The 144,179-nt window shown below is 34.7% G+C and overlaps 2 protein-coding genes across 5 annotated transcripts; one reads left to right on the forward strand and one right to left on the reverse strand.

The window, feature by feature from the left end:
- Positions 1 to 1,832: 1,832 nt before the first annotated feature.
- Positions 1,833 to 24,381, reverse strand: LOC127866524 (caspase-3-like). The gene is made up of 6 exons (XM_052407092.1): positions 24,212 to 24,381; positions 15,726 to 15,819; positions 14,239 to 14,507; positions 11,355 to 11,536; positions 9,826 to 9,961; positions 1,833 to 7,365 (listed from the first exon to the last, which is right to left on the reverse strand). The coding sequence occupies exons 1-6, from the start codon at positions 24,222 to 24,224 to the stop codon at positions 7,127 to 7,129; spliced, it is 933 nt and encodes a 310-aa protein (XP_052263052.1). The 5' UTR covers positions 24,225 to 24,381; the 3' UTR covers positions 1,833 to 7,126.
- Positions 24,382 to 24,390: 9 nt separating this feature from the next.
- On the forward strand, positions 24,391 to 87,765 carry LOC127866520 (VPS35 endosomal protein-sorting factor-like). Of its 4 annotated transcripts, none has more exons than XM_052407084.1 (26): positions 24,391 to 24,542; positions 26,803 to 26,893; positions 28,917 to 29,135; positions 29,538 to 29,685; positions 30,048 to 30,127; positions 31,305 to 31,433; positions 32,780 to 32,864; positions 45,129 to 45,206; positions 45,582 to 45,726; positions 46,218 to 46,311; positions 47,122 to 47,199; positions 47,863 to 48,032; positions 50,161 to 50,272; positions 54,712 to 54,828; positions 58,722 to 58,775; positions 59,177 to 59,320; positions 61,901 to 61,986; positions 67,746 to 67,826; positions 68,498 to 68,660; positions 70,288 to 70,365; positions 73,822 to 73,936; positions 74,757 to 74,899; positions 76,253 to 76,418; positions 80,956 to 81,074; positions 82,501 to 82,647; positions 82,838 to 83,175. In XM_052407084.1, exons 1-26 carry the CDS (start codon positions 24,526 to 24,528, stop codon positions 82,934 to 82,936), a joined length of 2,958 nt encoding a protein of 985 aa, XP_052263044.1. In that variant the 5' UTR covers positions 24,391 to 24,525; the 3' UTR covers positions 82,937 to 83,175. The 4 variants fall into 4 exon arrangements, with proteins under 4 accessions (XP_052263044.1, XP_052263046.1, XP_052263043.1 ...); XM_052407086.1 differs by lacking the exons at positions 24,391 to 24,542; positions 82,501 to 82,647; positions 82,838 to 83,175 and adding exons at positions 24,644 to 24,709; positions 87,149 to 87,284; positions 87,474 to 87,765; XM_052407083.1 differs by lacking the exons at positions 24,391 to 24,542; positions 82,838 to 83,175 and adding exons at positions 24,655 to 24,709; positions 87,474 to 87,763.
- Positions 87,766 to 144,179: the final 56,414 nt, after the last annotated feature.

Consider the following 144,179-nt stretch of genomic DNA (forward strand, 5'->3'; position numbering starts at 1 on the left):
GCCACTGCAAAGTTCTATGGGATCCAATACGCATACATATGGGCAGTGCTCTGTGAAAAGGGGATTTAATGCATGTGCTTAAAGTAATGTCCCAAATTAGCCTTTGCAGTCCGCACAGGCTAATCAGGCACAACACTTTCCGCTTAGACTTGATTTTTGCTAAAAATCAAGACTTTCTTTAAACGATTTTTTTTTCCATAAAAGCGGAAAGTGTCGTCCCTGATTAGCCTGTGCGGACTGCACAGGCTAATCTGGGACGGCACTTTACGCACATGCATTAAACCCCTTTTTCACAGAGCACAGTCCATATAATACATAAGGGTTTTTATTATGTATTATCAAGAATCTCTGTTAAAGTCTGGTACGTGCTTTTATATTTAAAATGCTTATACACTAACTGAATAACTTTAAATTTTGAAACTGGTTTCGCAATATTTTTTCATTAAACATACAGTCCACCTAGTTGAGGGAAAGATTTATCATATATGTTAACATTTTGCTGTCACAGACTATCTATATATGGAGAGGAGCCAAATGATTAACAATTTTTATGAAATTCAAAATATTAGCCACTAATAAAGTAAGGCCAACAAACATGTGAATCAAAAATTTCTTTTACTTAATTACAAAAGTCACATCCAATAAAATAACAACAAACACAATGAAAGTGAGTTCTTAGCATTATGTTGTCTCAGTTTCTCCATTATTGTTCAGAGTTGCACACAAAACAGATATGATAACTACGATGACATTCTTATACAAGCAAACATATAGATTGCTATGCTCAACTTACGTATATACAAATGTGTTTGCTAAAGTCAACAATTGCCTTTTAAAAATGGTGTAAACACAATATACTATTATCGCAGTTACTGAAATAATTTATTCGTATCTGTTTGCTAAGGAAAACTAGGATGTTTAACTTTTTACACTTTTGTAAAAGAATTTACAAATAAATATTTTTTTATAAAAGCTATTTCAAGCATAAAATGATAATCAAAAATCCTATATAACATTGGTTAATGAGTACAATTTAATTTGCAATAAGGCACACATGCATAAGAGACAAATGGTTGTAAAGTGTCAATGCCATTTCATTTTTATGCCCCCGGAAGGGTGGCATATAGCAGTTGAACCGTCCGTCAGTCAGTATGTCAGTCTGTCCGTCCGTCCGAAAAAAACTTTAACATTGGCCATAACTTTTTCACTATTGAAGATAGCAACTTGATATTTGGCATGCATGTGTATCTCATGGAGCTGAACATTTTGAGTGGCGAAAGGTGAAGGTCATCCTTCAAGGTCAAATATATGGCGTCTGTCCGTCCGAAAAATTAAACATTGGCCATAACTTTTTCAATATTGAAGATAGCAACTTGATATTTGGCATGCATGTGTATCTCATGAAGCTGCACATTTTGAGTGGTGGAAGTTCAAGGTCAAGGTCATCCTTCAAGGTCAAAGGTCAAACAAAAAAAAAAAATTCAAAGCGGCGTTCTCATGAAGCTGCACATTTTGAGTGGTGGAAGTTCAAGGTCAAGGTCATCCTTCAAGGTCAAAGGTAAAGAATAATTTTTTTTTCAAAGAGGCGCAATAGGGGGCATTGTGTTTCTGAAGAACACATCTCTTGTTCAAGAATATCTGTGACCTGGACATGTGAGTGTAAATTATGTTTTTGCCCCTAATATTCCTCGTTTACTGCAAATAGAATTCTGGCTACAGGAACATAAATACAAAAAAATACAGAAATACATTGCAAAAAAGTGGACACCAAACACCTTAGTTTATAACTTCAAGGTCAAGAAAATCTCTTTAAATAGTAGAGGAACACACTCTGGTTTACATTTTTGTTTATTCACTTCATTGAAGAATGATATGATCAATATGCAGGATTTCACACAACAAATAGGACATGCAGATTACATATTATAACAAAAATACTCTAGTACAAACAGATGGTTATGACATTCAGTGAAACAGCATCTTTTTAAAAGCAAAATCCCAGGATATGATTTGTTTAATTTCCTAAGATTGTGAAAAAGGAGATGGTATTTCACATAAAGAGTGTTAGCTATGTACAGAGTCACAAGTCAAGTTAATAATAAAATACAACATGTAATCGTTTTTGAATATTATTCTATCAATTTAAATTTGTGTGCACAAAAATTATCTATACATACGCTGCAGTTTAACAACTCTCTCAATTCTGTATACAATGTAATAAAAGGCAATAGAAGGCATTTTTGTACATGCAAATGCATTTAAATGAGCATTTAAATTGAGATAATAACACAATCAACAGAATAAAGTACACAAAATATTAGCAAAGAAATTAACACTCATCACAAAGGAATACTTTATGCCAACAGCTACAGTGTTGATTTCAAATAAAAAACATGTTTAACAACAGATAAAAGCACTAAGTGTTGATATATACCATAGTAATCAGAGCTGAACTTAACAGAAAATTGCTCTTTGATCACAAATACATAAGATGAACAGAAACAATCATTAACAAAATCAAAACAGTTGACTTTATCATCAATTCAGACATTGAACAAGTATTGTCACATAAATTACTCATCTTTACTTACATTCCTTGAATAAATGAACAAAATCTTACAAGAAGAGAACCATGACTAGTAATTCATATGTTTTTAACGGGAAATAATTATATAGAGAAGAATACTAAACAAAAAATGTTGTTGTTACAAAAACTGCACAGGTATAAAGTAAGTTACAAGTTGGTGTATAGGTCTCAGTCTGGAGTGTGCAACCATTAACAAGACCTTTATGCATGAATACACTGTAACTCCAATATAACGCGGATGACGGGGTCCAAGCCACGCAACAGCGTTATAAACGGACAGCGTTATAAGTTTTGAGCTTATTTATTTAAGGGGCTATAAAAACAGGTAAAGTAAAGCCTATAATATAGGTCCTGTGTATCGTCATGCTGTGTTGTCATCCGCAAATACATGCATATAAACCGAATCGAACGATAACAGTATACATTCCGCTTTTCTAATGTGCACATTTATCCGATAATCCAATATAATTACATCACTTACGAAAAAATAATGTTTAACATTTATGACAAGAAATATGTTTATGAACTTCGTAAACAAATTCATATGCCTACGCCATTTGTCAGAAAAATTGGTACAGTGCATTATGGGACACAGCTTTCATTGGACGAGCGCATTTAAATTTAGATTGAATGCAACACGATACATGTACAAAGAAATGTTTTATTGCGTCATATGCAGCATGTAAAAAACGTGCTTTCCGTGGATTTTCTGATAACGGGCAAAAATTTAAGTGCATCTCTGTTAACTATTACACTGCGTTAGCATGTAAATAAATCGTCAGGATTTTTAAATTTATTTTTCGCATACGTACTGAAACATTAAACACACACAAAGATATTTGTATTTATCAAGCATGTGTAGCATATAATAAACGATAACACACTTACACAGCCATAGTTTATACAATGAAATACAATACACGATAAATACAAAACATAAACAGGTAATCGTTTCAAATAACTTTAATTTGATAATTATACCGCTTGCACTTGCCTTATTGAAATTAGCGCACCGAACCGCTCTAATAGGGAATACATGTAATAAACACTGACTCGCGAGTTTTCACACCTTTATTGACATTACACAACAGATTAACACCAATTAGCTGTCGAGTGTCGTTTAACCTCGAATCGATTAAAATCAGTTAAACGGACGGATAAAGCAATCAAGCTGTGATCGCTGGCTTCTTTGAATTTATGAAAATACATGTAGTTGCATAACATGGATTTGAATCAGAAATGGAAGGTTGGAGAAAAAACGGGATCCAAGGACCCCCCGCGTTATATTGGACACAGCGTTATAACGGACCGCACTATATTGGAGTTACAGTGTATTATTTGTTTAAATATAATCAGGCACATATAACTGTCTACTCAACAGATCAATGAAACAGAAACCCACTGAAAACACGGTTATTGTATGGGTACACTACTGACACACTTGCACAGATTCATGAATTAACCCTTTCCACGATAAGAAGTCAAGTGAAAATGGCTTTTACAACCAGCATAAAACCAGAACAGCCTGCAAGTTACTCGCAGTCTGTTCAGGTTTTATGCTGTTTGCTACTCATCAGTAAAAAGGTTCAGAAATAAAGCCTTAAAAACTTGAATTAAGTAAGAAAGATATTTAATTAAATTTAACTTTCTATGGGACTACACATGCGTCAAAATACATATTTAGTGGTAAAGGGTTAAAAACATTCCAAACAATCTGAGCAAACGGTATTCAGTTTGCACAATAGTCAAGTTAATGTTCAAGACCTATATATTTTAACACTATAGTTTCTACATGTTATAAATCTTCTATGTTTTGTTAGGTAAATTTTTTAAATAAGATCAAAATAAAACCTGACATACATTATAATAACCACAATGAGTAAATTGCATTTATCCCTGAAAAAAAAAACAACGCAAGGGGGCCAGAGGCCCACAGTCACTCACCTCACCTGAGACTGAATTGCTCTCAGAAACTTTTGAGATGTTTCTAAAACAATTTTTAAACTTAGCCAAAATGTCCATTTGAAAGTTAATAAGGTTTTACTAAAGCCATAAAAGGAAAAATGCCTAGCCACCTGGCAGCCATGGTTTTCAACAGACCGGAAGCATTTTCAAAATTCAGACAATATATCATTAGAACATAATGTACTGACCAAGTTTCATGAAGATTTGACTTTAAATGTGACTTTTAGAGTGTCAACAAGGTTTTACTATAGCAATATAAAGGAAAATGCCCTGCCCATAGCGGCCATATTTTTAGACGAACCATAACCATTTTTAAACTCAACCGAGCTATCATAAAAATTAATTTTCTGACCAAGTTTCATAATAATTGGACTATAAACGTGACTTCTAGAGAGTAAACACTGATTTACTATAGCCATATAAGGAAAATGCCCCACCTCCTGGCAGCAAAACTTTTAGACAAACCATAACCATTTTCCAACTCAGACGAACTATCATTAGAATGAATGTTCTGACCAAGGTTTCATAAAGATTGGTGAACCATAAATGTTAATTCTAGAGAGTTAACAAGATTTACAATAGCTATATAAGGACAAATGCCCAGCCCTTTGGCTGGCCATGTTTTTCAATCGACTGGAACAATTTTTGACAATGCTGCGAAGCAGCTCGTCTTATTTATCATACCATGAAAAAATTCTTCACAATGGTGACCTATGTAAAAGACCGAGCCAGTCCGATTGAGATAGCTTGATTTTTCTAATCGGCATACCTCGCTGATTATCATTGATAAAGTATCAATTTTTGTACCCAAAATTTTTGTACCCATTGTTTCCTACCCAAAATGTTTGTACCCACATACACAATTGTGGTGATGTAGATAAAGTTAAATAGATGTTTTTATATCAATCCTCTTAAAAAGCATCGTCACACCAGTACTGTCAGTACTTTGATTTAACTAAGCCAAGATATCATAAGGACAAATGTTCTGACCAAGCTGCATGAAGATTGGACAAAACATGTTACTTCTAGATTGCTTATAGGTTATACTACAGCCATATCAGGAAAAATGGCCCACCCACAAGGTGGCCATATTTGTTGACATCCATTACGATTAACCATTTTAAAACTCAGCCGAGCTTTCATTAGAACAAATGTTCCCACCAAGTTTCATAAAGATTTTACCATAAATATGACTAATAGAGAGTTTACCATAGCCATATTAGGAAAAATGCCCCCCCCCCCTGCAACCATGTTGACTGGAACCATTTTTGAACTTATCCAAGCAAGCAAAAGAACAAATGTTCTGGCCAAGTTTCATGAAAATTGGACTATACATGTGACTTTCAGAGAGTTAACAAGGTTTTACTATAGCCATAGAAGGAAAATTGCCCCATATTATTCAACAGACTGGAACCATTTTTAAACTCATTTGAGATATCATTAGAACCAATGTTCTGACCAAGTTTCATGAATAACAGTGCCAAACTGACACATGGTACGCCAGTTTGAAGGTTTTGGACAACTTGATAACCATTTGAATGGCAAAATGCAAAAAAAGTGGCAATAAATTTGCAAAGTTCGTACGACAAATTGCATATATGAAGTATGAAAACAAAATACCCGTAAATAAAATGCCAACTGTCAATTTCCTCAAAATCATGGAAAGCACAAACGGGAACCGGCGAAACAAGTGTAGCATGATATCACAACTAATGGACTAAGGTAAGACACAATGGTGATTGTTCTAAACACACTAAGGGACCCTGTGACCTATTTTTTTTAACCCGGCATGACCCATATATGAACTTGACCTAGATATCATCTAGACACAACTTCAGACTAAATTTGGTGAAGATCGGATGAAAACTACTTCAATTAGAGAGCGGACATCATGCTAAATGCTTGAAATGTACCAAGTAATCTCGTGACCTAGTTTTTGACCCGGCATGACCCCTATATGAACTTGACCTAGATATCAATTAGACACAACTTTTGACCAAATTTGGTGAAGATCGGCTGAAAACTACTTCAATTAGAGAGCGGACACCATGCTAAATCCTTGAAATGCACTAAGTGACCCCATGACCTAGTTTTTGACCCGGCATGACCCATATTCAAACTTGACCTAGATATTGTCTGGATACGACTTCTGACCAAGTTTGGTGAAGATTGGATGAAAACTATTTGAATTAGAGAGCGGACACTGCTGTGGACGACGCCCGCCAAGGGTGATCTTATAATACGTACTGTTTTGAACAGGCATATAAAAATGCCCCGACTCCTGGTAGCTTTGTTTTTTCCAAACAACCCGAACCACTTTGAACTTGTCAAAGATATTATTATGAAAAATCTTCTGACCAAGTTTCATGAAGATCGGAAATAAATGTGGCCTCTAGAGTGTGAGGCAAATGTTGACGACGCACGATACAAGACAGACGAAGCATAAAAGGACAAAAGGCGACCACAAAAGCTCACAAGGAGCACCATGTGCTCAGGTGAGCTAAAAAACACACGCACAAACACACAGTGACACACACAAGTGCACACATATCACAGTATGTACAACAGGCAGGTCTATTTCTTCTTGGGCTTGAATCTGACCTCCTTAGTTAGCATGGAGGTGATGCATGGTATCTGTTTCTTCTGGTTCATGTACTCCTTGGTGGTCCGGGACTCAAACTCGTACGCGACAATCTTGTTGACGCGGGTCATGATGGTGAGAAGGTCCATGTCCTGCCAGTGCAGACCCAGCACACGAGACAGGGCCTGGATGAACCAGGATCCATTGGTGCTGTTACGCCATGAGAAGTAACCTGGTGGGAGTGGAAAGTGGGAGAGTAATTAGATAACTTGGATGCAAATCCATTTGATCCTTGTTTTGGAAAGTGTTCTGAATGCATGTGGATAAAGTGTGGCCTCACATAAGCCTCTGCAGTCTAAACAGGCTAACATTGGCAACACTTTCCTCCTTCATGGAATTCTTAGTTTAAAGGAAAACTACTAAATAAAATCCATTTCAAGTGTCGTTCCTGATAAGACTGAGCAGATTGCACAGGCTAATCTGGGATGACAATTTACGCACATGCATTAAGCCCAGTTTTTCCAGAGCAAGGCTCATTTTATTAAATGATAGCATGGCGTGATGGTATGTTGTTTAGTAAGTTTAACATAGCAAGAGCTTTGTCACAAACATGACTGATAGCCCAGTGCAGCTTTTCCAGCTATGTTCAACGGCACTTAACTGAGGAATGACAAAACAAGAGCACCCCATAGAGGAAGCCAACGCTTGGCTGTGGGTGCAGTTTTGATTAAATGAAAGCTTGTCAGAAGAAAAGAAAGAAATGTAAGTGGCGAGAAGAACTCATCTGAAAGACTATGCATGCATGCATGCAGTCACATTGACCTATGACTAAGTGACCCAAAAATGGGTGTGGGGTGAAGAACTGATGAAGATGCATCTACATATGAAGTTTCGAAGTTGTAGGTGGACGCACTTTGATTTTAGAGCCTATGTTAAAGTTTTATATTAGAGGTCACAGTGACCATGACCTTTGACCTAGTGACCAAAAATGGGTGTGGCATGTAGAACCCATCAAGGTGCAGCTACATATGAAGTTTCAAAGTTGTAGGTTGAAGCTCTTCGATTTTAGAGCCAATGTTAAGGTTTTAACACGAGGCGACGGCGGACAACGAGCTGGCTATGACAATACCTCGGGTTTTCTCCTAAAACAGCCGAGCTAAAAAGAGCGAACATTGAGTTGGACTTGTAAACATTGCTGTAACCCTTTCATGGCAAAGCTGACTAATTTTTGATGTTTGTCACAAGTAAAACACAGAACAAATCTATTAACATGTTTCATTCTCTATGCACTTATCAAAAATAAAACAAGAGATGTGTTTGTCAGAAACATAATGCCCCCAAGGTTAAAGTTTGTGACAGACAGACAGACATACAGACAGACAGACAGGCCAAAAACAATATGCAGTCATTGAAATTCAGATTTAAATCTACAAGCAAGTCGGGCTAGTACTATGGGAATTTGAACAAGCCCGAGTCAGATTTTACTAGCCCAAACATTTTTGTTAAAAATGCAGATAAACATAACATAAAACATCCAAAGAAGCATTCGTTTATTCAATCTTTAGAATACAATACAAATCTCTTATTAATTTCATCCTCATCCAAGTTAGCTTCCTCGTCATCTGAGCCAGCCTCTTTCGGATCCTGAAATATGAAGAAATTAATTTCAAACACGGATTTCAATCATAATTATAAATATTTACATAAAGTTTAGGTAAAAAATTAGCAGAAATGTATCCCATATATCCATGTAAAAGAGAGAGCAAACCTGAACCCCCAGAAAATATATAAGCAATTAAGTGCCAGGTTATTCTACAAAAAGCCAGTTGACAAATGCGTCAATCACAGTTACCTCAGATTCGCATTCCTCAACGACGTACTTGATTGACAACTGTTCGGCCATTACTCCCTGTGTCCCGAACGCAACGCAAAACATTTATTTTACATAATAGTAATCCGGGAACCACAAAACCATGCGCTTTATGCGCAGTAATCCAATTATCGGCTGATTGCCCAGCACGTGTGCACAGTGTGTTAAAACATAAGCGGCTGTTGATTTAAGCGGCTCAAAACTTTGTTTACAAATATTGAAAATGAAAGTGGAACTAGTTTTCTGTTTAATGAATTGTACAAGCAGCATGTCGGGCTTGTAATATTGGATTTCCTACAAGCCCGAAAGAAAAAATACTAGTTTTTTGCTGTCGGACTAGTGCGAATTTCGATGACTGAATATGTCCCCGATCTTTCATTTCAGGGGCATAAAAACATTACTTTTGTCATGCTAAAATATTTGTTTTAATAAATATGGCTTTAAAACTTTACTTTGGTGTTTGGTATGGCCTAAATGTCAAAGTTAGACAAACATACTATTCTATGCTTAGTTGTGATATTGCTTGCGACAGTCACATTTATACTTAAAAGGCGAGATAACACGTATATGATCAGGTATTGAAGCGAAGTGAAGAGCCTTATCTCATGACGTGATAAGCATATACAGAAAACAGATTTTAGTCTTAATGTCTCTGGAGCAGCTGACTTAACTCTATAGGATCAGTGAAGGAATATTAAAAACTTACTTTTCTTTTAACCTACAACTTACCCTATTTGTTTTTCCTATAATAAGATTAAATCAGTTGTATAAAAAAATATGTGATAAACTGACACACCATGTTAAACAAGCCTCCCTTCATACCTGGCACTACTGAGTATGCTATGAGAAAGTCAGCCTCTGATGGTATCTTGTACACCTGTACCTCCCTGGCTGGCTTAGCCTTGGCATCGGCCACGTCCACTGCGACCCCCTCATCAAACTGGCTACCTTGGCATGCCTGAAACAGCACAAGTAAACCACAGTCACATGTGGAGAGAAGAGAGAAGTATGAAGTTTCCAACTCAGACACACATTTTGAGGTTTTTGAAGTCCCTTACAAAATCAATTTAAATAAAAGATCTTTCTTACTAGATTCAAGTTGTAAAGCCTTCATTTCTAACCCAACGATACTGATGGGCATTAAACAGCATTTAGCCTGAACGGACTGCTAGTTACTTATGCTGGTTGCTTACAGCCATGTTAACTTTGCTTCTGAGCTTGAAAGGGTAACCAAACAAAATATGCCAGTCTTATACTGCCTGTCTGTTTGCTTCATGAAACAAAAACTGTTTTTTAAAAACCATAAGAAGCAGTTTGTCATCGAAGTATTACTGGCGGACCAAATACAATGCCCTTCTATGTTTTCTCCATGGCACAATAACATTGACAATCATTAGAAGAAAGTCATTTATCAATTTAATGATCTTCCTCATAAAATTGAATTATAAAGTCACAATTGGACCATGATAAAATCACTAATAATCTATTGAATTATGATTATTGATACCACAAGCTTACATGTTCTCATATCATGTTCTTCTATGGTGCCTGTACACATTTATAAAATAAAATAAACAAGCAAATTAGTTGTATTGATATCCCCCGCCAATATACTTCTGGACACAAAAGTTTTCTGGACGGATGAACTACGCCAACGTGCATCATCCTCTTATCCATATATATATACTCATACCAAGTTTCAATCAAATCCATCAAAGCACTTTCAAGATATGGCTCCGGACACACACAAAAAAGCATTTTTTCAAGATACAAAGGGCCATAACTCCGTTATTATCCAATGGTGTACAATGCCATTTGGTGTGCATCATCCTCTTATCCTTATATATACTCATACCACATTTCAAATAAATCCGCCAAAGCACTTCCAAGATATGGCTCCGGACACAAAAAAGCATTTTTTCAAGATACAAAGGGCCATAACTCCGTTTTTAACGGATGGTGTACAATTCCATTTGGGGTGCATCATCCTCTTATCCATATATATACTCATACCAAGTTTCAATGAAATCCACCAAAGCACTTCCAAGATATGGCTCTGGACACAAAAAAGCATTTTTCCAAGATACAAAGGGCCATTACTCCGTTACTAACGGAAGGTGTACAATGCCATTTGGAGTGCATCATCCTCTTATCCATATATATATACTCATACCAAGTTTCAATGAAATCCGCCAAAGCACTTCCAAGATATGGCTCCGGACACAAAAGTGTTGGCCGGCCGGCCGGAAAGACACCGCCAAAACAATATCCCTCCGCCTATGATGGGGGATAATAATGTCTGGGTGTATTTAACACTTAACCAGACAGTATAACAAGTGTTCTATTCATACCTGAATTATGAAAATCTTGGGTTTCCCGACCAGACTACCACAGTTATTTCCCTTAAAAGGCTCTAAAAGCTGCTTGGTTTCAATTTTGGCGTCCACCCCAAAAACATAGCCCTCTTCGCCGTGAGTGAGTATGGCACACACAAAGCAGTCAGAGTTCATGTTGTAATTGTGATCCTTGGCCGCTATAATCGAAATACAAAGAGTTAATGTAATGAATTTTGGTGATGCTATGTGACCTAATGGTACAATAGGTAATATACTTAGAATGTCATTTTGTGCATCCACATACTCATACAATATGTCATGGGGTGTAAACAACATTTTTAGTAGATAGTACACAAGTAGAAAAAGTAATTTAAGTCAATTACTGAAGGGTATATGTTATTTTTTTAGTTAAATCTAACCTAGTTGAATCTAACCTATCTTCCTGCCTTTCTGCATGAGCGTCACACAACTCACACAGAAATTGAATAACGCAGATCAATAATTATTGTTACTCTTAAAATAATATCATTTTTGTAGGCTTCAAGTGAACAGGGAACTACAATACTTTTACAATTGTCATTATAAGGCATTCTTGATTTGATGCTTTATTGTAGTTCATATATTTGTTATTTGGTATTTCAGTATTTGTAAAATTTCATTCTCATCACACCCAATACTGCTATGAATTGTATTTCGATTATCGTTATTATTGTTGTTCAATACATGTATTATATATTTTGATACAGGGATTTATTAATTGAAATCCTGTCCAAAAATTATCAGACAAAGAACCATGACTTGTTCTCCATTACCCGAGCACAAATGCGTAACTAGGTTGGACAACGATGGCGCCAAACGTGTTCTGACGTTTGGCGAAATGGAGTTCAGTGCTGTTTAGGTTGATCAGTTCTTACAGACAGTTCCATAGATCTTCTGTGTTTAAGAATGTTTTGTGTTCAAAATGTTACAGTTAGCTGCTGTTATGCATACAGGTGTCTTTGTTTTATTCAAATTTTATTAATGTATATGGTGCATTATATTACTAAAAGAAATTTGAGTTAAGTGTAAATTTCTTATAATAGAAATATGTTTATATTTTGGTCATGGGCATATGAAATCGTATATGCGTTATTGAGTATATGACATTAACTTTGTTGCGGATGATTTTTTTATTGACCTTTGTTCCTTCAAACGTGTGTAAAAATGTGTGTATGTAACGCGTGCGCTCATCTTACAATTTTTATTTAAAATGTCGGAACATCATTTTAAAACAAGAGAGCCTGAAAGGCCCAAAGTCGCTCACCTGAGATAACAAGATATGACTGGGACAAATCTTCTGACCAAGTTTCATGAATATTTGCCAGAAATTATGAGGTTTTGTAAGTAATAAGCTGATTACTGACTTCAGTAAAGGTGGCATGATTGATCCTTTTAGGTGTCCTGCTTTTTGGTCAAATGTCCCGACATTTTTAATGGACTGTCCTGATTTGGACCCGAAAATTTCTGGCATGTATGGTTTTACTATAGCCATATATAGCCATATAAGGAAAAATGCCCCTCCCCTGGTGGCCATGTTTTAAAAGCAATCAAATCCATTTTTGAACTCATCCAAGATATCATTGGGACATATCTTCTGACCACGTTTCATGAAGATCAGAAAATAAATGTGGCCTCTAGAGTGTTAACAAGGTTTTACTATAGCCATATAAGGAAAAATGCCCCGACCCCATGGAGGCCTTTTTTTCAACCAACCAGCATCATTTACGAACTCGTCCAAGATATCATTGGGATGAATCTTCAGACCAAGTCTCATGACGACTGGACTATAAATGTGGCCTCTAGAGTGTTAAATAGATTTTACTATAGCCATTTAAGGAAAAATGCCCCGCCCCTTGGCAGCCATGTTTTTCAAGCAAAGTTTACCATTTTTGAACTCATCCAAGATATCATTGGGACACATCTTCTTAGCAAGTTTCATGAAGATCGGAAAATAAATGTGGCCTCTAGAGTGTTAACAAGGTTTTACTATAGCCATATAAGGAAAAATGCCCCGCCCCTGGCGGTCATGTTTTTCAACCAACCGGCATCATTTTGGAACTCGTCCAAGATATTATTGGGATGAATATTCTGACCAAGTTTCTTGAAGATCAGACAATAAATGTGGCCTCTAGAGTGTTAACAAGATTTTACTATAGCCATATAAGTAAAAATGCCCCGCCCCTTGGCAGCCATGTTTTTCAAGCAAACGTAACCATTTTCGAACTCATCCAAGATATCATTGAGACCAATCTTCTGACCAAATTTCATGAAGATTAGACAATAAATGTGGCCTCTAGAGAGTTAACAAGGCAAATGTTGATGCCGCACAACGCACGACGGACAAAAGGCGATCACAAATGCTCACCATAAGCACGTTGTGCTCAGGTAAGCTAAAAAGTACATGTGCATCCCTCATTTAAATAAAGTCAGCACATGAATTTTTTTTAAATTATTTTCCCATTTATCTACAAAACAACTCATCACTGAAAGGGTTGATTTTTATGTCCCCCACCACTATAGTGGGGGACATATTGATTTTGCCCTGTCTGTTGGTTGGTTGGTTGGTCTGTTGGTTTGTGCCAACTTTAACATTTGCAATAACTTTTGCAATATTGAAGATAGCAACTTGATATTTGGCATGCATATGAATCTCATGGAGCTGCACATTTTGAGTGGTGAAAGGTCAAGGTCATCCTTCAAGATCAAAGGTCAAACATATAGCTTCAAAGCAGCGCAAAAGGGGACATAGTGTTTCTGACAAACACATATCTTGTTGAATTTTTTTACATACAAATGTATCTAAATTATTAAAATATAAGTTACTTAATATGAGCTTGATTAACAACAAGGTGTTGCATACCTTTTGTCAATATTTGTACCATTTCCTTGACAGGCACATTTTCATGCATTTGTACATCAAATCCCATGTCTTCAAAGCGTTCATTAAGGGCCACAGCATCCTGGTACGTGCCAGTTCTGGCTCCAAGACCCAGTTCTTTACTAAACACTTCATTGTTTATCACTATTGCAAGGCCTCTATTTAGATGGTCCATTTTGTATTCATCAGCGGTGAATTCCTCAAAGGTCATGATATTCTGGAACTTATCTCCTAACTTATCTCCAAAACCACTGAAAATGGAACAGTGTGTTGAAGTATCATGAAAAGTAATATAATTTAATGTCAAGATGGAATGTCTAGAGGAAAGGATTCCTTTTTTAAACCTTTTTTTAGCTTGCAAAATACTAAAGTTTGGATCATATTATTTGGAAGTTATGACAATGTTAAAATTTCAGAATTTAAATAATTACAAATTTAAGACTTTGTTACAGAAAGAACTATTTCAACAAGCAAATTTGTTGAATTGATATCCCCCGCCAATATGCTTCTGGACACAAAAGTGACACTCAAAAAGCATTTTTTCAAGATACAATAGGCCATAACTCCGTTATTAACAGATGGTGTACAATGTCATTTGGCGTGCATCATCCTCTTATTAATATATATACTCATACCAAGTTTCAATGAAATCGGCCAAAGCACTTCCAAGATATGGCCTCGGACACACAAAAAAGCATTTTTTCAAGATAAAAAGGGCCATAACTCCGTTATTAACAGATGGTTTACAATGCCATTTGGCGTGCATCATCCCCTTATCAATATACATGTATATACTCATACCAAGTTTAAATGAAATCCTCCAAAGCACTTCCAAGATATGGCTCCCGACCGATGGAAAGACAGACGGACGGAAGGACGGAAAGATGGAAGGACGGACAACGCCAAAACAATATCCCTCCGCCTATGGCGAGGGATAATAACTTCTTATTTGCTGTTTCATTTAGAGAAGTGGTACAAACTAAAACAATCACTTAAAATAATAATTATTGTATTATGAAATATTCACTAGAAGAAATTGGAACTTCCAAGATTGTAATTTTAAAGTCTCCAAACTTGCATAGCTGCTCATGCTGCCACACTTCGGATGTTGATTACAGTCACATACATGTAAAATCCACCTTTAGATTTTGTAATACAATGCAAAAAGACTAAAATTGGGAGTTCATGCATTCATGGACTTGTTTGCATGGGCTTTGATGAAGAATAAAGGACCAGTACTATAGAGACTGTATGCAGTCCATGCAGTAAAACTGCTGAAGTGAAAGATTTCAATTATTTGAGTTTTCCAACAATACACTCAAAGAACAAACTTTTATTTACATTATATTTAATATAATACAACAGAGAAGCATTGAACCAAATAGGAGTTTCTTGAGAAAGCGTCAAAATATTTATATCAACACAATTCTTAAATCATTGATTCATGAAACACCAGCTTAGTAACATACCCCGAAGCGGAAGGCAAAGGTGGCAAAGCACCTGTCTGGTCACCGCCTTTGGCATCTGTTTTATCACCCTCCATCGGGGAGGCATCTGTCTGATCTGAAACAGAAATGGACAACCATTTGGCCTCAATTTGAAAAAGAGTGGGCTTAATGCTTGCGAATAAAGTGTCTTCCATGATAAGCCTGTGATGTAATCACAGGCTAATCTGGGACTACTCTTTCGGAACATGCATTAAGCTAGTTTTCCCAGTGCAAGGCTCCATTGATAAGAATGTTACATGAACACTGTATACACTTTGGACATGACACCTGAATGGTGGGAAACTTAATGCTTGAATTATATTACATACTTTATATGTCTTTACACATGATGTATAAATTACAAACTTTGTTCAATACACTTTTCATTGAATTGAGAATTCCTTCATCTTCTAACATTATTGTATGTTTAAAATAAATCTTCAATTCCTGAAGTGACTTATGGTTCAAATTGTACCTTAAACAAGGGCTGTTTGTAAAACATGCATGCCCCCCATATGGGCTGTCAGTTGTAGTGGCAGCCATTGTTTGAATACGTTTTTTGTCACTGTGACCTAGTGACCTGAAAATCAATAGGGGTCATCTGCCAGTAATGATCAATGTACCTATGAAGTTCATGATCCTAGGCATAAGCATTCTTGAGTTATCATCCGGAAACGATTTTACTGTTTCGAGTCACTGTGACCTTGACCTTTGACCTTGTGACCTGAAAATCAATAGGGGTCATTTGCAAGTCATGATCAATGTACCTATGAAGTTTCATGATCCTAGGCGTAAGCATTCTTGAGGTATCATCCGGAAACCAGTTTACTATTTTGAGTCACTGTGACATTGACCTTTGACCTAGTGGCCTGAAAATCAATAGGGGTCATCTGCCAGTCATGATCAATGTACCTATGAAGTTTCATGACCCTAGGCCTAATTATTCTTGAGTTATCATCAGGAAACTATTTTACTGTTTTTAGTCACTGTGACCTTGACCTTTGACCTAGTGACCTGAAAATTAATTAAGGGTAATTTGCCAGTCATGATCAATGTACCTATGAAGTTTCATGATCCTAGGCATAAGCATTCTTGAGTTATCATCCGGAAACCATTTTACTATTTCGTGTCACTGTGACCTTGACCTTTGACCTAGTGACCTGAAAATCAAATGGGGTCATCTGCCAGTCATGATCAATGTTCCTATGAAGTTTCATGATCCTAGGCGTAAGCATTCTTGAGTTATCATCCGGAAACCATTTTACTGTTTCAAGTCAGTGTGACCTTGACCTTTGACCTAGTGACCTGAAAATCAATAGGGGTCATCTGCCAGTCATGATCAACGTTCCTATGAAGTTTCATGATCCTAGGCGTAAGCATTCTTGAGTTATCATCCGGAAACCATTTTACTGTTTTGAGTCACTGTGACCTTGACCTTTGACCTAGTGACCTGAAAATCAATAGGGGTCATCTGCCAGTAATGATCAATGTACCTATGAAGTTTCATGATCCTAGGCATAAGCATTCTTGAGTTATCATCCGGAAACCATTTTACTGTTTCGAGTCACTGTGACCTTGACCTTGTGACCTGAAAATCAATAGGGGTCATTTGCCAGTCATTATCAATGTACCTATGAAGTTTCATGATCCTAGGAGTAAGCATTCTTGAGTAATCATCCGGAAACCAGTTTACTATTTTGAGTCACTGTGAACTCCACCTTTGACCTAGTGACCTGAAAATCAATAGACGTCATCTGCCAGTCATGACCAATTTACCTATGAAGTTTCATCATCCTAGGCCTAAGCGTTCTTGAGTTATCATCCGGAAACCATCTGGTGGACAGACCGATGGACAGACGGACGGACCGACCAACAGACATGTGCAAAACAATATACCCCCTCTTCTTCGAAGGGGGCATAAATATAGGTCTGTGCATTCACAACCTCCACTTTATTTATAGTCAAAAAAAAACAATTTGTTACATTGATATATGATTTTCTTCTTATGATTGTCATTTAAACCTTCTTTTAGGATCCTGTACAGTGTACATGTTGTAACTGTATGTAAGTCAATAGCACCAGGCAGATTATTGAATGTGGTATGGAACATGGAGGAATTGAACTGTTGAGCTTCCAACAGTACTGTTGACCAGTCAGTGAACTCCATATTTGTAGTCCACCCATTAATATCATTATTACCAGAATCTTTCACACTTACATGAACTTGTTTATTATATGAAAGCTCTGTTTACTTTGGCCCATTAATTTGTAAGTAAAACAACTATCGAAAATAATCATGATAAATAAATTTCTTGCATATAAAAGTATTCAATAAGTTTGTGAATCCCGAATACATCAGTTAACTGTTGAATAAAATTACCTATATATTTTAAAGCAGCAATTTTTTGGCCAAATCCGGAAATGTACCGGTACCAGCCCAATTGGGTAAAAATTTGAGTGAAAACCCCTGAAACTGGGAAAATTGGCATCGTGAAGTCTTCACATTGGGAAATGTGCGTATTTGATAAGTGTTTTCAAGTTGTCGATATTATATTTACTTAGGTTCAAGCCATAGTGCTCGTAGGAAAACTTACTAATTGTTGCATTTAATTTTTTTATCTTTTATTTTTTTATTTTGGAAATTGTCAATTTGGAATTTTTTGGACAGCATTGAATTGGGAATTTTTTTTTTCCTTATTGGGAAAGTGTCGTTTTCTGGTACTTTATAAAGAAGGAAAAAAATCACTGTAAAGCAAAATAAATACTGAAAATCAATAAATATTTCGTAAAATATTTCATAAAATAAAGTTAACCCATTGAATGGATAACAAATCAGTGTTCCTTATAGAAATAGCCAAAATTTCAACGCTAGATGTGGTCTGACAGCTAGGATTTGAAAAGGGCAGGGGGGCTATTTTGTCAAAAGGGCACATAAGAGCATGCAGTCTTTTGTCAAAAGAGAATGTGCATTTCCACAACTATATCTGAACATTTACGAGCAAACGCGAGATTGGCTTCCCGCAGCTCATGAGAGCTATGTCGTGTTTCCTATGCTGCTCAAAGACAATAATGCTTTTGCTTGTACATGTTCAGAAATCGTCGCGGAAAATTCAAATGGAATATATTGTGACACAAAAAAAATTGTATATCGTTAAATCTATGTTACCATACCACATGTAGCATTGAAATTTTGGCTATTGCTTTAAAGAAGTTTTTTTATGGGTTAACTTTATTTGACAAAATATTTTAAGAAATATTCATAGAATTTGAGTATTTATGTGGCTTTTAACAAACCTTGTTTTGTTACACATGTTATCAATGCTTTGAAATGACCAGGAAAGATCAATACTATTATCATTGAAAATAGTTCAATACAGACTGCCATCAGCGGTTAATCAATAATGTGATTTATATCTTCAAAAGGATGTGCAGCAGGAGCTAGTTCATTTTGTTAGGTTAACAATGGAACTAGAATAAACATAATGTTCCTTCATCCTAATAGAGATGTAAGAAGTATTTTCTAGAGAACTATCAATGCTAGTTAGTTAAATTGGATTTCTAGAAAACTGGCTGGGCTGATATTCAAACCAATAAACCAAGGATTGAAAGTCCAACATTCTATTTATTGACCTAGCTCGGCCAGGCAAGACTATAACGGTTTGCAGCACTGTAATATACTCATAACTCAAATTCTTTAACAAGAAAACAACAAGATGTGTTTGTGAAACACAATGTCCCCCTATATGATGTTTGACCTTGAAGGATGACCTTGACCTTGTGAAGGTTGACCTTGACCTTTCACCACCCAAAATGTGCAGCTCCATGAGATACACATGCATGCCAAATATCAAGTTGCTATCTTCAATATTGCAAAAGTATTCATAAAATAAGCAATTTGGGCCACATATATTTGACCTCTGACCTTGAAGGATGACCTTGACCTTTCACCACTCAAAATGTGCAGCTCCATGAGATGCACATGCATGCCAAATATCAAGTTGCTATCTTCAATATTGCAAAAGTATTTATAAAATAAGCGATTTGGGCCACATATATTTGACCTCTGACCTTGAAGGATGACCTTGACCTTTCACCACTCAAAATGTGCAGCTCCATGAGATACACATGCATGCCAAATATCAAGTTGCTATCTTCAATATTGCAAAAGTATTCATAAAATGAGCGATTTTGGCCACATATATTTGACCTCTGACCTTGAAGGTTGACCTTGACCTTGACCTTTCACTACTCAAAATGTGCAGCTTCATGAGATACACATGCATGCCAAATATGAAGTTGCTATCTTCAATATAGCAAAAGTTATTGCAAAATGTTAAAGTTGGCGCAAAGAGACCAACATACAGACCAACAGACCAACGTACAGACCAACAGACAGGGCAAAAACAATATGTCCCCCACTTCTATAGTGGGGGACATAAAAATCATTGAGGTTTGGTAAAACGCAAAAGTTTTATATTACCCTGTAGATTTTATGAAAACTTAAGATATAATTATGCTTATTGTATTCTATGCCCAAGTACACAAATAAATTCCCCACAATAATCTCTCTGGTCTAACTGTTGCTTTATGTGCTGGATTCTGTTATGCATATTCAGGCAATAACAAACCAACAGCCAAAACCAAATTCTGCTATGCATATGGACGCAATAACAAACCTATAGCCATAACTTAATTATGATGTGCATATCCAGCAAAAAACAACCCAGGAAACCATCCTGAATTATGATGTGCATATCAAGGCAATAGCAAACCCAGAGCCCATACTGAATTGAGCTGTTCATATTATAGCAATAACAACCTCTGTACCCATATTGACTTCTGCTGTGCATATCCAGGCAATCATAAATCCAAAGCCCATACTGAAGTACATGTATGAAGGGCATATCAAACCCAAAGCCAAGACTGAATTCCATGGTGCATATCCAGGCAATAACAAACCCAGATCCCATACTGAAATCTGCTGTGCATATCAAGGCAATAACAAACCCAGAGCCCACACGGAATTCTGTTGTGCTTGATATTATAGCAATTACAACCTCTGTACCCATACTGACTTCTGCTGTGCACATCCAGGCAATTATAAATCCAAAGCCCATACTGAAGTACATGTATGATGTGCATATCAAACCCAAAGCCAAGACTGCATTCCATGGTGCATACATGTATCAAGGCAATAACAAACCCAGATCCCATACTGAAATCTGCTGTGCATATCAAGGCCATAACAAACCCAGAGCTCATACTGAATAAAGATGTGCATATCTAGGCAATACCAAACCAAAAGCCTATACTGAATTATGGTGTGCATATCCAGGCAATATACATCTGAGGACCACACTTACTTATATCCAGGCAATAACAAACCAAGAGCCAGGACTGAAATCTGCTATGCATATCAAGGCAATTCTATTAAACCCAGGATTAATACTTAATAAAGATGGGCACACCAAGGCAATACCAACAAGATGCGTTTGTGTTGTCCCCCTATATGACGTTTGACCTTGTAGGATGACCTTGACCTTGTAGGATGACCTTGACCTTGACCCTTCACCACTCAAAATGTGCAGCTCCATGAGATACACATGCATTTCAAATATAAAATTGCTAGCTTCAATATTGCAGAAGTGACATTACATGAGCAATTTTGACCCATATATTTGACCTTGAAGGATGACCTTGACCTTTCACCACTAAAAATGTGCAGCTCCATGAGATACACATGCATGCCAAATATCAAGTTGCTATCTTCAATATTGCAAAAGTATTCAGAAAATTAGCGATTTGGGCCACATATATTTGACCTCTGACCTTGAAGGATGACCTTGACCTTGACCTTTCACCACTCTAAATGTGCAGCTCCATGAGATACACATGCATGCCAAATATCAAGTTGCTATCTTCAATATTGCAAAAGTACTCATAAAATGAGCGATTTTGGCCACATATATTTGACATCTGACCTTGAAGGATGACCTTGACCTTGACCTTTCACCACTCAAAATGTGCAGCTCCATGAGATACACATGCATGCCAAATATCAAGTTGCTATCTTGAATATTGAAATACTGCAAAAGTGTACACTAAATGAGCGATTTTGACCCATATATTTGACCTTTGACCTTGAAGGATTACCTTGACCTTGACCTTTCACCACTCAAAATGTGCAGCTCTATGAGATACATATGCATGCCAAATATCAAGTTGCTATCTTCAATATTGCAAAAGTTATTGCAAATGTTAAAGTTGGCGCAAACCAACCAACAGACCAACCAACCAACAGACCAACAGACAGGGCAAAAACAATATGTCCCCCACTACTATAGTGGGGGACATAAAAAACCCAAAGCCAATACTGAACTGTGCTGTGCATTTCAAGGCAATAACAAACCAAGAGCAAATACAGAATAATGATGTGCATATCCAGGCAATGTCATACCAAGAGCCTATACTGAATTAAGGTGTGCATATCCAGGCAATATCAACCCGATGACCACACTTAATTATGCTGTGCATATCAAGGCAATAACAACTCCAGAGCAAATACCAAATTAAAATGTACATATCAATTCAATAACAACCCCAGAGCCAAAACTTAATTCTGCTGTGCATATCTAGGCAATATCAACCCCTTGCACATACTGATTGTGATGTGAATATCCAGTCAAAAACAAACAAATCCGGAGCAAATACTGGTTTTCTTACATTTTTGATCAGCAAAATGATGGTGACAATGTCAACACTTTTTCATAACTAGAAACGGCGCTGCAGAGGCCGATGCATATCCCCACGCCGCATGTTTGACCCAGGGGGCTCCCCAGGGTTGGTAATGGGGCCATGCATATTTGAGATTGACCGTACTATTGTCATAAGAAATCTTCAGTATCAATTGGAAGTAAATCAGTGTAGAAATGAAGAAATTAATGTAAAATAACACAAAACAGGCTATGTGTTTGTCAGAAACACAATGCCCCCTCCTGCGCTGCTTTGATTTATTTAATTTTTTTTGGCAGGTTCATTAATAACCTCCCTTTAAAGCTTATTACTTCCCTAGGATTTGTTTTTTTGACCTTGAAGGTAACCTTGACCTTTCACCACTCAAAATATGCAGCTCCATGAGAAACACATGCATGCCAAATATCAAGTTCCTATCTTCAATATTACAAAAGTTATTGCCAATGTTAAAGTACATCAAACAAGAGCACCGCATAACGGGTACCACGCTTTTTTTTTAGAGGTCACATTGACCTTGACCTTTGACCTAGTGACCCATAAATGGGTGTGGTTTGTAAAACTCATCATGGTGCATCTACATATGAAGTTTCAAAGTCGTAGGTGGAAGCACTTTGATTTTAGAGCCAATGTTAAGGTTTTAGCATGACGCCGACGGACGACACAACGAGCTGGCTATGACATTAGCTCGGGTTTTCTCCGAAAACAGCCTTGCTTATAAAAATATTAAGTGAAAATCTCTGACCCGGCACCACCTCAACCCCCATTACTTTTGACCCAGGGATCAGATCAAAATTCCAAATAGTGCAGGGTCGCACATAAGCTCATAGCTACCATGTGTGTAAGTTTCAAGGTTCTAGTGCTTATAGTGTAGGAGGAGATAGTGGCCAGGACGGACGGCGGAGATAACCACAATATCCCCACGCTTTACAAAAAGCGTGGGGATAATGACTGCATCATGTGCAGTGTTCTATCAAGGGATTTCAAGTGATCTCTATTACGTTCTCTCAAGGTATTTCATGTGATCACAATAATGATCTATCAAGGGATGTCATATGATCTCTATCTATCCACCACTCAACAAGAAACTACCATACACACAAGCTTGACAAAAGATTATATGATTTTTTTTTTATTTTTTGTCTACACCGGACAATTTTGTCTGACATATTTCTATGCCAAGCGGAACATTTTTAGCGGTGAAATACATTTTTAAAAAACATGATTCCAATTTATTCTGGAAAGAATCAAATTTTTATGCCTCTTTCAAATTTTTTATGCCAGATAAAATTGTCCGCTGGCGCCGTAGAATAATGGAAAGGAGGTATATTCCCTAACCTACAGAGGGTTTTCGCTCTACAGACAATGTTTGTGTCCTTAGTTCATGTTCAGTTTTAAACTGAGTTTAGCTAGCAACAAATAAACAACATCAACACAACTATCCAACATGATTTTAAATGATACAGAACTTATCAAGTAACGAACATCTTGATCTCACGTTAACAGTTTAAATGTTCATTTTACTCCATGACTGAATGAGTCAGCAAGACTCAGAATCCCCTTTTAAGCTATAACAATAACGTCGTTTTTAAAATAAAATAACTGAAAGCTGAAACTTGACACTTATTATTTAAACTGAAATTAGCATTAAAATAAAATTATTCATATACATTCACAAAATAGGTACATGTTATAAAGGAATAAACACGAAATCCCACCTCTTGAACTCATAGCTGATTGCTGAGGAAAACCGAAAATAGGCTGAGCTAATCCGCTTTTTTCGCTCACACAAATGACATACAGTGACTCATTTGTTTTGACTTGTACTCGATAATGTTTCGTGGTCAAATTTTACATTTAGTCGTGAAAGTTTATAAAACAAAGAACTGTTTTGCAAATATTTATTCAGTTATGAAATAAAACAATCACAAAATGGTTTATTTCTGCGATATCAAATGACACCAGCATATAAATCGATTAAGCTATTTCTTCAGAGAGACGAATGAATTTCTGATCATGTGACTTGAACAAAATGGCCGCTGTCGAATGGTAACTCCCTTTTATAAAAACATGTTTTGCTGCTTACAAAATATGCCTATGCATGAGTTCCAATCAACTGAATAATCTGTCTTAATGTTGACATCTTCAACCCATTAAAATGCAGTTTGACCACTGGAAATGTCAAGCACGGGATCATTTGACTCCTTGTTTTTAAGGTAGCGCACCTCTAATGGGCACATATCCAAATATAATCTAATTAATTATTTTCTTAATCAGCATCATTTCACTGAACTACATGCAAATTTGTAGGTAGGCTTTCCATGCTTTTTAAAAAAATATACCGATTTTTTCAAAACCACCCCCACGCTTGGCTTTTGTCCAGTTTATTTTCACCCCTGGGGCAGGGTTCGACACTAAGGCACGTCCGACAGACATTGTCTAGTAAGATCGGTGGTCAGGCTAGTAAAACTGTGGGCTAGCTTGTCCGACTGGTCGTACATACAAAATCTATACTGATTCATATAACTATAACTAACCGAAAACCTTTTTCTCTGAATGTGTAAAATAACTATTGTATCCATTATTTACATCGGAACAAAACTAGCGTATATAAATAAACGCGGAGCATTCACATGATTCATCGCTATTTTTAGACTCGAAGAAGAGCTTCCCGCAGAAATAGCTTGTTTCCATTGGTAAAGTTGTCATGAATATTAACCCTTTGCATGCTGGGAAATTTGTAGTCTGCTAAAATGTTGTCTGCTGAATTTCAAAAATTAGCATTTTCTTCAATTTTTTTCAAAGAATACTATCAGAATAGCAAACAGTTTGGATCCAGATGAGACGCCACGTTCTTTGGCGTCTCATCTGGATCCAAACTGTTTGCAAAGACCTTCAAAATTCGGTTCCAGCACTGAAAGAGTTAATGATTTTCTGCAGTGTCGTAGAACTTTACATCATGTTTTTACGACTTCTATCGAAAATCGGTATCGTCAATGTAAACATTTTGGCGTAGCAGACCATAGAATGTAATTTAAAGAATGGCCTTGTTCAAGATTGGATTTTCGTCCGACAAATTAGTTAATAAAGAAGAATCCGACGGTAAAACTGACACAGATTATGATGGAAAAGGACCTTTGAGCTGTGGGAGCATGGAGCACAGCGGTCAAGGAGGCCAGAATTTGATAACGTTTAATAAATGTCACCTGCTGTACAGACATCATTTGTTTAACTGGTGATAAACAGTGAAATAACAACAAACAATTTATGTTGTTAAATAGTTTTATTTTATTTTTTACTCTGTGCATGAAAATAACTTTCTTGTGTTCACTAATTATTTTCTGATAAAACCTGATTAAACAGTTACACCACACAATTCTGTTTATTTGCTATGTCATTTATGGTCTAGTAGACATCAGATTCGGGCTAGTACATTTTAAGAGGAGCTGGTCCGATGGTCTGGCTGTAAAAAAAGTTAATGTCAAACCCTGCCCTGGGGTATATAAAAGTTCCATAATTAATTCAAATTTCCAAATATGGGCATGCAGTTGGTGTGTACAGATGCTGTAAAGGTGTTTAAAGTTTAAACAAGATGAAATAAGTATTCTTTTACAGACATTTATTTTTTACAAATTTTAATCTATGGAAGAGCGCCATGAAATGTAAGTGATTTCAGCCAAGTAAAAATTGGGTGGGTTAAAAACAAAGTGTCATAAAATTCAAAATAGTATCATTTAAGTCATATTTTAAACTTAGTTTTTATAGAAACACTATATACAGCAAAAATACCAAGAAATAGACAGATTTACCGTTTACTTTTTGAAATAAAAATAAAAATGCAACGTGCATGGTTCGTATTTTCAACAGTAAATCACCCAATTTCGCCATAACGTTGTTTTAATTTTAATGATTGAAGAATGTGCATAAAATTTGCACTATATTTAACAATAAATATAGCTTATATGCCATATTAAATCAAATTACGTTAGAAAATAAATAAAACGCGTCGCAAAAAAGTATACGTCGTCGGCAGGATTCGAACCTGCGCGGGAATATCCCAAAAGATTTCTAGTCTATCGCCTTAACCACTAGGCTACGGCACCTAATAGTAGGCTCTTCAACCTTCGAAGAAATCGCGGGAAATCATTAGAGGTGCGTTACCTTAATAGCTATTTAAATCCCTGTTAATGAGGCTGTTTGGACTAGTCATGAATAATAATGCATTTATGTACTATAGGAAATAAATTGTCACCACCTCAATACAGGTTTAATGACTCATTTCAGATGTATCCGTTTTTTTATATTTTAGGTTTCCAAGAAAAAGAAACTATGAGTTAGAAAGAGATACAGAGAGGCTTCCAACGGCTGATACAGACAACCATCCACTGAAAGCTATTACAGTAAATAAAAATCAAGTTACAGAGTTCATTTTAGCTGCGCTGTGGGAAAAAAGGTCTTAATGCATGTGCATAAAGTGCCGTACCTGATTAGCATGTGATGTCTGCATAGTGAAGACGCTTTCCGTCTAAACTGGACTTTGCAAAGAAAAGACTTCCTTTAAGCAAAAATACCTTAAAAGAGGAAAGTGTTTTCCCTGATAAGCCTGTGCAGACTGCATAGGCTAATCTTGGACTGCACTTTACTCACATGCATTGAAACCCATTTTCTTAAAGTGTGACTCATTTGTAATTATTTGTAATGAATATGTCCTCTGCTGTTGATCACACATTCATGTTCTTCTTTCAGATACCAACTAGTCCCATTTAAACGAATATGGTCTTCAATGCAAAATTACATGTTCAAATTCTTTCATTATACAAATAAGTATAATAATTCAAATTTATAATACTCATCATATTGTTTTCTTAAATGTATATTTGCATCATAAAAATATAAGTTTTGTTTTAGTTTTTTTATTTATTATAAAATGTTTTCTGATAAAAGACATGTATAAACATTTTTAATTAAATCTTTTAGATTAAATATTACTGTCATTTATTTTTTCATCAATATATAGTGATCAAATGTTAATGCAAACGGAATACAACACAGGTATGATAATAGTGTTTTTCCCAGGAGGGCAAAGGGGCATGGCGCATTACTTTCAAAAAGGGCATTTTAGCGCGCAGTTCAGGCAAAAAAGGGCAAAAACGTTCCCTGAATACCTGAATTACGGTGAAACATGTAATCGCATCAGAAGCAGTTGTGGAAAAAAATAACATATAAACAAGCACATTTAATGGTAATTGATGTATTTAACTTACTATGATTTATATTAATATATTTACCTTGCAATGTACATTTAAGTTCCATGCTGTTTCAATAAACTGTACAGCACGACAAGCATAGTAAAGCAATATATGCATATGATTATACCCAGATCCACTAACATATAAATGAAACCATGTTTGTCTTATCACATTTTCTAACAATAATCTTGCCAGATGTTTAAAATAACATTGCGAGTAAATTGATCGCTAACAATATGCAAACACTTGTTTCCGTGACATACATCCACTGAGTTGATTACAAATAAATAAATAATGTTGTTGCTATCTAAAACATTTTATGCATCGTTGATTATCACAGCCATTTCTTTAATTCCTTCTTAATGTATAACCTCCATCGTTAATTTGATTGTTTACGACGTTATTTGCCATTTTTGCAGAGTCACAATTTAATTCTGTATAGTCCGCCATGTTGTTAAAATGTCAAATGATGTAAGCGACAGGTGCGCATTAAATCGTATACGCGATTCACATTTTGTTAAATTAGTATACGTCTCAGTAATTATTTCAATAATTAGATCTAATTATCTGAAAAACGATAAAGAATAAATTTGTTTGTGTTTGTAAATGTAATTATGCGTAAGAATATATGTTTTGATATAACTGAATAATGCATGCAATGCACAATTGCCACGAGAATAACATCGAGTTTTTCATCAAAAGTCTCCAAAGTAACGATTTTATCGTGGAGGAGTACACATTGCCGACCGAAAAGTGCGCTTGGTATAACATTGCCTCTGGCATTATCGATTGATACTGACACGGGGTTATTCACCCATGACTAATTCACAGCTTTGGAGAGGTCAGTAGACCTACCTATAAATCGAGCACTGTTATAGATTAAATCTGCTCAATTAATATAGTCGATTGGACGTTGACGTCTCTCGAGTAAATCAAGCACAGTCGGAGCGTCACAGACAATCAAGGACGCTGATTTTGCGGACCAAGTTAAGTCATAAGGCAATAAAGATGTTGTTATCGATAAGGGCGGGTGGCGAAATTTGCCTTTGAAAAGGGCAGAGTGGCTATCCGTGAGGGCGGCGTGGCTTTTCGCCACGCTAAAATGGCCTGGGAAAAACACTAGATAATGAAAAGTCATTCCACTACATAGTACTCTAGTTATGTATCTATTAAGGTGTCAGAAGTGAAAAATGTGGACAAGAAAGGTGTTTCAAGCAAGAAGCCAGCCAAAGCATCCCAAGGAAGTAAATCATCAAGCCTGGTTGCTGACCCACTATCAATGATGGATCCCTTAAGTGCCATGGGGCCACTGGGTGAAGGGCTGGATCCCCTGTCTGCCATGGCTGCCGAGGCTTCTGCTCCTGCTGCAGCAGTCAGAACTTACAGCTTTGCAGTGAGTATCACCCCTCTGTGTTCACCAAGGCATTAAGTGTTTCAAACGTGAAGGCTCAATGGCATTTTACCCAATAATAGCTGTGAATACATTTTATTAGTATCTTATTTGTGACTTATTAATCATCGTATTCAATCACTATATCAGTAGAAGAATAGCTAATATATATACATGCAGACAATTATGAGGGGTCTTGTTTTGTTGGGCGAAAGCCGGAGTACCCGGAAGAAACCCCACCAGACAACCAACCAAACAATGATTCATAGATCATTGCCAAAATTTAAAGACCTCAATGATATCTCTTACAACTTTATTAACAAGAACTGTTACAGAGTTAATAATTCATTACAGTTTTACCCATACTGCAATTGAATAACTTTTCTTACCTATTTTCCACCACAGGAAGAAGGCTCAAAACCACGGACTGTTTCAATGGATGACTCATTCGAACCCTGGTCTGCTAAAAAGGCGGACATATTGGCACGTTACACTACTTCAGAGAAATTGTCAATCACCACCAGCTTTCTGTCGGCAACTGACAAAGAACAAGGTACGCTGAACAATAAATTTGCAAATGCAAAAAGACTGTAAGAATGTACTTATTATTTTTTTGTTAAATAGTAATATATCCTCTGTGGTTGTCAGAGATGTTATTTTTGTTTATCTCAGAAGACTATTTGATGCAGATTTATGTGGTCTTGAAGTAAGGCAAATGATTCAATTGATCAATGGGAAGCTGCTTATCCAATCAGTGTCAAGTAGCAAACAACACAACTTAAAGATTTATATCACTAATACATTAAAATTTTAAATAATACTTTTTGCACCTTCTTGAATGAGCTATCTGTTGGTACTTGTCATCTCCAAAGACTGCTCTAATTTACAGTGTAGCTTTTGGTGTTTGTCTTCTAGTTGCCATCAAGACTCAGACATCTAACACTATGTCTGACAAGGTCAGGAATCGATTAGAACAGCTGGATGATTTTGAAGAGGTTTGTACTGATATAACTTCTTTAAGTTTGTTCATAATGCAGTTTCATTTTTATTTAATGTTCTTCACAAAATTCATTGACAGTTATCATTAATTTAACTTTTTTTTCATTTTATCTGTCATAAATTACATTAATTTTGCACTGCATGCCATGATAATAATAATATTTTTTATAGTAATTATAAATCAAATAATTTCAATAAAATAATAACAAGGACAAACACAATGGTCACTCATTCCTACCCTTTAATATTGGGTTGTCTCAGGGCTATCATGAACAAACACCTATATTTTGAAGACTACCGTAATTACTCTATGTTTTCGGACACTTAAAAATAATTATTGTTTTTCGTGTCCGAAAACTTAGATACGAAAAATATTCACAAAATACAGATGTCCGAAAATTAAGAGTCGAAAATTGAAGTGTCCGAAAATAGCGTCAATTGTATCAAAGACTACCGACAATAGCACGCGCTTGTAAAATACCATGCCGTATAGTATAAATAACAGTTATATATGTTTGCACAGCATTTAAAATAATTTTAAATGCTTAATTTATTTGACAGACAGTTACAACAAGAACTTTGACCGAGTTCAAAGATGAGTATGTGATGAACCGATAATCGCTAGTATGGACCTGTAATTAACGCAATAAAAAAGCAAACTATGAATTCTTTGTTTGTTCATTTCCGACTGTTGTTGTCTAATACCTTCCATTGTTCGTGAAACTTGCAATAGGGTGCATCACACTTTTAAGCGTTTAGTATTTGTCACAGTTATTTTACTGAGAAGAAGTAGTACAGTTGCGATAGATAATTGAACTGTTATTTGGCACCACCCCTGGTAATGGTCATAACGCTTATGCTATCGGGCGAGACCATTGTTTCTGTTTGACCTGCCATGTTTAATGATGCTAATCTGGTTGTAAAACCCCATGATTAAAGCGTCATTAGCTATCGAAAACAGGACAGAAATTTGGTAAAAAAGCGCTGTAAAATAAACTGTCCGAAAACTTAGAGACAATAATTATGGACGAAAACTCGTGTGTACGAAAATTAAGAGTCACGAAAAATAATTATTTTTGCTAAAACAAGGGGTGTCCGAAAACTTAGAGTGTCCGAAAACATAGAGTAATTACGGTACCCATGCTTATGATGTCATATTGGGTGTGTTGTCAGGGCTCTGTTCAGGAGATGTTGAATCTGAGCCAGCAGGAGTATGTGTCGCGCATAGAGGACCTCAACCAGCACCTCGTCCAGGCCTGGGACCAGGACCAGAGGGTCAAGGCTCTCAAGATTGCCATTCAGGTAATGTACAAGTGAAGTTCTGGGAAAATTTAGCTTACTGCATTTGCGTAAAGTATGGTCTCAGATTAGCCTCTGCAGTCTGTACAGGCGTATCAGGAATGACTTTTTCTGTCTTAACTGGATTTTCATTTAGAAGAGACTTCCTTTACAATTCCATAAAAGCCAAATGTGTTGCCCCTGATTGTCATGTGCTGAATGCACATTCTGATCTGGATGACATTTTCTGCACATGCATTAAGCCCAGTTTTTCCAGACCAATATTCCCATGATTTCCATGCAGGTATGTACAGGTTAAGTAATTTACTCCAAGGTCAGTTTTTTCAAGGCAGTAAGTCTCTGATGCCATCCAGGATGTTTAAGGACAAATACAGGGCTCAAATGTTAATGTATTCAGTCGGGGAATACCAGACTGTCTTAATTAGCTTCTATTTAGAAGGCTCCTTTTGCTATGTGTTTTATGTAAATCAAGAGTGCTAACACATTTACTGGCATGACGAAACTGGTTGCTTCCCTTTAGTCTGATTTCAGTACTTCACCTGAAATGGCATGTCTTAATCAAATTTTCTATGAATATAATGGGTGCTAAAGGTTAAATCTGTGTGGTAAGAGACTTAAAGTATCAATCCAGGAACACAAAAGTCAACTACACTATGATGGTTTTTGAGGTTTATACTGATATCTGTTATAAAGTTCTCTTTGTATTACTCTTTTGTATGTTAAACTCATTTGTTAGAATTATCAATATGTATTAGGCAATAGACAGCGAATCAGGATTTCTGACCATTGGGAATCAAACCACATGTACAAGTTTCATGTAAGGTAAGAATCAAGACTTTGACTTCAAGTAGAATAACATATGCTTAAAAAATATGGATATTAAATCCTTTTAATGAACTAGCAAACACGATACTCTTCCTCTAATTGCCACTACTTTGTACATAGAGAATAATAGGTTGGTGACATGGATGGAGAATGGTTATCTGGCAAGGCGAAGGAATTTCGGCAAAACCGATAAGATCCTCTGACGAGCCAGATAACCATTCTCCATCCACGTCACCAACCTATTATTCTATTTATCATGTCATTCCACAGAATCCAACAAATTTTCTTTTTATTTTATGCCCTTTTTCACCGTTCATTTACATTGTAAAAGATTTTAACCGAAGAATTTCGCTGGTATAATGACGTAATTTCGTCAAAAAATGACGTCATTTCACAGTAAAACAGTGGGTTATTAGGTTACCTGGTCAACTAGCCTAATAACTTTTGGGTTATTAGGTTACCTGGTTATCAGGCTGATTTAAAGGCATGTGACAGGATAAATACCCATTCTTGCCCACTTCCAGTGTGCCAAACTGCTGGCTGATGTGAGTGTGATCCAGTTCTACCCAAGCAAGTTTGTACTCATCACTGACATCTTGGACACATTTGGTAAGCAGCCTCTTTGCTTGTTAAGTTGTATTCACAAACTTGTCAAAGGTTACTAATATTTGTAATTTGTACAAAATGACAATTTATAATCCCTATATGTTTTGATCTTTATATGTTAATAAACTGTTTACATGGAAGGCTTTTGTAAAAATGCTCCTTGAATGTATGGTAAACTAAACAGAACTTCTTACTAAACCATGTCAAAACAGGTGTTAAGATCAAGGCCATTTTAAGACAGATTGAACTAAAATAGGCAACTATTATTTTACTTACATGAATTAAATTTTGGACTATTCACCAAAAAGTCTATGATACTCACCCAAATGATGGTGTAAGTGGCAGTATTATGCTCTTGTTTAGGTAAAAATCAAGTTTTTACTACAGGTTACAGGTATTCAATTGAAACTTCACACATGTGTTCTGGGTCATTGTGTAAGCTCATCCACAAAGTTTCTTAACTCTGATATGCAATTTAGCAGAATTATGCACCTTTTTCGTACTTGAAAATTGGTTAAGGTTAACATACACCGTTCATATTTCTGTTTTCACTACAGGTATACAATTGAAACTTCAAACAAGTACTCAGATTGTGTGAGGTCACTGATTAAGTTCTATAACTCTGACTTGCAATTTAGCAGAATTATGCCCCATAGTCAATTTGAAAATTCTGGTAATAGTTTAGGTGCAACTACTCCATTTCTCTATATCTATAGTAGATATTAAAATTAATTTAACCTTTATGTTCATGGACTTCATGAACATTTTCTTATCAATACTTTAAACTGTGACCATCTTTTTAGCAGAATTATTCCATACCATGTAATTATTAAAGTCGGATAAGATTTGTGTGCAATTAGTACATATCTTTGTAACTATCTTAGAAATTTATTTGAAACTTCATACATGTGTAGGGGATCATCATGCAAGGTAGCAGACCAAGGCCTATAACTCTGACCTGAAATTACGCAGAATTATCTGCTTTTTTTTGTACCTAGATTGTTCAGGTTAAGATGTACATGCAACAACTCCTATCTCTAGCTGACATCTTGCTTAGAGCATAAGGTTGCATTTGGGGCAAGTTGGGTCAAGGTCGCTGTTGCTAAAAAAATGCATTCAATTCTTCAATATTAATATAAATGGATATATATTGTGCAGAAAAGTTGTGTTTAGGAGAGTTATGTTATGATTTAGTTAAAGCGAGATTATACGATTTTGTCAAATATTTATTTATTCATATAAAATGTGTAAAAAACTTATTAAACATATATTTCAATATAAATTAAAATAAAAGTTAAGAAGAAAAGGTGTCGAAAAATGCAAAATAAGCCAGATATTTAATTCTGAAATCGAAAATGTCTGTACAGTCGAATTCGCCAGCATGTATATATCATGCATGTACAATATGAATCTAAATTAAGTTTAACGGTTCATTTTAAATTTCTGTAATGATATCTATTCATACGACACACGAACACTAACTAAAAAATACGAATGCCTCGGTTATTATAGGAAAATATGTACGAAATATCTTCGTCACAATCGGCTCGGGGCGGTAATTCGTCCTTGCTGCATGTTATGAAATTCGTCTTCAATGTATAATTTTTCTTGCCTATTTTGTGTATTTGTAACATATTTTATCAATAAATTACAATTTAACACATATAAAAGATCCTATTATCTCGCTTTAAGGATCGCATTTGGGGCCAGCTGAATCAAGGTCACTGTTACTAAAAGTCAAAGAACAGTTTTCACTCAATAGCTATATTTGTTTAATAACAAATTTACATAATGATATAATATCATTTAAAATAGAATTTGACAAAAAATGTGCACATTGAACATTAACTAAGACAGATTAAGACAAGAAACCAAGGTCTGTTTTGCAAAGGAAAATGTAGATGAATGTAAACTATTAATCGCTTGTTTTAAATAATTATTTTATACCAAACCATTCCATTATAAAGAAATGGTAGGAGGCAAAATTTGATGAATAAGTGCATTCCGTCATGATTTCCATGTTAAAAACCATTACACAAATCATGTCCCTGCAAATCCTAGCAGCAATGAGAGGACATAATAATACACTTATAATGTATTTTATAAATGTGTACATGTATACACTTAAATTTGGATCCTTTAATACTTAATAGTGGTTAACTTTTTCAACATAGCATAAAATAAGAGATTTTTTTTCTTGTTAAAGTTTTATAGTGTTAAAGTTTTAATATCAGATTGTATGATGATTTCAATATAGAAATACTTTTTTTTGATTTTTAGCCGGATTTTTTTCGAAAAAATCTCGGCTTATAGATTGATGTTGTCGGGCGGGCGGGGGGGGCGGGCGGGCGGGCGGGGTGGCGGCGTGCTCGAAAATGTTAAAGTTCTTATTTCATGGTATAACTTTGGTATGCTTGGACCTAGAGTCTTCAAACTTGACATGAAGGTTGGCCAGGATTAACAGATGACCACTGGTCATTTCAAGGTCATTCATTTGAAGGTCAAGGTCACTGTGACCTTCAATATAAAAAATGTTAAAGTTCTTATAACTTTGGTATGCTTGGACCTAGAGTCTTGAAACTTGACATGAAGGTTGGCCATAACTAGTTAGTAACCACTGGTCATTTCAAGGTCATTCATTTGAAGGTCAAGGTCACTGTGACCTTGAATGTAAAAATGTTAAAGTTCTTATTTCATGGTATAACTTTGGTATGCTTGGACCTAGAGTCTTCAAACTTGACATGAAGGTTGGCCAGGATTAACAGATGACCACTGGTCATTTCAAGGTCATTCATTTGAAGGTGAAGGTCACTGTGACCTTCAATATAAAAATGTTAAAGTTGTTATAACTTTGGTATGCTTGGACCTAGAGTCTTGAAACTTGACATGAAGGTTGGCCAGAACTAGTAAGTAACCACTGGACATTTCAAGGTCATTCATTTGAAGGTCAAGGTCACTGTGACCTTGAATGTAAAAATGTTAAAGTTGTTATAACTTTGGTATGCTTGGACCTAGAGTCTTGAAACTTGACATGAAGGTTGGCCAGAACTAGTAAGTAACCACTGGACATTTCAAGGTCATTCATTTGAAGGTCAAGGTCACTGTGACCTTGAATGTAAAAATGTTAAAGTTCTTATTTCATGTTATAACTTTGGTATGCTTGTACCTAGAGTCTTCAAACTTGAAATAAAGATTGGCCAGTACTAGAAGATGACCACTGGTCATTTCAATGTCATTCATTTGCATGCATTCAAAACATAACACAAGGTTTGCTCATGCCTTGAAAAGTACTTACATTTCATTTTGACCTTTGAACAATATTTCAGTAATTTAAGTATTGCATTGACAAAAACACGAAAGGTACTTTCCTGTCATTTAAATCAAAAATCCGGCTTCAATGCGGTCATCTCCGACCGCGGAACTCTTGTGTTTCATTGATTTGATCACTGTAAAAATTTAATAAAAAAGCCTGGCAAATAAGCATTTTATTTAGATGTTTGTATGTGTCAGGTAAGAAGTGATGTTCAGATTAAATGATGCATGTAAATGTAGCAGGGTTCGGTATAAGAAGAACTTATTCTGCCTTTCTATATGAGCTAGCTTTTATAGCGACGCGGTAGAGTGTCTGCCTGATTTTGAACCGGGGGGTCCCGGGTTCCATCCCCATGGTGGTCGGGGATTTTTCTGGCTGGGTTACATAAACAAAGACTATCACTGTGTTTTGGCTCACCCGAGCAGAAAGTACTGATGCTATTGTGCTCACCCTATGTCAGACATCAGTTGTCCTGTGTTATGTGTTGTCAACCTTTAGCTAGTTACCACTCTTGAGGCCACATTTCAAAAACTAGGTCACTAGGTCAATATTTGACAATTTTGATACCACTCTAGACGAAGTTTATGACTAAATTGTTATGAAAATTTTCCAGAATGTTAATTTTGACGATATTTAGGCCCGATTTTAATCTGGGTCATGGGCTTGCAATAACTTGGTCAAAAGGTGAAATATTAGAAGAGCCTTGTAACCACTCTAGAGGCAACATGTGAGACTCAATCATTATGAAACTTGGTCAGAAGTTTTAATTTGACAATATCTAGGCCAAGTTTGAATCTAGTTAATGTGCCAGTTTTGCTGTTATGTAAATAAGGCGGTACAACGGACCCAATCCCAAAGCAAATGGACCCGATCCTAAACCAAAATTGTAAAAAAAATATCCCAATTTCCAAAAAAACAACAACAAAAAAACATTTTTAGGAATAAGTGTCTAATGATTGTTAAATCTCAATTTTATTTAAAAAACATCGAACAAAGTGTATAACTATAATTTGCATGATTTTTCTTTCAAAATGCCCAGGAAAAGGCCTGATTTGTCAATATTTGTTGATAAAAAAATACAATTTGGTCCATTTTGTCGATATTTTTTTTTCAAATTTTTCATTTAATTGATATAAAAAAATCTCCATTTGACCAGACTCCTTTTCCTTAAATGGCTAAAAAAACCTGTGTGCATCCCAAAACAATTTCACAAGGTCAAATCTTCAAACTAACCTTCTAACCTCTCTAAAGACTACATAAATGACCTTATGCCCATGAAACTTGGTCATAATGTCTTGACATTTTCTAGGCTGATTTTGAATCTAAGTTTTGCTTGTCCAAAATCTAGGTCACCAGGTCGAATCATAAAAAAAACATGTACACATTTTAGAAGCCACATTTATAACTTAAGTTTGTTGAAACTTGGTAAGAATGTCAGAATGTATATCTTGACAAAATCAAGGCCGATTTTGAATCTAGGTCTTGTGGGGTAAAAAACTGTCACCAGATCAAGTCTTTGATAAATTGATGTATGTTGAACCCAGGTGAGCACATCAGGGTCATCATTGCCCACTATTTTATATTATAAATAATACTCCTTTTGTCAAGAGTATGCCACCATGCTTGTTTGATCTTGTCAAAGTCCTAATTGTCATTTAATTAAGCGAGCTTATTGTTGCTGACATTTGCCTTTCTACACATAATAAACAACAAAGACAAGAACCTTCTATGAAAGTGTTAGAAATTTATTTGTTAAATAACTTTGACTGAAATACTGGTGTTTTATTGGTATAAAATATAAAAGAACAATTAAAAATTCTGTATTTTCACAGAATTCTCAGAATTCTTAATGTCTGAAATCTTCAAAAATGACATGTAATCTTAGCTTAGTTCAATAAAATGTTTTTGTTTAGAATTTATTATAGATTTGTTCTGTTATTGAGTTGGTGTATGTTTTCATGGTAAGAAGGTATATAATAAATATATTATATTAAATATATGATGTGTCTTGATGATAGGTATCGTATGTGCTGTAAAACAGTTTAATTATTAACTGGTACATGTAATATGCATAGTTTATGCTGAATCTGCGTTAAATCTAATTCAGTTGACATTGACTTGATTACAATCTTTGGCTGTGAAGTAAACTTTATAACAGAATGTTTTACATGAATTTTTTCACGCTTACAAAACACTGATGTATGCTATATATTGGCATCAGTAGGATGTACTTGCCTACGGTCATAATTATGTACTTCCCTAAGGCTAGATGTACTTCCCTAAGGCAAGAGGTACTTTCTTAAGGCCAGATGTACTTAACAAAGGTCAGATGTAATTGCTTAAGGCCAGATGTACTTGTCTTAGGCTAGATGTACTTGCCTAAGGCCAGAGATACTAACCCAAGGCCAGATGTATTTTCCTAAGGCCAGATGTACTTCCCTAAGGCCAGATGTACTTCCCTAAGGCCAGATTTACTTCCCTTAGGCCAGATGTACCTCCCTTAGGCCAGATGTACTTCTCTAAGGCCAGATGTACTTCCCTAAGGCCAGAATGATGTACTTCCATAAGGCCAGTTGTACTTGCCTGAAGCAAGGTGTACTTGCCTAGGGGAAGATGTACTTGACAAAGTCCAGATGTACTTCCCTAAAGCCAGATGTACTTAATAAAGACTAGATGTAATGACAAAGGTCAGATGTACTTACTAGTACCTTAGGCCAGATGTACATACATACAGTTAGAAGTACTTCCCTAAGGCTAGATGTACTTACCTAAGACTTGATGTACTTGACAAAGGTCAGATGGACTTACCTAAGGCAAGATGTACTTCCCTGAGGCTAGATGCACTTCTCTAAGGCCAGATGTACTTCACTTAGCCTAGTTGTACTTCCCTAAGGTCAGGTGTACTTCCATAAGGCGAGAAGCACTTCTCTAATGCTAGATGTAGTTCCATAAGGCCAGAAGCAATTCTCTAAGGCTAGATGTAATTCCATAAGGCCAAATGTAATTGATTAAGGCAAGATGTACTTGCCTAGGGCCAGATGTACTTGACAAAGTCCAAACGTGCTTTCCTGAGGCCAGATGTACTTCATTAAGGCTATATGTACTTGACAAAGTCCAGATGTACTTTCCTGAGGCCAGATGTACTAACCTAAGGCTAGATGTACTTGACAAAGTTCAGATGAACTTACCTTAGACCAGATGTACTTACCTAAGGCTAGATGTACTTAACAAAGGCAAGATGTACTTGCCTAAGGCCAGATTTACTTCCCTCAGGCAAGATGTACTTCCCTAAGGCCAGATGTACTTCCCTAAGGCCAGATGTACTTCCCTAAGGCCAGATGTACTTCCCTAAGGCCAGATGTACTTCCCTAAGGCCAGATGTACTTCCCTTAGGCCAAATGTACCTCCCTTAGGCCAGATGTATTTTTCTTAGGCTAGATGTACTTCCCTAAGGCCAGATGTACTTCCCCTTATGGCCAGATGTACTTGCCTAAGGCCAGATGTACTTCCCTAAGGTCAGAGGTACTTCCCTAAGGCTAGATGCACTTCCATAGGGCCATGGATACTTCCCTAAGGCTAGTTGTACTTCCATATGGCCAGAGGTACTTACCTTAGGCTAGTTATACTTCCCTAAGGTCAGGACTAGACGTACTTCCCTAACGCCAGATGTACTTGCCTAAGATTAGATGTACTTGCTGAAGGCGAGATGTACTTTCCTTAAACTTGATGTACTTAAGGTCAGATGTACTTGCCTAAGGTTAGATGTACTTGCTGAAGGCGTGATGTACTTTCCTTAAGCTAGGTACTTGTCTATGGCCAGATGAACTTACCTAAGACCAGATGTACTTTCCTAAGGCCTGATATACTTGCTAAGGCAAGGCCAAAGCACATAATACTTCCCCAGTATCTTAATAACTTTCTGTTTAAGATTGTTTTATTGTGACTTTTTATTCCAGTCCATACTCCAAATATTATAATGTTTCATATTATCATATCATTTACTTTACATTGAACATTAAAATGCATTTATTTACGACTGCAACCATAAAACAACACATTACTCGAGTTAACTAGTTTAATGACACGATTCCAATATCTTTTGCCTCCCAATAAACATCACAAAAATGAAATAGAATGCATAAAGAATTCACTATCAGATCTATTTAATATATTATACAAGTAAAAAGTGGGATATAAAAGGCCGCAGCGTTACACAAAGAAAAAACAGCAGGTGGTAACCACGAGCCCCGAAAGATCGGCTACTCACTCGTAGAAACCTGCTACTTTGAAAATATGCCTACCGGAGGTGGATGAGCACACGTTAAAATTACAAAAACGTGAAGTAACACCATTATAGCAGCAACACCGCCTGCCCAAAATAAAAAATGTTATTGCTCATAAAGCGACCGAACTAGGAAGAACCATATACTTGACTGGGCTAAACCTAGTTCTGCCAATCGCTTGACCATTGAGAATCGCTCTTGCAATCACACTTTTACATGATAATAGCTACACTTGTGATATCACACTTTTACATGACACTTTTAATGACAATGATCGCTACACTTGCGATCACACTTTTACTTGATCACACTTTTATCTCTTCACTATGCTTACACTACACTAATACTTTAACTTGATCACTACACTTGTGATCACACTTTTATCGCACTTAAGATAATACTTTTACTTGATCACTACACTTGTGATCACACTTTTATTGCCACACTTGCGATAATACTTTTACTTGTACCTTTTTACATACTTTTACTTGATCACTACACTTGTGATCACACTTTTATTGCCACACTAATACTTTTACTTTTACCTTTTTACATACTTAATCGGATATTAAAATACAACTTATCGCTCAACCAGCGATTTGACACCTAAATGTTTTTCCCCTACGGTATTGCTACTATTTCTTAAACTTAATGTTTAATAACTTGGAATTACCCGAAAGGACAAGGTTGATAAACTGCGCAAGTAGTCACAGAGTCCATTCAGATTAATGTTTTAGAATAAATGCGCATGCCCATCCGACCCCCGGCAAACAGAATTTTCTGCCACTATAAATTTTACAAATTTATCCCCACCTATTAACGATTGCATTTGCCTGAGATTAATTTTTTGTTTCTGCACGATGGAGTGAATTTTTTCCTGTAACTCAACGATTTTTATTTTAGGAATATGGACTACTAGTTCCGCCGAATCTTATTCTAAGCCTAAGAACACGATTGTTTCCGTGGGCCGTTTTGTTTTCTCTGTGGCTAACGGCACATTTAGCTCGTTTATGCAATTAATAAACAAATCCATCACCTTGCGGCAACCTAGCTTAGATTTATCGCCACCCAGAAAATTGTCTAAATAGTGTATAAGCTTGCCTGATGACATTTTACTCTTAACGCAGAATTCAAGGAATGAGGAAAACTGTTCAAATGTTTTGCAACTGACTGAAGCTCCGAATGGTAATGCTTTTTCCACATAATACATGCCTTTAAACTGTATGCCAAGAATTTCGAAATCTCCTTGCCGAACTGGGAGTAGGCGAAATGCATTCTTAAGATCCATTTTGAAAAGTTTACAGTGTCGCCCTAAATCTTGAACCATGTGAACCGCCTCATCGAAATTTGTGTACTGAGCGAAGGAGTATGTTTTATCAATGAAGTCATTAACCGAGTAACCCTCTGGAAAAGAATGGTGATGAATCATCCTAAATTCACCTGGTGTCTTTTTTGGCACCAGGCCAACTGGGGAAACCATGAAATTAGAAAAAGGTTGTTCGCTGAAAGGCCCAGCCATCCTCCCAGCCAAAATCTCCTTATTTATCTTATCTTGAATTATGTCCGCATTTGCGATTGCAGACTTTACGTTTTTACTAAATCTACTGACTCTGGGTCCATTATAAAGCATTGAAAACCCATTTGTAAAACCATTTAAAAGGTCATTTCGATCTGTAGAATTATACGATGTTAAATATTCACGTAATATTTTGATATTCATCGGCGATGTTGCGAGATTAAGTAGGTCATGATTACAGGGAAAATAAGCGACCGGTTTAGAACCTATTTGGGGTGCCACGATTGTTCCCGCGCCATTGGGGCCGTGGCCAAAATCGATGAAATCCCCGTCCCCTTTGAAAAGGAGGCGCCTCAGCAACGCTGATAGGGCGGGGGCGCAAAGGGCAGTTAATGACCGGATGTTGAGATCCGCATTCTGAACATGCATGTGTAAACCGACAGTTGGGCCACATGCAGTGTCCCTCGTTATAGTGGTGACACAAGTTATTAGCTTTTGGCGTCCCCTGTCGCTCAGGGGCCCGTGTTTGCACGCATGGCCACCAAAGATCATTATTGATTGACGCCCAAGACGTAGATTGCAAGGCCTGGCACAGACGAAACTGTTCGTCATACTCTCGCCATGCAAATCCCCCCTGACGTGACGCACACTCGCGAATTGTCCACATGTAATGCAAAATCTCCTGCACTTTATCGGGTCGCGTGCTAAGGTAGATCGACGCATAAATCAAGAAGGCGTCCGACCAACGTTCGAGGTTATGGATTTTATCCCTACACTCCTTAGGGCGCTGTTCAAGAGTGCCTTCTGCCGAAAGTTGCAAAACACTACCGTTACAAAAAGCGGATAATTCGAAGGCACCTTGTAACAGTAAAGCCAAATTGACATATTCGCCTCTAGAAATTTGTTGTTTCAATGCGGCTGGCACGTGAGCAGCCAAGTCATCATTTGATAAGTTCGTTAACTCCTGACAACTGATCATGGTTTGACCCTGATTAATAGTCGAAGCAAGAGATTGAACTTGTGTATTTTCGATTACCGGGGAACTTAGAGTTGACGCAGATTCCCCGCTAACACCGCACCCCTCAATGTTACGTGTATTGTTATTAGGAGGAACAATTTTAGATGCCCGTAATATCTCCTCAAAATCGATAAAACCTCTACCTGGGTCCGGTTGTAAGAACCGGGAATCGTCCTCTCCAACCTCCTCCACATTTTCCAGTAATTTCCGCTTTGTTCCATGCGGAATTATTTCAGATGATTTGAGATTTATATTAAATTAAGTTTGTGGACGATCCAAACGAAAGCACAGGCAGTTTGCAAAAGGCGGAATGACGTAATATCACGTGGTACGGAAATGCGTAATTCCATTGTTTTAACGAACTCAACCGAAGCATTCTGTACATAACGTTACATCCGTAATCGTATCTATAGAAACCAGTAAACAACATTCGTTTCCGCGAAAAATAAATATTATTAATTTATATTCCGAAAATAATAAGTCATATGTATTAACAATAGGTATTGTTGAGCTATTGATATTTTAAGCTATTTTTTTCTTATTCATTGTCAGTTACTGTGTGTAACAGTAATGTGACAAGCCAGTGGTTTTTTGTATTGTCTTCAACAAGGATTCTTCATTAAGTGAAGTTAAGAGAAAAGCACTTGTAATTAAGCTGATCATCTTTCTTAAACTGCTTGTATGTCCTTGACAAACAATGCACCCACCTTTCTTTGGCTTTTAAAGTATGAACATGACTAATTTTTACATTACAGTAAGTGGTGTCAGGAAACCATAAGGCTGGAGTCCCATAAACATAATCAAGGTTTAAAACGGATTCGTCATAAAACTTGAAGAACCTTCTCACATTTCTAGTACAAAACGGTATTTCTTCATTTAAATGATGTAATTTTCTCAGAAAATACCTGTGATGAGTAGCACATTTTTTTCAGATGTTTTTTGTATAATTTCAGGATGTAATTTTATTTGTTCTGATTGTGATTTCTTTGTTCATATGTATATTTGTTTGTTTAATTTTCAATCAAAAATATAACAGGGAACAAAATAGAGGTCAATGCTCTCTTAATTGACAATTTTAATGATGTCTATGTTTTGCTCCATAAAAAAAATAATTGGATTTCTTATCAGTTGACAAACATATATAACTTTTTTAAAAACATAAGGCATTGATCCATACAATAGATTTAATTAAACCATTTTTCAGGACATTGAAAAAGCAATATCAGATACAGGTTCCTTGTAAAAAAAGTACTTGATTTTTATAGATTTACTATGCATTATTATCAATTCATTACTGTCTCCATACTAATAATAAATTTTGTTGAGGTATTATGATCTCCTAAAGTGATATTATTGGCATTTTTCACTGTTGAATTGAGCTGAAAAGAATTAACAGGTCAAAAGAGTTAGTTAAAATGTGGTTACTGACCAATTATCTGCAACTCATCTTGCTACCAGTTGTTTATAACAAATATATTTTATATTTGATATCTTACGTGACCCACCCAGTCCCGTAAGGCGAAATGATCCTTAAAACAAAATTGTGTGTTTGTGTCGTATGAACGAATCTGCACTAAAACTAAATTTAGGTTCACATCGTATATGCATGACCAGTTGTCAAATGAAAGTACGGTTGATATTCAAATGCATTATTTTTCTCTCTCCGGGATATTGTTTTAGTATGTTGATGCTGAATTAACAAATATACGTGTATATGAAGTGAAAACACCAAAAATAAACAACAGTTGCAATAGACACCTATAAACTGTTAGATGCCCATAATATCACTTTAAAGAAAATGTATACAGGTAATGATATTTAAATGGGTATTCTGTGAAATGACGTCGTTTTCATGACGTTACCAAGTCATTATTTCAGCAAATACTAGTATACAAAAATGATCATTTGTAAGCATAAAATAAAACGTTTGTTTAATTTAGTGGAATATTGATTTTATCGAAAAAAAATATTATATTCCACCAAATCCAACAAATATCCTCTACATATTGGGATTTTATATTTTACTATGCTCTGTCAATCATATTTCCCACTATTTCACTTTAATGGCACAATAAATATGTCTTATTCAATCAAGTTTTGTCTAAGACTCTTTGATGTAATCCTATTTTTGCTGCAGGTAAGCTGGTGTACGAGAGGTTACGGGACAAGGCTCAGTACTACCCCCCCGGCAGTGGGGTCCCCATCAAGCTGCCAGGTAGGTGACCCAATCCCCATCATATCCAGCACATGCTTTAGGACTCTGGACCTAGTTTCATCAATCAAGCACTTAATGAGCCCCAAATCTTTCATCAAAAGTAATCTTACCAAATGTTAAACAAAGAAGACCATAAACTTTACATAGAAAAATTTGTCAATATATAAAAAACAACTGTAAGAAATATTCCTTTTATTAATGAGATGTCATTTAAAATGTTCTTCAAATGAACATAAAAAAAGAAGACAGTAACTGTAACAAATATTTCAAGAATTTGTTTTCAATTAAATTATTATAAAATATCCTGATTGATATGTTTTTTACATTTTTTTAACTCACAAAATAAATCAGTAACACAGACCAATCTTTCCGCAGAGAACTTTACCCCTCAGCAGGTGCCTGACTCTGCCAAGGAAACCTGTCGAAACTGGTTCTTCAAGATTGCTTCCATTCGAGAGCTCATACCAAGGTTCTATGTGGAGGCAGCCATCATGAAATGTTACAGCTTTCTTAACCCTGGGTATGGAATGAGTTTGTTATATTTGTTTTATATAGAATAATGAATTTGCAAATGTGTTTGGTTTGTATTTACTGCTACCTGAGATAATGCTTGATGTGTTTTGTGGGCTCATACTGACTTTAAATTAATAAATCGGTCTGAATTAAAAAAAAATGTAACTTTTGTTATCCATGTTTAAATTAAAAAAGTGTTTTTTTTTCTACTTGATGTTTGATAATTGTATATGTGTTTGTAAGAGAAGAGCATATCTGTTTTTGCTGTATTTGAATAAAATATCTGATTTAATAAACTGATATGAAATCAACAGGGCGGTTTAATTGCATAGGATTTTTTGTGTGTTCCCAAACTGGATTTTTTTACCAAGAAGGGACTTACTTTAAACGAAAAACACCATAAAATTATAAAGCGTCATCCCTGATTAGCCTATTTGGACTGTCTAATCTGGGCAGACTCTTTACGCACATGCATTTATCCTTGATATTTATCCCCAGTGAGTATGCTGATGCCTTGCAGCGACTGTCAGTAATGATTCGAGGTGTTGGTGACCCCTTGGTGGCATTGTATGCAAAGTGTTTCCTCAGTCGGGTATGTTTTCATAGTTTCATAGATGTGTAGGGTAATTATCCCCCGCCATAGGCGGAGGGATATTGTTTTGGCGTTGTCCGTCTTTCCCTCCGTCTTTCTGTCCGTCCGACCGGCACTTTTGTGCCCGGAGCCATATCTTGAAAGTGCTTAGGCGGATTTCAATGAAACTTGTAATGAGTATATATTTGGATAAGAGGATGATGCACGCCTAATGGCATTGTACACCATCTGTTAATAACAGAGATATGGCCCTTTGTATCTTGGAAAAATGCTTTTTTGTGTCCGGAGCCATATCTTGGAAGTGCTTTGGCGGATTTCATTGAAACTTAGTATGAGTATATATATGAATAAGAGGAGGATGCACGTTAAATGGCATTGTACACCATTGGATAATAAAGGAGTTATGGCCCTTTGTATCTTGAAAAAATGCTTTTTTGAGTGTCAAATATAACACTTTTGTGTCCAGAAGCATATTGGCGGGGGATATCAATTCAACGAATTTGCTTGTTAATTTTGTATTATGACTACAATGTTATTTACTTGAATGATGAAACACTATCTAAATATGATGTCATGTCAGAGCAAATTGTGAAAATAGTAATTCTTGTAGAATTTTGTGAATATTTACATGTGGCTGAGAATAATTATTGGAGAAGAGTGTCCCTCTCAGATTTAAAAAAAACGTCAAAAGTGATTTAACTAGTTAAGTTACTGAATTAATTTTTTATCTCAATACTAAAAAAAAGGCTAATCATTAAAACTTTATGTTACTTTCAATGAGTGTTATGTTGCCTTTTTGATTTTGTTCAGGTGGGAATGGCTGTGGCACCTAGTATTAGAGACCACCTGTCTCCAATGTTTGAAGATTTCCTTGCCACTTTTCCACAGGTCAGTATGACTGATTTTAGTTTATTATTCCCCTCTCCCCCTCCCCAAAATGAAGGGTACAATTTTGTATTTTGTCTGCCTTAACATTAGAAACAAAACAAATTGTGAGCATGTTTATTTGATCAATATCAGTTTGAATATATGTACGAGCTAGAGATAAGTTATTATTATTATCAAGCCTGTTTTAAAAGACGGATTATCTTAATAGCTTTGAGAAAGATTTGATATTTTGCTTTAATTTCAATTTTAATCACTTTTATTTTAATTCTAGTTCATATCACTTCCTCTTCAAAAACATTACACAGCAGCAAACAAGAATATAACAAGCAGGCAATAACAATCAAACAGCTACAAGTTTGCAAACAAACAGTTTTAACCCCCCGGTGTCAGGTTGAACATATTAAGCCTCCTATTTGGAAAATTGTGCGTACAATGTTGTCCCAGATAAGCCTGTGAACATAAGGTTAGCCTGTGAAATTTTCACAGGCCAATCGGGGATGACAGTTTCCACCTAAACAGATTCAGGTCAGAAGAGACTTTCTTTGAACAAATTCCATACAAGCAGAAAATGTTGTCCCTGATTAGCCTGTGCGGTCAGGGACGACACTTCAATCACATGCATTAAGCCCCATTTTCCCATAACACGGCCCATCTTTTCCCCAGGTGAGTGGTGACAGTGTGCAGAACACTCTGGCAATACAGAAGCTGGAGATGCCGCGCTACCTGACCCTGTTTTCCCCAGGCCTCGACTGGCTGCTGCAGTGCATCGCCAACAAGGCGTCAGATGAGAGCCTCACTGACATCCTGCACAAGTCAAGACAGCAGTGCAACAGGTACAAGTGTTCTGGTCTGAGACTGACAGACTTGCTATTGGAAAATTGGGCTTTATGCATATGGGTAGTGTTGTCTTATATTAGTCTGTTCAGACATCGATACATCAGTGTAACAGGTGCCGGTGTGCTAAGGTAGGCCTTTATACGAAGTGCTGCAGCTTAATTCCAGGCCTCTTTTCTTGTCTTTTGTGATGCAACCTTTATCTCCTCATTTTGTGAAACTATGAGTCGCAAACTTTTCAAAAATGGAAAAGCAAAACTTACAAAATTTTCTAATTGATGAAAAAATGAGTCTGACACTTGTTTGAAATAGGAAAATTTGAGTCACAGACGTCTCGAAATTGTAAATATTTAAGTCGCAAGCTTCTTAAAATTGTGAAAAAGGACCATTCTTTAAGAAAGACAAAAAGCATTATACTACTTGACTCTTAAATATTGAAGTAACGGAAAGCACAGCTTAAATGTTACAAGCATTGTCATTGGTCAATTTATTTAGTTTAGTTAAACAACTGACCATGGGCCAGTGTTCTAAGAAAGGGTTATTCTAATTTCTTTGAAACTTTAAAAGGTATGTCAGGCAGTCTGAAAAATTGCACAACTTGTTGCATGAAAATTGTTTGGCGGATGGGGAATAAAGTTTACAAAAAAAATGTTGCTTTTTTAAAGATTTAAACACAAATGTTAGCCATTTTCTAAGCAAATGCATGGCATTCAGGGTAGCAAATTGGGTGACTTTCGTGAATAATTTCTTTTTTTACAGCTTTTGTGCAGCAAGTGAACATAGCCTGTTAATCTTTAAACAATATCTACCCTTATGTAATTCTTGTGATGATGTTCCATAATACAGACCTTAATTCCCTTTCCTATTATATCTTAATTTGCTTATGACTAATCAGTTCCAATCAATTATTAAGAAAAATTCCTATTCTTGTTTCGTTCCTTAAGATAGGCATGTAGTAATGGCATGGTCCATCCTTCAGTCCTTCCTTCTGTCTACTTTTCAGTCTGTCCTGATTCTTGTGCAGAGCATAACTCAGGCAGTATTGAAAGAATTAAAATGAAATTTCATTTAATAATTGTGAAAATCCAGAGTAAAAAACCATACCTTTTTCTTCATGATTCAAAGAGTTATCGCCTTTTAGTCAGAATTCATGTGGGTAGTGCAACTATGTATTGCAGATAATGTATTAAGACTTTGCACATTGATAAGGGACTTATGAGAAAAGCAAAGTATGTTGCCCATAACTCATAACTGTTCAGAATTTATAGAGTTCTTGCCCTTTGTAGACTTTTCATATTCATAATCATATGAAGCATAATCACAAGTATTGAAGGGATTGTAATAAACTTCAAATATATACAAGTATAGCCAACATTGAGAGGAAGTGCATTGAGAGGAAGTATGAGATACCTAACTTTTAGTAAAGTATTTTGGATTTAATGTCTTTTGCTTATTTTTATGTGCAGCAACTAACTACCTATGGTTATAATCCTTTCTTCAATAATGCACTTAGATAATTTGAATTGTGCACTCTTCAATTCCATTATCATTGAAGCTATTTTGAAGAAGAATCTCCATAGATCTACAGAACATTGTACTTAGTGCAGAGTGCAGGAACTATCATTCTCACTTAAATGTTTTGGAGGTATTGCTCTTGGGATTTTTTATTTTGTAGATCCCAGGCACATAGTGTCATTATTTTGTACAGATCATAATTTAAAATGTATTGAAGTATTCAAATAATGCTTTTTTAATAAAAGATGATTTTGAGAAGAAGTGCTGAGTACAACAACCATAACTCTCTCTTTGATATTTATATAGTGATTGCCCTGTGTGTACTTTTTTGTGCAAAGAATAAATATTAGCATACAATTGATTGTAATGAAAATGCGTCATTTCATCTATCAAATAGATAAAGTTGACACGTCCTTTAATCTATAAATAAACAAAACTTATCTGATTTCCACAACTTTGAAGGTCACAATTATGCTTTTTGATCAGAATAATATTCTAGCAATAACAGTGACATCACTTGTAGAATAGTGGCAGGCACATGTATACATTATAATATACAGATTTTATCTGTTTAATTTATTGAAAGCCAGTTGTTCTCATTATATATTTCAGTGCTTTGTTGCTGAACTCTCTGATCTCTGCCTTCAAGCCTCAGTACATTGCCTCCAGAGTCATGGAGTTCATTGAGATGATCAAGGAATGTGAGGAGACAGGATTCCCCAAGGTGACATTGCCGTATAGCATCATACACTTATTGTTATAAAAAAATCATATTAAAACAAGGCACGTTGGGTTATTCAAAAGTTTACACGTGTTGAGATATTTTTAAGCAGGGGTTGTATTTTGTAAAGTACATTAGTAATGTGTCCTCTCTTTAAGCCGCATTATGACTCAATCATGGCCAGAATGGTTATCTTAACCCCTTCAGCGCTGGAACCGAATTTTAAATTCCTTTGCAAACAGTTTGGATCCAGATGAGACGCCACAGAACGTGGCGTCTCATCAGGATCCAAACTGTTTGCTATTCTGATAGTATTCTTTGAAAAAAATCTAAGAAAATGCTAATTTTAGAAATTCAGCAGACAACATTTTAGCAGACTACAAATTTCCCAGCATGCAAAGGGTTAATTAACTATAACTAGGCAATTGTCTGATTCGAGTCAAGTTTGCCAAAAACAAGGCTCTTACTGTTCCATCATTGTGTCCATCAGAGTGATTTGTTGTGAGCTCTAGCCACATTTATGACTCAATCTTAATGAAACAGGGTCAATATGTTTATCTTTACAATATTTAGGTCAAGCTGGCAGTGATTTTTTTACCTGCGAGTCTTGCATCCTGGACTCACAAAAACCTCTGGGGATGCAAAGTTTCGAAGTATGTTAGACCCAAAAATGCATTGAAATTTTTCAAAAAATAATATCGTTTAATATTTGGACTCATTCTTTCAATTCGGGGACTCATAGATTTGCAAGTTATCGAGTCCCAGGACTCAGATGAGAACATTTGTAAAAATATCACTGAGTTGGAATCTTGTGTAAGTGTGTCTAATAACTAAGACATTGGGTCAAATCTTAGAAAGATATTGTTATCCTTCTAGAATCCCCCACAAATAGTGACTCAATCATGATGAAACATGGTCAAAATGTTTATCTAGACAACATTTAGGCCAAATTAAAATCTGGGTCTAGATTGTTCCAAAATTATGTCACCAGGTCACATTAAGAAAACAATTGTTACCACCTCTACAAACCATATATATGATTTTAATGCTCATCTTCATAATACCAAAACCACAATAAATATTATTCAAATTGGGTCAAAAACTGGGTCACCAGGTCAAGTTCAGTAACCATATTATCAAATTACCATATTTTGTGACATGGCTCTAGTTGAAACACTTTAGAACCTTACATAGCACTATGTTAATCTTTCTTGTAAATTAAGTGTATGGATTTATAAATTGTTGTTTTTTTTTCAACCTATGTAAATTATAAAGTCATTTAAGCCTTTTAACATCATCAACCAACCATATTGATTTTCTGTAGATCTTTTACCGATATCTCCATTAGACAACTTTGTGGACCTTCAGGCTAAAAAAAGAAACCATTTAAGCACAGAAATTACAGAAATTTCAGTAATATTTTAATATTTTTTCTTTTAATGGCCTGTTATTTTATTTGAAGTGGAAATGAAATTCTCCAAGTGCTAAAATATAATTTTAATGTATTACATTTGCTGTAACATTTGAAATGATAAACCATTTTTTATTAAAAAACGTATCATGTCTTCTTTAATACAGATGATTCTAACATTAATGTATTCAGATACTCAATATTGGGGTCAGAAAAAAGTAGGCTGGTGTGTTGACATTTCATTAATAGGTTTGAAGATCATATAATAGCAAACATTCACGTTGGCAGACATTCACCGTAATGAAGTAATAAATTGAACAGTGCCAAGGGAAATATTTTTTTCAAAACAAGTCTGGAATTTCATTATCAGAGCATTTAATGTTGAATTTCTTTGGCATTTGACTTCTTTCTTTTAAGAGTTTAATAAAATGTCATCTGTGTGTGTCATGTAATATTCATCTCTTGAAAAGTTCATTGTGAAGGGTTGATTTTTAATTTGTTTCTGCTTATTGTTCGTGACAATTTGTTTTGATTCATATGACTGATATATGTTCTGTTACGGGTAATTTTATTTTGTAAAGCTGTAAATGCATATTTTATACATGTTTTATTAGAATTATATAGTTTTTAGCGATATAATTAACCAGTTATTAAAAGCAATGAGCTCAGATTGTTCAGGCAAAAAGTACATATTATTATTGTATATATCTCATAAAGCCATCAAATTATCCTCACTATTTTTATGCTCCCCAAAAAATTTTGGGGAGAGCATATAGTCGACGCTTCGTCTGTCCGTCCCTCCTTCCGTCCGTCCATCCGTGTGTCCTTGTGTGTCTGTCCGTGCACAATTTTTGTCCGGGCTATTTCTCAGCAACTAAAGACCGGAATTCAATGAAACTTTATGGGAAGCTTCACTACCAAGAGGAGATGTGCATATTATCAGCGGGTTCTGGTCGGATGATTTTTCACAGAGTTATGGCCCTTTGAAATTTTCCATTAACTGTACATAAAGTGCAATTCTTGTCCAGGCTATTTCTCAGCAACTAATGACCGGAATTCAATGAAACTTTATGGGAAGCTTCACTACCAAGAGGAGATGTGCATATTATGAGCGAGTTCTGGTCGGATGATTTTTCACAGAGTTATGGCCCTTTGAAATTTTCCATTAACTGTACATATAGTGCAATTCTTGTCCGCGCTATTTCTCAGCAACTAATAACCGAAATTCAATGAAACTTTATGGGAAGCTTCACTACCAAGAGGAGATGTGCATATTATCAGCGGGTTCTGGTCGGATGATTTTTAACAGAGTTATGGCCCTTTGAAATTTTCCATTAACTGTACATATAGTGCAATTCTAGTCCGGGCTATTTCTCAGCAACTAATGACCGGAATTCAATGAAACTTTATGGGAAGCTTCACTACCAAGAGGAGATGTGCATATTATCAGCGGGTTCTGGTCGGATGATTTTTCACAGAGTTATGGCCCTTTGAAATTTTATATAAAAAATTCTTGTCCCCCCAACTACTGTGCCCTCACGACGTTTCCTTTTATCTGAATATATAGTGCAATATTGTGACAAAAAACCCTTTGGGGAGCATCACCCGTCTCCGTTGGTTTCTTGTTTGTATCTGTGAGAATACTATTATGTTCTACCTACTTACCTTGTACTGGTAAATCTGCTGGAAAAAGGAACACAGTCATTATTGGGATTGATCCATGAACCTCCTGGTTCCAAGGAATGTACTAAAGCTTTGTTGTAAAAGCTATCTTATCTAGCAGGTCAGTAATAATGAGTATAAAGATGACAAGTTAGCGCAGTCGTTGAAACATGCAATTTTTACCTTGGCAACCAAAGCTCACTTGCCCGGCATATGTTTGCTAATTTTGTGTTCACCAGCCAGACATACAAAGTTTCATCTAGTACTGAGGTTCCTGCACCCCCAAATATACAGAGCACAAGGTGTCTTACCAACATTAGAAATCATTCAGTGAAAGCTTAATAGCTGAATGGTTTACACAAGCACACATGGGTCAGTTTTAGTGTCTGTAATACATCACACTTCTACAATATTTACCTGGTTATGTTTTGTTATCCCTCACCAAAAGGAGAAATGTGGAATTGGTGTTATCGGTCCATTATTCCCTCTGTTCTTTAGACTGTTAGTCTGCCTATCTGTCTGACACAAACTTTTCAGGGCTATATCTCAGAAACGATATGAGATACCAATATGAAACTTCATGGATGTATAGATATCTATGAGCAGAAGTGCCATGCTGAAGATCTATAACCATATACTTTCTTAAATAAGAGTTATTGCCCTTTTTGTATGATGTAACTTTTCAGAGCTTTGTCTCAGATACCATGCAAGACTTCAACATGAAACTTTATGGATGTATTGATATCAATAAGGAGAAGTGCCATACTTAAGAATCATAACCCTACACTTTCTTAATTAGATATATTGCCCTTGTTTATGTATGATGTAATCTTTCATAGCTTTATCTCAGATACAATACGAGGTTTTAACATGCCACATAATGGGTGTGTAGAAATCGATTGAAGAGCTATGGCCCTTTGTTGTTTTTGTAAGATGTAACTTTTCAGGGCCATATCTCAGATATGATACAAGATTTCAATATGAAACTTCATAGGTGTATAGATATCAATGTTCAACATGAAACTTCATAGGTGTATAGATATCAATGAAGAGAATTGACTGGCTTAAACACCATAACGCTACACATTCTTAAATAACAGTTATTGCCATTTGTTATTGTATGATATAACTTTTAAGGGCTATTTCTCGTATATGTTCAAGATTTCACATGAAACTTCATGGGTATATAGATATCAATGATGAGAATTGCAATTCATAAATACTATTGCCCTACACTTTACTGTTTTGTTTAGGATTATAGCAGAAATCAAGGGATTTGCACCCAACCTATAAACACAATTTACCAGGTATTTAGCAAGAATATGAAATCAACAAATTTTCTTATAACTTTCATGTTTTGTGTTTGCAGCACGTACTGTTCCGGACCCTTGGGACATGTCTGGCCATTGCAGACCCACCAGAGGATAAGAAACTGGCCGTCTTGAACGAAGTCTGGAAGCCCATCATGAAACTCAAGAATCCTGTGGTGAGTCACTACCTGGTTTTCATTTGGAATAATTGTTTAAGACCAGAAATGTTACCTTCACATGTGTACGTAGCTAAGCCGAGCCCCTATACACCTGACACTCCCAGGACCAGGAGAAATGTTCCCTTTAGAGCGGGTTATGGTTTAGTGGGGACATTGACTATCTAATATTCAGAAGTTTATTTACATAGTAACTTGTGGAAAACACACTATTTCAACAGTTAAAAAAAATGTATTTGTATATTAATAATTATCAACCATTTACATTGAATATTACAACATCAAATAATATTAGTGCCTGTCTCTTCGATCACTTTGATTTCCCTTTGGTAAGATGGGGGTTCAGATATTTTTACGTTTACTTATGTTATTGTAAAATGAAAATTTCTATACAAGTCTTTCAAGAACTCCCTATTTTTTATATGGTCTAAAATTAGCAGTTGAAATAAACCAAAGTGCTGAAGGCACTGAAGTTGATCGCTATTGCGAAATCTTAGACGCAACTCATTTTTCAAAATCAGGTTAAAGCTTTTTTATCGCAAGTTTCAAATGAACACAACCCATTCAAATTAATAAAGAGTGTGTTTAAGCGCACAGGTCGAGATGTGTGTGCACTGTTTATCATCCCTTTTATGTTATAGAGAAAACTTAGACGAAATAACAACAGCATGTCCTTTTTAAACGTTCTCAAAGCATAGAAAATATGATTAAAATGGTACATATATAATTTCATGATGATCACAATGTACAATAAGACCTTAAATTACCTTTACAGAACGCCAGCAGACATGAATGAATACCTTCGAATATTTCATAGGCTGATTCGAGAGAAATCCTGTGAACTTTTGCTAGTGAACTGTGTCTGTGCACAGTGTAAAGAATGTAAAACTGTTCAGTGTAGGGAATTCTTGACTTCTCTCTGCATGTTCAAACAACACATAGACTCAAATTGTGTCCCAGTTACAATTACGCGTTAAAATCCATCACGCAGAATTTCAGGGTCTGTAATCGTTCTCTAAAGCGTTACGTGAAGACATAATTTACTATCGGTAAACACAGTTTTGCTTTCAAGATGAGAAAACAAACACTTCGGAAATAAAATAGGGTAAGAGGGAAATCGTTTCATTATCTAACCACAAATGTTTGCAGTTCTCAGTCAGAATGTCTGTAAAAAGGCCTGAAAAGGCTACCCTAAGTTGCCAGATTGATATATTTGCAATTTTATATTGAAAAGCATTCTGCTAAAATGTGCCATTTTCAATACGCAATGAGATTTTTAAAGACCTGCGTCATGTTGAAATGGACCCATATGCATGTATTTATAAGGGTAAATTCGAATCTATGCACAATTATATTTTATATGTTTTTTACGGCAATAATTCTTCTTTTTAGCTGATTCGCGAGCAATCGTACATGAAAATAAAAAATATTATTTACATTTTGGTTTTTATGATAAATACAGATAGGTATACATGTAGTTATGAAAATGTTTATTGTAGAATTGGTTTGCAGTTATTACTATACAAATATGTAGCAGCGCTGTATATAAAATGAAAACATTGGGGAAATTTGACAATTTAACCGCCTAACAATAAAGTTAGACATATTGCGCGTCGGAAATATCGCGATCTTTGGACCCCACCAACCGCGATATTTCGGCGTTGCAGTGTAGTCACCGCTTTGTCTGTCCGTCCGTGTGTCCGAAATTCAATGAAACTTTATGGGAAGCTTCACTACCAAGAGGAGGTGTGCATATTATCCGCCGGTTCTGGTCGGATGATTTTTCACAGAGTTATGGCCCTTTGAAAATTTTCCATTAACTGTACATATAGTGCAATTCTTGTCCGGGCTATTTCTCAGCAACTAATGGCCGGAATTCAATGAAACTTTATGGGAAGCTTCACTACCAAGAGGAGATGTGCATCTTATCAGCGGGTTCTGGTCGGATGATTTTTCACAGAGTTATGGCCCTTTGAAATTTTCTATAAAAAATTCTTGTCCCCCCAACTACTGTGCCCTCAAGATGTTTCCTTTTATCTGAATATATAGTGCAATATTGTGACAAAAAAAACCTTTGGGGAGCATCACCCGTCTCCGACGGTTTCTGGTTGCGATGGTGAGGAAAGAAAACTGTGTGTTAATCAAATATTAACATCTGATATATTTCGATGGTGAAGAAATAAACTCATGCGGTGAATATGCGAAATTGTGAAAAAACAACACAATAATTAAACTTTTGTTTCTAATTTAATTATTAAGGAACATAAATTTTTAAACTTAATTTCCAAGTCAGCATTTACGCTGAATATCTTTTAAAAACATATTTCTTGTTATATTTAGTGTTTTTTATGCCCCCCTTCCAAGAAGAGGGTGTATATTGTTTTGCACATGTCGGTCTGTATGTCCGTCCACCATATGGTTTCCGGATGATAACTCAAGAACACTTAGGCCCCGGATCATGAAACTTCATAGGTACATTGATCATGACTCGCAGATGACCCCTAATGATTTTTAGGTCACTAGGTCAAAGGTCAAGGTCACGGTGACCCAAAATAGTAAAATGGTTTCCGGATGATAACTCAATAATGCTTATGCCTAGGATCATGAAACTTCATAGGTACATTGATCATGACTCGCAGATGACCCGTAATGATTTTTAGGTCACTAGGTCAAAGGTCAAGGTCACGGTGACCCAAAATAGTAAAATGGTTTCCGGATGATAACTCAAGAACGCGTGTGCCTAGGATCATGAAACTTCATAGGTACATTGATCATGACTCGTAGATGACCCCTATTGATTTTCAGGTCACTAGGTCAAAGGTCAAGGTCACAGTGACCCGAAATAGGAAAATGGTTTCCGGATGATAACTCAATAATGCTTATGCCTAGGATCATGAAACTTCATAGGTACATTGATCATGACTCGCAGATGACCCCTATTGATTTTCAGGTTACTAGGTCAAAGGTCAAGGTCATGGTGACCGGAAATAGTAAAATGGTTTCTGGATGATAACTCAAGAACGTTTATGCCTAGGATCATGAAACTTCATAGGTACATTGATCATGACTCGCAGATGACCCCTATTGATTTTCAGGTCCCTAGGTCAAAGGTCAAGGTCATGGTGACTCAACTTAGAAAAATGGTTTCCAGATGATAACTCAAGAACGCTTTCGCCAAGGATCATGAAACTTCATAGGTACATTGATCATGACTCGCAGATTACCGCTATTGACTTTCAGGTCACTAGGTCAAAGTCATGGTGACTTGACACAGTAAAATGGTTTCCAGATGATAACTCAAGAAAGCTTACGCCTAGGATCATGAAACTTCATAGGTACATTGATCATGACTTGCAGATGACCCTTATTGATTTTCAGGTCACTAGGTCAAAGGTCAAGGTCACAGTGCCAAAAAACTTATTCACACAATGGCTGCCACTACAACTGACAGCCCATATGGGGGGCATGCATGTTTTACAAACAGCCCTTGTTTTATTCGGTTTTAGCGATTATAAAGCATTTTTGTCGTTGTCTATAGAAAACCTGTAGTTATTGTTTTGTATAAATTGAGCACTGTGAAATTAAACAAACTTCACCTACTACTATTGCATTGTTTAGAATAAGGATTCTTGTTTGGAGAAGATCTGGTTTGAAGGGTTTTAAAGCTAGTTATTTTAAAGGTAACTTCTTAATTACCATTTATGTTTTTACATTTTTATGATTCTAAAATAATTACATATGTGAATTTGTACAGATGAACTTAATAAGGAAACTTTTGTTTTACAGGGAAGGGGTTATAAAGGAGAAATGACATTTATATTATAAACACACTTACAAACTAAGACTGCGGGTATGCGTTTCCTGCTGTCAGTTGTTTGTTTTTATTCTTTCAGGATTACATAGCTTGTGCAGAAGCATGGATGGAATTCATTGTAAAACATTTTGGGGTACGAAAATATCCTTGTTACGTGATGTTTATTTAAGTTGAAACACTAATCACTTACTTTAATCAGTATCACCTTTCCATTTTAGCTTGAATCTTATGAATACAAATTACTTTTCTTTAAATATGAACACCTGGGCTGCAAATTTACAGCTTTTAACAAAAAACAAGATGTAGGAAGTCAGAACTTAAATAATTCCTTGGGTTTTATATAGAGCATTATTGTTGTTGAGGTGTTCACTAAAGCAAATGTTATGTATAAAATAAAATACAAATCTCGCTGATGTTTTTTTGTAATTTAATATATCTGATATTTTTAATTTAAACTTTATTAGAGAAGATTGTTTTTACCAGGACATTAAATATTAAAACTGAATAAATAATTTCCTGGCCATCTACTTGCAGAAGCGTGAAGTGAACACCGTGCTGACAGATGTGATCAAGCATATGACACCTGACCGAGCCTTCGAAGAGTTTTACCCACAACTCCAGTCCATTGTGGCAAAGATTCTTGTTCACATCCATGACTTTTCAACACTATTTGCACTGGTAGGTAGTGGTTCAATATTGCAATTGTGGAAAGTCTTTCATTATGGCACTGGTTAGTAGTCTTTATTTAACATAAATGACATAAGCTATCTATAACACATAATTTGGTTTGTTGTTCATGCTCTTAGAAGCTTGTGTGTGTACCGAAATTCTCATGTTACTGTGTTATTAGTAATAAGATACATGTCTACAATTGTAGTTACTAATGTTATTTACCAAAAAATTAACAAAACAATTTTGTGAAATATGTCAGACACAAATTAGCGTTTTAAAACTTGGATTTTGGAAAGTTATATGCACTTTCTGACGACCAGGAGGTACTAAAATCCCCGCTATTTATTATTATTTATAAGTGATATTTATGATATTAACCATTGCTGAGATGACATTTATCAATCATTATAATGAAAAGTGAAAAACAAAAAATCAGTACTGTTGGACCATTTATGAAATAAATAAGGTTCTTTACAGGGCATTTCAGTTATGCTAGATATTGAAGCTGCCAAGTTGCCAACAGCTGATCACCTTTGTCCATCGTGAATTGTGCCTCGTGCTTCGTCAACATTTGCCTTGTTAACACTCTATAGGCCACTTTTTTGTCTGATCTTCATGAAACTTGTCAGAAGATTTGTCCCAATGATTTCTTAGACAAGTTTGTAAATAGTTCCGGTTGGTTGAAAAACATGGCAGCCAGGGGGGATGGGAATTTTTTCTTACATGGCTATAGTAAAAACTTGTAAACTCTAAAAGTCACATTTATAGTCCTATTTTCATGAAACTTCGTGAGAACATTTGTTCTAATGATATCTTGGATGATTTCGAAAATAGTTCTTGTCTGTTGAAAAACATGGCGCCGAGGGGTGGGGCATTTTTTCTTATATGGCAGTAGTAAAACCTTGTTAACACTCTAGAGACCACATTTATTGTCCGATCATCATCAAACATGGTCAAAAGTTACGAAATTGATTTCAGTTGCTTGAAAACATGACTGCCAGGGGACTGGACATTTTTCCTTATATGGTATGGTTATATATGGCTATAGTAAAACCTTGTTAACACTAGAGTCCACCACATTTATTGTCCGGTCTTAATGAAACTTGGTCAGAAGATTTGTCCCCATGATATCTTGGACGAGTTAGAAAATGGTTATGGTTGGTTGAAAAGCATGGCCGCCAGGGGGTGGGGCATTTTTCCTTATTTGGGTATAGTAAAAACTTGTTAACATTCTTTAAGTCACATTTATTGTCCAATCATCAAGAAAATTGGTCAGAACATATCTTTTAATGATATCATGGATGAGTTCGAAAACAGTTCCGGTCTGTTTAAAAAAATGGCCCCCAGGGGGCAGGGAAGTTAACCCTATATGGCTATAGTAAAACCTTGTTAGCACTTACATTTGAAATTCACTCGTCATGAACCATGGTCAGAACATGTGTTCTAATGATATCTTGGCTGAAAAAAGTCATTTCCTTTGTATCTCAGGTGAGCAACTTTGGGCCTTTCAGGCCCTCTTGTTTAATCTTTGAACGGCATAACGTTAATGTTTGCCCCATTTCACTATTGAGGACTGAAAAGTTATGTTGTGATGATTTGCGCAAAAAAGACGTAGTTTTGCCACTGTCTTGTCGATGAAGAAAAATACAGTTATGAATAGTTATGAGTTTTTGTAATTTGCATGCATAGTGGGTTTGTCTGGAATGAAATACAGGAGAATGACAGATTATCTAATCAGAATGCAGCATTTACGTAAACATGCAATAGGTTGTAATAATTTGTCCATAAATGCTTTACAGCATTTTCCAAACCTTCTCCACATATCGATTGAATCTAAAGTTGTATTATATTTACCTCAAGCACTGATTGGGAGCATGAAACCTTGTTTTAATCAGAAGAGTATCATCCAGTTCTGACTTGAAGCCATAATAGAGTACAGAAGCAATATGTCAACAATATTTCATTTATATACCACATATTTTAATATATAAAAAAATAATCCATTGATGAATTTTACTCAGAAACAGAAACAATAGAAAAATAAAAACACCATAAAATACATTAAGGCATTTTTTCATCATGGAACAATTTAACATGACATGACACACTAGAGTATTACATGGGGAAATAATTATGGATCAAACAATCAAGGTTTCCTTGTGATGGGGAAACATGCACACATTGGTGCACTCTAAAGCAGAAGTCCATCCCAAAGAATCTGTTCCTGCAGTATATAATGTTTTGCTTTCATATTTTGACATCATTGTCCAAGAGTTTGGTATATATTTGTTATGTTAACAGGAGAAGTTTCTGCCCTTCATTGACATGTTATATGTTTACAGGAGAAGTTTCTGCCCTTCATTGACATGTTATGTTTACAGAAGAAGTTTCTGCCCTTCATTGACATGTTATATGTTTACAGGAGAAGTTTCTGCCCTTCATTGACATGTTATATGTTTACAGGAGAAGTTTCTGCCCTTCATTGACATGTTATATGTTTACAGGAGAAGTTTCTGCTCTTCATTGACATGTTATATGTTTACAGGAGAAGTTTCTGCCCTTCATTGACATGTTATATGTTTACAGGAGAAGTTTCTGCCCTTCATTGACATGTTTCAAAAGGAGAGCGTAAGAGTGGATGTGTGCAAGACAATAGCTGAGGCCTTCTCTAGGTAGACATACTTTTTGTTCACTGATCCAATCAATATGGTGAAATCCCTTGATAGAAAGTTCACATATGATGCAGTTCGTTAGGGAAAATGTTTTAACACAGTCACTATCTTTTTCTGATCAAAAATGGGACAAAAACAGGTCAATATTGTTATTCATCAAATATTTCCTCTTTCATGTACTGTTCATATAGTGTTCTAAGTAACACTCAATTGTTTATTTATTGATTATTTTTCATGCAACATATTCTGTTGTCTTTTTTTCACAAGAAATAACCCTTCCCTGCAATGTCAGTTTTAAGACTATTTATAATATGCAAATCATGAAATCGGAATAGCCAATCAAAATGCACGGCTCAAGAAGAACCTATTTTCAAAATGGAGGTTTGACACTATCAACACAATCGACTATTTATTATTATTACAGATGATAAACATTTGAAAAAAGCAACAAATATACAGACCACAGGTTGATGATTATGTTTATAATCATTCATAGTCTTATATTTATTAAATATTTGTGATGTAACAACTTTAGAAAATTACCCACAACTCAACAAGCTTATAGCATTATACATGTATATTGATTTTGTGATTGACAATAATTTACATCTTAAATAGATTTAGTGTGTCAGTAAACGATGTGTTTAGCTCTGCTGTTTTTGAAGAAAACCCGCGTTATTTTCATAGCCAGCTCATCGTCCGACATCCGCGTCATGCTAAAACCTTAACATTTTGTTAATGTTTTGAACATTGGCTCTAAAATCGAAGTGCTTCAACCTACAACTTTGAAACTTCATATGAAGCTGCACCTTGATTAGTTCTACATGCCACACCCACTTTTGGGTCACTAGGTAAAAGGTCAAGGTCACTGTGACCTCTAAAAAATAAATAAAAAAATAATGACAAGCTTTCATTTTTTAGCTCGACTATTATATATGAAATATATATAGTGGAGCTATCATACTCAACCCGGCATCGGTGTTTGCATTGGCGTTAGCGTTGGCGTGCAAATGTTAAAGTTTGGGTACTACCCCAAATATTTTTAATGTCCCTTGACATATTGCTTTCATATTTTGCATACTTGTTTACCAACATGACCCCAACCTATAAACAAGAGCAGACAACTCTATCAAGCATTTTGAAATAATTATGGCCCCTTTTCCACTTAGAATATGCAGCAAATGTTAAAGATTGTGTATTACCCCAAATATGTCCTATGTCCCTTGACATATTGCTTTCTTTTTTTGCATACTTGTTTACCAACATGACCCCAACCTATAGACCGTTCCAGAATTTAGTCATTACCCAATTATCTCCCCTGAATACTCTCCGCGTGCGCCATTATACTGCTGCTAACAACCGGTAACATATATAAGAGAGCACCGATTATTAAACGGATGAATTTCTTTCTAAATACTTAGGCCGTCATGACATTACCTTGGTTGTATGAAATAAAGTTTTTCTGCCAGGGGAGATGTTACGCTAGTGTAATGACAGAAAAATGTTTAAAAAAAATGCATTTTTAGGTATTTGTGTAGGAAAACTAACACATTTACACATTGAAAAAAGCATTTAATTCAATTAAATGCAATATTTTTCATTTGATTATTTGCATCAATCTTAAAATCGTGTAAACCTTTGCATTCCAGTGTTAAATTGCCCATTTTTTCTTCTTAATCCGATTACCTCGTTTTGATCAGATATTGTCCAGACTTAACTAACAACATGGTGTCATAAACCACACTGGATGGCAGATGACAGTCTGGTCATTAAACACAATTGATGATGCCACCATGTCTCTTCTTTCTGGTAGTATTTAGCAGTCATTTGGTTAGTCTCATTTATAAGACGCGCAAAGAATTTAGAGATACTTTTTATATGGGCTAAATTCTTTCTTTCCAAATATTACCAATATAAAAAGTAGCTTAATATTTGAGAGCGTCAACAAGTTAGACTATCATTTGGTTGGATAATTTACCCCCGACATACTTAACAGTTGCGTACATTAGATATGTTACATATTGTACAAATTAAAAGTTATGTCCAATATAGAATATCATAAATTGTACACCATAAAGATACTAGCCCGTTTAATTTATGAAAAAATAAAGTATTTAATAATTATAAAATTTACGTAAAAATATTTTGCGGGTATCGGTTAATTAAAACTACGTCATTACGTATGAAGATTTAATGTTACGGCATGCACGAACAACATCTTAAAAACAAGAAACTACATTTGAAACCAACAGAGGTAAAACATGTTTAAAAAAATATGTATATAAATATATGTGTGTTAAAATGTTAGATATTTGTCACTCATACTCACTAGTAACGAGCTTTCAATATACATGAGTACACCGTTCAATTTGCATAATGTGAAGTTGTGTTTTTCAGTTGTATGTTTATATTCCTCAATAGCGTCATTCTTTGTAAAAAACTCATCAAATAAAAATTACATGTGAATACCGTCATGCACTTCGCTTTTAATAGGGCTTTGTAGTACGTTTATTTTCAATGCACCCCTTACACTTTCTATCACTCATTTGTTTATCACACTAGCGTACTCATGCAATTGATAATTATATTTTTATAATTAGATGTATTACTATTGTAATTTATTGAAGCTTTTCTGCAAAAAAAACAATACGGCTTATGCATAGAACTCTTTGTTGTGTCAAATTGTCGGCCTTTCAGTCTTCAGATCATCTTAACTTTGATGCTAATGCCGCGTTGTTTTTTTTAAGATGCAAATAAATGTATTAATAAATTCGTTTTGAACTAAATAATTTATTTTTGAAATATTATTTAGGTGTTTTTTTCGGAGTTTTTTTTTCCGATTAATTGACTTAACAAGTGTCGTTATCCATATGTTTTGCGTTACTGCAAAGACCTATAAAATACATTTTTTTAGTATTTTTAGCTGTATAGCTGTTAAATAATTCCAAGATGAAAATCTATTCAACTAGATATATTCACATTCTTTTCATTTTCCGTATAATCACATAAAGATCGTCGAGATCAATATCACTCTCTCATGATAAAAAGTTCGTTTTTCACGTGACATAATTTTAACTCACAAAATTTAATTTAAATCCAAACAACATTTTTTTTTATCTCTGATTTCAATTAGAACAAGAAAAATAATGGAAGGCATATCAAAAATATCATACTGAATATAATATGTTATGATTTTAGAAAATAGAGTCTTACCAATTAAGACAAATTATATACAAACAATGAGCGGTAATTAATTTCGCGAGAATCTTTAATAAGTATTAATTAAAATATAATCTACTTGATGTTGCGGCTATTAAAATCAACACAACAATACATGCGTGAATTGTTTGTTACAAGTCAAAAGTAAAAAGCCTAATCAAAGACATAATATGAGCGACTGAACCGGCAAATTTTCGCCGATGATTACCACTTGATTACACACACAAAAACAAATACACGAAAGCATTTTAAACATTTTATTTGTAACAATCAATCTCAACTTCAAACAATCATTTTAACAACAAAAATGTGATAATCGCCTGAAAATAATTCATTAAGTAATTTATTTATCCGACATCGGCGTAGCGGGTATTCTCTACATCTTTGGCTTTTGGAATGGCAGACTCCCACAAGTTAGCAGAAGTGTAATGGCGGACAGTCACGTGACTGACAATATGGCGGCGGTCAATTTATCGATTCTAGAACGGTCTATAAACAAGAGCAGACAACTGTATCAAGCATTTTGACAGAATTATTGCCCCTTTTGTACTTCGAATACGCATATTATTGATAATTCTATGTTAAAGTTTGTGTACTACCTCAAATATTTCCTATGTCCTTTGACATATTGCTTTTATATTTTGCATACTTCTTTACCAACATCACCCCATCTATAAACAAGAGCAGACAACTATATCAAGCATTTTTGCAGAATTATGGCCCCTTTTATACTTAGATAATTGAATATTTTGCTTAAATTGCCATAACTTCTTTATTTATGATCAGATTTTATTAATATTTTAACAAAACAACACTTACCTGAATACCACAATGGATTCCACCCAAACAATACCCCACGCCCCCCCCCCCCCCTCAAAAAAGTATTTGTTTTCCTTTTTTTATTTTTGAAAGATTATCTAATAAATGACCACACCCCACATTATACCCCCCTCTCAACCCCCCCATACCCCCCACATTTTTTAAATTATTTTTTCCCTTTTTTTATTTTTAAAACATCATCTAATAAATGACCACACCCCACATTATACCCCCTCTCAACCCCCCCTACCCCCCAAAAAAATAAAATAATTTTTTTCTCCTTTTTTTATTTTTGAAGGATTGTCTAATAAATTATTGAATATGAACAATTTCCCCATGATGGCTTACATTATACTGTCAAGCACTCGAATAGTCGAGCGCGCTGTCCTCTGACAGCTCTTGTTAAAAACTGCTACCGCAGCCGAGCGTGGCACCCGTTATGCGGTGCTCTTGTTTATGAATTTTCATTTAGTATTTAGATATTTACTTGTCACTTGGGAATCAACACTCTTAAATGGCTATAGTTTGCTTGGTTACGTATTTTACCTCATGACCTACCTGTGTTTAACAGAACATTTAGTTTTTGGAGAAATATTGTCGATTACCTCAATGTATTGATCTTGTTATAGTCCCAGATATTAAATATTTTATCTTGATCTGGAATCTTAGCCTTATTTAGACCCGCTTAAAAGCAATGCTTGGGTATTCGTTGTTGTATTGATAAGGATCCCCCAATCTCCTTTTAGTGGGGGAAGCGGACAACGAGCGAGGCAGGGTATAGGGGAGATATCCATGGGTTATGGTTAGGGTTAGGGTTAAGGTTAGGGGTCGGGTTAGGGTTAAGGTTATGGCTAAGGCTAACCCTAATCCAAATCCGACCCCTAACCCTCTAACCCCCCCATGCGGATTACAATACCATGCCTCGCTTGTTGTCGTTGTCCTCTTCCCTTTTAGTGGTGACCAAACTATGTTCTTAGGGTAAAGGCAAACACAACATGAGCTGCTGCATTCAAATATTTTAATTGCTCTCACTATGTTGTTATTTTTAAAGGATGTTCATGAATTCACTCTGCATCAATAAAGAACAGCACTGTTTCTTAATGTGTTTTTTAGATTCACTGTGAGCCTTTTTCACAATTTTTGGACATATAACGCCTTGAAGTGGGGAATTTAAGCATTAATTAAGATTTAATTGAGATGGTATAATATTTTGATGAATATTTTTTATTTAATTATTGACAAGACTTAATTTTAATAGAAATAATGAACAAAAACTGATCAGTAAAATGTTTTTTTCAAACACCATTCTTTATTGATATACTTAGAACTTCTTTTACTTACTGACTTATTAAAATAAAAACACAAACTATTTTGGCATTTTCTCATGCTGCGATTGAAAGCCACTGTAAATTAACCCTTTCCCACTCAGAAGCAAAGAGAAAATGGCTATGTGCAAACAGCATGAAAACAGAACAGCCTGTGAGTAACCCGCAATCTGTTCAGGTTTTATGCTGTTTGCTGCTCATCAATATCTAAGGGTTGGAAATGAAGCCTTAAAAACCTGAATCTAGTAAGATAGGTTTTTAATTAAATTTAACTTTCGAAGGAACTTGAAATGCGTCAAAATACGTATCTTAGTGGGAAAGGGTTAAGCCAATACTCATGCCGGGTTTGGTGGCCACTAAACAAGGTGACAACCACTGACCCCTTGCTGTTTTCAGGTACCAGGTGACAGGTACCAATGACCCGGTCATCATCAACGCAATGATGTTCATATGTAAGACCATGCACGACTCTGTAAAGTAAGTCACTGCTTGACTTAAGGAGTGTCTGAGACATAACATTTTGTGTAATAGGGTACTAATTTTTTGATAAACTGTGACACCCATTTCTTTTTTCTTTTTTTAGCAAATACTGTTTTTACCTTTGTTTGGCAACTGTCAGATGCAACTTGTTTCTAGAAGCAACATAGAACAAAAACACACACAATTATAACAATGGTTGTTACGTATTAAAAAAGCATAGCATACAACTCATTTTACAGGTGGTTTGATTAGAAATGAGATTTATTTAGTATTACTGGTACATGACAGTTCTCTTGATAATATTTCATAGTGACTATATCATTAGTTGAAATTGCTTTTATATATTGATATAAAATTGTTATGGTTATTGTTCATGTGTCATGTGAATATAATTTGAAACTTTTATTTTATAAAATAACGTTACAGGTAATAGTGTTTTTAGTTTATTGAGCTTTTTAATATGGTGTGATGCCTAAGGTTATTTGCCTGTATTAATAATGCTTTTAAACTTAAAAAAGAGAATACATTTACTCAAATATTTCCAGGCATTATAACTTAAAAAAAAAATCATTTTTTAAAAGACATTTGTTAAGCTTTAGTGTTTTGCAAACCATGGAAAAGAAAGAAGTCACACTATTGGTGTTAATCGTTTTGGATTTTAATTTCAGTGCCATGACCTTGGAAGATGAAAAGAAGGTCATCAGCAACCTGATTTCGGGCTTTGTGCTGAAGATCTCGTTTGGACGAGAATTTGAACAGCAGCTGAGTTTCTTTGTGGAATCAAGAGCAGCATTCACTAACCTTGACATTGTTCTTGTTCAGTTGATTCAGGTTTGCACAATCCTTTGATTATTTGAGCCTTTATCTGGAAAACTGGGTCTGATGCTTGCAGGTAAAGTGTCATCCCAGTCTGCACAGGCTATGGGTCTTATGCTTGCAGGTAAAGTGTCATCCCAGAGTCTGCACAGGCTATGGGTCTTATGCTTGCAGGTAAAGTGTCATCCCAGTCTGCACAGGCTATGGGTCTTATGCTTGCAGGTACAGTGTCATCCCAGAGTCTGCACAGGCTATGGGTCTGATGCTTGCAGGTAAAGTGTCATCCCAGTCTGCACAGGCTATGGGTCTGATGCTTGCAGGTAAAGTGTCATCCCAGTCTGCACAGGCTATGGGTCTTATGCTTGCAGGTAAAGTGTCATCCCAGTCTGCACAGGCTATGGGTCTTATGCTTGCAGGTAAAGTGTCATCCCAGAGTCTGCACAGGCTATGGGTCTTATGCTTGCAGGTAAAGTGTCATCCCAGAGTCTGCACAGGCTATGGGTCTTTTGCTTGCAGGTAAAGTGTCATCCCAGAGTCTGCACAGGCTATGGGTCTTATGCTTGCAGGTAAAGTGTCATCCCAGAGTCTGCACAGGCTAATCAGGTTTGACACTTTCCTCCTTAACTGGATTTTTTTTACAAGAGATTTCCCTTAAACAAAAATTTCCATAAGCAGGGAAAGTATGGTTCCTGATTAGGCTGTGCAGACTGCATAGGCTAATCCTGGACAACACTTGCTGCACATGCCTGAGCGCAGTTTTCCCATAACAAGGCTGAATTTTATGCTATACTTAACAAAGTGATTGGAAAAAAGTGACCATGATCTCTTTTTATTATTTTATGTTATTTTTTTCTAGAAGATCTAACTTCTAAGCTTTTACCTCAGTATTTGAATGAAGTTTTGTGGAACAATTTTTTTTGAAGAGGTTATTTCCATTAGGAATGCATCATCTAATAGCAACGGCTTATATTTGTTATAAGAATTTATACATACAAGACAGAATAAGCATACAGAAATAAGCCAAAGATTACATTGTAATTCATGTTTTTATATAATTTCGGCTACATCTGTGTATTCAGATATTTTATATATTTATATTTAGATATATTTGTTTGTTTTTGCTGTTTACTCTCCATGGTTTGTCTACAATATAGTTATTCAGTCCAACATTTGTTATATATTTACAGATTCAAGCTATTGAAAGTAAACTTATTTAGAAGTATTTACTTGATTTTCAGTATTTTAAGTTTCTGATATTGATTTGATATGAGACCTAAAATTATACATTTTAACCTTTTCCGAATAAGAAACAAAGTGGAGATTGCTTTTGCAACCAGCATAAAACGGATATAGCCTGTGAGTAACTCGAAGTCTGTTCAGGTTTTATGCTGTTTGCTGTTCATCAGTAACAATGGGTTGGTAATGAAGCCTTTAAAACTTGAATTTAGTTAGAAAGGTCTTTAATTAAATTTAACTTTCAGAGGGTCTAAAAATGCGTCAAAATACGTATGTATGTTTTAAAGGGTTAAAAAGAAACTTTCATGCACTTTCAATGAAATTTTTTTACATGTTCAACTCAAATATTCCCAGTTTCCACAAAACATATTTGTAGTATGTATGCACTAAGCTTCTTTTATTGCAGAGTGTGAATAATTTATCAATTGAGACAAGAAAAGTGGTTGGAGGAAATCACTCGAGAAAAACAGGAAACTTTGTCCGGGTAATATGTTCAACCAATACACTTTTTGCATGTCAACAGAACATTGCTCACGACATTGGACTGTTTTTATTACATAATAACATGCAGTGCTGTATACTTAAGTAATTTATTTCCAATTAATTCATTTGTTTGAGGAAGCTTAAAAGCTTTTGTCCTAACATATGTCATTTGTTATGTAACATTATTCTTTTTTTTATTGCATAACAATAAACTCCACGGGTCACTTTGATTTATTCATTAGAATAACTTATTCATGCAGTGGTATTATTTTTTTGATGATAAAAACTATTTTTTCATGTCAAAAACTTCAGTTGCAAATTATCTCTTTATAAGTCTGGTTTTATGATACGTGATGTGAGATGTTGTATACATGTACTTAACTGAAAATGGGGTCTCTATGTTTTTAAATAAAGACACTGTTGCTGAAAAACAGGAAAACAGCAGTATTTTTGTCAATGAAAGAAAATACTCATGAAAATCTGGGTTTTTCTCAGTCCATTATTGCATGTCATTACCCACTTCATTTCTTAGCAACATCTCCTAATTCTACTTGCACATATCAATTAGCTACCTGCCATGTTATAATAGCAAGGTTATAAACTATCAATGAAGACCCAATTTTACAATTAGATGAGAGTAACTTGACTGGCAGGCTTATTTATTTTATGGCTGTATTGCAACTGATGTAAATAGTTAGGTGTTGATAACATGCAATAACATTAACAGTTAGCTGCAGTTATAATGATTTATAATTGATCTTTTTTATGCCCTCAGTTGGGTAGCATATTGTAAGTCTGATTGTCAGTCTGTGCAACTGTCAGTCATTCCGTCTGTCTGTCTCTCCTTACGGCATTCCGTTTCAATTGTTTTTTCAGAAGCACTTTCAGATATTTGACTGAATGTTTTACGTTTGTCTACCTACATGACTTACAGGTTAAGTTTGAGTTTCATTCCAGTCCATTGATTTTTTGTGAAATTACGGGCCATTTACTTGGGAATTTTCTTTAAAATAACAGTTTTTATTAATAATATTATGTCCTTTTCAATATGATTACTGAAGGTCAAATTGAGATTTTGGTATCTTGTTAAAATACCCACCTATTTAGAATTTTTTTATATTGAAATTTGGTTCAAAGAAAATATGAGAAACTGATGTCAGACTTAAATATTGGTAATAACATCTTGGTTAAAGATTGGTAAAAATAACTGGGTTAAAAGAAATTAACTTTCTATTCATTTCAATGATTTTCAAGTTCTTGCTCTATTTGATTTAACAACTAATTTATTGGAATTTCCAAGGTTTCAAGTTTATTAGATTTGCCATTTTTAGAACTTATGCAAATAAAATATTTTGTATAGTCTGTATCATGTTGACTATGTCTGGTCATAATATAACATTTTTAGCTCACCTGATTGCTCAGGTGAGCTTTTGTGACCGGTCTTTGTCCGTCTTCCATCTGTCCGTCATTCTTATTTGGTTTGTAAACACTCTAGAGGCCACATTTATTGTTCGATCTTCATGAAACTTGGTCAGAAGCTTTGTCCCAATGAAATCTTGGTCGAGTCTGAAACTGGGTCGTGCCGGGTCAAAAACTAGGTCACTAGGTCAAAAAAAAGAAAAAACTTGTAAACACTGTAGAAGTCACATTTCATGCCCAATCTTCATGTAACTCTGTCAAAATGTTTCTCTTAATGATATGTTGGCTTAGTTCAAAAGTGGTTCCGGTCCGTTGAAAAACATGGCTGCAAGTGGGTGGGGCAGTTTTCCTTATTTTTCAATAGAGAAACCTTGTAAACACTCAAGAAGTCACAATTTTTGCCCATGCATGAAAGTTGGTCAAAACATTGGTTTTATTGATATCTCGGACAAGTTCGAAAATGGTCCAGATCGGTGAAAAAACATGGCCACCAGTGGGCGGGGCATTTTTCTCTATATGTATATAGTGAAAACATGTGAACACTCTAGAAGTCACATTTTTTGCCCAATTTTCATGAAATTTGGTCAGAACATTTGTTTCCTTGAGAGTTGAGTTCGAAAATGGTTCCGGTCAGTTGAATAACATGGCTGCCGGGGGGGGGGCAGTTTTCCTTATTTGGCTACAGAGAAACCTTGTAAACACTCTAGAAGTCACAATTTTTGCCCAATCATCATGAAAGTTGGTCAAAACATTGGTTTAATTGATATTTCAGATGAGTTCGAAAATGGTTTAGATCGGTGAAAAAACATGGCCGCCAGTGGGCGGGGCATTTTTCTCTATATGTATATTAGTGAAAACATTAGGACACTCTAAAAGTACCATTTTTGGCCCAATTTTCATGAAATTTGGTCAGAACATTTGTTTCCTTGATATAAGAGTTGAGTTCGAAAATGGTTCCTGTCAGTTGAATAACATGGCTGCCGGGGGGGGGGGGGGGGGGGGGGAACAGTTTTCCTTTAGAGTAACCTTGTAAACACTCTAGAAGTCACAATTTTTGCCCAATCATCATGAAAGTTGGTCAAAACATTGGTTTTATTGATATCTTGGACGAGTTCGAAAATGGTCCAGATCGGTGAAAAAACATGGCCGCCAGTGGGCGGGGCAATTTTCTGTATATGTATATCTGAGCATTTATTTCCTTGATATGAGAGCTGAGTTTGAAAATGGTTCCGGTCAGTTGAATAACATGGCTGCCGGGGGGGGGGAGGGGGCAGTTTTCTTATATTTATATAGTAAAAAAAGCTTGTGAAAACTCTAGAAGTCACATTTTTTGCCCAATCATCATGAAACTTGGTGAAAAGATTTGTTTTATATATATCACATATTAATGCCATAATTATTGCCCTTAGATTGTCCAAATTTTCATTATATTATACAAAATCCTTGTAAACACTCTAGAGGTCACAATTTTGTTTCAGATTTTATGAATCTTGGTCAGAATATTTATTTTTGTAAGCAAAGTTTGATGTTTGGTAGTCAACTCAAAATAAAGGTCACCAGGTCAAATCTTACAAAAACAAAATCACTCCATATGCCAGTGTTTTGGTTCAATAATGATGAAACTTGACCAGGATGTTTGTCTGGACAATATCTAGGTCAAGTTTGACGTTTGGTTAAGATTGAATGAACGGACTCCTCTCAGGTGAGCGAACTAGGGCAATCTTGGCCCTCTTGTTGGAAAATAAACAGTCTTGCTCTTAGTTAACATGAAACAAACACAAAATTATGAGAATTTTTAATGTTAATAGATTTCGTTAACAGCAAAGATGTATGAGCATTTTTACTTTGAAAATAAGCTATATATTAGAATGAAGTTTTACATTTCATGTGCAATTGTACTTATACGTTTGTTATTTGGTATTATATAACTTTTAACAAGGTTTTCAAAGAAGTGAACAAATAAGGATTGGTCTCCTAAAAACTACCTGACCATATGATTCAACTGCTTGTTGCTTAGTGTTACCATGGTTACTTGCAGGCGTGTGCAGCGTACTGCTTCATCACCATCCCCTCCCTGCAGTCTGTGTTCGCTCAGCTGCAGCTGTACCTTCTGTCTGGACAGGTGGCCCTTCTCAACCAGTGCTACAGCCAGGGTGAGTTTTTATTTAACCCTTGACCACTTAGATACATATTTTGACATGTTTGTTGTCGCTTAGAAAGTTAAATTTAATTAAAGACCTTGCTTACTAAATTCAAGTTTTAAAGGCTTTATTTCCAACCTTTAGATACTGATGAGCTGCAAACATCATAAAACCTGATCAGACTGCGAGTTACTCGCAGGCTGTTCTGGTTTTATGCTGTTTGCACATAGCCATTTTCACTTTGCCTCTGAGTGGGAAAGGGTTAATATGTTCTGGAGTTAACATAAACTATTAAATTAATTAAATATTGAATTGTATTCTGATGTTTTGTAAATAAATTTATTTTTAATCTGAATGGATGCTTGAACATATGAATTAGAAATGAAGATAAACATCAGCATGGTCAAGTGCCAATTATTTCTATTTTTATTGTATCATCCATCTGCAAAACTATCTTTATGCATGTACTTTATGTATTGTCTAAACTAATCATGTGTAATCTGCAAAGGCTAATTAAGTACTACACTTTCCGCTTTAATGGAATTTTTCTTGTAGGCAAAGTCTCATCTAAAGAAAATCCTGTCTAGGCAGAAAATGTTGTCTCTTTTTAGCTTGTGCACATTGCACTGGCAAACTGAGAACAAAACTTTACGAACATGAATTCAGCCATTTTTTTTTTCAGACAATGGCTGACATGCATTTAAATTGGGAGCTACGAATATTATTTCTTATAAATGAAAAATACCATGTTGGAAAATTGGTTGGTAAATTGAAACTTCTTGAGAAGTATTGAAGAGCCTTTAAGCTTTATGATTTTGTCAATCCTCCTCAGGTGATGCCTTCTTTAAAGCTGCAATATCGCTGCTACCCGAGATACCCCGTACCATGGAGACGGTAGAGAGCAAACATCGATCCTCCGAGCCCTTACTGGTCGACTTCATCAGCAACTTTGTGTCTACATTACTGGTGGTACCGGTAAGTATGCTTTTGTTATATTGAGCCCCTCTCTGGCAATAAAGGGTTTAATGCATGTGTGTGAAGTGTCATAGCAGATTAGCCTGTGCATTATTTGCAGGCTAAGCAGGGACAAAACTTTCTGCCACAACTGGATTTTAACTAACAATAGACTACCTTCAAACGAAAAACTCCAAAAAAGCGGAAAGTGTCTTCCTTGATTAGCCTGTGTGGCCCGCATAGGCTAATCTGAGATGACACTTTAAGCACATGAATAAATCCCCGTTTTCCAGAGCGCAGCTGATTTGTATCATATTGTTTTGGTACTTTTTGTTATGTTTATAAAAGGTTAGCAACCACAGTGTGTTTAAATTTTAAAGGGAAAGAGAGGGTAAGATAACTCTTTATTGCAAGTAAATATTCTGATATTCTGTGGAATATCCTGTTGTGTAACTTTATTGGACTGAATGGAATTAGCTTTATTGCACTAGCAATTGTTTCATGGAAATTGGCATTTGTTTGCGCACTGGGATTCATTATAAGAACATGAGAATTTGTGAATGATTTTGCATGCTTTGTAATGAGATTTTCTATAGATATGTAGCTGCAATGTAGTTTAATATATTCAAATGTGAGTGGTGTGTTGTATATTTTGTACAAAAACAATCCTCCAAATGTGAATGTCAATGATATTTTATCTACTGTAACAGACTTAATGCAACATGCAAAAAAACATTGCTTTTCTGTGGAAAAAAATATTGCATTTTGTAAGTCTTTGTCATTACAGCTCAATCCTTACAGTACTGAAGTCAGCATTTTGTTTGTCAATATTTTAAAGAAATTGTTAACAAATTGCAAAAAAAAACATAGTTTTTTATGAAACAAATAATTTATACATAACATAGAAAGAAGTCAACAAACACTAATGACTACGACTAACTCATGCCACATCTCACTATTTAAGAACAAATAAACAGTTACAAACATCCATATGTTAATAGATAATTTGTTTGTGATATTTCTGATACCACAGGATTTGTCAGACTTATTGTCCCCTACAGGTGAAACCGGAGGGGACTTATGGTTTGCGCTCTGTCCGTCACACTTTTCTGGATCCTGCGATATCTTTAAAAGTTCTCAATATTTTTTCATGAAACTTGAAACATGGATAGATGGCAATATGGGGATTATGCACGTCATTTCTTTTTGTTCCTTCATCAAGAATTCTGTTTGCTATGGCAACAAGTATAAAAAACAAAAATTCTGACCATGGTGGAATTTCACCGGTAGGGGACCATATTGCTTGGCAATTTCTTGTTTTTCCTGTTTCTGCGAGTTTCAATGAAATTTATTATCCCGCTACCATGGTTACAGGACAATCCTGACTCAAGCGTGGTGTACCTGTTGAGGGGCCTCCTCAACATTCTACAGAACTACACGTGGGAGCCCCTCTCTGATGCCAAGGTGGTTGTTTACACGCGTGTGCTTGCCATGCTATCTGCCTCCTGCCAGGAGAGCTACCCGTACCATGTGAATAAAGGTAGATAGCTGATAAAAACATTGATTAGTTAAGTCGTATTCTGAGAAAACTGGGCATAATGCATGTGCGTTAAGTGTCGTCCCGGATTAGCCTTTGCAGTCCGCACAGGCTAATCAGGTACGACACTTTCTGCCTAAATTGGATTTTTGCTAAGAAGAGACTTCATTTAAACGAAAAATGTCATAAAAGTGGAAAGTTTTGTCCCTGATTAGCCTGTGCAGACTGCACAGGCTAATCTGGGACGACACTTTAAGCACATGCATTATGCCCAGTTTTCTCAGAATGTGACTAAAATAATTACATACCCTCCGACAGGAATCCTACAGTGCTCATTTTGCATGCAGAAATGTATAAAACAAAATCTCGACTTGAGTGTTAAATGTGGGCTTAGACAATGACATACAAAAAATTATGCATGCACTGGCAAATATGTTCAGTTTAATTGTATTTATATCAATAACAAGTCAGTATAAATGGGACACATTGTTTAAATATTTCCATCTTACTGTTCTGTAATAAGAGAAATTTATTAATCCACAAATGTTTATATAATTTATCATAATATAATGATATTAATTTAATGTAAATAGACCATTGCAATCCAGTCATATTTTTTTGCTATTTAAATCAAATTTGATTTCTTATGTTTATATACAAAACTATATTTGGACAAAGTTTGTAAAAGGTCTTCAGAAAAAGTATTAGAAATAGTAAACATTAAACTAGCCAACTCATGATTTATGACTGTAATGTCCTTTAAGTAAGTCGATATAAATGAGTCTTGTAAATGTTTTTTTTTTATCTTAACCCTTTGCATGCTGGGTAATTTGTCGTCTGCTAAAATGTCGTCTGCTGAATTTCTAAAATTAGCATTTTCTTCGATTTTTTTTTAAAGAATACTATCAGAATAGCAAACAGTTTGGATCCTGATGAGACGTCACGTTCTGTGGCGTCTCATCTTGATCCAAACTGTTTGCAAAGGCCTTTAAAATTCGGTTCCCGCACTGAAAGGGTTAACATATTATTACATACAAATAGGTAGGTTAAGGAAAGAAGATAGATATGCAATTTTCTAAAAGATTAGTCAAATGCAGACTTTTGAGTAGAGGTAGCCTCTGAGCTAACATGCATACTTGATTAGCTAAAAGTACTATTATATATCTCACCTCTCACACAAATTACCTAATCTGATCACCCTGAGTAATTTCCATACAAACCCCGAGTAATTGAGTAGTTGGTTGAGATATAATCGTTACACTGTAACTTCGTTCTCATATGGTATGAAATTACTGAGGGTTTATATCCCATACACCATCAGTTACTAACGCTCGATTGGTCATTGTCGGCTCGGGTACTACTTACATGTACCCCGGGTACTCTTTAGTATACTTACATGTACCCCGGGTACGGTATATATACTTATACGTACCCGGGAAATTTAACGCTAAATCGGTCATTGCCGGCTATTGTTTTGAAATTAATTATATTGACATTTATGTCAATATTCTGTAAAATGGCCTCTATATTAGCGAAACCCATACTCAAAAAGCATGCTGATGCAGTTTTTTAAAAAGAGAAGTTTATTTAAGATAATCAGTAGCGCATTTTACGACATCGGATTTTGGGCGGGAATACAACTCGGGTACAGTCTAATATCGACCGGGTACGATTAAGTATATTTATCGTACCCGGGGTACATGTAAGTATACTTAAGAGTACCCGGGGTACATGTAAGTAGTACCCGAGCCGACAATGACCAATGGAGCGTTACTAACAGTGTTACTAATAATCCCTGCACAGTCTTATATGGCTCACTTTACGTAGAATTGAAGCCCAGTGAGAATGTCAAATAATGATAGTGTTGACATTAGGTCTTTGTAATTTCACAGTGGGTCAGCTGCTTTAATCAACAGCTTGGTCAGTGGGAGGGTCTTGGTCTGCCTGAACAATCATTAAAACAGCAGAGCATGTCACTCACACCCATATAGGTGACGTTTATATTGACCATTTGCTTGATTTGTGTTACAGCATTGTCTAAAAACATGGTTCCCTGCACGGCACGGGTCTCAGTATATGTGCCACTGACTGATTAGAAGATATAATTGTCTGTAATATCTTGTCTGCATAGTGCATTTTCTCCTGGAAGGTGTCTTTTATCAAGTTTAATGACTCCTTAGAGTGCTTGTCAAAGCAATGTGATGACATGACTTAATACTCCGTTTTACTTTATCAGTGGAGATTTTGATATTTATGACCTTTAGGTATGTTTATTAAGAAATGGTCATGTAAATTGTTTTGCATTTTACAGGCAGTTCATTTAAAAAGCACATCTTTGGATTGATAAATAGCAAGAACTGATAGTCATTTTGCTAGCATAGACTTTTTAAATGTTCTGCAATATGTGACCATATTACTTTTGTATTTTATCTGCAAATACCTCCCCAAAAGCATTTTAGATTCTATTTTAATTGTTATTAATTTTTCAGATTTTTAAGTATTCATACTTTGCTTTTTGTTTCTTTAATTATATTAAACTTATTAATTGTACAAATTTTTATGAAAATGCGCTACAAATACAAATAAAGACTGGGACTATAATTAAAACAATATTCCTGTGGAAAGAGAGTCTGTTTCTTCAAATTATGGGGGTGTATTAAACATTTGATTCTTACCTGAAAGTATATGTCACACATTTCTTTCAAAATTGCTATGGGTATTTATAAAACACATATAATTAAATAAATAATTATTAGGGGACTGACTGGTTCCCCAGAGGAATCTGTAGGTATACCCTGTGTACATGAAGTTTTTCCCTCCATTCATCTGTCAGTCTTTTTTTCCATATGTCTATTTGTCAGAACAAACACCTGGAAAAATGTTTCTTCAATTTCTCATAAATACTGTTAAATCATGTGTGTATCTGCCTGTCCACAAAACCTGAACTATTGTAATAACTCAAAAAGAACATAAGTTAAGGGTCATAAGGTCTTTTGGTTATCATAAGAAGTCAAAGGGTTGAGTCACTGTTTCGAACCAGATCAAAACACAATATTTAAAATTACACAATAACTACTTAAAGCGGGTATATACGATTTTTATATGTGCTGAATTGTAAAATATTGATACAAATATGTTATAATAACACACAATATGCAAGAAAAATGATACATTTAAGACGAATTTTATAAAATACAGCAAATACAAATTAGCGCCCCGAGCCGATTGTGACGAAGATAATTCGTAATTATTTCCCTACAATAACCGATGCATTCGTCTTTTTAGTAAGTGTTCGTGTGTCGTATGAATCGATATCGCTGCAGGAATTTCAAATGAACCGTTAAACTAAATTTAGATTCACATCGTACATGCATGATATACATGCTGGCGAATTCGGCTGTACAGCCTTTTTCGATTTCAGAATTTAATATCTGGCTTATTTAGCATTTTTCGACACATGTTCTTCTTAACTTTTATTTTAGTTTATATTGAAATATATGTATAATAAGTTTTTACACATTTAATATTAATAAATAAATATTTTACAAGATCGTATATACCCGCTTTAAAGTGATATTATGGGCATCTAATAGTTTATAGGTGTCGTTCGCAACCGTTTTTTAATGTTGGTGTTCTCACTTCATAGACACTCATAATTGTTAATGCGGCATCAACATACTAAAACAATATACCGGAAAGAGAAAAATAATGCATTTGATATCAACCGTACTTTCGTTTGACAACTGATCATGCATGCACGATGTGAACCTATTTTTAGTTTTAGTGCAGATTCGTTCATACGACACAAAGACACAATTTTGTTTTACGGATCATTTCGGCTCACAGGACTGGATGGGTCACGTAAGAATATCGAATATAAAATATATTTTTATAAACAACTGGTAGCAAGATGAGTTGCAGATAATTGGTCAGTAACCACATTTTAACTACCGGTAACTCTTTTGACCTGCTAATTCTTTTCAGCTCAATTAAACAGTGAAAAATGCCCACAATATCACTATAATATATGATATGGACACTCCATGTACCGATTTGGCTATACGTTAGCCTCGGCATGTTTGTGAATTTCTTCCTGTGTTCATCCATCAGTTCATCTATTCGTCGGCAAAAATTAGACATCTTGAAAGGTAGTTAGATTCTGATAATCTAACTGGTATTCATGTCTGCACAAATCAAATGTCGGGTGGCATAAAATAAAAATAGAATTACAAAAAGTATTTAAATTTTCGAAATCTATATAAGACATATTAATGAAACTTGGTCAATACATGAAAAGTAATGTGATGGTAATATACACATAAGACAAGGTTATTATCATTATCGATGGGGGTTTTCTCTGATGGGTAAGGGACTCATTGTTTTGGTGCAATACTGTAAAAAATGTGTTGTTAAATAAAGGTTGTATAATAATATTTTCTATGCGCCTGGTATTCAAAAATTACAAAGTATTGTATTATATGAACAAAATAGCATGGAAAGTATGTTATTTTTTTGCAAAATGCAATCCAATTGTTTTCAGTGGACTCGAACGACAGCTTGTACGGGTCAGATCCCAAGTATGTCAGTGAGGTGGTGGGCATCTGTAGCACGCTGGTAGACGAGATTCTCGGCCATCTCAAGTCTCTTACCAACCCAGAGGTAACCATTTTTACCGTATCAAGTCTCTCACAACCCCAGAGGCAACCATTGTAACCATTTAAAGTCTCTAACCACCCGAGAGTTAAGAATTGTAACCAGCTCAAGTCTCCCCTGTAGTAACCATAGTAACCATCTCAAGTTTTTCATCACCCCTGAGGTAACAATGGTAACCATCTCAAGTCTCTCTCCACCTATGGGTTAACATTGAAACCATCTCAGGTCTCTCACCACCCCTGAGGTAACTGTTGTAACCATCTGAGTCTCTCAAAACTCTAGAATGTAATCAGTTTGACCCTCCAAAGTCTCTCAACAACCTAAAGGTAACCATGGTAATCATCTCAAGTCCCTCACTGCCCAGAGTTAACCATTGCAACGATCTCACCGTCTTATAGGTAACCATTTATAGTTGCCCACTGCCACAGATGGCAGTTTACAATTGCAACATACGTCCCTAATCAAATGAAGGACCAATAACTTTGATTACGCAATGCACATCTCTGAACATTTTTTGCTGTCAGTTTAAGATAGAGCAAATGAACACCTCCTCATCCTATAAATATGAAGGTCCAAATATGCAATTGTACATTATATTCTTATGAATACAGCATGATATTTGGTATTATGGAATCGAATGTAAAAATTAAATGTATTTTTTTTTCTTTTTCTAGTTTTTTTTCTCTGTTATCGTCATCTACTTTCAATTCAATACGCACTGATTAGTATTTTTGTTTAAAAGCTGTCTTTTGTCAATTAAATCTGTTGATCTGTCTATTAGATATAAGATTGAAACCAATGATCTCAATGAATGTTAAGGCCTGATTGCTTGAGAAGCTAAGTGTTGTCTCTTGCATGCGTTATCACATCATGTCTTTTCTAAAGAATGGATTGTTTAGCTAAAATTGGAGAGTGAATGACGATTCGGTTATGGCTGTGACGTCAGCAGTTGATTGATCAAAGCAGTTAAAAGAGATTGATTAAACAAATCTACCAGATGAACCGTTTCATTTGTGATAAGAATTATTTTGGGTTTCAGAAGGCTTGTTTGATACACACTAATTCATCTTTTAAAGAATAAAATCCTGTTAAAATAATATGCACATAAGACGTAGTATATGTTGGACAAATTTTACCTCTACTGCTATTAAATGAGTCGCGTTCTTGGCTAACTGGGCTTGATGCATAAGCCTAAAGTGTCGTAGAAAATTTATCAATGACAACACTTTCGGCTTAATGGAATTTTAAAAGAAGTCTCTCGTAACAGAACTACAGTTTATTCGGAAAGTGTTGTCTCGGATAAGCCTGCGCGGACTGCACAGGCTAATCTGGTAAAACACTTTCCACACTTGCACTAAGCACACTTTTCTCAGAACACGGCAAAAAATATTGTGAAACTATTTTACAACATCTTCCCATGCCGAACATCCAGAATGAGAAGCGGCAGACTCAGCTCTCGCTGGAGTTGTTCCACACGCTGGTTGCCCATGGTGACGTCTCCCAGGACAAGCTTCTCGCCCTAGCGGTCAAATTGTGGAGTCTAGCACAGCGCAACCACCAGGCCGACCAGAAGCAAATGGTATTGTTAGCAATGTAGCTGTGAAAATGACCGAATTATTAACTTATAAATGTCATATTAAAATGCATGTACATGCAATGAACTTTTGTGTTACAATTTAATAAGTGTTTCATTAAAAGTCAAATTGATATGATTATTTTACTGCAGATAAAAACTTACAGGTTTATTAATCATTAAACTATCTTTTCAGAAGAGGATCCAGGCGTTTGTAAGACTCAAGGCCGCGACGCCAAGCGGACACGCGTATAAAGAGCTATTGTCAAGGATACCATTAGAAACAACGACATAGTTCTTACAAACATGCAAGACTTTTATTTATGTTTTATTTTATGAGACATTTATGTAATTGACAAGCGTTTTACTGAATAATACATTGTACATGTTTAGTTTTGCGACACGGATAACCTTGTATTACCGCTTTAGATTAAAGTTCTTCACATACTTGTTTATTTTAGACATATTATGATGTTTTGAAAGCCTTTAGAATGTATTAAATATTATGATTATTAAATATGTTAGAATAACATATGATTTCGTTTGTACTTTTCTTTTGGTGTGCTAAGTGCTTTTGTAAAATGAGTCGCGTTCTGAGAAAACTAGGCATAATGCATGTGCGTAAAGTGTCGTCCCAGATTAGCCTGTGCACAGGCTAATCAGGGACGACACTTTCCGCCTAAATTGGCTTTTTGCTAAGAAAAGACTTCATTTAAACGTAAAATGTCATAAAATCGGAAACTGTTGTCCCTGATTAGCCTGTGCGGATTGTAGAGGCTAATCTGCGATGACATTTTACGCACATGCATTATGCCCAGTTTTCTCAGAACGCGACTCATAGGTATAGGTCAACATTTGCTAAATATTGTTACGCACTTAAAGGGATCTTTTCACGGTTTGGTAAATTGACAAAATTGAAAAAAGTTGTTTCAGATTCGCAAATTTTCGTTTTAGTTATGATATTTGTGAGGAAACCGTATTACTGAACATTTACCATAGTGCAATATAGCCATTATATGTATCTTTTGACGATTTGAAAACCTACAAATTATAAAGCGTTGCAACGCGAAACGATTGAATAATTTGGAGAGTTCTGTTTTTGTCGTTTAAATTTACGAAACTACGAAGATTGCTTATATAAGGTATAAAATACAAATACCGTGTATGCTCGGCGGAATAGCCGAGAGGGCTAATGCGTTTTTACTTCAGACTAACTCCAGGACTCCGGGGGTCACTGGTTCGAGCCCTGGTACCGGCTACTTTTTTTTCCTTGTTTTAATTTATTCTTGATTTTTTTCTGGAGCTTTTAAGATCCAATGTTTACATTTATCAATATAAAGCATTTAATGACAAACTTCAAAATATGCCAAAATCTGTGAAAAGGCCCCTTTAATGACGATGACAGAGTGTCGAGTATTACATGCATATATTCATGACATGTTCATTCTTTGATTTCAAGAAGCTCAACTCTGTCGAGCAAACTCGAGCTTTTTACAAATAAAGACACTATCACAAGCATTATGCGGTACAAACGCACTCGGGAGTGAACAAACGATGTCAATGATTCTATTTTTGTCGTTATTTGTAGTAAAGTATCATTACACATAAACATCCGTAATACAATCTCCTTTGTCCGTGGCGAAAACGCATTACGGTCGACACTCAACACCATCAACTGACTACTATTGACAGATGTGCTACGTTTTTCTGACCATATCAGAATAGTAAATAGAAACAAATCCAGGACAGTGGCCAGTTATAATAAATCTTTGCACGCTCTGAGATTTACATTACAAGCGGCAACATTAGCTTAGCTAACAAATACGCATCGAGAACCTCCCATCTCGTACGAATGATATGCGACACGCGAAAATCATTCGCTTGATATAGGTTTTATAGTCCCAGCTGCTCATATTAAAGAACATCTCGTTATTTATTTAGGTTGATTTTAAGAAAAAAAATCGCATTGGGATTACATAGAACGGCTAAAGTTGGATGTCAACTTTACTGTAATCTCCAACGAGATGTTCTGTGTATAAAACTGACGTATTTTGTATTTAAATCAAAGTATATGATTGCCATAAATCTATTGTCTGACTCATTATTCGAAATATGTTGTAATTATCATTTAACGCCATAGAACTGATGTTTAAAAACAAACCCATTGTATAACGGTATCTTTTAAAACAGACGTTCGCTATTCACTTCTTTGCTATATTTCGATTAATTGCGAACCGTGAATACTTGTGTGTACTGAAGTTAATATCATTCTCTCCGACAATGTGACCAATTTAATACTGAACTCTTAAAATTCAGACATTTTCCGGAACACGACCTGGGTGTATTTGTATAGACTCAAATCATATCTAAGGACAGATAACACTAAAATCGCCAGTCCAAAGAAGTTTGAGGTGTCTGGAAATGTAATTACTTCAAGTTTAAAGCCAAAAACAATCAAGCAACGTCTCATTAACGGTTTGACATGCTGACACTTTACGAACATGTCAATTCTTCCTGTGTTCATCCATCAGTTCATCTATACGTCGGAAAAAATTAGACATCTTGAAAGGTAGTTAGATTCTGATAATCTTACTTGGTATACATTTTTGGACAAATCAAATGTCGGGTGGCATAAAATAAAAAATAGAATTACAAGAAGTATTTAAATTTTCGAAAGCTACATAAGACATATTAATGAAACTTGGTCAATACATGAAAAGTAATGTGATGGTAATATACACATAAGACAAGGTTATTATCATTATTTTTGTTTTTTTCTTCTGATGGGTAAGGGACTCATTGTTTTGGTGCAATACTGTAAAAAATGTGTTGTTAAATAAAGGTTGTATAATAATATTTTCTATGCGTCTGGTATTCAAAAAATTACAAAGTATTGTATTATATGAACAAAATAGCATGGCAAGTATGTTATTTTTTTGCTAAATGCAATCCAATAGTTTTCAGTGGACTCAAACGACAGCTTGTACGGGTCAGACCCCAAGTATGTCAGTGAGGTGGTGGGCATCTGTAGCACGCTGGTAGACGAGATTCTCGGCCATCTCAAGTCTCTTACCAACCCAGAGGTAACCATTTTTACCGTATCAAGTCTCTAACAACCCCAGAGGAAACCATTGTAACCATTTAAAGTATCTAACCACCCCAGAGTTAAGAATTGTAACCAGCTCAAGTCTCCCCTGTAGTAACCATAGTAACCATCTCAAGTCTCTCATCAACCCTGAGGTAACCATGGTAACCATCTCAAGTCTCTCTCCACCTATAGGTTAACATTGAAACCATCTCAAGTCTCTCACCACCCCTGAGGTAACTGTTGTAACCATCTGAGTCTCTCAAAACTCCAGAATGTAATCAGTTTGACCCTCCAAAGTCTCTCAACAACCTAAAGGTAACCATGGTAATCATCTCAAGTCCCTCACTGCCCAGAGTAAACCATTGCAACCATCTCACCGTCTTATAGGTAACCCCGATAGTTGCTCACTGCCACTGATGGCAGTTTACAATTGCAACATACGTCGCTAATCAAATGAAGGATTAATAACTTTTATTAAGCAATGCACTTCTCTGAACATTTTTGCTGTCAGTTCAAGATAGAGCAAATGAACACCTCCTCATCCTATAAATATGAAGGTCCAAATATGCAATTGTACATTATAGTCTTATGAATACAGCATGATATTTGGTATTATGGAATCGAATGTAAAAATTAAATGTATTTTTTTTCTTTTTCTATTTTTTTTTTCTCTGTTATCGTTATCTACTGTCAATTAAATACGCACTGATTAGTATTTTTATTTAAAAGCTGTCTTTTGTCAATTAAATCTGTTGATCTGTCTATAAGATGTAAGAATGAAACCAATGATCTCAATGAATGTTAAGACCTGATTTCTTGATTAGCTAAGTGTTGTCTCTTGCATGCGTTATCACATCATGTCTTATCTAAAGAATAGATTGTTTAGCTAAAATTGGAGTGTGAATGACGATTCGGTTATGGCTGTGACGTCAGCAGTTGATTGATTAAAGCAGTTAAAAGAGATTGATTAAACAAATCTACCAGATGAACCGTTTCATTTGTGATAAGAATTATTTTGGGTTTCAGAAGGCTTGTTTGATACACACTTATTCATCTTTTAAAGAATAAAATCCTGTTAAAATAATTTGCACATAAGACGAGGTATATGTTGGACAAAGTTTACCTCTACTGCTATTAAATAAGTCGCGTTCTTGGCAAACTGGGCTTGATGCATAAGCCTAAAGTGTCGTAGAAAATTCATCAATGACAACACTTTCGGCTTAATGGAATTTTAAAAGAAGTCTCTCGTCACAGAACTACAGTTTATTCGGAAAGTGTTGTCTCGGATAAGCCTGTGCGGACTGCACAGGCTAATCTGGTAAAACACTTTCCACACTTGCACTAAGCACACTTTTCTCAGAACACGGCAAAAAATATTGTGAAACTATTTAACAACATCTTCCCATGCCGAACATCCAGAATGAGAAGCGGCAGACTCAGCTCTCGCTGGAGTTGTTCCACACGCTGGTTGCCCATGGTGACGTCTCCCAGGACCAGCTTCTCGCCCTAGCGGTCAAACTGTGGAGTCTAGCACAGCGCAACCACCAAGCAAATGGTATTGTTAGCAATGTAGCTGTGAAAATGACCGAATTATTAACTTATAAATGTCATATTAAATGCATGTACATGCAATGTGCTTTTGTGTTACAATTTAATAAGTGTTTCATCATAAATCAAATTGATATGATTATTTAACTGCAGATAAAAACTTACAGGTTTATTAATTATTAAACTATCTTTTCAGAAGAGGATCCAGGCGTTTGTAAGACTCAAGGCCGCGACGCCAAGCGGACACGCGTATAAAAAGCTATTGTCAAGGATACCCTTAGAAACAACGACATAGTTCTCAGTAACGTGCAAGACTGTTATTTAAGTTTTATTTTATGAGACATTTATGTAATTGACAAGCGTTTTACTAAATAATACATTGTACATGTTTAGTTTTGCGACACGGATAACCTTGTATTACCGCTTCAGATTAAAGTTCTTCACATACTTGTTTATTTTAGACATATTATGATGTTTTGAAAGCCTTTAGAATGTGTTAAATATTATGGTTATTAAATATGTAAGAATAACATATGATTTCGTTTGTACTTTTCTTTTGGTGTGCTAAGTGCTTTTGTAAAATGAGTCGCGTTCTGAGGAAACTATGCATAATGCATGTGCGTAAAGTGTCGTCCCAGATTAGCCTGTGCACAGGCTAATCAGGGACGACACTTTCCGCCTAAATTGGCTTTTTGCTAAGAAAAGACTTCATTTAAACGTAAACTGTCATAACATTGGAAACTGTTGTCCCTGATTAGCCTGTGCGGATTGTACAGGCTAATCTGCGATGACACTTTACGCACATGCTTTATTCCCAGTTTTCTCAGAACGCGACTAATAGGTATATGTCAACATTTGCTAAATATTGTTACGCACTTAATGACGATGACTGAGTGTCAAGTATTACATGCATTTATTCATGACATGTTCATTCTTTGATTTCAAGAAGCTCAACTCTGTCGAGCAAACTCGAGCTTTTTACATATAAAGACACTATCACAAGCATTATGCGGTACATACGCACTCGGGAGTGAACAAACGATGTCAATGATTCTATTTTTGTCGTTATTTGTAGTAAAGTATCATTACACATAAACACCCGTAATACAATCTCCTCTGTCCGTGGCGAAAACGCATTACGGTCGACACTCAACACCATCAACTGACTACTATTGACAGATGTGCTACGTTTTTCTGACCATATCAGGATAGTAAAAACAAACAAATCCAAGAGTGGCCAGTTCTAATAAATCTTTGCACGCTCTGAGATTTACATTACAAGCGGCAACATTAGCTTAGCTAACAAATACGCATCGAGAACCTCCCATCTCGTACGAATGATATGCGACACGCGAAAATCATTCGCTTGATATAGGTTTTATAGTCCCAGCTGCTCATATTAAAGAACATCTCGTTATTTATTTAGGTTGATTTTAAGAAAAAAATCGCGTTGGGATTACATAGAACGGCTAAAGTTGGATGGCAACTTTACTGTAATCTCCAACGAGATGTTCTGTGTATAAAACTGACGTATTTTGTATTTAAATCAAAGTATATGATTGCCATAAATCTATTGTCTGACTCATTATTCGCAATATGTTGTAATTATCATTTAACGCCCTAGAAATGATGTTTAAAAACAAACCAATTGTATAACGGTATCTATTAAAACAGACGTTCGCTATTCACTTCTTTGCTATATTTCGATTAATTGCGAACCGTGAATACTTGTGTGTACTGAAGTTAATATCATTCTCTCCGACAATGAGACAAATTTAATACTGAACTCTTAAAATTCAGACATTTTTAGGAACACGACCTGGGTGTATTTGTATAGACTCAAATCATATCTAAGGACAGATAACACTAAAATCGCCAGTCCAAAGAAGTTTGAGGTGTCTGGAAATGTAATTACTTCAAGTTTAAGGCCAAAAACAATCAATCAAAGTCTCATTAACGGTTTGACATGCTGACACTTTACGAACATGTCAATTAAAGGGCGTTTAAGTATAACTGCATTCACGAATTTAGCGCCATGTAAGATTGCATACTAGTAAAGAGTGTTTACGAAAAATCGCATACTAGTAAAGAGCACAGGTGGTTAGCGTTTGGCTATGATATTAATTAGTGAAAAGATCATGTTGAATTTTAAATAATCATATTATAACGAACAATAAACTTTTCTGAAAAAAAAAAATTCAGTATAAAATATATACTTAACATCGATCAGACAGGATAAATGAATGAAATCTTCACGGAGTAAAGGGCATTTTCCCTGCAAAGTTCACGGACCTTGATGCCATATTTCATTAAAACGTATGAAACAAACATTCTTTCCTCGCTTGCCGATGCATTATACATCAAAACTAACTGTCCAGCGCCGTTTGAAACCTTTGTTTACATACATTTCAACTAACCGACATTTTAAACGCACGAGTGAGTTCATTGGTCCAATGCGAAGGTGTGTCTTTACACCTGAAGATTTCATTCATTAATCCTGTCTGATCGATGTTAAGTAAGTCACGCGAGTTGTGTATCGTGTTATTTCTTAAAAGTTGACCCAGCATTTGTAAAAATATGGCAAGACATGTACATTTCCAGAAAGAAAATTCATTTCTGCGTTGAATAAGACCGAGATCGTGAAAATCGCTGCACAATTGATAAAGTTATGGCTGTTTAAAGCGATGCATCCCGTTTTCGGGTGATATTGAGTTGGATACCTTGTTATATATATATATTTGATAGTGATTTTGTATTTAGAAAAGTTGATTGTTCGTTATAATATGATTATTTATCATTCAAAATGATGTTTTCACTAAATAATATCATAGCCACACGCTAACCACCTGTGGTTTTAAGCATTTAATTAAGATTGCATACTTGTACAGAGCTTTACAGTAAAATTGTATTCTAGTGTAGACGTTTAACTAAGATAACATAATAGTCTAAAGCGTACTTATTAAAACTGCATACTGGTTAAAAACGTTGAAGGCAGATATCATATTAGTAAAGAGAGTTTGGACGAGGTATTACTGTATCGGACATTACTGGGTGAATATGCATGTAAACTTGATTAACTGGTCAATGGCATGCATTTCTTTATTAAATGCTGGCCAATTGTATTCACACTTTAAAACGATGATTATGTAGTTTGCGGTAGTTTAAACTGATATATACATGAGATATACTAGAGAGCATAGTGCTCATTGCTTTTTGTATAAGAATAAAACTGTATTTGGGTGGGTGTTACGTGCAATCATCACCGATTTTTGCCCCAGACCGCCCTTTCCAATTCCGAGACAAACCAATAATGTTTGAAATCAAGACCTGTAACTGCAGACTAATTTCATGAAACACTCCTGTCTCACTGTGTAGGAGACATTTGCTTTTTTCAATAATGTAAATAACGGTACGCATTGGCTGCGTTTGAAATCTAGAATGTCACTTGATTGTGCGCGGAAATTACAGCGCGTATAAGTATAGAATTTTTTTTATGCCGGTGATGGCTTTCAGAGGTCTGTTGGTTTGACTTGTTTTAGATGCGGCTGATTGATAGCAAACTTTTGAAACACATGATCTACATTTTTTAGCTCACCGAGTCAAATATGAGAAATATCATTGTTACCACTATAGAAGCCACATTCATGACTTTATGTTGCTTTTTAATGCTAGCTTACAGTAAAAATGTATTCTAGTGTAGACGTTTAACTAAGATAACATAATAGTCTAAAGCGTACTTATTAAAACTGCATACTGGTTAAAAACGTTGAAGGAAGATAGCTTATTAGTAAAGAGCGTTTGGACGAGGTGTTACTGTATCGGACTGTACTGGGCCAATATACATGTAAACAGTAAATTGATTAACTGGTCAATGACATGCATTGGCCAATTGTATTCACACTTTAAAACGATGATTATGTAGTTTGCGGTAGTTTAAACTGATATATACATGAGATATACTAGAGAGCATAGTGCTCATGGCTTTTTGTATAAGAATAAAACTGTATTTGGGTGGGTGTTACGTGCAATCATCACCGATTTTTGCCCCAGACCGCCCTTTCCAATTCCGAGACAAACCAATAATGTTTGAAATCAAGACCTGTAACTGCAGACTAATTTCATGAAACACTCCTGTCTCACTGTGTAGGAGACATTTGCTTTTTTCAATAATGTAAATAACGGTACGCATTGGCTGCGTTTGAAATCTAGAATGTCACTTGATTGTGCGCGGAAATTACAGCGCGTATGAGTATTAAATTCTTTTTTATGCCGGTAATGGCTTTCAGAGGTCTGTTGGTTTGACTTGTTTTAAATGCTGCTGATTGATAGCAAACTTTTGAAACACATGATCTACATTTTTTAGCTCACCGAGTCAAATATGAGAAATATCCTTGTTACCACTATAGAAGCCACATTCATGACTGTATGTTGCTTTTTAATGCTAGCTTGTAATCTGCAGATTTCAATTTACGTTAACCCTCTATAACAAGAAAGTTAACGTGCACTTCTACTGCATGCCTTCATCTTCTCAAAATCGGATTAAGAACTAATCGACAATATTTATCGGCAGTTATTATTCTACAAAGTTAACATTTTCTTCACACATTAAAGGGATCTTTTCACGCTTTGGTAAATTGACAAAATTGAAAAAAGTTGTTTCAGATTCGTAAGTTTTCGTTTTAGTTATGATATTTGTGAGGAAACAGTAATACTGAACATTAACCATGCTCTAATATAGCCATTATATGCATCTTTTGACGATTTTAAAACCTAAAAATTATAAAGCGTTGCAACGCGAAACGATTGAATAATTTGGAGAGTTCTGTTTTTGTCGTTAAATTTTGTGAAACTACGAAGATTGCTTATATAAGGTATAAAATACATCAACGATGTGTACTCGGCGGAATAGCTCAGTAGGCTAAAGCGTTTTTACTTCAGGACTCTGGCGGGACTCCAGGGGTCACTGGTTCGACACCTGCTCCGGGCAATGTTCTTTTCCTTTTTTATTTTTTTTCTTGATTTTTTACTGGAGCTTTTACGATCCAATGTTTACATTTATCAATATAAAGCATTTAATGAATAAGTTAAAAAAAAATGCCAAAATCTGTGAAAAGGCCCCTTTAAAGGGATCTTTTCACGCTTTGGTAAATTGACAAAATTGAACAAAGTTGTTTCAGATCCGCAAATTTTCGTTTTAGTTATGATATTTGTGAGGAAACAGTAATACTGAACATTTACCATGGTCTAATATAGCCATTATATGCATCTTTTGACGATTTTAAAACCTAAAAATTATAAAGCGTTGCAACGCGAAACGATTGAATAATTTGGAGAGTTCGGTTTTTGTCGTTAAATTTTGTGAAACTACGAAGATTGCTTATATAAAGTATAAAATACTTCAAGTATATGTACTCGGCGGAATAGCTCAGTAGGCTAAAGCGTTTTTACTTCAGGACTCTGGCAGGACTCCAGGGGTCACTGGTTCGAAACCTAGTCCGGGCAATGTTCTTTTCCTTTTTTTAATTTTATTCTTGATTTTTTACTGGAGCTTTTACGATCCAATGTTTACATTTATCGATATAAAGCATTTAATGAATAAGTTAAAAAATGCCAAAATCTGTGAAAAGGCCCCTTTAAGCTCGAAACGTTACCACTTGACTTCTTTGACAACAAACCCATCTTAGCGCGCGTGGATCTTTCTTGGAACCGTATTGCTCGAATATCGCTGTCCGTGTTCAAGAAGTACGAGTTGTCTAAATAGAATAATTATGCAACACTTTACATCTCCTCTTCGGCATTATTTACATTAAATTATAAGTGCAAACAGATTCATTCTTTCAATAAGTACTTAGTAATAATCCGACTTCGGTCTCGTCGTTTTATATTGAAAAAGGTTTAAAGCGGGTATATACGATTTTTATATGTGCTGAATTGTAAAATATTGATACAAATATGTTATAATAACACACAATATGCAAGAAAAATGATACATTTAAGACGAATTTCATAAAATACAGCAAATACAAATTAGGGCCCTGAGCCGATTGTGACGAAGATAATTCGTAATTAGTTTCCTACAATAACCGATGCATTCGTCTTTTTAGTAAATGTTTGTGTGTCGTATGAATTGATATCGCTGCAGGAATTTCAAATTAACCGTTAAACTAAATTTAGATTCACATCGTACATGCATGATATACATGCTGGCGAATTCGGCTGTACAGCCTTTTCCGATTTCAGAATTAAATATCTGGCTTATTTAGCATTTTTCGACACATGTTCTTCTTAACTTTTATTTTAGTTCATATTGAAATATATGTATAATAAGTTTTTACACATTTTATATTAATAAATAAATATTTGACAAGATCGTATATACCCGCTTTAACATGCGTTTTTTCCAAAAATGAAAATGGTAGATAGAGCACTATAGCAATCAAGCGACGCGATGTACTTAATGTCGAATGTTACGCTTGGTTTTCAAGAACACGTGAGAACACGATACCCGACAACCGCAAATTAATCCACAAAAGGGTTAAAGGGGCCTTTTCACGTTTTGGTATATTGACAAAATTATAAAAAGTAGTTTTTGATTCGCAAATGTTCGTTTTAATTATGAATTTTGTGAGGAAACAGTAATTATGAACATTTACCATGCCCTTATATATCCAATATATGCATCTTTCGACGATTTAAAAACCTAAAAATTATAAAGCGTTGCAACGTGAAACGATTGAATAATTTGGAGAGTTCTGTTGTTGCCTTTATATTTTGTGAAACTACGAGGATTGCTTATATAAAGTATAAAATACATCCTGCATTGCATGAGGACGGATGGCCGAGTGGTCTAAGCGGTAGACTATTACTCCATGACTCCAGGGGTCAGTGGTTCGAGCGCAGATGAAGGTTTTTTTCTTTTTCTTAAAAAAAAAAAAATCTTGTTTTTTTTTTACTGGATCCAATGGCTTTTTAGATCCAATGTTAACATTTATCAATATAAAGCATTTAATGAGAAACTTCAATACATGCCAAAAACTGTGAAAAGACCCCTTTAACCCCGGTAATGCAATTCTTTTGAAAATGGAGTGGTAAACCAACTCATTGTGTTTTTAACCGAAGTTCTTTTTCCAATTTTATTAGAAAAGTATATAACTGTTTTATTTGTAGATATTTCTAGTTAAAATGTGTTTCAATTTTATTGAAATCGAAATAGTGTTATTTGACGATCGTTTCTATCTTTTTTGTTAAGAATAAGCGTTCTTATTTATTTGGACATTTATAGTAATACATGTAACTATGTGTATAACAAAGTGTTAATACCTAGTTATGATGCAAATGAGCTATTGTACACATTGTTTTGTTATTTATGCTATTGTTACAAAATTGTGACCGTTATAATCCGGCGAACTATATAGAAATATTAGTCTAGTTATTAGTAATGCTAAGATATTTTCACTCCGTACATGTAAGCGTGATAGTGAAAAGTGAGAGTGCTTAATCCAGGGCAGTTGGGCATTCCAATCATTCTTAAATTTTAAAATTCACGATAAACGCTAAATTTTCTTGATATTGATACATCGGAATCGTAAAGCGCGAACGTAAATGCATATTGCGTTAAAAATATGTGTGAATCCGTATATCGTTTCTTTATATGTTTTCCTGTGTGCATTGAGTTAGAACAAACATGCCGTTTATTCTACTAGACCAATACTTTTTAAATCTAAATATAAAATGTTTGTGATATTTCTGATACCACAGGATTTGTCAGACTTATGTTGCCTGTCTCTGCGAGTTTCAATGAAATTAATTTTCATGCTCCCAAGGTTACAGGACAATTCTGATTCAAGCGTGGTGTACCTGTTGAGGGGCCTCCTCTACATTCTACAGAACTGCACGTGGGAGCCCTTCTCTGATGCCAAGGTAATTGTTTACACGCGTGTGCTTGCCATGCTATCCGCCTCCTGCCAGGAGAGCTACCCGTACCATGTGAATAAAGGTAGATAGCAAATGAAAACATTGATAAGTTAAATAATTACATACCCTCCTACAGGAATCCTACAGTGCTCAGTTTTGCATGCAGAAATGTATAAATCAAATCATCGACTTAAGTATTAAATGTGGAGTTAGTCATGGAAATCAAATATTTGATTTCTTTATGTTTATGTTTCGAATTTTATTTGGACACAGTTGTTATAATCAGACAAAAGTATTAGAAATAGTAAACATTAAACTAGCCAACTCATGATTTATAATTGTAATGTCCTTTAAGTAAGTCGATATAAATGAGTATTGTAAATGTTTTTTAATATTAACATATTAAGACATACAGATCGTTAGGTTAAGGAAAGAATGCATTGATCATTTCTTTTGCCATCATGTTTTATATTGAAATATATATGAACATAGATGTGTACATTTCAAAAAGATAAGTCTAATGGAGAACTCTTAGAGTTTCTGAGCAAACATGCATAATTGATTAGCTACGCAGCCTTAGATTGCTCAATTCAACTAGAATTCAAGCTTAGTGAGAATGTCAAATACTGATAGTGTTGACATTAGGTCTTTTGTAATTGCTTTCACCGTGGGTCAGCTTCTTAAACAAACAGCTTGGTCAGTGGGAGTATCTTTGTCTGCCTTAACAATCCTTTAAACAGCAGAGCCTGTCACTTTCACCCATATAGGTGACTTTAATATTGTCCACTCGCTTGATTTGTGTTACAGCATTGTCTTAAAACACGGTTTCCTGCACGGCAGGGGTCTCAGTATATTTGTCACTTACCGGATAGAAGAGATAATTGCCATAGTGCAGTTCCTCCTGGAAGGTGTCTTTTATCAAGTGCTAAGAGTGCTTGTCGAGTAAAGATTTTGATATTTATGACCTTTATGTATGTTTATTGACAAATAGTCATGCACATTATTTTGCTTTTTAAAGGCAGTTCATTTAAAAAGCACATCTTTGGATCGATAAATAACAAGAATTGATAGTCATTTTGCTAGCATAGACTTTAAACGTTATGCAATATGTAACCATATTACTTTTGTATTTTATCTGCGAATACCTCCCCAAAGCATTTTAGATTCTATTTTAATTGTTATTATTTTTTTCCAGATATTTAAGTATTTATAACTTGCTTTTTATTTCTTTAATTATAAACTGATTAACTGTACAAATTTATATGAAAATGCGCTACAACTACAAATAAAGAGTGGGACTACAATTAAAACAATATTCCTGTGGAAAGAGTTTCTGTTTCTTCAAATTATGGGGGTGCATTAAACATTTAATTCTTACCTGAAAGAATATGTCATACATTTCTTTCAAAATTGCTATGGGTATTTATAAAACACATATAATTAAATAAATAATTATTAGGGGAGTGACTGGTTCCCCAGAGGAATCTGTAGGTATACCCTTTGTACATGAAGTTTTTTCCTCCATTCATCTGTCAGTCCTTCTTTCCATATGTCTTATCTGTCAGAATAAACACATGGAAAAATGTTCCTTCAATTTCTCATAAATACTGTTAAATCATGTGTGTATCTGCCTGTCTACAAAACCTGAACTATTGTAATAACTCAAAAAGCACATAAGTAACTACAAAAGGCTTGGTATAAACATTCAGCTATATGTTTCCTGTATGTTTGTCTGCCAATTCCTTCCTTTGTTTATTCGTCCATCTGCTTAGTAACACATGAAGTAACTAGGTATATGCATAACGTATTACTTGATCCTGGGATTTTTCAGAAAGTACTGATATTTCTCAAGCAAAAATTGGTATTCTATTTAAGGGTCATAAGGTCTTTTGGTTATCATCAGAGGTCAAAGGTTGAGTCACTGTTTCTTACTTGATCAAAACACTCCATATACAAATTTGGCTATATGTTAGCCTTGGCTTGTTTGTGAATTTCTTCCTGTGTTCATCCATCAGTTCATCTATACGTCGGAAATAATTCGACATCTTGAAAGGTATTTAGAATATGATAATCTTACTTGGTATACATTTTTGGACAAATCAAATGTCGGGTGACTTTAAATAAAAATAGAATCACAAGAAGTATTCACATTTTCTAAAGCTATATAAGACATATTAATGAAACTTGGTTAATACATGAAAAGTAATGTGATGGTAATATACATTATATAAGATAAGGTTTTTAACATTATTGATGGGTGTTTACTCTGATGGGTAAGGAACTCATTGTTTTGATGCAATACTGTAACAAAATTGTTGTTAAGGATTTTCGATCGTTTCGTGAAAATTGTCAAAATATCCGGAATGCTATAATTTTTTGTATGGTGATTAATGGATCAGTATCTGAAATAAATGCCATTTGCGTTTGAAAAATTGTCATTTTTCTAGGGCATATTCTTGGGGGTAGGGTAACACTTTTGTTTGTAATACATTAAAAATGACCTAGTAATATTGAGATTGTATTAGATGAGCAACTGTTACCTTTGTATTATCATACTGAACACATTTAAAACCAAAAATATTGGAAATGGTAAAAAGATAATGAGACATAAGTATGACTAGTTTTTTGTTTGGTTTTAACTTTTTATTGCACAGTTCAAATTGATGACATGCAATACAGATGCATATTTCGGTTGATGTAATGCTCATATTAATTTGAAGTTCTCAATAATTAAAGGAAACTGGCTAAGCATTACAGTGAAGTAAAAAATTTGATAGGTCACCGTGGATTTTGTTTTGCTACATACATTTAAATATGGACTTATTTAAAAAAATATAATGACTAACATTGTTATAGTAATTTAAACATATCTTTATAATAACTGCTCCATAACAAATAAAATTATCAACTGAAATGTGATACACGTAGAAATATTTATTAAATACATACTTATGAAAATATTTCACATGTAACAAATGAACAAACAATGTTGATGTTCAAATAATCATCTTTAATTACCCCACCCACCTGTTACCCATGTTGGGGCTTGTCAATTGAACATTATGTCATATTTTAAAATTATTATTTAAGAACTTTGTGATGTGTATTAAAAGAAAACCGGACATTAATAAATATATAAAAAAACGATTTCAACAAGAGCTGTCACCATAGGATGACATATGCCCCCTATAAACGCTTTGATAGAAGTTCTGAGCATTTTTCGAAACCTAAACGCAGATTTCGAAACCTAATCGCGGACCCTGAAATCAAGGTCAATGTCACAGGCGTCAACATTTTTATGCGTATGGAAAGGCCTTGTCAATATACACACGCATACCAAATATGAAGGTTATATCTCAAGGGACAAAGAAGTTATGAGCATTTTTCGAAACCTAAACGCTGATTTCAAAACTTAAACGTGGACCCTAAGTTCAAGGTCAAGGTCACAGGGGTCAAAATTTGTGTGCGTATGGAAAAGCCTTGTTCATATACACATGCATACCAAATATGAAGGCTATATCTCAAAGGACATAGAAGTAATGAGCATTTTTCGAAACCTAAACGCAGATTTCGAAACCTAAACGCGGACCCTAAGTTCAATGTCAAAGTCACAGATGTCAAACTTTTTGTGCGTATGGAAAGGCCTTGTCCATATACACATGCATACCAAATATGAAGGTTATATCTCAAAGGACATAGAAGTTATGAGCATTTTTCGAAACCTAAACGCAGATTTCGGAACCTAAACGCGGACCCTAAGTTCAAGGTCAAGGTCACAGGGGTCAAAATTTGCGTATGGAAAGGTATTGTTCATTTTTTATGTTGTTCACATTTATAATAAGGCTTCCTTTAGGATGTCAAAAGCTGTTCACATGAGAAACACTTTTGTCTTTTTTTGGGCCATCTGAAGTTGAATTTATCATTGTTTGCTTAAACAACCAGATAACTTTGCCAAATAATAATTTTTGAAAATCAAGATAATGATTATTTCCCTGTTATTCGGACATAGAAAAATGTTAAATATGTGACACAAATCACATACATTAAGCAAAGACATGTTTGCCATTCATTAACAAAAATGTGTTGTTGTCCATATATAGGATACACATGTACACAACAACTACTGATGTACACAACGACTATCAAAATTCTGACTACGCAAATACTTTTTATCAGATTAGTACATCTACAAAACCAGAGATGTGTTTGTCAGAAACACAATGCCCCCTACTGCGCCACTCTAATACATGTTTTTTTACCTTTGATCTTGAAAGATGACCTTGACCTTTCACCACTCATAATGTGCAACTCCATGAGATACACATGCATGCCAAATATCAAGTTGCATTGTGAAGGGACATAGAAGTTATGAGCATTTTTCGAAAACAAAACGCGAAACCTAAACTCAAAGTGTGACGGAAGGACAGACAGACAGACGGACGGTCTGATCACTATATGCCCTCCTTCGGGGGCATACAAACAACAGAGATTACAATAAGTGGCGAAATTATGTTTCGCACTGATTTATCATCTGTGGTTTAATGCATTGCCAAAGTATCTTACAACTTAGGTGAAACATTAGAAATACAACTGACATAAGAATAACAACTATGTTCGTCATTGAAAAGCAAAACAATTTATGCAACAGCTATTAGATTTCATAGCTAATCTATGTACAAGATGCAAGTTAAATTGGTTAGATGTCAGGCAACAAATAACTCGCTATTGCACATATTATTTTCTCTGATTATGTGCCTCTTATTTGTCCGTTTGTAACCTCTGACAGGAGGCTCCTCAAACCACTCATTCCATTTCTTTGTGACACAATAGTCAAATGTTTAAGTTGCAATCCACTCCCTTCAACTTGCCTTGCAACACCTTGACTTATTATTTTTTTATCAATCATTGTTTGCAAAGATTTGATGTTGAAAGTAACATTTTTTGACACATTGTATGCAAATACAGCTCGGTCATAGCTGGATGAATATTTGTTTACAACATTCTGGTCAATAGCAAAAGAGTTAACTTTTATAAAACTAAAACATCCTGTAGAGCGCCATGTGCCATGTATGATTTCCCAATGACCTCTTTAACTAAACTTTCCTGCTCATATGATTTCATATTTGGTAATACTTCCTTTAACATTTTATAAGTATCTAAAAAGCCACACATATTTTGCTGAAACTCAAACATTTTTCCACAATTATGGATAGCATGGAGCAATACTTTACAATCAAAAGACTCTATATTATGCCCTACTAAAATAACTGGTGAACATTTCTGTCAGAATGTTACGAAACTGTTCAATGCAGATTTGATTGGGACAGCTGTTACTGCTTGTCCCTTGACAAGCATAAACTCGCCAACAACTGTCACTCCAGTTATTTCTGATGCTCTAAAGGACATCTTCTCAGGCATCACATATTTTGAAAACTGACCAGTTGTATGCACCGCAGCAATCTGAATTATGTGAGAAGTACGCTCTGAAAAAAACCCTCAAACATTTTACATAGAAATTGCACAAAATCCATTTTAGATCTGTTAATCAGAAAGCCCTGGGTTGCTTACCCAAGTACAATGCAAACTTCTTAAAATACTTTTGAAGTGTTTACTATAAACATAAAAGGGAAAACCTTGCCCCCCCCCAGGACAGGACTTATTTTGAAGCATAATTTGAACAATCATAGAAGAAGTTCCTTAACATCCATTCTCTATGCATTGTGGTTTCAGATAATTTTTCAAGTTGAAAGGTTATTAATTGGAAACAATTTTCACACTAAGTGTGACCTTGAACTTTGACCTAGTGACCCTAATTTCAATAGGGGTTATATACTGTCCAATGCCTATGCACATGGAAAGTAAAAAGCCAATCTGTGAATGTGTTGTCGAATTATTGATCGGAAGCTAAATGTTCTACAGACAGACCAACATCCAGCAAAACAATACTACCCCTCTTCTTCCAAGAGGGAGCATAATTATTGTTATTATGAAAATTGAAACGCTCTTTTCTTCGCTTCATGGATATATGAAAGTTAGTTTTTGGCATCTTATTTATTCATAAATCTGAAGAAGCTAAGAGTGTTTCAATACGTAAATGACGCACTACAATATACTACAGCCGGTTGCAGGTAATGCAACATTGCATCATCTCGGTGGTATTTACAATCATTTTATCAATAAAGATTAAGACTGATTTATTATATGACAGCAAAGTGAGAAACTAGTCTGAACATAACTCTTGTTGCAATGCAATCAAATGCTAATTTGACCAACAATTCACATGATATCTCACATTGAGTTACTCAGCTGTAGCAGGTTGAAATGTGTTATTAGTAAATATGTATAGTCTTGAATATATAAGCTCAACTTTGGAGATTTAGAGTACCTAAATACCTGAATTGGGCCAATATAAACTTCTGTATGTGCAACACTGTGAATAAGGAAAACGTCCAAAATAAACTTTACCTAACCCTGTTGTTTCCAAATCAAAGAAAACAAATTCCTTCCCAGTAGTGTCTAGCCCTGCTGGACCAGGCTTGGGTACAGGTGGGGGTATAGCTGTTACTTCAACATCTTGGTCCTCTATGTTTGAACTGTACGTTGGTTCCTCTCGTACTTCTTGCACTGTGTCCTTGGAATGCCTGGAACAGGACAACAGAATTTCCCATTGGAAAATGTGATTGCACCTTCATGGGTTATCTCCGATTTTTATTTAAAGAAATAATTACACGGCACATTGATACTTTTACAATAATAAATTTACAAACATTAGCATATGCTTTTATGAGTAACTAGTACTTGACTAATTTGATGGATCTATTGAAACAATCTCAAATTAGAAATGTGTCAACACGACACGGATGCCCCCAACTTTGTCACCACATAAAAGCACAACCGTGTAAATGATCCATACAATTGGAAGAAACCCAGACTCCGACGTGACCCATATTTGAATTTGGCCTAGATATCATCTAATACAACTTCTGACCAAGTTTGCTGAAGATAAGATGAAAACTACATGTGAACTTCATTCACAAATGAAGACAATATAACAATCATAATGCGGTACAAACGCACTCGGGAGTGAAAAAACGAGGTAAATGATTCTATTTGTGTCGCCATTTTTAGTCATTCACAAATAAAGACAATTTCGCAATCACTGTGCGGTACATACGCACTCGGGAGTGAAAAAATGATGTCAAGGATTCTATTTTTGTCGTTATTTTTAGTCAAGTATCATTGCGCATAAACATCCGTAATACAATCTCCACTGTCCGTGGCGAAAACGCATTACGGTCGACACTCAACGTCACAAACTGACTACTATTGACAGATGTGCTACGCTTTTCTGACCATATCAGGATAGTAAATACAAACAAATCCAAGAGTGGCCAGTTCAAATAAATCTTTGCACGCTCTGAGATTTACATTACAAGTGCCAACATTAGCTTAGCTAACTAATACGCATCGAGAACCTCCCATCTCGTACGAATGATATGCGACACGCGAAAATAATTCGCTTTATATAGTTTTTTTTAGTCCCAGCTGTTCATATTAGGGAACATCTCGTTATTTATTCAGGTTGATTTTAAGAAAAAATCGCGTGGGGATTACATAGAATGGCTAAAGTTGGATGGCAACTTTACTGTAATCTCCAACGACATGATCTGTGTATAAAACTGACGTATTGTGTATTTAAATCAAAGTATATGATTGCCATAAATCTATTGTCTTACTCATTTTTCGAAATATGTTGTTATTATCTTTCAACGCACTGAAATTGATGTTTAAAAACAAACCTATTTTATAACGGTACCTATTGAAACAGACTAATCACTTCTTGGCTATATTTCGTTAAATTGTGAAACCTGAATACTTGTGTGTACTAGTAAATATCATTCTCTCCGACAATGCGAACGATCTAATATTGAACTCTTACAACAGACATTTTCAGGAACACGACCTTCTTAGTGTATTTGTGATAATTGGCTGTTGTTTCACGACGCAAAGCGCATATCAATTAAGCTGGAAATATGTCGGTGTTGTATTTTGAAAAAGTACATTTTTTTATTTGAGATTATTCGGTTAAATGTTAACAGAGTTGACTGTTATTGTTATTTAAATTTAAAAAAAATCTCGTATGTCTGTCTAGACATCGTTTTACAGTCTATACTGGAACCACCAACTGACAAATAGCGTAACATATTTAAGGTAATATTGACTCAAATCATATTTAAGTACAGATAACAATACAATCTTCACCAGTCAAAATATGTTTGAGGTGTTTGGAAATGTAATGACTTCAAGTTAAAAGGCAAGAACAGTCAAGAAAAGTCTCATGAACGGTTTGACACGCTGACATGTTACAAACAGGTCAATAAAAGGGCGTTTAAGTATGACTGCATTCACGAATTAAGCGTCCTGTAAGATTGCGTTCTAGTAAAGAGTGTTTACGTAAATTCGCATACTAGTAAAGAGTGTTTACGTAAAGGCGCATACTAGTAAAGTGTGTTTAAGTTATGTCGCATACTAGTAAAGAGTGTTTAAGTAACATTGCATGCTTGTAAAGATTGTTTAAGTAAGATTGCATGCTAGTAAAGATTGTTTGGGTGAGATTACATACTTGTAATAAGCTTTAAAGTAAGATTGCATTCTGGTAAAGAGTGCTATAGAATGATTGTTAACTCGTGTAAAGCGTTTAACTTAGACAACATAATAGTTTTAACCCATATATACCTAGCGTATATAAAAAAGCCTTTGCAAACAGCGGAGACCCAGATGACACGCCGCATGATGCGGCGTCTCATCAGGGTCTGCGCTGTTTGCTTGAAGGAATTTCTTTAAGAAATATTCCAAATATAGAAATTAGTATACTATACATCCCTTATTTTGAAAATAAATTGATCATATTTAGAAGGATGGGAGAGTCCACTAGGCATAAATGGGTTGAGCATTTAATTAAGATTGAATACTTGTACAGAGCTTTACAGTACAATTGTATCCTAGTGTAGACATTTAACTAAGATAACATAATAGTTAAAAGCGTCTTATTTAAATTGCATACTGATTTAGAGCGTTTTAGTAAGATTGCATATTAGTATAGAGCGTTTCGACGAGGTATTAATGTATCGGACTGTGCTGGGCGAATATACATGTGCACATTTACTTTATTAAATGGTCAATGACATTCATTCCTTTATTAAATGCTGACCAATTGTATTCACACTTAAAAACGACATTTATGTAGTTTAAGGTAGTTTAAACTGATATATACACGAGATATACTAGGGAGCGTAGCATTACTTGTTGTATAAGAATAAAACTGTATATGGGTGGGTGTTAACGTGAAATCACCACCGATTTTTGGCTCAGACCGCCCTTTTCAATTCCGAGACAAACCAATAAATGTTTGAAATCAAGACCTTTAACTGCAGACTAATTTCAGGAAACACTCCTGTCTCCCTGTGTAGGAGACATTTGTTATTTTTCAATAATGTTAATTATGGTACGCATTGGCTGCGTTTGAAATCTAGAATGTCACTTGATTGTGCGCGGAAATTACAGCGCGCATCAGTATTGAATTCTCTTTTATGCCGGCAATGACTTTCAGGGGTCGGCTTTGAGAGGTCTGTTGGTGTGACTAGTTTTAAATACAGCTCAACGATAGCAAACGTTTGAAACAAGTTAGCTACATTTTACAGCTCATCGGGTCAAATATGAAAAAAATCCTTGTTACCACTAAAGAGGCCACTTTCATGACTTTAAGTTGATAAAACTTGATCATCATGTTATCTTAACATTAAGACCGAGGTTGAGTATGGGTACCGTGCGCAAAGGACCGATGTCATCCGGTCAAATGCTAATAGACTAAACTTTGTTTTAAGTATAGGCAACATTAAGGCAACATTTAAGTCTAAATCTGTATGTAGTCCTGACAGAACATTTATCTTGGTTTTATCTAGGTTGAATTTGAATTTAAGATACATGCGCGAAACAACTCGGTCATTAGATAATAATAAACATTTATGACTTAGACGTAATGCAACTTGGAATGAATGTTTATCTTCACAAATAAAGATCATGTTTGTGGAGTTAAAAACTAAACATATGTATAACCAGGGAAAAGCTTCAGTAATTTGCGCCCGTGAATTTAAGCGAGCGATAAAGGGCCATCATGGCCCTTTCGTTGAATTGTATTTGAACTCAAAGAAGTAACATTCTTATTAAAGTGAATGCCATTTTGAAACCTATGTTGTAAGTTGGTACACGTTCTTTACTCTACTGCATTGTTATGTCACCGTGTTGACGCTTTCATACGGTTCGGCATAGATCGAAAACCATTATCAGAGTATGCATAGTTTATGTTTAGTATTTGGGTCAATTTGTACCTGCACATGTTTCAATATATCATTACAACAGATTGATTTAAAGCGCAATTCATTTGAAATAAAAACATATGACTTCCTCACAGAAATAAAATTCTGTCTGTACATCTTTATGTTATCATGCTAAAGAAATAATAAACACGATTATAAGTAGAGCTCTTGCGTATATCATTCTGAACGAGTATTCAATTTCCATAATGATAGTCAAATGACGTTCTGTGAATTTTTGTATTTATCAACATTACAAAGCAATCAGTTACTTACTAAAGTACTATCATTAGTTTTTATTGTTGCGAGTTTTATCAATAACGAACGTTGATACACACTTCCGAATACCTTACTTATTAACTTAGATTAACTTATCAGCGGTAATTAAATGGGTTTCCAGTTAGCCTTAGTTAAGATTGGTTCAGTTGTTGCCATTAAGCTCACTTGTCCAAATCACAATCTCAAACCAAAAGAAATGTTTATATTTGCTGGTGCGTTTTATTATAGCCATCATATAATATAACGCTTAATTGTGCAGTGCGTCTAATCAATGTAAACTCGAATAGAACATGTGTTTTCATTAAGGGTATTATGATATATAATACATGTTTTGTTTAAGTCTGTCCTAGGAGTCAAGCGTTTAAAGTTTAAGTTCTAAGGTAAGTCGTGAGCGAAATACTATCTCTCTTGTTTTCTTTGTGTGTGTTTCAAGTATTTACACCATGTCGAGTTGTATTGACGAACTGGCATATACTTGTTTATAGTTCATATTGGAGAAACATAAAGTAATAGTTTTTCAATCAATTCGTAAAATTTGCCGTAAAAAAACTTAAGACACGTATATGGCTGTTCAGGAGGAACACAATACCAATTGAAATTACATTGTCTAAGGAAATACGTGGACATTAATAAATCAAAATTTATAGTTTATTTGCTATCATACATATTGTTCAACATATACTGAAAAAAAAGTATAAATTTTATATCGTTTATTTCCCAAAACTTTGTTTAGTCTGCCCGATGTACTTAATGTCAATTGTAACGCTTGGTTTTCAAGAACACGTGAGGACACGATACCCGCCAACCGCACATAAATCCATAAAAGGGTTAATCCTGGTAATGCAAATCCATGACAATGAAGTGGTAAACCGACTCGTTGATTTTTTTTAAACCAAAGTTCTTTTTTAAATCTTATTAGGAAAGTTTAGAACTGGGTTATTTGTAGTTATTTCTAGTTAAATATGTGTTTTAATTTTATTGAAATCGAAAAAGTGTTTTTTTGACGATAGTTTCTTTTTTTTTTTGTTACGAACAAGCGTTCTTATTTATTTTGCTATATTTATAGTAATATATGTAACTATGTGTATAACAAAGTATTTATACATAGCAATGATGCAAATTAGCTATTGTACACACAGTTTCGTTACTTTGGCTATTGTTAAAAATTCGTGACCGTTATAGTCCGGCGAACTATATAGAACTATTTCACTCCGTATATGTAAGCGTGAGGATGAAAAGTGTGAGTGCTTAATCCCGGACAGTTGGGTATTCCAATCATTCTTAGATAATGTAATTCTCAATATACGCTTAATTTTCTTGATATTGACGTTGGAATCGTGATGCACGAACGTTAATCCATATCGTGTCAAAAATATGTGTGAAACCGAATAACGTTTCTTTATATGTTTTCCTTTATGTTTTAGCAGTCGTATTGCGCCATTGACATGGAAATGTCCAAATCAGAGACGTAAACACTGATAGAAATAATGTGGCGGAACAAATGATAATTATTGGTATTTAAAACTTTCATCCGCGTTATTCATTTGCTAGGATACGTATTCTTGTGTTTACGCTATACTGAAGTAGATGTCATTTTATTCTATATCCAATAAATTCATCCAATCGGCATTCTGCATATGCACCACTTGACCGTCCAATATATACGGAATATTTCGTTAGTCAATTGTTCCAAGAGTTCGTATCACTCGAGTGGCTTGTGTGATGACGTATCACGGCGGAGCCTCGAGTGTGATGCGAAATAGCACAAGCCACGAGAGTGATACAAACTCTTGGAACAATTGACTAGCGTAATATTTCTTTTAATATATACAACAACTAACGAAAACAGTTAACAATTGTATTTTTTACTTTAACAAAACTGACAAAACAATGACTAAAACGGTACGCCATAGTTTATTTAAGACGCGTATGAATACAGTTTATGTAAATTAACGTGTAAACATTCGAACCGGGAAAACACAGGTTTCCGACACGCTTACCTTAATGCAATTGTTAATCCAATGTTTATAACAATTAAGTTGACAACTTTAATCCGATGTTTATAACAAAAACGTTGAACCAATATGCACTTCCACTTCTATCTTCCATGTTTTTATTGAAACTTAGTTTAAACCACACTATTTTATTGTATTCTTATACATTTATGCATGATAAACACACACTCCAAAATACGTTTTGAATTCGTTCGATGTTTTTAACAAATAGTTTACTGTTAAAAAACACCACATCCGACAGGTCCTTAAATTCCATTGAGTTTAGATAAAAATATTCTGTTTCGTCGCAGAAATGACGTCGCACGATGTACTACCTAATATATTTCGTAATATAAAATATTTCTATTTTCGGTGCGCGTAATGTGACGTCATTAAATGGGTCGAAGTAGTCCGGCTAGTATGGTAATACGGCATTGGAAACAGCGAGTAGCGTAATACGGGATTTTTTATTTCAACGATTGATACAACCTGTATTTTGTTAAAAGCATTAAACAGGTATATAATAAATTCCGGTATTGGATAAAAAAAGTCAGTATTTTTTCAAAATTGGACAGTTGAGTACAAGTGCACTAAGCAATTGTTTTATAACGATAAAAGCCGCTACCGAGAAAAAGTATCCGAATGTACTATAATCGACTCGGGCGCTTGTCTTAAAGCGGGTATACACAATCTTGTAAAATATTTATTTATTAATATAAAATGTGTAAAAACTTATTATACATATATTTCAATATAAACTAAAATAAAAGTTAAGAAGAACATGTGTCGAAAAATGCTAAATAAGCCAGATATTAAATTCTGAAATCGAAAAAGGCTGTACAGCCGAATTCGCCAGCATGTATATCATGCATGTACGATGTGAATCTAAATTTAGTTTAACGGTTCATTTGAAATTCCTGCAGCGATATCGATTCATACGACACACGAACACTTACTAAAAAGACGAATGCATCGGTTATTGTAGGGAAATAATTACGAATTATCTTCGTCACAATCGGCTCGGGGCGCTAATTTGTATTTGCTGTATTTTATAAAATTCGTCTTAAATGTATCATTTTTCTTGCATATTGTGTGTTATTATAACATATTTGTATAAATATTTTACAATTCAGCACATATAAAAATCGTATATACCCGCTTTAAACCTTTTTCAATATAAAACGACGAGACCGAAGTCGGATTATTACTAAATACTTATTGAAAGAATGAATCTGTTTGCACTTATAATTTTATGTAAATAATGCCGAAGAGGAGATGTAAAGTGTTGCATAATTATTCTTTAAACAAAATGAATAAACATGGAATTTTTTATGTGCACTTGCCGTAGTTAATGTATCACAGCCAGTGAAAGGCAATTATTGATTCGTAGCTGGTAAACGTACGCTAAAATTAACAAAGTGGTTAAATTGAACCATTTTCAGTACAAATCGTAAAGAAGAACGTCGAACTTTTCCGTTTATTGCAAACACTTTAATTCCGAGCGGAAATTTAGTGCCGTTTGTCCAAACGATATCCCGTCTGTGGTTGAATCTGGTTCAATTGGGATAAAAAGGTCGCCTGGATAAAAGAGAGAAACAACTTGCGATCACCCATACTTTCTTCTTTCGTTTCGATTTTTTATAAGACAATACATAATTATGCATATGGTGTTTTGAGTGCGTTCAAAGCGGCGAACATAATCCGCCAAAATAATAGTCATCAGTATTTGGGGCAGTTTATCTTATAAGTCTGAAGAAAAACTCTCAATTCATCATAAGTTTTTCCAAATGAAAAAAATGTGTTTTGATCATTTTTTATTATGACGAAGATTATAATGTACACCAATTATGTTCAAGTTTGTAAAATTAGTTACATTAATCATTATTGTCATTGGTTACTTATGGCGTCGTTGTTTTCTTTAGGAATGTCCACGCATATATGCGCAACCTTTTGATGAGTAATGCCGAGCCATTGTCTGCAACTTCCCCAAATTTCCTACTGAGATAAATGGGGGAGCCTATTGAAATTGTTTGTTTTGCAAATTGCACAATTTCCGTAACAACACTAAACATGAAATATGCATGGAAGCTGGTAAAGAAAAGAACCATTATGGAAATATCATTGAAATATCAGGGCATTATAGATGTCAACCATATATACTTATTTACCGGTGCTTTCATCATACGTAGAGTTTACATATAATGACAACAAAGGATTTAACTTAAGCGATGTGCCATTGGCTTCACATGTTCATGAATTATCATAGTCAATGTAATTGTAAATACAAACATACACACCATTTTGACTTAATGAAGTCGTAATTAAGTGTATGTCTGTCAAATTGTAGGTTTTTTAACCCTCGACTTGTATTTAGATTAGCGACTTAAACCATTTGCAGTTAAGATATACTTAAATGAATATTTATGTCGAGGAATGTTTGTTACAGTTGTACTCGGTATACTCTGTATCGACAATGTTCCCGCGCCAGCGAAACAGGTAAACATAAGAGAAGCATATTTCCAATACTTTGTAGTGGTTTACAACTGGCGAATGAGGTTAAGAGGTATTATCAACAATTGGCCATGCTTATCAGCAACGGTAATAAATAATCAATTAACACCACATAATCACACATGCATGAAGAATTACCATCTGCAGGTCAAGAACCTGTTTATAGAATATAGTTTTCACACAAACACTCAGTATAAAGAAATGAAACTCCAGCTGCTGGAGCAGTATTGAATTCTCATTATACACAATTAGTTGGTCCTTTATTTAAGGCAAGGTAAGTGACCAATTGCCAAAAACAGCACAAAACAGCACATTAAAAAAAAACATACATAACACATAAATGAATAAAGCTGGGGTCACCGCTTTGGAACGGTCAATGCAAAACATTGGGTCTTTAAACCGGTTTAAGAGCGCTCAACCTCACACTTGGCCCAGCAATATTCATGATACATTTAAGTGTAAATAAAATTTAACCTCATTGTAACTCAAATTAAACAATAATAAAAGGGAATTAAACGCATTAAGTTTAATTACCATTTAATTACTCAATGGGAGGAAAGAGACCAGAGCAACAGAGCTACAACTTTTTGAGGAACGATGAAATGAAACTACGAACAAGTGTCAACTATATTCCTTCTTTATAGAAAAATATTTTGGAATATAGCATCATAAAGTCAATAATTCAGATCATCATCGCTCAAATACAGGACGAAGCAGCAATAATGGGTATAAAAGTTCCATATTACATTGCTTGGTTGTTTATGTGACTGCAAATTTTTTTTAATCAAACAAGAAACGCCTGTCAGAGAGAAAATAAAATGAAAATTAAACGCTATAAACCCATAGAATTAAACATGGCCACAACTACAAAATGCATTCATTCTTTTTGTATTACTCCCGTTGCGATAATATGGTCAATTTAAATTACATTTGAATGCCAATTTTTTGAATTATTTAATATGACATATATATCTTAATACCAACATCATGCATTCTCAAACAACTTCAATGATTCAAATAAAAAGTTCCCCTTCACCAAAGAACCTCCATAATTTAGCTAAGTTAACATGTATTACTGCCAATCTTAAAATCTAACACAAAGCCAGGTTACAACCTATAATATCTTATATAATCCTTTATGTTTTTAACCAGGTTTTCCGTAGGAAAAAACTGGTTAATAGACTGGCGAATGAGGGCGGGCTGGCGGGCGGAACACGCTTGTCCGGGCCATAACTGACTCATTGTTAGATTTTAAAATCATTTTGCACATTTGTTCACCATCATTGGACGGTGTGTTAGAAATCTGGTTTTGTGACAATTTTGTGCCTTTGTTTCACCATAATAAATGAATTTATATGAATCATTATATAACGGAAGTGCATAAAAAAACACATTTCCAAGCTATACATTAGAATATTTGTATTGACAGGTGAATAGGATACTATTTTAACAGACAACTTTAATTGTCAGCAAAACTTGATATCTGTAAAAAGGTCAACATTTCCAATATCTGCTTGAAGTTGCTATAACAAACAAGAAAAAGGTTATAAATGAATTTATGAACCATTTTATGCTATTCATGATAAAACATTTCAAGATTTTTGTTTGACTTAAAGGTTTTTCTTATTTTAAGATTTGTCATTGCAAATAATTGCAGCTCATTCTGCGAAAACTTGGCTTTATGCTTGCCCATTAAATGTTGGCCCATATTAGCACAGTCTGCACAGGCTTATCGGGGACGACACTTCCTGCTTTTATGGAATTGTTCTTTTTAATTTTTCTCTTCTAAGTCAAAATCCAGTTTAGGCAGAAAGAAATGTCCCTGATTAGCCTGTGCAGACTCTCATTTTGACTGTATATGTACATTTGAAGATATATTCAAATGCAATCTTGGTTACAGTAAACTTCAAAAAGATTGTTTTCTTTTAATAAATATATACACAAAAACAACCTTGAAAGACAATATAGGTTAAGAATGTTATGATAAGTCTTTGAAGTTCCTTATTCAGTTATAAATGAAGTGCTTCCCTGACATTATATAAGCATATACTTTTTAGGCATTTGTAACATCCTGTGACACACCTTATTTAATGCACTAGTCTATAAAAATACACATTTATTTACTCCTTTGCTATGGTTATAAGAAGATAAAAGTGATTTAAAACAATAATTTGCATTTTTCAACAATGACAAATAACCGTAAAAATTACAGACAATTTTCACTGTTTTACTTTGAAATTAGTGTTTTTCAAATGTCACGAAGTCATAAATTTAAAAAATCTCTAGTTTTACTCACTTTAAATGTAATATAAATGGAAGAAAAGGCATGAATAATTCAAAGTAAAATGTGTTGGGTTAGGTATTTACTATTTACCTGTGATCATAGAAAATAAACAGTTTTACTCATGGCCGTGCTACTCATGAACATATGAATTCCTCTGATACTTATGTCTTAAAGGTTTATGTCATTTTAATTTTTTCAGACCTTGACTTTGGATCCTGCCCAGGCATATATTGAACCTAAAGCATATTAGTTTGATTAAAACATAACATAAATGTATAGCGTATATATGTTCTGAACCTTAACGGCAGTATGCTACATATGTGTTTCTTACGCATAAATTTGGTCTTTAGATAAAGAAATAATTAATACCTTATCTTTCTTTGTTTTTCACTATCTGGAAATTTGTGCATTGAAACATTTTTATTAAAACAAGAAGCTTTGAAATTAGGAAAACAACAATAAAACACCATAATTACAGAGCAATGAACACAAATCAGTGATAAACTGATATGTACAGCTGGCTGAGAAAATCTCTGTTTACCTGTTTCCATTCAATGGCGTTATATTGTCGATACAGTGTATATAGGCATCGGTCTATACCATAATCCCACATTGAAACAAACTTGTTTATTTGAAATCACGCGTTTTGGGGAAACATGTCTTATTTGTTGTGTGGGAAAATATGAGTAAGCTTTTGTTCGGAGTAAACGAAAACACATTAAAATTGAAACATTTTCAACAAAAGTCATTGGTACAGTTTTGTTTATTTTTTTGTGACTATCGTTTATGTCAAATTAATGTGTTGACACATATGTTCGCGCATGCACTAACATTATCCGAATATTATGCCAAGAACAAAATAAGTTGTATTTGCAGTTTTGGAATGAGCGATTCGGGTGACTGTGCTTATGGAATGTCATTTGTTTCGTTTAACAACCACGCTGGGTGTTTAATCAAACGTTTTATATTTTATTTTGCTACATTGATCTAATTTGTCATCTTGATCGAAATCGATTGACATACATCACTTGCTCAAAAATCGACAAGCGTAAAAGTTTAATACCAAACAAAAATAAATGAAAAGTATATTTACATGGTCTTATCCAGTTTTTAATCCCAATTAAAAAAGACACGGCGAGTAGGTCACACTAGAAAAACCAACGCGTATGTCTTATTCTGTAGATGTATATGTGTTAAGTGCGTTTTGGATATCCTAACATATTATATAATTTCCGCTTTTTAAGATTAAGATGCCGCCTAACGCCCCGTTCTCTATACAATATATGTGTACATATTTTCGAAAAGGGTAACACGCAATTCTGTGCTCGATTATGCACATGCCGCTTCGACGGCCTTTAAATGGCGATTACGTATTCAAATTACGACAACCTCGATATAAAATACAATACATCTGCATTTGTTCAACAGGTACTGGTGTATGCCAAATCTATGCAAAACGACGACTCCCGCCACGCGAAAAGTAGTGTGTTATATGCAATTTACATATTTTATTTTAAATATTTGCAGGACCAAGCACTTTGTGTATACGATAAGTATACTGATTACATTTAACGATTTTGTTTATGTTATTCAAATGTCATTGTTGTATTTATCTTTAAAAGGTCATTTGAAAGATAAATATTGTGTTGTTTTTTGTGTGTAGAATAAAACAATTAAAATAGAAACAGTTCAATAGACCCGAATGTTGCATTCAACCGTTATTATTGGATTCAAAATATTTAGACGAAAACAAAGGATTTTACGCATTGTAGGCAAACGTTTGTACTTTTTAAATATTATATAACACACAAATAAATCAAATAAATTCATGGCTGAACTCTAAGCTGCCATCGGATAACATTAGGTCTTTGCATCGGAAACAGCAACAATGAACGGAAGCTTATTTGTGATTAAGACGTAAAATCTCCAAAAACTTCAAGACTGGTTTCAACAGGTCTGTTAGTTGAACTTTTTTTAAATCGAGGCAAACGACAGCAATTAATGTGAGAAAGAACACATCGTTTAATATTTGTGTTGCATTTTATCCGAACAAATGCACATATTTTTAAAGGTGTATTTTGTGTTAAAACGGTTTAACGTTTGTTATTACTCGATATTTACGCAACTCAAACCTATAAAGAATGTATCTTTGTGTCCGTAAATTATGTTTTATGTGCAACCCAAAATCACAAGATGTAGATAAAATCCTTTTTATTTAAATATTCAGATGGAATGTTATAAGTGAGTGAAACATTAATAACAAGATAAAAACTTTTATTTATTTGTCATTTATATGAAATATGTGCTTTTTTGTACAAATATCAATATATGACAACATCGATGTTCGTTTACAGACAATCAAATGACGGTTTGCTTTCGTTCTAGGTATGACAGGCAAATGGAAAAGTGACATATTTAGTTTTGTTTTCTAGGGATGTATGATAATTGTATATCTTTCTTACATATTATGGGTTCATTTTAAGTTTTATGTTTTTATAAAATAATTTTGCATTTCTTTATCAATCGGCATTTTATTTGTGTATGTAAACACATTGTCAAGAAGTATGATAATCTGGGGAAAAGGGAATATTGCAATGAAATTTCGAGTTATGATACTGCGCAAAAAAACTCTTGTTGTATTCAGTAAGTAAAAAATTAACCTGAACTTTACAACAGTCTAGTATGACCTGTTTCTAATTCAATATATTTAGAAATAAAAAAACACGTGTGCTTAACTTTCTCACACACAATGAGCCGCCTGGGCTTGTTAGGGTTAAGTCATTAGAGCATGATTCAAGGCCAAATAAATCACAACGAACACTCTTTAAACCCAGATTCAGAATGATAGTGCATCTAAACAAAGAGACAGTCCAAAATAATAGAAGCGGATAATTCATGCAATAGATTAAAATTAGCGCCTTTGCACTGAATAATATACGCATTTATTCAGATCAACAAGCCATACCGCAAGATTCTGAATTGCGTAACCTTTGGTCCGTTATAATATAAGCACATGCTTTACACTGAAAGTACCTACCAAGACCTCGAAACATTCCTTCTGCCATTGTGTTCACTACGATTGGTGCAAACTAAATTTTTTCGCGTGTCTAAACTCTTTCGTTTGTAATGGGGACTCCCTTTCGTGGTTTTTGCTTCTCTGTTATTCAATCTAATGTTACACACGTTATTATCTCTCTAAGAACTGTCAACTTCAAATGGATTGGTCACAAGTCTGATTTTGAATTGGAATTGTATATGAAGTCATACAGCCACATTGATAATATTCAACTGGTAATGCAGTGCCCTGGGTGACAGTTTACTTGATTTTGGGGTTCAACAAACGTAAAGAATTCGAACTAATTCGAAAACAGCTTGTGTATAGCAGCATGAAATCATCAGTCCGGCATCCTTTAAGGTAATTATAGAAAAGAAGAAGGATAGCTATACCGAACTATGAATTACATTTTTCAGCATTACTTAGTTTTACACACGTTTATTTTTTTAGTACATGTATTTTCATTATCAACCTATGCTATATTGTGAAGTGCATTACGACATGTGCAATTCCTAAAATCAACAATACCCACAAGTAAATATTTGTAATTGAATTAGTAACCAGTTTAATGAACCGTGATATGATAATATACGTTGACGCCATGCGTTTTGTTTCAACAAAGAGTGATGTCTTGACTTAAGAGATTTTTCTTATATACCGGTTACGTATTGCAAGTTTTGTAAGCGCAATTTGTTTATATGTAGATACTTAACAGGTGTTTACTGTTCACCGCAGTGAAGTACTTTGTTTTTTTGTTCTGGATCGGAGTAAAAATTAAAAATGCGGAATATCGCGTTATCGATGGTAATAAAACCTTTATCTTTGACGTAATAATACATTATGTATTTCGCGCAAATTTTTTATAACACTTCGACAAATAGACACATTACGATTTATATTTACTCCACTAAACATTTAAGTTAAACATAACGTATGCATGCAAATGAACTATGAAGAGTGCGTATTAACATTTTAAATACCAAAACTCATTATTGGTCGCAACAATATTGCAGTGAATGTTCACTCCTCTTCTTTTAACATCGGCATTTCAATTGCAGACTGGTGTACAAGCTGTCATGCTAGATTAATGATTGGTGCTTTGTGTTTTGCACTCGAAACAACCTAGTAGAACTTACTAATCTTTAATGTTAAGTTAGACGGAAATTCTTGAAAGACTAATGCGCGACGAAATTGATATTTTATCTAAAAAAAGACACTCACAACAGAACACTACCATATTAACCACAAACTGATTTTCTTAAGTCAATATCGCGATCATTACTGGTAACAAAACCTTTGGTAATCTAACAACAATTACGTTAAAAACAAAATCTTAGTTTCTAAATGCATACTGCATAACAAAATAATCTTACTCATGAGTGCGAATAGTTCAATTGATCATATATACAATTGAAACGGTTAAATTCATGAGTGCGAATAGTTGAAATGGTTAAACGTCAATTACCCTGACAGATACTGGACTAACAATACTGTTGATTGCTTTTTCAGGACAAACAATACTGTTGATTGTTTGTCTATGATTCCAAATAAAAAAGCAAAGACATAGTCTGACAATTAAAAGAACTTGGAGCGAAAATGTCAAAGCAAGTGGTCGAGTATTAGTTTCACCGTAAGTAATGACATTTAACATTTTATTAGTGTACTACGATACTTTGGCAAAATATGTATATGTGGTTTGCAATAAAACGTGTTGGAAAGAGAAGATGGTGGAACGAAAGTGTTTATCGTAAAGATGTTAAGGTCTTAAATGATTGGTGACATTCAAAGCTTTATGTCTGTGTGTTGTAGTTGAGTTTTTGTTTGTACTTCTCTGAGAGTGTACAATTTGTGGTCAGATCGGTGTCCGTTATGTGGTCATATAGGTGTCCGTTATGTGATCAGATAGGTGTGCGCTATGTGGGCACATAGTTGTTCGTTATGTGATCAGATAGGCGTCCATTATTTAGTCAGATCGGTGTCCGTTATGGAGTCAGATCGGTGTCCGTTATGTGGTCAGATCGGTTTTCTTTATTTGGTCAGATCGGTGTCCGTTATATGTTGTCCGTTAAATCATTTTCACATAAGTTCAACTGATGTCTATCACCGTTCTGACACACGTTGGGTAACACATATACATGTTCAACGCATTGTATCTCTATACTGTATGAACCATTCATATTAATAGACTTGATAAAAATAAATATAAATACTGTACCCATTTAACATGTGCAAATGTTTATATCGTTACCGATATATCATATATCAAATACAAAATAAAATATAGTTCAACTACCAGATTAACCGGAAGCTAATTTTTTTTACAATATTGATATATAAGTACTACTTCAACCCAAATCCCTTTACGAGGCATAAATATTAAAATTACGATAGGCTACCTACAAAGCGTGTCAAATGTTCTAGTCTTTCATAGATCTACCAACCAGCTTGATTCATGTTAATCGTGCCGAGGTGATGCCTCCTTATTCTAGTTATCGCCTTCACGTGACTCGTGAGTGGAAAACATTAAACGTAAGTTAACGAGCAAGTAAAGGAAACCTATTTAAACGATTATTTTATGTTTTAAAGATGAACTCTATAAAGAAATATAAATCTAAAATTTATGTGAAACTGTAAATTAATCGAACAATATCGCGTCAACTTTTACCATAAAGATACTATGTTGTCATAATAGTAAACATCAAACTGATAATTGAATAGGGATACTTAAAAATTCTATGAATTATAAAATATTCACAAACACAAATGCGTAAATACATAATTTGCTGGTCACTTTCGATAGCTCAGGAGTTCGCTATAAAGTTGGAATATGTTTGTTTTCATTTTCAACAATTGGCACTGATATCATTGGATTTACAACTCATATTCCGCATTTATGTGGCGTACGGATTCAAGACACACTCACATTTCCTCTTTCTATAGATATGTGTGTAGTCACGCATAGAACAGCACTCAACGGTTTGCGCTTTTCTTGACAGTTTACTGCGATGGCCTATTGGAGAGCTGTGAAAATTCACATGCTTACAGGAGCTCAACAGTTTATTAGTACTCAGCACATACATATGTGATATGAGTTTTTAAATATATATACATATAAATGTAGCAAGCACTGTAAAAACGTGTAATGGCATTTAATAAAGTGTGCTCAGGAATCTAATTTATGATGATAATGATAATTTCTTGTATGATATCAAAGTACAAATATAGCTTACCAATATTTTATGCTCAAACAAGAAAAGGATAATTCACATATATAACACAAATCGATCTGAGAAAAAATCAATCAAGCCGTTGACATTTAAACAGGTCTTATCGGATTTACCATAGGTTGTCCCCATGGCAACAAGACATGTCGTGTACCTTCATCGTCATCCTTGTACTTTTACCCTCATCGACTTTGCACGGATTCTGTAGGGCGTAAATGGCTCAAAGGGTATGTTGTTTGAAAGTGCTTAAATGATAAGCCGACGGAACCATTACTAGGAAACATCACTTTATCCCATGCACTGTTGTTAACAATAATTATTTTTTTAAACTTAAATGTACATAATTCCAGTATCATCGTTATTATTTTATTATTGCGGTGAGCATTAACACATTCTCAAATAAGTTAAAGTAAAAACAGTACAACTTGTTTTTCACTTACTTCTTCGCCTGGTCCGTACCCTTGGCGACCGTTGAGGCACCTCAGGGCAACAAGCTCTCTTCATGTGTCTCGTCTTTTGGAGAATGTCAAGTCTTCACGAAGTATCAGCCCATTCCGCAATGAGATGTTGTCTTACCATCGTTTCCTTTGTTTCCTATTTCTTCCCCCCTCCCTGAAATGTAGCTGGAAACGCTGTCTTGGTGAGCCCTTATAATCGTGAGACATACCCATACCAATTCAGATTTCTTACTTTGATTATTCTATTTCGAACATCGTCTATGATTGTGTGTTCTTTTTATGAGATGTTCATATGTCTTTGTAAGCATCGCATTTCAAGGCATGTACCCTTATGCCCAAGTCCACGGTACATGCCCTTGACTCGCAGGCGTACACAAATAGCGACATGACTAGGGCGCGCATCAGTCTGATTTTAGAGCTGAGCGCTATGTTTCTGTTCTTCCAGGTGGTCTTTATATTTTGTTCGACTGTGGCAAGTATATTTGCATTTGTGCCGATTGCTCCCAGGTATTTGAAGCTGTTTACGGCTTTTGGTGTTTCGTCACTGACCCTGAGTGCCAGTGTTGATGCCGTTGGTGGTGTTGGTCATCTTTATGGCCTTTTCTGCACTGATATGCATGTCGAAAGCTGTGGAGATATTGTTCATTCGCTCCACTGTGTTATTTTTATTCATTCACGCTTCCAGCTAGGTAATCTTTGTCATCGGCTTAACTTAATTTCATGATTGGTCTGCTGCCTATGCTGACTGTCCCCTCGTAGTCTTCCAAGGCGCCGGTCATGATTTTTTCCAGGAAGATATTGAGGAGACGAGAGAGAGAATCGGCATTGTCTCACTCCGACTGTGGTTTTGAACCAATCCCTTATGATCAGACAGAACTGATTGCTTTGCCATAGAGGTGTTTAATGACTCGGGTTAGGTCGGCGTTTATGTTGTACAGCCTCATGGTAGCCAACAATGCACATGCAATACTCTGTTAAATGCCCGCTGAACAGCATTGGATACGTTGAGGAAGACTTGCAAGTTTTGTATGTACCTCTCGTACAGTATTCTGAGGTTGAACACCTGCTCTGTTGTACTGCGCCCTTGTCTAAAGCCTGTCGGTAGTTCAACGATGATGCTTTCCGCTTGCGTCATCAATCTGTTCAGCAAAATCTTAAGCTTGGCTTTGCTCGGGTGGTTGATGTAGCTGATAATTCTATAGTTCTGGCATAGCTGTATGTTGAATTTCTTAGGGATGGTGATGATGAGGGATTGCGTCCACGGAGCGAACCATTCCATCTCTTTAGGATTTGTTGTTACTCCGCCATATATTTTCCATCTTTTACCTCGATTGTGGTGGGTTGGCTTTTTTCAAGCGTGTCAAGTTTTCCCCAGCTGGTAAAATTTCTTGCTGTTGTTGTTCTTCAGGTTTTCATACATGTTCTAGACCTGTTCTTAAATCCACATTCATAGGCTCTTTTACAGTTGTATGACCAGCTTCAAAGAAGCGAGGGTATATTGTTTTGCTGGGTGTCGGTCTGTCGGTAGACAAGTTCTTTTCCGATAAATAACCTGTGAACGGATGGACCGATTGGGTTGATACTTCCCATTTGCATTGGTCTTTGCCAGTTTATGAACTCTATTGAAATTGAGGTCACAAGGTCAAATGTCAAGGTCACTGTCACACTATGATCGAAGATTGTTTCCGATCAATAACTTGTGAACAGAGAAACCGATTGGCTTGCTATACACCATGTGTATTGGCATTGGATAGTATAGGATATTGGAGTAACTTGGTCTAACGTCAAGGTCACTGTCACTGTCACACTAAGTGTGAACATCGTTTCCAATCAATAACTCGTCAACGGATTCACCGTTTAATTTGATACTTCCTTTGTGCATTGGCTGTTGAAAGATGATAACCCTATTGAAATTGGGGTCACTATCTGTCACACTAAGAAAAGAGATTGCTTTCGATCAAAAGCTCGTCAACGAATTGACCGATTGACTTGATACTTCACACATGCATTTGCCTTGAACAGTAGATGAGCTCTTTTTAAATTGGGGTCACTTGTTCACAGGTCAAGGTCATTGCGACATTAAGTGTTTAATTGGTTTTCGTTCGATATGTCATCAAAGGATTGAGCGATGAGCCTCATGTTTGCATATTTAATAATCGGATATTATAGTCTTGAGATAATAAATGTTACATATGTTCACATCCCTTTTAGTATTAACATTGTGTCAAACATTAATTTAGGTCGCAGTGGTGTAGTGGATGTGTTCGCCTTGCGATCGGAAGTTCGTGGTATCGATTCCTCCTAAAGGAGCATTATCATTATCTCCTCTATAAACACCAAGTACTGGTTCTTCCTAGCAAACGGACTCGAGAGTGTTTCAATAAGGCTACGTTTTTCGATACAGTAAAACATAAATAAATAGGTTGAAACTAAATATGAATTTCGAAGTGTTTTCCATGTTACCCACACATTTTCAAGTGTAAACTGTCAAAACATGGCATGCATTGCATGATTACGATCACACGTGGGGGTCACAATCTTTGTTAGAAATATAAGAGCTACATCCGTTATAATTACTATTGATTAGTGATGCACAATTAGACAAAAATTATCGAATCAAATCAAACACACATACTCGATTATAACTTGTGTAATATTAAAAATAATTTCACAGAGTATTGGCATGTTAAGGACAAAGACATAAAATATATTGCGAAAACATAATTTAATATATTGTTTAATGATGAAAAATGCTATTCATATCACAATACACGGGTTATATGTTAAACAATATGAACACAGGGAAGGGTTTTACACTGTGTAATAAACGAACGCACATGCTAACCACTTACTGCCGACTGAGTCTACTCAATTTTAATCTTTTCAATGATTTATGATTAAATTAGCGACATCGATTTTTGCCGGAAAGAGAATCGAGTATCGCCGACTTTCTCATCTAACAACGATAAATCGATTTTATTTGACCATTGTGACATCACTAGTTCTGAAACGTAAGTATTCTCAACCCATTTGCTATAACAGTAGTGCATTATTCTGTGACAACTCAAAACGTATTTGAGTGGCAAAGTCACATTAGTATGATAAGATTTACTATTGTGGTTGCAGACCATCCTGTGTCAAGGCTGGGTATTGGGGTCGGGGGGGGGGGGGCATCTGGAGCTCTTTTTGTTCTTAATCTCTTGGTTACTTCTAAGTTCCATTTGTCACCTTCTGTGTCGCTCTTCTTCTTATTATTCTTTGTATTCTTCTTCTTCTTCTTTCGTTTCTTCTTCTTTAAGGATTTGCAGTAAAAAACGTGGAGCAAAATGTCGGATAATATTTAGAAAAGAATGAATCGGTTGGCGTTTTTGGTATTATGTCTTTAATGCCGAAGAAGAATAGATTTAAAGTGCGTATTGATGCTAGTAAATGTTCGCTTCATTAAAACAGTTAGGTGAATAATGTCAAACTGTGTGACATAGTCATCGACACACGATAAACGTAGACAAAGTCCAATGCAGATTTCTTTACGTATTTTTTTCCTGCTGATTAACACAATACAACGTTTTCAAATGTTTGTCAACCGATTTTGATTGATGCTGGTTTTAAACCAAGATTTTCAATGTTATTAGTTGAAATTAGACTTATACTGTATTGCGATGTTATCGTGTTTTTTTTTATAAATATAATTGCAGTAAGGATTAAAGCATATTCAAAGAAGGTGTAGCAAAAACTAAAATTACACACTCCTTAATATGTCTGACTTTTAAAGTGATTTGTATGTACACCTGTTCTAATATATTAGTCTATCTGAACTCGTTATTCATTTGAAATTAAAACAAATGTATTCCTTTCTGATGGAATAAAGCTGCATAGATAGTTAACGTACAACGGACATTCATGGATTTTATGCCATTAACAATTGTTACTGCGTAGTACAGCGGGCGGGAGGCACTAGATTCTTGTAAAGGTACGATAAAAACTTACAAGTGAGGTAAATTAAACCATTTTTTAGTACAAAACGTCGAGAAAAACCCGGACTTTTATCCATTTTTGTTATAGATAATTAATCTGTTTTTATATTTAGTTTAATTTTAATAATGTCGAACATGGGATTAACAGTCTTACTCTTTGGACAAAATGAACAAACATGAACATTATAATCTGAATGTACTGTACTTGATGTAAAACATCCTGTAGACGGCTTTTATTGATGCGATACTAGCAAATGCACGCTAAATTAACAACTTGGTTAAATCAAACGTTTTTCAGTACAAAACGTAGAGAAGAAAGCCGGAGTCCGTTTATTACAAACAATTAAATTCCTGGAGGAAATTGTTTTCTATTTGTCCAAATGATATATCGTCTGAGGTCGATTCTGGTTTAAATTGGGTAAAGAAAAATAGGTCACTTCGTTCAAATGAGGACACACACATGTGATCACTTACAGTTTTCCTAATTGTCTCGAATTTAAAAAAATTAAACATTATGCATATGATGTCACGTTTTAGTTTTAAACGGTTAACATAATCAGCCGAAAATATGCCCAGCTGATGGAAGGGAAGTTACTCTTAAACATGTGAAAAAACACACAAAAATATGACAATTACTAGGACGTCATGCGTTTGCTAAATGAACATAAACATGCCATGAACAATATTTTGCAGGAAGGACATTATAACGTACATCACCATTTATGTTCAAGTAAGTCACAATAGTAAAATTAATCAAGGGAGTCATTAGGCACTTTATGGCCTTCTAGTTTTCTTGCATGTGCAACATTTAGATGACGTATGTTGTGCAATTGTCTAAAACTTCCCTGTATTTCCTACTGAATTGTCATTAAATGATTTACGTCGTGAAGTGGAGGAGCCACTTGAGATTTTTTTTGCGAATTACACAATTTCCGTAGCACCTATCATGCAATTGAAATGATGTCTTAATATAAAGCAGTTAATATAAAGCAGTCTGAATGCTTCGTTGAAATGACAAGGCTCAAAGTAGAGGAGTGAACTATGATGGAAATATTATGGTGGGGAATGATTTTATTAATGCTTCAATACTGATCATGCTGACTAAAACGGCTTTGACTTAAGCGGAATTGTGGTGATTTTTTTCCATGTGTAAGCCTTTTGTAACTTTTCTATTTGTATATGTTCTTGTTTATTTAAACACACCCGATACATGGATATTGACGATTGTATTGAGTAACGTACAGTATAACTTAAACTATAACTTAAACAATTCCAAAATGCACCTTAGATAGAATAAGCTGAATAGATGATTCCAATCAATGAATTTAGTACAAAAGTGAAAACAACACAATAAATTAAAATAATTTACAAAGTTAACCAACGATTTTTTGTCGATAAAGTTTACCCTTCCCATTTTCTGCCACCCCCACTCCTTTCAATTGTACGGTATGGCTCAGTTCTACTCAATAATATAACTAATTTTCATATTTCTTTTATAGTTATATAGTTCTATAGGCCGGTAGATATTTCGTAATACCAAATGGTAAGACGTGGTTTTTAGACACTTTCCATTTCAAATTAGTTTTCTATCCAGGGTAACCATGATAACCCAATTGTCTTTATAAATAAGCGGTCGATATCAATGATTGTATTGAAGACCGAAATCATAACATCTCATATATTGAACAACAATTTTTGTTTTCTGAAATGTTCACATGCTGTGTTGCACTCTTAACATATCAGATATGTTGATCATTGTAACATGACTATTTAAATATCTTTCTTATTTATTAAAATTGAAATAACGAAGGTTGAAATATCAACGAAAAAATCAACAGGTGATTTATTTTTGATAAATTCCTTCTAGACGGATACGTTAGGACAAACAGAAAACATAGGTTGATCCGATAATGTGTTACGGGCAATATAAAATTTAAGTTGTTTGGATCTTGCTTTGTAGTTTAGTTGTTATACGGTATGGACAAAATGTTTCCACCGGATCAGCATGTGCAGATTGAACAGCTAGTAAATATTATAAATTTGTAAATAAGTCCATGCATGTCACATTTTTTATTCTCGCATTATTATATTCCGGAGAGCGTCTTGAACAGTCTGATCTGTTTGTTTATATTTACTCTATTCACATTTATGTCGCGGAATGTTTTTTAAAAGTTGTATTCAATATATTTGCTTCACTTGATACAATTATCTACTATAATGAATGCAACAAGTAGTGGTACGTATAACATTCTCTAACCTATTACTCAATCCCACATTTACAAAACGACACTGCAGGTGACATTAGAAGGAATAACGTGTTGGCCTTTTAGGCATTCGTATCAAGCGTATAGAACAATATAAACTAATAAAAAAGGTTGTGGAATGGACGGAATACCTTCCGAATTTTATAAATATACTTTTAAACCCTATATTTGAATCTGATGTATTCCCACAAACATGGTCAACTAGTGTTATATGGCATAATGCCCGATCCATAAATGTGGCTCGACTACCGATCCCGGAAATTACCGATGTATCTCAATTACAAATACAATGTACAAACTATAATCTAGTTAATTTCAACAAACGCCTTTACGATTGGGCAGAAGCGTGTATTAAAGTTGATGAATCTCGGGCACGATTTCGCCTTGAATATTTAGCAGTTGGCAACATTTTTGTCTTCCATTAATTATTCAAAAATATCTTACCAAAAGAAAGGCCCGGTTTCTTCGATTTATTTATTGATGTATTATCTGCCCTTTAAAAAAAAAGTGGATCTGGTATTTTTATTTATAACCAAATACCCGATATATTATGTTAAATGTTTGCAGATGATTTAGCAAAATGTGCAAAAACGGTTCAAAAGTTACAACAACAATTAAATGTTATATATACATATTGCGAAAGTACTGGAATGGAAGTCAATTTAAATAAAACCGAAATTATCATGTTTCGTTAAGGTGGTGTCTAAACAAATTGCGAACGTTGGTATTTTATAGGACAACAGGTTAAAACGACATCTAATTACAAGAACATGGGGCTCCTGTTTACCCCTTCCTTATCATGGTCAGTAGCTCTTAATAAGTTAGCTATGCAAGCACAGACAGCTATTTTTCAATATGTACGTATCAACATTATACGATTACTTTACCCCAACGCATATGTTTAAAATATTCGACTCGATTATAACACCAATTGGTACAAATTACTGCAAATGCCCAAAAATCATTATCCTAGAAATTGTTATGTAATGCTTATATCATAAGACGATATCAGATAAAAAATATTCTGTTTACACACGGATTTGGTTATGCCTGGATAAATCAAGAAATAGGCATGTATTATGGGCCGGAGGCCTTTATTTACTCAACAAACGGTTCTGTTCTGTATTGCTTATAATACGACAAACTGGACAAATATAACAATGTACTTATATGAGTCGCGTTCTGAGAAAACTGGGCATGTGCGGAAGTGTCATCCCAGATTAGCCTGTGCAGTTCGCACAGGCTAATCAAGGACGACAATTTCCGCCTCAACTTGATTTTCGGCAAGGAGAGACTTTCTTGAAACCAAAAAATACCATACAAGCGGAAAGTGTCGTCCCTGATTAGCCTGTGCGGACTGCACAGGCTAATCTGGGACGACACTTTACGCACATGCATTAAGCCCAATTTTCTCAGAACACGACACAATTATGCACTAGAGTAAGCCAAATTTATGCACAACAATGACTCCCGACACGTCAAAGGTAGTGTGTTATATGCAATATGAAACATGTCCATTGTTTATACGATGAGGATACTGATAAGTTTGATGAAGTCTGTAAATGTATACAATGCCTTTCAAATTTCATTATTGTGTTTGCAATATATTTTGCAATATTTATTATGGGAAAAACAATTCAAATTCAATCTTATTTATGTTAAAGTATTTAAAAAAATACGTAGTCTAACAATCATTGTATGCAAACGCTTGAACACTTTGTACATACAAAAACCCATACATGGTCAACTACAAAAGGCCGAAGCCTTTGGTCGTATCGGATTATTCGTTGGTTTTCTCTTCAGAAACATCTTAGCAGCTATGATTCTGCACGGAAGCTTGTATGTGAATCAGTCGTTGATTGAACCCCCACACACATCTGGAATGGCTTCTACACGTCTTTAGTTGTACTTTATGCAAATGCATGTAAACGACAGCAGACTTGAGTATGACCTGATTGTTTTACATTCTTTTTGCATTTTATTTAAACACATATATTTTTCTCGTTTTAATTAAACGGATAACGTTTGTTTGGTTCTTAAAGCCGTGCCTTAACAAAGTAGGCATTGTGGTAACAGTTATACGTACGCGACTCATAACTGTGAAGAAGTACCTTGATGTATGTAAATTATGTTTCCTTTGAAAACCAAAACACGCGCTGTGTAATGTTTGATATATTTCTTATCCGTTTCAAAGTACAGATGACATGTAAACAACCGGCTGTGATTTGATGCGTTATTATTCATAGAGCTGAATGAATAAAGCATTTAAAATAAAATACTAGAGCGAAGCATTATTTTTGTGTGAAAAAAGCCATTCAAATTCATTGATACATAATGTGCAGCAGTATTGCTCCAGTACATGTCATTGTGATTAGCGTTGGTCCATTGAAGTATTCACATTCATGAGCAAAACTATTGTAATTGCGTTCAGTAATACCATTATTTGATATACTACTAGACAATTAGAATATTTTATTATATGTAAGTGCGGTTGCATAGCTCTGATTTACGTAACACAATGATTGCCTGTTCAAAAAAGAAAATCTTGGCGAATATAGTTTTTTTGTTGTGAGTGTGTTTCCTATAAAACATGTGTCAAATAACGTCGCGAATTATATGACGTTTTCAAACCTTGACGTCTTACTTGCAATTTCAGGACTTACGTTACCGGTACATGACAAACGTACATAAACTTTTATTAGTCATTTCCTTTCATTTCATGTACTTGAGGAAATCTTGGCGACGCCCATCTCCTGTTTAAGAATTTACGAATGGTCGTACGAATCGTGCCATTCATTTCACTTCGTTTCGCCGCAAGCAGAAGCGGCTGGTATTACAGAGTATTTGTAACTGAATAACAATCCTATTACACAGATTTACATTAAAACCTGTATTTATTGTTTTGTTTTAAAGGGATCTTTTCACGGTTTGGTAAATTGACAAAATTTAAAAAAGTTGTTTCAGATTTGCAAATTTTCGGCTAAGTTATGATATTTGTGAGGAAACAGTATTACTGAACATTTGCCATGGTTTAATATAGCCATTATATGCATCTTTTGACGATTTAAAAGCCTAAAAATTATAAAGCGTTGCAACGCAAAACGATTGAATAATATGGACAGTTCTGTTGTTGTCGTTTAAATTTGTGAAACTACGAAGATTGCTTATATAAGGTATAAAATAAGCACTTATGTATGCTTGGCAGGATAGCTCAGTCAGGCGGGAGAGAAAGGACGATGGTGGCTCCGAGTGGAATGAGTGCTGCTCCTTAGTCGGCCTCTATGACTGATCTACACACAACCGTATATACATAATTACCATAAGACCTAGAACACAACCACATTACACTCACTTACACATCACCCCCAAACAAACCAGTACACCGAACACACCTATATAACACACACATACACATAACACTAACCTACACAACACCCCTAAACAAACCAATACACCGCACACCTATATAACACACACATACACATTACTCATGTACACAACATTACATCCAATCCTAAAATCATCATCAGCAATACAGTACAGGGCACATTAAGGTCTCATTGGCCAGCGTGCACTGAACTCTCCTAAAAATAAAAATCATTGGCAAAACACCCGGACACCCGGGGTAAATCTGACCTACTCTGACTTAAAATAACTTTTATCTCCTGAAAGATCACATGGGGCAGGTCGGACCTCAAAGACCTCGTGAAGAGGCCGGTAGGACCTGTAAATAAACTCTGATACACACACGCTCAGTTGGCTAATGCGTTTTTACTTCAGGATTCCGGTGGTCACTGGTTCGAGCCCTGCTGCGGGCTACTTTTTTCTCCTTTTTAAAAATTTTATTTTTGATTTTTTACTGGAGCTTTTAAAAGTTAATGTTTACATTTATCAATATAAAGCATTTAATGACAAACTTCAAAACATGCCCAAATCTGTGAAAAGGCCCCTTTTAATGAACATGTTGCAATACACTGCAAACTATAACAAAAGTTGACAATGCTTATAATGTATTAAGGGAATTAAGATAAATGTTTATACAACTGAGTAGTATTGCAGGCTTTGATTGATGGTTTGATATAGTTAAAGTAACATTACTATTCAAAATCAAAGAAAATTTCGTACAATTGGTCGTAAAATAAACTTAACCAATTAAAAATCCGTGTTCCTTATGGCAATTGCCGAAATTTCAACGCCTGATGTTGTCTGGTAAAATAGATGTTTGTAGATACAAAATGCTCGTTTTTATTTTTGTTATGTATATTTATTCATACGACACATGAACTAAAATGGTGTTCGTGTGTAGTATGAATAGATATATTCGCGGGAATTAATTGTGGCCACATAAACGAGCATTTTGTATCTACAAAAATCTATGTAATCATACCACATCTAGCGTTGAAATTTTGGCTATTGCTATAAGGAACACTGATTGTTAAGGTGTTAACTTTATTTTACGAAATACTTCTTTCTTCTTTTCTATACTTACCCTAATTGGCATTGATACTGTAGATTGCATGCCGCTTAAATAAACGCGAGCAATGTTCGAATGAGTTTAAACTTCGAGTCAACTCCGAAATCGGTCAAACCAACTAATAGCACTCCATTACCAGTTGAATAATATCAATGTGTCACTGAATTAATCGTGCTTTAACATCAGACTGGTGACCAATCCATTTGTAGTGGACATTGCTTGGATTCATAATAACATAATCGCAGTGTTGCGGACCCGTTATTTTCCAAAAGCCGTGTTTATAGTACAAACCCTAGTTTCAATGTAAATACCTGTATAAAGCATGCGGAATGGTTTGATCATGAGTGCGTTATTGCACGAAATTTGTACCACGCCGCTTTACGTGTTTTTAACTCTTGTAAAACAGATACAAATAGAGATTGTTTATGTTCAAGTAAGAGATACTATAAAGATTTAATTCGTAAGAAGAAAGCCTCTTGTTATAGACAAAAAATGTTGAATATTGAAAATTTAAGGAAACACAAACCAAGAGACTTTTGGCGATTTTTTAAATCAAAACATAGCGTCATAAATAACAAAATATCTTTAGAAGAATTTACAAGGTTTTTTAACAATCTTAGTAAAAATATGTCTGATTTTTGTAATACTGAAGCAGAAGATTTCTGTCTAAATAATGATTTTAACCTAGAAAATTCAACATTTCCTGAACTTGATGTACCTATATCTGTTGAAGAAGTTAAGTATGCAATTAAACATTTAAAACGTAATAAATCATCTGGCAGTGATTGTATTTTGAATGAATATTTTATTGAATGTGCTGATATTGTATCTGCCCATTTGTGTGACTTATTTTACGGTATCTTTGTATCGGGTTTCTTGCCCGATACGTGGACAGAAGGCGTTATAATCCCTTTGCATAAAAAAGGTTCTGTAAACGATGTCAATAACTATAGAGGGATTACTCTAGTAAGTTGTTTTTCAAAATTATTTTCCACGATTTTAAATAAGCGCATCGAAAGTTTTTGCAATGAAAATACTATTATTTCGGATGCGCAGTTCGGATTTCGGAAAGGATATTCGACTGTTGATGCTATTTTCATACTGATGTCAATTGTTCAAAATTATTTAAATGAAAATAAACGTTTGTATGTAATTTACGTCGACATGTTAAAATGTTTCGATAGTATATACCGTAATGCATTATGGCTGAAAATGTTTAAGTCTGGTATTCAAGGCAAATTGCTTAGAATAGTTAAGGATATGTATTCAAATGTCAAGTCTCGTGTTAAATCATGTTCATCTTACTCAGATTATTTTAGTTATGCTGTTGGCCTGAGACAAGGGGAGGTAATGTCACCGATTTTGTTTTCTTTATTTGTTGAAGACCTTGAACTCTACCTACAAGATAGCATTAACTCTGGCTTGAATATAGAAGATATTGTGTTAATTTTATTATTATTTGCGGATGACATGGCTATTTTAGGCAAATCACCAGCTGAAGTGCAAACTCATTTAGATAACTTATACTTATATTGCAATTCTTGGGGGTTAAATGTAAACACTGATAAAACAAAAATAATGGTTTTTCGGAAGAGGGGCGGACTAAAAGATAACGAAAACTGGACATACAATGGTAATGTTATTTAAGTGGTTGACAACTTTAATTATTTAGGCACAGTGTTAAATTATACCGGAAGTTTTAAACTTACTCAGGAGCATTTGGTTGGTAAAGCCCTTAAAGCCATGAATACATTATTGTTTAAATGCAAAGAATTTGACATAAAACCAAAAATATTTTTGTCAGTTGTTTGACTCATTTGTGGGTTCTATATTAAAGTATGCTTCAAAAGTATGGGGCTTCACCAAGTCAGATGATATTGAACGTATACATTTGAAATTCTGTAAACGATTGCTGCAGGTGAAAATAAATACATGTAATGTTGCTGTTTATGGAGAATTAGGTAGATTCCCATTGTATGTAAACAGATTTGTTAAAATTGTTAAATATTGGTTTAAAGTTCTCAACAATGAGAATATCATAATGCAAACTGTATACAAACAAGCCTTGAATGATTGTAATAAAGGTTGTACAAACTGGGTCTCAAATGTAAAGAATTTGTTAAATAATTATGGATTTAGTTATGTTTTTGAAAATCCAAACGTTGTACAAGTTAATAGTTTTATCAGCGAATTCAAATGTAGACTTGTTGATAATTTTAAACAAGAGTGGTACGGTAAATTCAATAATAGTTCTGTTTTAGTGATGTACAAAGTTATTAAAAGCTGTTTGGATTATGAAGCATATTTAGACTTAGTTCCCAGACGTTTGCGATTATTTTTTGTAAGATTAAGAGTCTCTGCGCATCCGTTGAGAATCCAAACGGGCAGATACGCCCAAAATAACATACCACGAAATGAGCGCTATTGTTTATGTTGTAATGACTTGGATTTAGAGGATGAATACCATTTTATATGTATATGCCGTTGTTACACGGATTTAAGAAAAAAAATATTTAAACCGTATATTTTATATTAACCCATCAGTATATAAATTCCAAAAGTTATTAATTTCCTGTGATAAATCAGTTATTTACAATGTATGTAAATATATCAAAGAAGCTCTTGTTATTAGAAATACGATTTTAAATAATACTGTTTAATACAATTTATTACCGCCTTGATATTTTATAAGTATTTGTACTCGTTAATGTGTATTTTATGTTATTTAATATTGTGTTGTTATACCTAGTTACGTGACAGAAAAAATGTATATACTTTAGTATGAAGACGATGTACTTGTGTATAAGTCGGAATAAACTGTCTGTCTGTCATAATAACATGTGTAACACAAGAGAAGCAAAACCACAACAGGGAGTATCAATTACAAACGGACGAGTTTAGACACGCAAACAAGTTTCGTTTGCTCCGTCGGCGTGGACATCATTGCAGAAGGGAAAATATTTCGAGATCTATTGGACTTCTAATGTTTTCATTAAAAAAAGCATTTATATGATCGGAAAAGACAACTCATATTCCGCATTCATATGGCGTTTGACATTTCCCCTGTCACTAATGGTAAAACACGCAACTGTGTGCTTTTCTGCGATGGGTTATTTAGGACAATCGTTAATTCACGACGTGACACTCACTATATGTTAATAAAGACATGTAGTTTATATTAAAGACATAAAAATGTGGTTGCATTTAATAAAGTGTGCTTAGGTGGTATGAACATGTATGATAAGGTTAGCGTTTCAAATTTAATTATTATTGTTGAAAGCATCATGTGAACTCCCATTTAACGAATCAATAGGTGCTTACTGAGAACAGCCATCATACTGGAACAATACAAACGGTAATAATTATTTCTTTTTTATATTAAAGGGGCCTTTTCACAGATTTTGTCATGTTTTGAAGTTTGTTATTAAATGCTTTTTATTGATAAATGTAAACATTAAATTTTAAAAGCTCCAGTAAAATATCAAAAATAAAATTTAAAAAAAGGAAAAAAAGTAGCCCGCAGCAGGACTCCAACCAGTGACCCCCGGAATCCTGAAGTAAAAACGCATTAGCCAACAGGGCTATCCTGCCAAGCATACCTAAGATGCGTATTTTACACCTTATATAAGCAATCTTCGTAGTTTCACAAATTTAAACAACAACAGAACTCGACATATTATTCAATCGTTTCGTGTTGCAACGCTTTATAATTTTTAGGTTTTTTAATCGTCAAAAGATGCATATAATGGCTATATTAGACCATGGCAAATGTTCAGTAATACTGTTTCTTCACAAATATCATAACTAAACCGAAAATTTGCGAATCTGAAACAACTTTTTCAATTTTGTCAATTTAACCAAACCGTGAAAAGATCCCTTTAAAGTACACACATAAAGAATAGCTCTACTAGATTTTCATGTTTTATATTCAAGAAAAACATCAAAATCATATTTAAAAAATATAAACGTGAAAAAAACAAACACAAGTCATTGACATGTAATCAGGTCATATCGTATTTACGTCACGTCGTTCCGCCTGCGTCGTCAATTTTAATGTTACCCTTATCCACTGTGCACGGAAACTGAAGTTTAGTCTTTAAAAGTTCTTGTTGGCAAAAGGCTTCGAGGCGTCTGTTCTTTGAGCGTGTTTCAATAATAAGGCAATGAAAACCTTACTGTGAAACATCACTTTATCACTTTATCCTACATATCGTTATCTACGACTTAAAGTGATATTATTAGCATTTTTCACTGTTGAATTGAGCTGAAAAGAATTAACAGGTCAAAAGAGTTAGTTAAAATGTGGTTACTGACCATTTATCTGCAACTCATCTTGCTACCAGTTGATTATAAAAAATAAATTTTATATTCGATATTTTACGTGACTGGCGAGTCCTGTTAGCCGAAATGATCCGTAAAACAAAATTGTGTCTTTGTGTCGTATGAACGAATCTGACCTAAAACTAAATTTCGTATCACATCGAACATGCATGACCAATCGTCAAACGAAAGTACGGTTGATATTCAAATGCATTATTTGTCTCTTTCCGGGATATTGTTTTAGTATGTTGATGCTGCATTAACAAATATAAGAAGTGAAAACACCAAAAATAAACATCGGTTGCGATAGACACCTATAAACTGTTAGATTCCCATAATATCACTTTAAAGAGTGTGTTTATAGATGTAAATAAAACAAACTGTTTACACGTACATGTAATACTGTTAGTTATTGCTGGTTTTAAACCAACACTATTACTACTTTGAACTTGAATACACGGTCTTCTATTATCATCGTATGTATTATATAATTGTGTTAAAGAAGACACAATTGTGTTAATAAAGTATTATCTAAGTCGGCATAGTAACAACAGTTATAATAACACATTTCTCTACATATTTACAATGATTCGTATGTTTTTCTGTTTAATTATATTAGTTAATCAAATTTATTGTGTTATTCATTTGAAATCCAAGCATACTATTTTTAAAAAGAATGAAGTTGTTTGTATTTATAGTTTCTTGTTAATAATGCACAAGGCGATATTTCACTTCTTGAGCAACTAGTTAATTGTAGTTATCTTACAGCAGTTCAGCCAACTTAAAGCATTATAATAATTGATTCTAGTAATTGAACTCTTCATTTAACCAGTTTATGTAAATATAGTCTTTTCAATGTAAATGTCGAGAGAAACCAATCGGATTGTTATTAACTACTTTAAGACAGAATGAATCCGTTTTCTATAATAGTTCCAAATAATAAGACCGTCTTGCCTACTTTTTTTGGCAAAAAAGCATAAAGAAGGAAATTGTAACATTTAGTGACCGTTTTACTATTGTGTAGCCAATGAAACTTATTTATTGATTTTATGCTCGTAAATGTACTCTAATCCACGACGTTTGCATGGCAGCAGATAAAACAGTCTAATAACATCGCTGAAATGACAATGCTGAAATAAGAGAAGTGAACTTTGACGGAAATATAATTGATAGTAAGAATACTTTCTATACGTCGATTCAAACCATTCATACATGTACTAACTGGCTTGCAAGTAAACGACTATTTTAACATATCGTGACTCATTAAGGAGTTTGCGTAAGTTTATGCGTACATATCACTTGCTCACAAAAGCGACAGGTGTATAGTGCCAATATGTTTGATAAATTAATGTTCTCTTTGAGATCAAATACAAAATAAATCAAATAATAACACATGTACATGTTGGATTCTCTAACCAATTAACCAAGCCCACTTTTACAAAATGAACACTGGAGATCAAAATAGAACGAACAATGGTTTTGCTCTTCTATGTTTTCATTTTAAGCGTGTTATCTCAATATATTAGATTGAGCCCATAGCGCTTACTCCTTTTTAAGACGCTCGTGTCACATCGTTCTTAGCACAAAACTGTGATAGTTTTCCCTTTTATTGTAAACTTCAAAAACTGATTAAACATATAATTTATCGATATATATTACATTGCCATGTAAGCTATCGGTTGTAAATTTTGGCGTGATTATTTGCATAGGTCTGAATGAATAAAACATTACGAAAACATCAATGCTATTTAAAATCGCAATTTACAAATGAAATATAGGCCTTTGTTATGAACATATCATTGTAATATCAATGTTCAGTTTACAACCACAGCAACTGACCTTTTGTTTTTATTCTCAGTATGACAAACAAATGACAAATTCTTTTTTATTTTCAATGGATATAATTATATTTTAATATATCATGTACATACTATATATATGAGTTCGTGTCAAGTGTCACAAATGACCTCGATTTTGATACGTATAATGTTTTTTTAAGTTGTCAGCATATTTGATTCAAAGCTACCGAGTGAAGGCTGTTATTGCGCGTTTATTAACGTGAACCATACAAAACGTCGAGAACAAAGTCTTAGTGGAAATGTGTTGTCATTTGATGCTTGTTCAGAGTGACTAAACGTTGGCGTACACTAGAGAAATGAATGGGGTAAGTTTATTGTTCAACGTCAATACCAAAATAAATGGACCGTGCTCTGTGAAAAAGGGGTTTAATGTCCTCACAGGCTAATCGATGGGATGACACTTTACGCACATGCATAACACCCATTTTTTCACAAAGCACGGCACAAATATGAAAAGAAATATACATACGGGATGTAACAATGACGTCCAATATATAATGTTATAGTACTAAAACCACTTCTAATTCGCAATCAGTTGACTTTAAATATTTGTATTTATTTGTTTTTCTATAGATATTTATTACGAAACAAGCATCAGAGTGAACACTGGTTCTAAGAAAATTAGTGTTACAATTCTGGTCGTGTACGTAAATGTCGACCTTCTGTATGATACATTTACACTTATTCTAACTCCATTTTCTGAGTGAAACAAAAAGGTTAATTATTCTATCTTAAATTGCTACATAAAATCTGCATGTCTTATACATAACGGGAAATCAAAAGTGATCGCTCCGTTTCTCGCATTGAACACATGCAATGTCTGGTATTAACATTACCGCATAAAACGCAGTGAAAAGACTGTATCAACAATTTGCTGATAAAACTCTTAAAATGGATGAATCTTCTAACTGCAACATTGTCGCCCTCAGCATATAACTATCTACACTATGCATACAATTGCGTTGAAAAACGACAATGAACAACGACACCCAACATCAGACATGTTCCAGTTTTGGGAAGCAACTATAAAAAAAACACCGACTGGCATTGACTCTCATAGTTTTTTCCCGTGGGTAATTGTCTAGCGTATTGTCTTGTTATTTCGCACGTCGTGTCACGTGTCGCGTCTACGTATATTTTTGTGTGTCGACCTCAAACGTCGACAGCTGACGTTGACCGCTATCCTAACCGGATCAGCGTATAAGCATTAGGGCATTACACAACTGGAAAGGCAATGAGCACTTTAAAAGAAGCATCGGGTCTGTACCATTTCAATCAACCTAGCTCGATCTTTGGCAAACTATAACATTCAACAATTCGATTCGCAGTTGTACTGATGCCTTCCTAATTACTTTGCGACAGAAACGGATTTGTGTTAAATTTGTTTTTCATTCGAGTTAAACAATTCGCTTCAGGTTGATCTGGTGGCCTGCATTTTATACTGCGTTGATTTATGTTTCTTCATTTATGTTTGATCATTATCATATTATAGCACGACTAGTTTAGTAAAGAATTTATTACAATAAAAATTATATATAGTAACTCAAAATAAAACGTAAATGCTATAAGGGTTGTACCCAAAGTGTATCAGTGTTGAAATAGCCATCGGCAGCGCTTATGCGAGAAATGATTTAACGGGCACAAATCTAGTCACTCGTTTCTAAATTTCTAAGAGGCCAACATGGCGGCAAAGAACACAACGCGAACAAACACTAAAATAAACACACATATAATGCATTTACCGCATGCAATCATACACGGGTCGAACCTTTTTACGATAAAATCTTTCCTGCTGTCATTTTCTAAATCGAACAAGTGTAATTGCAAATCACATATTACTAGTAGAATGCAAGTAATTGTAATGCATCACTATCAGATTAAAAAGTGATTGCTCATAGCGAAATGAATACTCTATCACTTCATTTTAAATTTTTCTTTCAATTGTGAGAACTCGTCTCAGCGTATTGTTTTTGAAGCATTGAGCAGAATTATAAGCCTACCAGTAGTTCATGTCCATGTGATCGATGTTGGTCCATGTAAATCGCGTATGTGGTCAATCGGATTATTCTCACTCATGAGTAAGATTGTATTTATTTTAATAAGAACTGTATTTGTTATGCATTTAGGAAATATGAAAACCACACAGTTTTGCAACAGACACCCACCTATATTAAAAAACAATGCTATTTAATTTAAACTAAATAGCATTGTATATTATATATATGTATTATGTATTATATATGTATTCGTCAATTAATTAAAAAAAAGTATTTTATGTGGATAGCTTTATGAATATCTGATTAAAAAATGTATTTCCATCATGATATTTATACATTATTTAGTGTAATACAATTATGAAACATATAATTAATAATTAAAGATATATGGGTCTTAAAACCCCAGAAACACTGCTAAATCCTATAATGCTATATAAAACACTTCCAACAACAAAAACATGATTTAATTGGTTGTCAGTATTTATGAGTTGTGAAATGTGTATTTGCTTATTTTTTATGCTTAACAGTTGATTTTCATTCTGTATTTTGTTTACTTCAGGGAGGAGATCAAAGTATCTTTGGAAGCACCTTCTAGAGACTTTAAGTGATATCTTGATCAATTAACAGTTATAATAGATAGTTAATGTTTAAAAATTTCATGGAGTAATGTTGTTTATTAACTTTTTTAAATTGATCAGTCTTTACAACTACAAGACTGTTCTGTTTAATACCAGATGGTGCAAGTATTGCTGTAAAAGAAAAAATAATCAAAGTAAACATCAAATAAAACATAAAATTAGACAATTCAACAAATCGAACAACAGGTTAATTCTAGTGACTGGTACAGTGGTGACAGGATCTTGCAGCCCCTTTTTTATTATTGGTTTGTGTGTGTGTTTGTGTGTATGTGTATTTAGACGTCATTGTTGACCTCTGAAGATAACACGAGATCATCTAAATGACAGCAGTAAAGATCGAAAGAACATCGTGAATAACAATACATTCGAACGCTTTCAAAAATACCGTATATTGGCAAAATTGTTTTCATCAAGAAACATGACCACAAATCATTCAGGGTAACAGTGTAAATGAAGGAAATTACAATTATTTAAGCCACACACTTTGCCTCTGACTTTGAAATATAATACATGTTAATCAATACATATAGATGTAATTTGAAAGTGTGCAAAATTGTCATTAAATTTATAGCCTAGTTAGCAAGTAATTTATTATTTTTCAAACGGTACCGCTTTTAAAACCGAAAGTAGGATTTCTAGACGTATATATCCATTAATTTCGACAAACGTTTTTATTTTTAAGTTTTAAAGCGCAAAAAAGACGGATTTCTAACTTGTTACCACAAGATATATTGTAATTGGCAAAGATTTAATTAACTCTATAGCCTAGTTAGCAAATGACCTATTATTTTTTCAAACGGTACCGCTTTTAATACCGAAAGTAGGATTTCTAGACGTATACGTCCATTTCGACAAACGCGATTATTTTAAGTTTTAAAGCGCAAAAAAGACGGAATTATACCTTGTAACCACCAGATATATTCTAATTTGCATAGATAAAATATTTTTCTTATTTATACTTAAATTTACTATGCCAAAATAAGGTGTGTGGCTGTAATCACTTAAATTGTGTAAACTTTTCAAATGATAACTGTACTGCGAAAAATAAGTAAATCAAAACGTTACGCTAGATGTTTGAACCTAGCGTGTTTCAATCACATATCAACGTTTGTATGTTTCTGTATTTGTTTTGTCACGTTTTGTTTTTCAAAAGAAAAGGCAGTTTAATTCAACATAATTAGTTAAATATTTCAATTTGTAGCCAACCATGCTATTTGTTTCTAGCTTTCAAACATGCACACTAGATAATGACTTTCTTGCGAGGACTTTTCTTCGTTGAACTATCAGACATAATACAGATTCTCGCAAACACCAGAGCGCGACACATTTTTCCTCAAATCCGAAACCATGGCTTTTGAAACGTGAACAAAAACACAACAGATTGTTGAACATATTGTTGAATATAACGCGTTACAGAAACTTTCGTAGAGATTGCATTATTGACAGATATAGAAAATCAAGCCACGAAGAGATAACATTTTCACGCGAATTTGGCATACACGCCCTATTTTGTTTCTAGACAAAATTTGTTTCTAGAGCGTTTCAAATGGACATAATGCTTTCTATATAATCGAGCTAAAATAAATAGGTTTAAACTAACTAGAGAAGCAAGTTAATGAATCAATGTGAACAAAATACGGCATTTAAAAACGGTCTGAAAATTTCAAATAACAATATTAAAAATTAATTTCTCTAAAAATTAATTTCTTTTATTTGAAGTAGCGAATACATGTATCCGGCAGATTAAATTTGAAATCTCGTATAAATCATTAGATAAAAGCAGACGACAATTTCTTTCCTTAAGTTTTCATCAGTAAGAAATTATATCAAGTAATAACTACAATGAATGACAAATTCAATAATAGTTAAATGTTTATTGTCCTTGTAACACAGCGAAAATTAATTCAAATACTATCATTATCGAATTTACAATTAAAACAAGAAATAATGCTAATCAAATAGATAATTTGATTATAAATACAAATTCTTTTAAGACAATTATAAGTCACATGTAATAATTCATAGAATATTCATGCAAAAGCACAATACAAGCATTATGCAATATGTTAATAACAATTCAAGCTGAAAAAAATTAAGTATGTAAATAAACAATTCATGTTATAATTGCAAAGCACTATACAAACATAGACACAAAGTAAGTAAAAAAGCAATAACAAATTATCAATTCTCTTATCTCACAATGACCAATAATATAAATGATTTACACAAAACTACTTTTATTTGGGAGGGTGGGATTGGGAAATTCATTTTTTTTAACGCTTTGTGTTCAACGCTTACAAAAACAAGTATGAACTATTATTCGAAAACCCGTGCACTAGAGTAAGCAATTCGACCAATCATAAAAAAGTAGACAGTTAACATCGTTCAGTGATCTATTGTTAGAAAGGTATAGTGACAACTTGTAAACAGAATAAACTTGCGTCATAAATTAAACATTTTAATTCAAGATTAAAATTAGCCAATTTCTTTCCTTCAGTTTTCATCAGTGAGAAATTATATAAAGTAATAACTACAATGAATGACAAATTCGATAATGGTTAAATTTTTATTGTTCTTTTAACACAGCTATAATTAATTCAAATACTATCATTATCGAATTTACAAATTCAAACAAGAAATAATGCTAATCAATAGATAATTTGATCATACATACAAATTCATTTAAGACAATTATAAGTCACAAGTAATAATTCATAGAATATTCATGAAAAAGCCAACATAATGCCAAACACACAAACAAACAATACAAGAAAAGCAACACAATCAAGCAAAAGCGACATAATAAGCGTGTCCATTCATTAACTGAAATAATATAAAGCGTGCAAACTAAAGCAACAATGACAGACAACATATAAAACTGATCAGATATAAACATCTAACGACAACATGCATTTTCTTACCTATTTATATGACTGCATAATGAATCAGTCTATTCTGATTTCTGTGGAAAAAATAAAATTATTTACATATATACACTAATTCAACATGTTATTATATATGTTCAGATATGAATTCAGCAATTTAAACTTTATCTTCTAGAGAGATATGCTGATTATTTTTATAAGCGTCTGAACACCAGTCACCTAAAAGCTGAATTTTATCAGCGGATACGTTAAATCTAAATGCAAAGGAAGCCGTGCCCCTTCTAAAAGAGTGAGTAGAATAAGTATTTGGATCTACTTCACATTATGATAAAATTTCACGCAGCTTTTTTAAAATAAATGTTATATGTGACTGGTTTTCCTGACTTCAATACAAATAGAGGAGATCCAGGTCCAGCAGGAACTTTACTTATCATATCCTTAAATGCTGCCACAGGACACAATGGTGAATTTTTAACAACTACTAATGGACTGGTTAATACACGTTGTCCAAAGTGTATAGTGTTAGTCCATTTCATTTTAACCAATAACTTATGCATCTCAATAGACACATCAACCCTCAATAAGAATTTAGGATATTTTACATTTTGTAATGTTGTTAGGACCAAATTAGATTTTCAAGCTAATAGAAAAAATGCGAAAACAAATAAACAGCAGAAAACTGATGAGTTTATGTCTGAATTATCTAGTACCGCATACATTTTTATCAAAATTTCTGGAGATATGGGTAAGGCTTGTTTTACTTGATGACTTAGCATTCTAGAAACGCCTTTAAAGGTTAGATTCAGTATGAAATTATTTACTTTATCTAAAGAAAACCCAAGGATTTGATGCATGGTTCGAACTCCACTTACATAATTACGAATTGAATCAACTGATTTAAATGATCTGCTGAGAAACTGTACATATAATTGTAAAGTATGGGTTGATGCACGAAGAAAAACTAACCCAAAATGAAAGCAAAACAAAAGAAATGATTCCCACTGGATCTTCAAATTTTTCCTGGATTCCTCAGCATAAGCTCGTCTATTTGATGCTCTCAAGTCCTCACCAAGTTGAGACATCTGTCTGTCTGAAACAACATGATACACTACCAAGGATTAATAAATGTAAAATCTTTTTCTTGTACAACACTATTATACAAAGTAACTTCTTTTGTAATGTCTTCAAATGTCTGTCTATGACTTTCATTCAAATGCCACCTAGACAAATGGTCTACTATCCTGTTATCAACACCAGATATGTGTTCCGCCTCAATTTCAAATTCATTTAAAGCCGCAAACAACATAATTTCTCTCAATCATTTTTGCATAAATTTACACTTAGCTTTTCCTGAATTTAAAGCAATTCACACAGCCATGTTATCACATTGAACTAAATTTTTTTTTAATTTTAAATTTCATATGCCATAAATGTACACACACTACAATGGTCAACATTTCTAGTTCACTTATATGTAATTCTGATTCTTGAATGAATGTGAGGAAAGTTGCATAAAAAAATGTCCTTGAAAAAAAAACCCACAACCACTTAAGCAAGAATAACTCGAAAACGTTTCATCTGGAGAAGACCATTCTTCTACCGAAATTACTGAAATACCATTGTATAATGGTAAAAAAGTTTTCCACCATTTTAAATCCAACTTCACTTCATCTGGGATTGCATGACATTGCCTAAGCCAGTTCAATAGTCTGTTGATAAATATACGGCTGGCTTTAACACACGCTCCAACAAATTTCAGCTTGCCTAGCAGTTGTTGAATCTCTTTCAACGAAGCGACTTCCTTACTTAACCAATTCTCCACTTATAACAATATTTCAATCAACCTATCTGGTGATATTTCCATAGTAAATTTTTATAGTATCAAACAAAACACCTAAAAAATCATTCTTGTTGTTGGTTTTACAGATTTTTCTGTTGATTCTTCCAAACCACATTTTTGTAAAATATTTTCTAAACATAAATAAGCAAACTCAGCATATTGTACATTTTCAGCACCTGCAAAATCATCTAAATAATTTAAAACAATTAGACCAAATTTAAGTAATATATATGCTACAGCATTTGTTTCTCTTTGACAAATGTAAGCTGCTAACCTTAACCCCATGAATAAAACAGTATCACAAAAAATGTGCTTTTTGTATATGGATGACACTAAATTATAATCACCAGGACAAATGTTTATCTGTCTATAAGCCCGTTAAGATCCTTTTTTAACAACAAACAACCATTCCCCTTTGCTTTTATCAATTAACACATGTCATCTTTTTTTGGAAACACTAAATTTATAGATTCCCCTAGATATTCTGACTTGTAAAAAAGTCATTTAAGGCAGAACCCTTTGGAAAACTTAAGTCTCAAATAATTCTCCTATCTGAGAC

Source organism: Dreissena polymorpha, chromosome 2 (assembly GCF_020536995.1).
Source record: "Dreissena polymorpha isolate Duluth1 chromosome 2, UMN_Dpol_1.0, whole genome shotgun sequence".
NCBI classification, from domain to species: domain Eukaryota; kingdom Metazoa; phylum Mollusca; class Bivalvia; order Myida; family Dreissenidae; genus Dreissena; species Dreissena polymorpha.

Excerpts from the sequence above, each read along its gene's own strand:
- LOC127866520 (XM_052407083.1), top strand. The coding sequence starts at position 24,672 with ATGTCAAGCACGGGATCATTTGACTCCTTGTTTTTAAG. Across the intron at positions 29,686-30,047 it reads GGCAACTGACAAAGAACAAG|TTGCCATCAAGACTCAGACA; the intron begins GTACGCTGAACA and ends TTTGTCTTCTAG. Across the intron at positions 81,075-82,500 it reads AGTCTCTTACCAACCCAGAG|AATGAGAAGCGGCAGACTCA; the intron begins GTAACCATTTTT and ends CCGAACATCCAG.
- LOC127866524 (XM_052407092.1), bottom strand. Across the intron at positions 9,962-11,354 it reads CCAAGATTTTCATAATTCAG|GCATGCCAAGGTAGCCAGTT; the intron begins GTATGAATAGAA and ends GTGCTGTTTCAG. Across the intron at positions 7,366-9,825 it reads AGCATACTCAGTAGTGCCAG|GTTACTTCTCATGGCGTAAC; the intron begins GTATGAAGGGAG and ends CACTCCCACCAG.